Below are 144,179 nucleotides of genomic sequence, written 5' to 3'. Positions count from 1 at the left end.
AACCAAAAAAAATCTACAAAAGAGCTTGTACCTATCTCCATAAGTTTAATATTGTATCAGTGCTGATTTACAAGTGAGCCCCTGCAGAAGCTGAATGGCAGGTAAATTGAGTAAACTGGCACACCCACATTGATCACTGGGGATGAGGGTAAAAGCTGGTTAAATAATGGTCTTCTTGTCTTTTAAACAAATGACTTCCCATTAGTCTTATTTTTAGTGTTCCACTTCCCTGTGCATGCTCTGCATGTTTAAACATGATTACTTTCTCAGAGGGAAGACTTACAGACAAATATCATATTAGTGAATCTGCTTTGGAAACAAAAGCTATAGTTAGTTTAGTAAAGTATTTTCAAAGTGGAGGTTAAGAAAAGTCAAGATGTTTAGAATGAAGAGTATGTACTGCAAAACAAAAAAAACTTTTTCCTACATATTGTAGAACAGCCTGGGGGCTAGCAGACAGACATAAACATGAAGAAGGGGGAAAGGAGTAAAACAATACATAATAGCAATTCAGGATGAGCTACCCCAAGAGTTTTATACTTACTATACTTCCTTTTATAAAATGAGGTCAAAGAAAGGGGTCAGTTTTTTATGCCGATATACAATCAAGTTCAAATGAAAACAACTCACTTTTCAATGCCATAGGGAAACACAGAGGTAATTTATATATAGTATCCAATCTCAAGCCTTCTGTTGCTGAATTCTGATGTAATAATATAAGATGTTTTTTGTTAACAAATGCTGTTAGGCTAGGCTAGGCTGTTACAGTGTTCTAGAACATTTCATAAACTAGAAATAACTTATTTACTGTACTTATTAAATTGTGTCCTCCTAAACTATAAGAACACAGCACAACAAGCTGTTTGATATCCACTACCATTAGTTCTATGGGAAAGTGACCCATGCCATTCTATGTAAAATAAGGCAGGAAGCATGGATCATGATAAAAATAATAAATTACAGCATGCTTAAAATGATTTCTACATCGATTTGCTGTATTCTTATTCAGGAAGAGTCATTTTCAAATATTTACCTACTTTTAACATTTGTTTATGGACAGTTTACAGTAAGTTTGCCTACCCTGCTGAGTCCTGGATGGCAATTCAGGCAAAAACAACCTGTCTAAACATCCCTGTAGGCACTTTATGGGCAAACTATTCAGTGACCTAGCAGATACTTTAACTTCTCACTTACTTTAATGAAATATTCTTGTGTTTCCAGGTGACAGAAATCATATAGATCAATACTTTTTCTGTTATCCATCTTGACATCTGTCCTGTAACACCTATAACTGTGCTCTAAAACATTTATTTTTTCCTGTTATTTTTATGTCTCAATTTGCCACGAATCTATACATAAACAAAACCATATTTAAACTCTTCTCTGATTCATTTAATATCTCATAATAAAATGCTTTCGGCACACCAATTAGTATATTTATTAGCGATGTAATATACATACTTTTCCAGTGTTATTTGTGTATCTATAACTTTAATGTCAAAAAGTTAATTTGACTGTAAACACTTTTCTTCAGTTATATGTATTAATCTTTCTGCCTGTGAGTGTATAATAATTAAATTCTAAATAGGCTAAATTAAATGACTCTGTGCTACTGTTTGGCAAAAAAATATTAGAAGCGGTAAATAAAAGTAATTTTGCTATAATTTTAACCTCCAGCCTTATGTGGAGTCAAGTAAGTTTTAGAAATCACATCATGTTTTAACATGCTTTTAATCAACATTGATTGCCAGTGTTATAATTCTAGTATATATGAGGCACAGAAAAGTGGCACATGGATATATTTGGGGAGACAGAGCAATATCTGTACTGGGAAGGGATTGAATTTTTTTTTTATAGAGATGCATGGGTTGTGATATGTTGCAGGGAAAAGCATGTGGAGACCAGTAAAATGATACTGCTTAAAGGTTTCCGATAAGTCTATAAGGTTGTTATTCATCCAGGTCATGATAAACAGTATCTAGTAGAATTAAGTCTAAAACAAATGGACTTTTCTTGAAAACATTTTACCACTCATCGAAGTGGCTTCTTCAGTTCAAAAGAGTGCTACTGATTTTGGGGAGAATACCTAAAATTGGTATGGGAACATGAGAGTACAGTCAGAAAACTTGCAGATTACAGAAACCATCTCTTTTTAAACCTACAATACTGATATCAAGGAATCACACCATGCAGCCTACGTCTGATTCTTCGGTAAAAGGTCACAGGGCCAAGCTGATCCTTCAGAAAGCTCAGAAACAACTGTTTTGCATGGGTAAGGAAGACCAACTTCTCAATTGAGGTCCTGAATCATAAACTTGAATTTGTCAAACAGGGACTGGCACCACAACTACCAGCTACTACTTTGCAAAGAGTGGTTGAATTCACAGTGCGGGTGCAGCTAGCACAACATGCCAAGGGCAAGGAGAGGCAAATAAACACGTTTAGCAGTTTATTGGCATGTACCAACAACATTCAGCAAACAGACAAATCAACAGGGAGGAAGGGAGATGAGAAAAATACATACCAGAACATCAAGGATCTGTGGGTAAAGAATTTGTCAGACAGGGGTCTCACGAAACCAGAGCAGGAAGTCTTAGTCAAAGGTCTAAACTTTGCAGTGGCCCCACGGTATGCCCCAGTGGTAGACTAGACTTCCTCACAGTCACAGAATCTTCCATCCACTACAATAAGACACCAGCAGATGAAGATGAATAAATCCAGTTGAAAGTATGAGCAGCCCCAGGTAATGCTAAAGTGCCCTTTCCAGCCTAAGTTTGCAGGAGGGCTCTGACATCAGTTGAAAGTATGAGCAGCCCCAGGTAATGCTAAAGCGCCCTTTCCAACCTAAGTTTGCAGGAGGGCTCTGACATCAGTTGAAAGTATGAGCAGCCCCAGGTAATGCTAAAGCGCCCTTTCCAACCTAAGTTTGCAGCAGGGCTCTGACATCACTGTCCATGGACACAAGAGTCCCTATACTGCCAGCAGATAAAAGAAGATGTACAGTGTAGCTGAATACATGAGACTACTCGTCGATTCTGATATATATATCTAAAGAACTTAAGAGGGATCCAATGAGCAGCTACAAGAAAAGGGCTATACACTGCTCGCATCAGCTTGAAAAGGACAAGGTCATTAGTCTGACTTTGTATTATTGTCTTTACCCAGGTGAAGCCATTCCATGCCTATATCGACTCCAAAAAATACACAAAGAAGGAGCCCCTCTGAGGGCAGAACAAGTTTGTTCCTTACTGGACCTATGTCTTAATACCACTTACTACAAGTAGGGATGTAGCGAACCTCAAAAAAAAAGTTCGCGAACCTGTTCGCGAACTTCCGCCGAAAATTGCGAATATTCGCGAACTTTGCGAACCCCATAGACTTCAATGGGAAGGCGAACTTTAAAACCTAGAAAACCCATTTCTGCCCAGAAAAGTGATTTTAAAGTTGTTTAAAGGGTGCCACGACCTGGACAGTGGCATGCAGGAGGGGGATCAAGGGCAAAAACCTCTAAAAAAAATTGACACATGCCGTTTTTCGAAATGATCGGTAATTTTGCGACTTTTTCGTATTTTCCGGCACTTTCGTAAAGTTATCGTAAGTTTTGCGACTTTTTCGGAGCTTTCGTACCGTTATCGTAAGTTTTGTGACTTTTTCGGATCTTTCGTAACGTTATCGTAAGTTTTGCGACTTTTTCGGAGCATTCGTACCGTTATCGTAAGTTTTGCGACTTTTTCGGAGCATTCGTACCGTTATCGTAAGTTTTGCGACTTTTTCGGAGCATTCGTACCGCTATCGTAAGTTTTGCGACTTTTTCGGATCTTTCGTAACGTTATCGTAAGTTTTGCGACTTTTTCGGAGCATTCGTACCGTTATCGTAAGTTTTGCGACTTTTTCGGAGCATTCGTACCGTTATCGTAAGTTTTGCGATTTTTTCGGTGCCGGCGAACCCAAATTGCGAACATCACGAAAAGTTTGCGAATTTGCGGACTTGCGAACACCCGATGTTCGCGCGAATTAGTTCGCCGGCGAACAGTTCACTACATCTCTAACTACAAGCACAGGGAAGTGTTTTATAGACAAAATCATGGCAGGGCCATGGGTTCAACTGTGTCTCCAATGGTGGTGAACCTTTACTTGGAAGAAGTGGAAAAGAAAGCCCTGGACACCTTCAAAGGGATAACACCAAGTTATTGGTTCAGATATGTGGATGACACCTGGGTCAAAATTAAAGCATGTAAGGTTCTTTCACTGAACACATAAACTCAGTGGACAAAAACATCAAGTTCACAAGGGAAGATGTTAAAGACAGCAAACTGGCATTTTTGGGCTGTGCAACAGTGATCACAGAGAACCTGGAGACTGATGGGTTAAGGGAACCCACTCTGATCAGTATTTGCTGTTTGATTGCCACCATCCTCTGGAACATAAACTGGGGGTTATAAGAATGATATATCATCGAACTGAAACTGTGGCAAACAATGCAGAGGCTAAAGAGAAGGAATACAAACACATGAAAGGATCTCTGAAAAAGTCAGGGAAAAAGAACAGACGAACACAAAGAGGAAAGGAAAATAGCAGGCAAAGTAACATAGTTATCCCATATGTTGCTGGAACATCAGAAAAACTAAGGACTAGGAGAATCTTCAAGAAACATCGCATTCCTATGTTTTTCAATCCCAGATTTAAAACTTTTCTACCCAAATTAAGGTTCCCTTTGATTCTCTTGGTTTCCAAATCTTGGCACAAAACAATGTGCCGTTCTCTCCTTGGGCACTAAAAGGCTGAAACTTGTAGAATGACCTCTATTTTAGTGAATAGGTAGGACTCCCTATTGTGTCAGAAAATCAGTAAATTGACTGCATTCTCACATAACAAATGGAGATCATAAGTCTATGTTCAATAGTATATAACAGGGAAAATAACAACCCTCTAAAGCATTTAACCTTGTTTTCTGTTGACCTGATTCACACACAGTGTAAACAAGTCTTCTACAATCTTTACAGCGTTCTGGGGGCAGTAAAATTGGACCCACTGGGTTTCTCATTTTATTGACAATATATAAAGATAACATGTGAGTTTATAATTGTACTGTATGTCTATGGATGGTAGTTTAACATCTTCCAGAATGTACTGTTATGTAAACATGAGAAACAAGCACACATTTTTTTAAAGACGTATATTTCCCAAAATGGCAAATTATTCCCCAGTGATTTGCTATTTTGGGTGACAAAGCATGGTGAGCAGTTTGGAAGAAGTGATGGTGTACTTACAGTACGTTACTTTGGTTACCAGTAACTACACACGCACAGAGGGAGAAGAGATGTTAGAAGAAGGGAATTTTATTTTTAGGATGCTAGAGTAGTATTTCATCCAAACCATTCAGTGTAGTTTTGGAAAATAAATGTTTTACATAAGTGCTTTAAAATTTATTGTCACTTTTTGTGCTTGCATAAGGGCAATATATTTGCTGATACTCTTCTATTTCTATTTCCTTTATAGCAATTAGCAGAAGCTCTGTCTGCTTGTCTGTATGATGTGGATTTTAGATATACTTCCATGATTGGATATAACTGTCCCACAAGACAAAGCAGGATCTGAATTGCCTATAAACATTTATTACACTGCTTTATAGGACGCCTGCCACTGGCTTAACAATAAGAGTAAAAAAAATATTTTAAATATATAAGTAATAAAAAGGTACAAAGTTTGCGCCAGGTCTACAGGGCAGGTCACCCATAGCAACCAGTCAGCAGGTTGCATTTACTGATGAAGCCTGGTGGTGATACGCATGGAGGATGGCGTCTCCGCCAGCCTCAACTCCTTGCTTATTGACTACTTGCTATATCCCCTAACTGGATGAGTATTGACTCATTATTTTGGTGACTTTAATGGTTGTATGGTATCAGCGTTAAAGTTGAATGTACTGTACTGTCCTAGGGTTTAGCATTTAGCATTTTTTACATCTGTGGTCCAGCAGGGGCATTACTGTATTATGGGGTATTCTGTGGGAGACGTGTTGTTTATAAGTGATTTTAATTGAGTCTCTGTTTCTGTGTCTGAAGAAAAATTGTGTTTTATTAACAATTGAGTGTGTCGTTGTTAAGGGTCTGCTGACACAGTTGTAGAGTATGGTGTTTTGTTACAGGTTGCATTTACTGGTCACCATCTCATTGGGGCTGATTACTGAAACAATGTACCCATGTGAGGGGTAGTACAAATGGATATTTATTGTTGGATATGGAGAACACATTGCACATGGCATACAATTCCACAAAAGGGTGTTACTGTGTGTGCCAGGTGCTTCATTTGTATTTCAGACTTTGCCACAAGATTGCAAGATATAGGGGCTATGGATGCATTGTGTCTGAAAAAGTCTGTGTACTGCTTTGCTTATAATTAAAAGCATTAAAAAAAATACCAACATTAAATGTAACTGAAAAAGCTTAGGGGAGAACAATAAATATTTTTCTGAAAAGATAACAGGATGAGTCAAAATGTCATATTATTTACATTCACCTTGAGAAGCATTCATAAATATGAAATGCATATTTTTATGGCATACGGCTTCTGTCTTTGGAGTCAACTCGACCATGTCAGCAGCCGGGTAATCAAACGCATTCTAACTATTGTTATGGATGCAAGATTCTGCTGATAACAAAACAAAAGGCTTTCACAGCTCAGCAGACTTTCAGTAAGAGTCAGATTTGATTTTCTAATTGTGTGGCTGCGAGAAGCTTGAATTTCTTGCCTGGAATTTACATTGTTATGTGTTATCGTTTGCTCTAGGCCTCTGTAATACAATTAAATTGATTCATAGAAATGCACTACTGGAATCAACGTCAGAATTTCTAGATACTAAACAATTTTTAACAATAATTCAGTAGAAGTCACAGGGACAAGCAATTCCTCTAGGGGGAAAATAGATACATTAAATCAGCATATTAAAATAACAGGATTTTGACAATGGAGATCTATGGATGGTATGGTGTTTGGTAAACAGATGTGTTGCAATCATAACACAACTTTTTATACCATACTTGATCATGGTAATGCTAATATCGCATTGTTCTAACTTACTGTTTTGGCTACAAATATCTGAAAAACCCGAGGTCCCGAGCATTCTAAATAACAGGTCCCATACTTGTACTTATATTAATGCAGTAGGTCAAAATCAGTAATCATAACAAAGGGGTCCCTTGACAGCAAACTGTACTATCGTGTATGCGCAATAAATTAGTCATTATCAAGTAACTGGTCATCACATGGACACCACATCACAAGTCACATATTTATATATTTTACATATAAAAAGCTCTCTCACTTCTTCTTGTGCTATTGCACGTGATTATGTTTTTCGTAATACAGAGATGAATTTGAATGGCCTCTTCAAACTGTTCTTCTGTTACATCTAGTAAGAATTACAAAGGCCTACTCTATCTTCAAAAAAGTAATTTATCAATTTTACAGAGAAAAATGCATTTCAAAAGGTTAAGGGTGCATTTCAAAAGGTTATAAACACTCTACAGTAGAAGAGCTAAAATTCCAGTTAGAAAACTCGGCTCTTAAAGTTACCATGGGTGCCAACCCAGGTAAAACATTTTTACTTTGCCACTTAGCACAAATGCTGGGAATACATTTGAATTCTCAATTAAGATTTTTTTTTTTTTTTTTTTATAAATCTGCACCAAAAGTTTCATTGAATGACGAAATCCGGAGAAACTTTAGTAAAACCAAAATATTAAAACAAACCACATAACTCTTTAATTATACTTATAGCAAGCAATTGCTACATCGAGTTTGACAATATACAGCATCAGCAAACCAGAACAAACTAAGTAAGGTTAACTGAGGAAACGATCAATTGAACTATATACAAAGAGAAAACATTGCTGCTGTATGTGCATTAGCACTAGATGTACATATAACTATAATGTACTTTATTGCTTAATAATCTATGAACTTAATGGCATTTGCTGATGACATAATATTTTGGCTTTTTGACAATTGTAACCTGTGATCTAAGGCCTTACCAATGGTGAGGAAGTTTGTTTCTTGCATGTATAGCAAAGTACTAGGAGGGCTGAAGAGAATCCTTTGATTGGTTTATGGCAAACTTTGTGATTTGCTCAATACCACAAGGAGTTGTCATTAAAAATCAAAATCAGTACTTTCCCTATGTCAGAGTCCAGTGTCTGTTAAATATTATTGTACAATAAAATGTATAACAAAGGGGGTTAGGGCCACAAGTAAACCTTGCACTGACCAGATACAGTGTAGTACATTTCAAGTAGGAAAGTCATAAAAACATGAAAATTTTGAAATGCAGAGTTAGAGATTAACTTTTTTTTTGTTGTTGCTATTTTGTGGTTGTTTTCTGGTTGAGTAATCAAATGTACTCTTGACTATATCATATGTTATATTATCTACTCTCCACACAGCTTAGGAACTTTTAGCCTGACCACTAAACAAACAGATACCTGCTGTTTAGCACACACTAGCTCGAACAATAGGATCAAGTAAGTTTAGAGGTGAGAAAAAAAAATCAGGAAAAAATGGTGGCACAACAGTTGTCACTCCAGGCTGTCATTGCTGGGTTCTACATTGGATTCTAATCAGAGCACTGTCTGCATTGGGTCTGAATGTTTTTCAGTGTTAGCAAGGTGTCCTCTTGCAGTTCAAAACATACTAATAGGGTAATTGGTTCTCTAGAAGTGCTGTTTAATATACTGATTCTGTATAAATTAGGGTATAAATAGAGGCTCATAGTGAGGTATGTCATATTCTTCCACCCTTAAACATACCTTATCTGTGTGTTCTTGTCTTAGTTCTGAGTCAAGGTGATACTGAATAGAACATTAACAGGTTTAATATAATTCCTAAGAGACATGAGCACAATTTATTACTAGTTCACTTCACAGTACTACAAAATATATATAAATTATGGTCAAGATTAAGACTTTAAGAAAGAAGAAACTATAGCAAGAAAATAAATGATATGACTAAAAGAGAAGACATGCTGAAAATGAAAGTGGGAGTACAGTCCTCATAGAAATTCCTAAAGGAAATGGCACATGTAATCAAATTTGTATTGATGCTACCCTAGATAAACAATAATACATCAAGAGCTGAAATATCCACATGTGGATTTATCAATTGGCTTGGAGTCCTTGTAAATTATTTTCTGCACGGATATAGATTACTATCATTACCAAAGGGGACCTGGAAGATGAAAGAAACAATTGATCAGAAAGATGGATGTCATGTGCAAAAAAGGAAACATCTATGAAAAATAAAATTGAGCTAATTTAGTGGCTTTGCTTTGGACTGAGGAACAATAGCTAATTCACATTGAGAGATATAGCCCATGGCTCTATTTTCAAGGACAAGAGGCCATCCCTTTAGACTTGAGGAACAGAGCTTCTGAACTTCCACTTCAAATAATACAAATAATTCTTTACAATGAGGTCAGTGATATTGTAGAATATGGGAGTAGGGGCTTGGATGACTTTTTGGATAAGCATAATATCCATGCCTTCAGTAATCTTAAGGTATAAAGGTTAGTTATGTCTGTATATATATATATATATATATACAGGTCCTTTTCAAAAAATTAGCATATTGTGATAAAGTTCATTATTTTCTGTAATGTACTGATAAACATTAGACTTTCATATATTTTAGATTCATTACACACAACTGAAGTAGTTCAAGCCTTTTCTTGTTTTAATATTGATGATTGTGGCATACAGCTCATGAAAACCCAAAATTCCTATCTCAAAAAATTAGCATATCATGAAAAGGTTCTCTAAACGAGCTATTAACCTAATCATCTGAATCAACTAATTAACTCTAAAAACCTGCAAAAGATTCCTGAGGCTTTTAAAAACTCCCAGCCTGGTTCATTACTCAAAACCGCAATCATGGGTAAGACTGCCGACCTGACTGCTGTCCAGAAGGCCATCATTGACACCCTCAAGCAAGAGGGTAAGACACAAAAAGAAATTTCTGAACAAATAGGCTGTTCCCAGAGTGCTGTATCAAGGCACCTCAGTGGGAAGTCTGTGGGAAGGAAAAAGTGTGGCAGAAAACGCTGCACAACGAGAAGAGGTGACTGGGCCCTGAGGAAGATTGTGGAGAAGGACCGATTCCTGACCTTGGGGGACCTGCGGAAGCAGTGGACTGAGTCTGGAGTAGAAACATCCAGAGCCACCGTGTACAGGCGCGTGCAGGAAATGGGCTACAGGTGCTGCATTCCCCAGGTCAAGCCACTTTTGAACCAGAAACAGCGGCAGAAGCGCCTGACCTGGGCTACAGAGAAGCAGCACTGGACTGTTGCTCAGTGGTCCAAAGTATGTCATTCGGAAATCAAGGTGCCAGAGTCTGGAGGAAGACTGGGGAGAGGGAAATGCCAAAATGCCTGAAGTCCAGTGTCAAGTACCCACAGTCAGTGATGGTCTGGGGTGCCATGTCAGCTGCTGGTGTTGGTCCACTGTGTTTTATCAAGGGCAGGGTCAATGCAGCTAGCTATCAGGAGATTTTGGAGCACTTCATGCTTCCATCTGCTGAAAAGCTTTATGGAGATGAAGATTTCATTTTTCAGCACGACCTGGCACCTGCTCACAGTGCCAAAACCACTGGTAAATGGTTTACTGACCATGGTATTACTGTGCTCAATTGGCCTGCCAACTCTCCTGACCTGAACCCCATAGAGAATCTGTGGGATATTGTGAAGAGAAAGTTGAGAGACACAAGACCCAACACTCTGGATGAGCTTAAGGCCGCTATTGAAGCATCCTGGGCCTCCATAACACCTGAGCAGTGCCACAGGCTGATTGCCTCCATGCCACGCCGCATTGAAGCAGTCATTTCTGCAAAAGGATTCCCGACCAAGTAGTGAGTGCATAACTGAACATAATTATTTGAAGGTTGACTTTTTTTGTATTAAAAACACTTTTCTTTTATTGGGCGGATGAAATATGCTAATTTTTTGAGATAGGAATTTTGGGTTTTCATGAGCTGTATGCCACAATCATCAATATTAAAACAAGAAAAGGCTTGAACTACTTCAGTTGTGTGTAATGAATCTAAAATATATGAAAGTCTAATGTTTATCAGTACATTACAGAAAATAATGAACTTTATCACAATATGCTAATTTTTTGAAAAGGACCTGTATATATATATATATATATATAAATCCATAATTATAAGGTGCACACCAGGATCTTTTAAAGATAAAACATTATTTTTATTGTATCATGCTAATAAAACGGCCAACGTTTCGGTCTTTAAGACCTTTATCGTCTTGATAAAGGTCTTAGGTGGAGACCGAAATGTTGGCCGTTTTATTAGCATGATACAATAAAAATAATGTTTTATCTTTAAAAGATCCTGGTGTGCACCTTATAATTTTGGATTTTTGGATAATCGGATACACGGAGGTAGCACCCAGGTAATTTGTATTGCAAATGTGGTGTGCTGAAAGCGTTTTGGACTGTATATATATATACTGTATATATATATATATATATATATATATATATATATATATATATATATATACACACACATTAAAAGGACATAGCAGTAACTGTGTAAGAAATACATTTTTTTCCCTTTACAATCTTTCCTTAAAAGATTATGGTTAAGATTAAGGTTCCTTAAATTACAGTATTTGTCATTTTGATGGCTGTGCTGAATTATAACTTGAGCAGTTCATGGAATAGGTTGTTGTGGATCTCCAATGTGACTTCTAATATCCTTGTATTTTTCAATAGAGGGTACATTATTTATTATGATACACAAGTTTTAGAAAGTCATGTGACAGAAACATCACCAAACACCATTTATAAGGATATAATTTATAGAATATTCATGATACTTATGCATACAGAGAGAGAGAGAGAGAGATGGTTCTTAATAATACCCTATTTTTTAAGTCAATGTTGAGTCCTCTCATGGGCCATTCTCAAAAACCGCCCCCCTCAATTACCCAAATGAGTAAAAAAAGTAAAAGGGTCACTTGAGGAAAGGAAGATGGAGAAGCGCAAGTTGCACAACTATGAATTATCATAGCAAATAGTATTTCTACAATAGATCAAACTGCAACTGAGTTAACCAGGCACCAATTTTTGGAATTCATTTGCTGCCACATACAAACCCACAGATTTCTGGCCAGCACAGGCTATAATACTATGGTACACACAATAATGTCTGAGAGATAAAAAAAAAAAGGCAGTACATGCCTCTAAGCTAGCACTGTCAAGCTCAAATGCAGCACCACACAAACTAAATCTGGCCATCATGGGCTATGTCATGTATTAACATAGCGAATGAACATGTCATCACTGACACGGTATCGCTTTTCACTTGCTACTAATGGTATTAGCTGTAATAGTGATTGTTGATCTGCATTATGCTGCTTTTGATTGTCTCTGTTTTTTATATGAGTGCACCATTACTTTCTATGGGCATTTCATAGGTTTATGGAAGTACCAAGGCAGTGATGAATATGTAATAATTAATGTACTGAAATCTTTTTTCAACCTTAATTAATCAAGATACTGCAACTACGATGGAATGACAATTGTCCTTAACTGGCAGGTTAATATTCTATTGGTTGTGAAAAAAGATTAATTTTATGACAATGAGATAATTTATTTGAAATACAGTGCCAGCAATTGTCATTGCTTAGGAAATAATGGTAATTAATCACTCAATGAAATTCTAATGGAATTATGTAATAAAAATTGCAAAGTTTGTACAAGGTCTAGTAACCCATAGTAACCGATGTTTGCTTTCAAGTAGGTGAGCAGTGAATGATACCTGATGATTGGTTGTAGATTTGGGTTATTAGAATTTCTGCAAATCTGTACCTGTTACATTACTCCAATGTTTTCTGTCACCTTTATTTTTACAGACACAGATGAATTTATGCTTGGATGTAAAAAAGGTTACATTATAAACACAGGCACATTATTATTTAGGAACTGGTTTAAATGGTTGGGGTCCAGTTTTCTGGTGGGGAGGGGGTGTCACTTGTGTGGCTAGAAATGGCACTGCAGAGAATGGGAGAGCAGAAAATAAAGGGGTAGGTAGGGTGAAATGGGTAGGGAAGAAAAGAAGAACATAAAATATCAAAAGATGAAAAATAAAATATAAAAAAAAATTTAAATGGGAGATCTAGATTTCTGGACCTATGACGAGGTGGTTATGTTCCAGATAGAAAGCTTGATCATTTGCAGGCTCACATATATTGATTTGCCTGCAAATTACAGAACACTGCTCTCATGTATTTGGTCAATTGTATATAAATGACCTGAGGTTGGCAATGTAGAAAATGACTTACCGTATATACTCGAGTATAAGCCGACCCGAATATAAGCCGAGGTACCTAATTTTACCTAAGAAAACTGGAAAAACCTATTGACTCGAGTATAAGCCCCTCAATTTCATCGACCAACCAACGACTGTATTGCATATAGTTTGAGTACACTCTTGATAAATACAGATGAGAGGACATATCTGAATGAGCCTAGATACCCTACATGTAGCATTTGTCACTATCTCCATCTTTGCTATTGGAAGTGTGGGAGCTAGGTGGAGGCAGGAGTTTAGGGGACCTACATAAATAGCAATTTCAATATATATGTTTATAGGTAAAACAAATCACATTCTGGACGTTTTTTGATGGACTTCAGCTGTGAGGCCCAGGAACATCTTGTTATGGATTCTGCTAATCAGCACCTAATAAACATGTCTCACTTACCACAAACATTTGAGCAAACCCTTAGCACACACAATTCTGCATTAGAATAAAGTACTTACGCATCCCTTAACGGCTCGCTGTAACACCAGGGTACATTCCCACAGCTGTAAAGAGCATGTGCCTGCCAATCCTGCACTGCCCCCACAACTATCGTTCCACTTCATGGCAAGCGATTTTTGAGCTACAGGTTTGAAACCAAACTGACTGCTGACTACGTTTGCTACGCGCTTACAGTTCAGCGCCATCTAGTGGCCGCAAAGCAATAGCACCAAGATGCCTCTCAGTTACATCATGCTAAGCCGCGGGCCCTGCTGCTGTGGCAGCCGACTTTTATTCTACACATCTTTGGCGTAGAGGGCCGAGAAAGCGTGTGCGGTGCAGCGATCAACTCGTCAGTTACGTAAAGGCAATCACTAGCGCCGAGAGGGCGGGTACTGCAGCTCATTACCCGGGCAGTGAGACGTTACGGGGTGAAGGAATATCACGCATGCGCGGTACGTGACCTCATGCGACTTTAACCATTTGGGCTCTGGCAGAGGCGGGCGCCGCACAATGGAGTCGGACGGGTGGGTTAGTAGAAATCGCGGAAGGAAGCTTTCACGTATATACCCGAGTATAAGCCGAGGGTGACTTTTTAAGCACATTTTTAGGGCTGAAAAACTCGGCTTATACTCGAGTATATACGGTACTGATTGTGTTCCCAGGTTATATTAAACTGGGCAACACAATATGTTGTATGTAGGATATATTACTGCTTTGCAGAGCGATTTGACAAAATTAGATAACTGGGCAGCAAACTGGAAAATGAGGTTCAATGTTGATAAGTGCAAAGTTATGCACTTTGGTAGAAATAATATAAACGCAAACTATCTACTGAATGGTAGTGTGTTGGGGGTTTCCTTAATGGAGAAGGATCTGGGGGTTTTTGTAGATCACAAGTTGTCTAATTCCAGGCAGTGTCATTCTGTGGCTACTAAAGCAAATAAAGTGCTGTCTTGTATAAAAAAGGGCATTGACTCAAGGGATGAGAACATAATTTTGCCCCTTTATAGGTCCCTGGTAAGGCCTCACCTTGAGTATGCAGTGCAGTTTTGGGCTCCAGTCCTTAAGAAGGATATTAATGAGCTGGAGAAAGTGCAGAGACGTGTAACTAAACTGGTAAAGGGGATGGAAGATTTAAACTATGAGGTGAGACTGTCGAGGTTGGGGTTGTTTTCTCTGGAAAAGAGGCGCTTGAGAGGGGACATGATTACTCTGTACAAGTACATTAGAGGGGATTATAGGCAGTTGGGGGATGTTCTTTTTTCCCATAAAAACAATCAACGCACCAGAGGTCACCCCTTTAGATTAGAGGAAAGGAGCTTCCATTTGAAGCAGCGTAGGTGGTTTTTCACGGTGAGGGCAGTGAGGTTGTGGAATGCCCTTCCTAGTGATGTGGTAATGGCAGATTCTGTTAATGCCTTTAAGAGGGGCCTGGATGAGTTCTTGATCAATCAGAATATCCAAGGCTATTGTGATACTAATATCTACAGTTAGTACTAGTGGTTGTATTTATAGTTTATGTATGTGAGTGTATAGATTGGTAGGTGTGGGTTAGGTGTGCTGGGTTTACTTGGATGGGTTGAACTTGATGGACACTGGTCTTTTTTCAACCCTATGTAACTATGTAACTATGTAAACAATTTTAATAAATTAGAGGCGGCACATTGATAAATGAGGTTCAGTGTTAAATGCAAGGTTATGCACCTTGGAAAATACAAGAGCTCTAGTACCACACTTAATGGAATTATTTTTTTTTTTTGAGGGGTTTGAGGAGTTTGATAGTTATTATAGAAAACAGATTTTGCAACTCTAGGCAGTGTTTGCTGTGCATAATGAATTAATTTAAAAAATGCCATGAGGGATAAAAGAGATAAAATGAGGGATAAAAGCATAATTTTGCCCTTAAAGGAGAAGGAAAGGCTAATAAAGAGTTAATCTCAAAATGCAGGCATACCTTCAGCTGTCTCAATAGTGCCCTTAAGTCTCCCCATATTTCACCTGTTCAGAAGGTCAGAAGCAAAACAGAAAAAAACAAACGCTGAGCTGGGTAGAGAAGATTCCCATAATGCAACCCTCCTCCCCAGACTGGTGACTTGGGACTGTAGGCGGCGCATGCGCACACAGCAGGAGTGTCAGATTACCATGGCGACGCAGCGACCGGAGAACTCTGTGACATGCAGACCCGGCAGGTGGGGGGAGCGGGGGGGGGGGGGCAGGTGCGGGGAGCGGCGGAGGGTTTGTGGCAGGAGCTGGGAGCTGGGGGGGGTTTGTGGCAGGAGCAGGGAGCGGGGGGGTTTGTGGCAGGAGCGGGGATCGGAGGGGGGCTGGCTTGTGCTTTTCAGGAATAGCCCATACAGACATGCTGGACAAGATGGCGGCGCCGTTCACAGAAACAAGTATGTAGGTTCTAGTATGTGTATCTCTGTAAATCTTTCATTAGGCAAGTCAGAAATAATGCGTTTTTACACAGCAATAGTAGTACTATTTAATAGTGTTCTTAACCGATTTTGACTTTCCTTGTCCTTTAATAGATGTCTGGTACGACCTCACATGAAGAATGAAGAGCAGGTTTGGGCTCATGTCCATATGAAGGATAATAATGAGCCTGAAAAAAAGCAGAGATGTGAAATTAAACTGCTAACAGGTACAGCAATTCGACTACATAGGCAGAAGTAACGGCATTCGAACAGGTACATGTTAACTCTTTAGGAATTTGCTAGAGATTATAAAAAAAAAAAATAAAAAAAAATTCCCCCTTTTAATGCAAATGGTTCTTTTCAGAGAAGTGAGGCTTTGGTATATCATGCAAGGTGATATAGTGATGGGAGATTCCCCTAACTAAACAAAGAGAAGATGTTTACAATGTGTGTTTGGGAAGTTACAGACTAGTGTTTTATGTTACAGCCTATATTAACTGTGAAAGTAAATGATGCAGTTTAAAATGCATCTAAATCTCATCCACTAAAGGATATGTTGTAATAATTTTTACCTTAAATAACCCCGTTTGTTTTACCAACAGTGCTTGATATAATTTGTCAAATCACTCAAATTCTACAGGTTTACAGAACAGCACTTCTTTCTGGAAGGTAAATTATTCTGGGCCCACACATATCACCCTCCAGAGCAATCATTATAACATTAGAATACATATTCTAATGCAGATAAAAAGTCTTTTGAAATGCTATAATATTACTAAGATAAAGAACAAACCAAAAGCATTCGATCAAACATGTGGGAAAGGCATGCTACATTCCAGTAAAAATCAAATCAAGATTTCTTAGCAACAATACACTTAAAAGCAAAAACGCAACCCACAGATTAGTGCAAATATGCTTTAGCAAGTCAATAGATACAAAGTGTTTCAATAAAAATGAAGGTGTAAATAAAGCTTCATTATAAAAAGCATTTTTTACTGAGAGGAAAGTGCAAGTGATGTGATCCGAATAATTAGATCTCACCTTCTTTAGTATGGAAAATTGAACTGTAAAATATGTTATATTGTAGAGTAGACTTTAGAGTACCCTGTTATTCTTCAACTCCCACCCAGTGACAAAGGAGGCTTGGAATTAGATCACGGGATTTTAGACTTTTTGGTGTAAGCACAATTTTTGTAATTCATCATTTGATTGTTTTCTTTCCTTAGCTCAAGGTTATATACATAGAAACTTAACTCTTAATGGTTATTTTGTATAACTCAGGAAGGGCAACTATAACCTGCAAAGGGTGTATTGGCCCTTTAAAGGGTTTTAAAGTAAGGACCAAGCAAAGGCTAGGAATTAGACCAGAGGTTTATAGGTATTTTGGTTCAAGCACTATTTTTGACATTAAAAATGTCATTATTTTCCTCCCTTAGCTCATAGCAAGGTTATAGAGATGAAAACTTGGTCTTAATAGTTACTTAATTATATTATCAGGGGTACCTGTGAGGAAATCAGGGTCCAGTCCACTAGGACTTTATTATTAACTCACAAGCAAGGTAGACACTCACGCAGATAGCCAGGCAAGAGAAGGTAGTAGGGAAGTTGGCAAAGGATCAGTAGGGTGTATTTAAGCCAGCCAGGATCAGCAGACTGGATGGAAGTTGGGGCTAGATCAGCAAGCTGGGGTTAAGCTGACTTTGGAACAATAGGCAGGGGAGCCAGCACTGAAATCAGATGTTGGAAAAGCTGGTACTGTACCAGCAAGCTAGGGAGCCAGCAATGAAACATAAGCAGGCTGTTGAGCACCTAGAAAACCAGAGTCTGGAGGAGGTGGAAAGCATGCATACAATGACAGGCTTGCTGGCCCTCATATAGCTACCAGGTCTCCCCTCTGAGCCACAAATGTAACCATGCAGGAAATCAGAGCCTGCAACATTTTCCCTAGTCTAGGGGTGCTCACACAGAAATATCCATGGACAGTTCCTATAGTCAAGAAGTCAGGGGGCACAATGGACCACCAGGGGGCAATTTGGAGGTTTATAGAGAGGCTCACAATAAACCAGCTGGTAGTCAGCACCAAACTAGGCTCCTTTTCACTGGGTGCACATCCCACTGTATTCATTTCACAAGGCAATATGGACAGAACTCCAACCTCCAATCTTTTTAAAATAAAATGCCTTTATTTACATAATTAGGACAGATCAGTACAGTAACATTTTTAGGTCAAGCTAGCTTAACAAAGGGTCAATGTAGACCTGAAACATTTCTCTACTGGTCTGTGTAACTTATGTGAATAAAGGCATTTTATCATAAGAAGATTGGAGGTTGGAGTGTAATACATAACTTGAAGGTTTATAGTAAGGACCAAAGAAGAAGTGGTAAAATTAAAAGCAGTGCATATGTAAGGGAATTCATACTGCCCTAGTTGTCTTAAGATGCAGAACTTTATTTTTATAGCCAGGGCATTATGATCTCCAGCTGGTGGAATATAACTGCCATTAATTATGCCCCTTGAGTATATATTTAGACCTACAAGAGAAAACAGCCATATCCTTTATTATTTTAGCATCAAAATCATAATTTAACTTACCAGTCTTCTGGTACAATGAGGTCACTACTTCTCAACTACTCGTAGGCCAAATCTCTTTTGAGAAAAGGAAAACCAAGATTTGTTGTTTCCCTGGTCTTTTTCATGTATGCTTTTTTAATAGCCCTTGTCACTGTAAATATACCTCACCCCCCAGTAGTTAGGGTAACCGCATTTTGGTTGTGCTGTCCAATTTACTACATGAAGTGGATGAATCACATGTCATACAGCATGTTTTTGAGCTCACTGATGGCCATACAAATCGTTTTGGCGAGCCACATCCAGCCTATAGGCCTCCAGTTGGACAGCCCTAATCTAGAGAACAAAAGTGAATACCAGTTACTTTTGCACCAGGCCTAGTTAATCATAATCAGGCCTAGAAAATCATACATATTTGTTTTCTTACAGGTTACTGTTCATTGTTTGATGTTAATTGCTTGGTATGAGTTACTAGTCTCAGTGCATGAAACATTTGATTTCAGTTTTTCATTAGATTATACAGTATTTCAATTATATTTTATTTCCATTAATTGCAAGAAGCACATTAAAAAACTAATTGTTCACTATTTTGATACATTTTCATCTGAAAATGTAATCCAGTCTTATCAAGACTTTTCTTTACAAACCAAACACCAGGCTCTTTCTTGCACATTTTATTCTAGATGTTACCATAGAAGACACAATCATAGTCTACAGAGAAGTCTGGAGACACAAATGCTAATAACCTAGGCCCTTTCAAAAAAATTCAGCCTTAACTTGCATATGTGCTAACAAATGAACATGGATAAATAGGTTAATTGGCACTCACATTGCCAGCAGGGGTGGACTTCAGTAGTTAAATGCAGGTTTGGGGTTGCAGCTGCATAGCTTTTTATATGTTTCATGCTAAATTAATTGCGATTTTCTACTCCCCCGATGCAGGAATTTATCTGAATGCAACCCGTAATTAACAAATCTCCTCTAATATGCAAGACCATCTTTTTTCTATTGTACACCTGCTAACTACAAAAAGTAAGAAAAAGAATAGGATTCTTTGAAAGCATTGTATTTAGCGCATAGTGGCAGAAAATTGTTATTGATTGCTAAAAACCATGAGCGTTAAATGTAATATTCAGTGTAATTGCTATTCTGCCTATGTGCTGTGTGAGGCTCACACTCATATTCAATTTTCTTTGTGGAAGCCGAAAAAAACCTCCCTTTTTTGTAATAGCATTCTGGTCACAAAACGTCATTGTTTTCTGCAGAGATAACTGGCACGGCCTCACAGCCTGCTTCGGGTGGTAAATCTGATTGATTCTCTCAGCTTTAACGTATTACGCTTGCTCTTTCTTTAGCTCTTCCACTAGAGATAAAGCTAATCAGAAATATTCACAAAACTCTGCTACAGCTACTGAGATCTGAAGAATATTGCAAAAGGGGAAACATCGCAGTCTCAAATGAATGCCCTCACTCGTTTTAAATGGCTTAATGGTTAAAGGCTATTTAACTCAGTAAGATGAATATATTGATGCATAGTGGAAGACAGAGCATTAGAAACCTTGGTTGGCTTAATCACAATAAAGCAAGATATTCAAAGTTGTACCTATATGATCTTAATCTAAAAGTAAGTGCTCCAATATTTATTCTTGTATAAAAAAAACTTTGCATTTTCATAGAAAATAATATATAAACACTATTTGTGACCATAATGAAACAATCATTTTATTATTTGTTTTTCCAGGTATTGACCAGTTTCCAGGAATCCTTTATATTTTGAGCTTTGCACTAGAGCGCAACATCACAGCCATGATGTCATTGGTAGGTTGTAATAATCATGCAACCTGGTAATGACATCACCCCAGTGACATGCACTTACTGAGCTAAGACTCATTTTTGACTGTCTGTCTGTTCCTGGCTATATTTTTGCTGCCAGCCTGACCTGTGCCTGAATTCTTAGAACAAACCTTTCTTAACCTATTGAATACCCTTTGAATACCTCACTACTGGACATTGGCCTGTTCTTCAGTGTCAAGTTCCTCCTGACTTACAGCCTAAAAAGTCATGTGGCCCTAACAATAAAGGTGGGCTATTGACTATTCTGAGAAAATACTGACTGTTCTGGAGATAACCTTTCATGACATTGTAACATAAATGGAATCCTGTAAAGTGCAGCAGATTCACATTGGGCAAGTCTTGAAAGCACTATTAGGCTGTTTATCCGTCTACCACTATGGCTTTTGGAAATTCCATTGGTGACATTTCTGACAATAAACTTCAAATTCTACCTCCTCCAGGCTATAGTGATGATACACAGGCCTGCAGGGATTTTATTAACCAGTACCTACTCTGAGATAAAAACATGTGTGTAATGCCACCTCCTTCTTGAACATATTAAGAGTCCTTGATGCTCCAGGCTGAATGTCCTTTTGTCTAACAGGGAAACTGCACCTCTTGCCAGTATGCCACTGAATTTTGGATCCTTGCTGTCGAGACTGGTTGGAATAATGAGTCCTGGTGGTGGTATTTTGACAGGAATTGTTGTCTAAGTTGCAGTATCACCCTGTGTTAAGAGATGCCTTCCAGTTGAAGGATTTTAATGTGAAAGTAGACATATTCCTTCTAGCTGAGAAAGAACCTGTTAGGCATTTTAACCAATTCTTCCTCCAGTCTTTCTACCTTACTGTTGTCCACCTGCTTCTCCAGAATTACAGAATTTTAGAGAGCAGCTGCAGGTGTTGATCTGGACTTGTTTGAATTTTGACTATGTACCTTGCTTAACAGTTCAAATACCTCACTACACTACAGATTTCTGTCTTTAGTGTCAAGTTTCATCCTAAGTCTTCAATTTCATCTTAAACGGCTGTGTAGCCCTGACAGTTCTTAATGGTTGCGATAGGTTGACATCAAATAATGCGCATTTGAACTGACCTAATGGTGACTATGTGTGCCCTGAAGTGAAAAAGACTCTAGAATATCTCTTGGTGCTTGAAAATTATCAAGGGCACCATGACAACTTACCACAGTTTTGGAGCCTTAAATCACATTTGCTGTGGTCCTTAGTAAAGTCTATTTACACCCAGGGTCACGACATGACGTGTTTTACATGCACATTCATGGGAGGACACTGGCGGCTGGGGGATTGAGCCTGGCCCGCCGGGGCCCACTGGGTTTTATCCTGGTATCCCTGCAGTCCAGTCCGACCCTGTTTACACCACTAAGGCCACAATAAACCCATTCAACAACATTCACTTTGGTTTGAAGCCTTTCCCATAAATGACATACAGACATTTTGATTACCAGGAGAAACTTACAACATTAAAAAATAAAAACAGAAAAGTGTATTGGCCCTCCATAGTGGTTTATTCTTGCAGAGGTACAGGTACTGCATAGAACCTTCTGTAAAAAAAAAAGCCCTTACTGATCTGGAACCTTATACCTAACTAAAGTATGGTTTAACTGGGTGGTTATTTACTTGCCCATCCATATATAATCTACTTTAGTATTGGTAATAAATATGGTAGGGAAGTACTGCTGGAAATTTGCTTTGGGTAGGGGCAAGGGCCAACTAGTGTCTAAAACTGACCCTAGCTCACAGTAAGCCACCACATCATCTAATAACTTGACAGACAAGATGACTTTTGAATTAATCATTTACTAAATTGACATAACTGTGCAAATAGTTGTGTTTTTTCCATTATCCAACAGGCAGTATTTATTCCTAGAAACCCAGTGTAATAGTGCACATGCATATTTTCCTGTTCCACATGGCAGTGGGCAGCTATAGGTTAATCCCTGCTGCCATGCAAATGGGACAGAAAATACCACTATAAAACTCTCTCTCCCTGGCTACCATCATTTTTCCTCCTCTCGCTCCCCTTATATGTGCCAGATGAATGCTTCTCCTCATCTGAAGCTCTGGGACTGAGGCATGTGCCATGTAGGAAGCCTACAGAAAGACACTACAGAAAGGCACCAAATGCATCCCTTAAAAAGGCTTATGTTGCGGGAGGAGCTGCTTGTGAGGCCATGATTTCAATTACCTCTGTGTCTCATACCAATAAGATATGGCTGTAAAAGCTTGAAGATGCAATTAAATCGGAAACGGAGAGAGGAAAGTTGGTGAAAATTCTGCAAGACATCAAGGTGGCCAATGACTTTGTGGCCAAAGCTTCCATGGATTTACTCAAGCTTGCAAAGAGATCCATGAGTTTGCCAGTTGTGTCCAGGAGAGGATTATTACTTGGACACTGGAATATGGATTCCCAATCTAAGCTTAACCTCTTTTCCCTCCCATTCAAAAGAAATCTGCTTTATGGGTTGAATCAAATTATTTCTTAATCATTATTTCTAAAGCAGGGACCTCTTCTTATCTTCCACAAGAAAAAAGAGACAAGAAAAACACTGTCAGGAATTCCAAGACTTTTGACAGAGATGCCATACAGTGTAAACCCAGCAGGCCTTTTTCCAGACAGTGGAAGCAGAGAAATCAGCCCTTTCCTTCTAAGATCTTTTGGTCCCCCCTAAAAAGGGTTGTTATTTTCTGACAAACTGGGGTTCCGAGAAGGTAAGAAGAGTCTCTCACACATTATCCCTTCAAATCAACGCTATTCAAAAATGTATTCTCACCTATTTCTCAGGAAAAAATCAAACAGAGAATTCAGAGTGATCTTGAACTTAAGAAAGCTAAACAAGTGCCTGAGAGTTCCCTCCTTCAGAATAGAGATGTAGCGAACCTCACAAAAAACTTTGTGAACTTTGCGAACCCCATGGACTTCAATGGGAAGGCGAACTTTAAAACCTAGAAAAGCCATTTCTGGCCAGAAAACTGATTTTAAAGTTGTTTAAAGGGTGCCACGACCTGGACAGTGGCATGCAGGAGGGGGATCAAGGGCAAAAATTTCTCTGAAAAATACGTTGTTGACACGGCGTTGCGTTTTGTGCTGTAAAGGGCAGAAATCACACTACATTCCTAAACTTGTGTTTAATAAACTGCTTTAAAACGTCTGGCGTCTACATGCCAATCAAGTCGTGTAAAGGTTACAGCCGGTTCACACGCAAAGACAAAACGCCGCAGTAGTGGATACGGAATATATTATTGCTGGTGGAAAAACATCGCTCAGGTGATTTTATTGCAATGCAATGTCACTACTATGTGTAACGTGTTTGGGGCACTACTATGAATAACAGCAAACAGCACTGGACACGTTAAAGAACAGTAACTTAAATTAAAAAAAAATAAAAATTAATAATAAAAAAAAAGTGATCTCTTGTTGGCGCTGGGGGTGAACTACTAGGAGCAGCACACCAGTCCCCCACAGTAGACTAATAGCACTCGGCTCTATAAATTACAGTAGCAAAGTAAAAAAACACAAATAAAAAAAAATTATGTGAATGTGTGGTTGGTGCTTAGTGCACTACTATGAGCAGCACACCTGTCTCCAACACACACAGATGGAGCTGCAGTACACAATGAAAAGAAGACTAGAGTAACAGTAATCAGAAAATAAAAGCAGTCCTTACAAGGACTATTGGGTTACAGCAGATGAGATCAGCAGGACAGCTGCCCACAGCAGCTACATACAGAGCAGTAGAAAGCAAAGCTACCTAAACTGTCCCTCAACCCCCTGCACAGCTCTCTCCCTATGCTAACTCATCAAGCACACACAGGCAGAATGTAAAATGGCTGCTGGGCTTCGGTTTATATATAGAAGGGAGTGGTCCGGGGGTGGTCCAGGAGGGAGAGCTGCCTGATTGGCTGCCATGTATCTGCTGGCTCTGGGGTGAGAGGTCAAAATTTGGCTCCAGCTAAGGCGAACCCAAAATTGCGAACTTCGCTAAAAGTTCGCGAACTTGCGAACACCCGATTTTCGTGCGAATTAGTTCTCCGGCGAACAGTTCGCTTCATCTCTACTTCAGAATAGAAACATTGAAAATCATTGCTCAGCTATTAAATTGTGTAGACTTTTTGGGGAAGCTTTATCCAAACGTCCCAATCAGGGAGTTCTGCCCTTCGGGCTGGCAATGGCCCCCGGAATTTTCATAAAGGTCTTGCCTCTAGCTTTAGCAAGACTATAGCTAGCCACACACGTGGCGATTTCCGCTCCGCTGACGTTCAGGGCTGAATCGTCGGATATGGAGGTAGAAACAATAGGATTTTTACCTCTTTCTGCCGATTAGCCCTGAACATAGATCGGGCGGGTTAAAAATTTTTTATCAGGTGCATTGAAGGTGCCTGATCAAAATTTTCTTACCCGCCCGATTGGTGAGTCGACCGATATCAGCAGCCTCCTGCGATATCCATCGCCTCGCCGACTTGCCATACATGCACCCAATATCGTACGAAATGAGGTATCGTACAATATTATCGGTGCGTGTATGGCCACCTTAAGACTCCGGGGAATCCGGCTGTTTGCTTATCTGAACAATATCATCATCAAAGCTTTGTCCAAGGAGATCCTGGGACTTCATCTAGAGATAGTTACTTCCTACCTGCAAGGGTCTCCCAGACAGGAGAATTTGCTACATTCAACTTCAATAAACGTTCTGGTAGATAACCCAGAGTCTACAGCAAGAATGTGTCAGCAGGCTCTAGGGAAATTGATCTCAACTATAGATTGTGTCAAGTGGGGAAGATTTCACACCAGGATTCTTCTAAATGAGTTTTTATCCAAGTTGGATCGCAACTACCTCAGCAGTTTCAGTAATCCCTGACAGCGGTTCAATCATTGATGTGGTTGTTAAAAAGAACGACCTTCTTCAACTTGTGTCACTGCATACACTAGAGTGGATTATCATAATGATGGATGCCAGTAAATGGGGCTGGGGTGCTCACTCCTCAGGCCTCAAAATTCAGGGCAGATGTAAGAGATACCCAGATCTTCCAAATGGAAATAGCTGAAAGCCATTCTTCTTTGACTTCTATGTTTCCAGTATCTTTTTCTCAACAAACTAACTTTGGTCAGACTGGACAACATGTTTTGGGCCCCTTCCGTGCCCTTTATCAAGTATACATCTACAAGCAGTTAGTGAAATTTATTAGAGGCTTATGAAGAGAGAGAGAACGCTTTATGCGTGTGAAAGAGAAGAGTTGAACTGATTGTGTAATTCACTAATATTATGTAACTGAGAAAATCTGAGTTGGCAACCAGAGCTCTGGTCTGTCATTGCTATACCTGTCAGAAGCTGTCAGTAAATTCTGACTTAGTTTATAGCCCTGAATTGTGACATGCCCTTTTCCCATAATGGGATTACCAGTCACAGGTACCTCTGTTACATCTTTCATTAGTTGCTATGCTGGTTAATAGTGCATCAATGTTAGTATGTGAATCACTAGATGTCAGACAGGCAAGTGTTAATTCCAGGGCTCAATTATGTACAGTGGATCAAAAGCAATGTGCCAAGCATTGATTAACCATGTCCTAACAGCGACTCGAATCTCGATAGCTGCACACTGGAAAACCCCAACTTCCCCCACCTTAGTTGAGGTCAAATGAAGAGTGGAGTCTAACAAGGTTTTCGAAGCTGGCATCGCTAGACTAAATAACAGAATTCCCCACTTTCTCAAAATTTGGACACCCTGGGAATTATATGCTAATGAAGGCTGATACCTTATTGTACCATATTTTTGCTTAATATGTGTTCTACTAATTACCCTTTCTTTATCTTCTCTTGAATTAAGACATCATGGAAAACCACCGTGAAAACCTACATATATCTTTAATAACCTTACCATGCTGCACTTTTATTACATATATGTTTATCATTTACTACTGTCATTGTACAATTATCATTGTTAAAATCTAATAAAAATCTAAGTTACAAAAAAAAAGCATTGTGTATGCAGCTCATATTGGATCAAATTACTTTGCGAAAAAGTTAATGCACTCAATTTTGCTTTTGCATTTGTACATAATCCCATAAATTTTAAACCTGGCTTTTGGTTTTCAAATTTTTTTGTAAATACTGCAGAATTATGTCAAATAAAACAAATGCAAAAGCTTTCATGAGCAAGTAAGTAGGCAACAATTATATCATTAGATGGAGATTTTTAGTTGAAGAAGATTTAGGGTAAAAAAACATAATAGCACATATGGTGTATAAAAAAGGAACAAGAATAGCTAGCAATCACCCTGTCATTCTAAATGACAGGTGTTTATAATTTCATTAGCTTTAAAAATGTGCTTGTTATATTGGCATAAATTGTTCATTGTGTAATAATCACATATTTCTAAAACAAGCCTATTCATAGACAGCACAAATATCACCAGAAACCAAACACTTTTATTCAGACATATAGGAACTGAGTTATAAATTAATGGGTTAACATAGGTGTTTCACCTACACTGCATCAGTACAATTACCTATAGAAATTAATCAGCAATACGTTTTAATTAGTCTACAAAAAATTAAAACATTAAAGCAGTAACTTAAGTGTCATTTACAAATTGCACTATTTAATTCTGATTCACACAGAATGGAACTCAAAGACCTGTGTTTCCCCCATGAATACAGTGCTGCCTATATTTGGCAGCACTGTATTCCTGAGGGGCAGGCAGAGGTACAGTAGTCCTTTCTTCCAACCCCTAAATTAGTTAGGGAAAGCTGGTGGGCATAAAGTATAGTACAGCCCTATAGATAGGCAGTAAGGTCAGGGCTCCCTTAGGCCCACTTATAGCCCTGGATTTATTTTAACAGAGTGTAGAGAGCCAGGTTCTAAAATCTTAAACCATTTTATAACCCTGTGCCTTAAAAAAACAAAGCTGATTTTCTAAACTACAATATATGCCATAAAGGGGAGCAGTTCTGTTTTTCAGGTACTGCATGATAACTTTTGACTAACAAAAGCAAAACTGGTATTGAACACATTTACCTTTTAAAGGAACATTAGCAAAAAAAAACTAGTTAATATAGTTACTAGGAAACCAGTCTTTTCATGTGTCCAAGACCGCAAAATACTGTACTGTAAGGAGATGTTTTTTGAAGGTCTAATTTTTAGGAAACACTAGAAAGACCACAGGACCAATTTGGCAGTCATTGCAAGTTTTTAGCTATTTGATACAGGTCCAGGAACTGCATTTCAAAGGGTCAGTAACGTCAGACAGTGAAAGAACTGTTTAAAAACCACAACATCTTTTACTGTCACTTCCACGCATGTAAATGAAGCAGAGTCTATAGTTTTAATTGCAGCGTTTTTTTCTGTTGGAAGCATAATCTGATTGGTGCTCCCAGAGACTGAAGTAAAGGAAGCCTTGAACAGGCAGGTGAAGGCAAGAAGAGGAAGAACTTAGTGAAGATCGCAAATATCACAAAAATGCTTCCGAAAAAATCGTATTAGTCATTATAATATCGTATTGGCGATCCGAAAGTCACAAAATTTTTGTACCGAACGATTGTAAATAGCGCCAAAACCGATCCGATTTTTTCGCGCTTAAAATACGAAAAAGTCGCACAAGCGCAGAAAAGGACGTGAATGTGCCGAAAAAGTCGTGCAAGCGTCAAAAAAGTCACGCAAGCATCGAAAAAGTCACGGAAAATACGATTGGACTGATCAAACAAACGCTCAGAGCGTTCGTGGATAAGTAACTGTGCCCCAAAGTGTCCAATGGCAAGTGAAAGTCTGCGAAACAAAGGCCCAAAGTCTAATACACCAATATGCTTATCAGTCCAGAGCTATTCTGCTACTCTACATTCTATTTAACTGATACACAAAGCTGATACCTGTGCCATTCCAAAATGTAAACAGAAGAGACACAGTCATGTGTTATAGAGTACCATTGACTCACTACTCTACATCTACATTGACTCACTACTCTACATCTTTAACATTCTTTCTATATTTGTAAAATAAAACGATTAAATTAATATAAAAAAAACACTAGTTAAAGAGTGCACATATCTGCCTATACTATAATAGAAAATGATCATATCAGGGGAGCAGATTGCTTCTGTCATTTCAACATGGCATGTATTTATTATTTAACCTCATATTATGCATAGACAGAACTCCATGCATTTATTCTGTGCTTCCTATTGAACTCTTATTTGTAAACACAAAAATAGCATAATTGTCCGAAGAATAAATAAGACAGATCTAATATGGCTGCTCTCTTTAGTGTATTAAGAGAAACGGTATCCATTCATAAAGGATGTATAAACAGCATTTCATTAAAAGACTTGTGGTTACAACAAAGGCAAACAAGTGTTATCAATGTTTGTGTGTCTAGTCAGTTCTCCGTCTAGGCTGAATTGCCCAACCTGGTGTAGCTAGTGTTGGATAACAATATGCATTGGGTCCTTATATATCCTCTCCTTCTTATGGCTAAATAATTATTCTTCAAGCCTATTTCTGTAACAGTGGCTGAGGACATTCATTATGATTGCTGCAACAAGCATTCAAGCAGAAGTTCCAAGCAAATCGAGCACCAGCTGTACATTTTTTATGCATTTTGACTACTAATGATGCAGCATTTGTCATATTTTCTTGCTGGTTTACTGGCACAATGTAAGAGCTAATCCACACAATGGATAGCCCTCCAGCTATATTCAACTACTGCTTTCTGGGTTTTAAGCTACAAATGGTAAACTGTTGCTACTGCTAACATGCTATGGATTATGGGTATTATAGTTCTCTGGAGGGTGTTGACTTTTCTATCTACATAATAGTAACAGACTTTTGAAATGGCTGCAGTGATAGATAAGCAGGTTTTACACATTTTTACTTAAAGTATGTATATACTGTATGTGTTAATTATTCTCTTTGACTGTAATCCTGGCTTCTAACTTAAAATTCTTGATGCTCTGAGAATTTGATTTTACAGATCATCTGCTCTGGAGGGAGTGCATTAAAGCTCATTCATAGTTGTAGTCTTTCTTATCAATTATCATAGCAGCCCCGGACTCCAAGTTTCAACACTTTCAATACTGCGCTTTTGAAGCCTAATCAATTGCCAGTGCATAGCAATATGTATAAATACTGTAATAATCCATCTGGTATAAGAAAACGAATACTTAAATACTTAATTGTTCAAACAGGTCACTTCTCTATCTTTCAGTTATAGGAATAGAACGATTAACCCCTAACACTGGAGGAGGTGATATAATATAATATTATTTGTTAAAAGAAAAAAGAAGCCAAATGGCTATTCTATCTGAATACCAGACAAACATATGGAATTAATCTTGAATTTCCTGTTCTACTTAATATTTGTCAATAGAAAGTACAGTACTGTATATAGTACAATAGTATGTAGACTATTATACATTTTATGTATATATTGTATCTATTTCCATCTTTTTATGTTTGTATATTTGTACTCTGAACCTATGTCACAATGTTACAAGCAATGTGATTGGAACATTGCCATGAACCTTATTTTAGAGCAGCATATCTATGTCAATCTGGTTTTGTTGCCAGCTGGTTTTCAAGATGAATTTGTGATTATTCCCCTTAGCTGAAGGTCTGGGACATGTGCACCAATACCCACAGTTACAAGTGGTGAGTTCAACTTTATGGGACTTTTTCTGATTTATGTGACTTAAATACTTTGATTCAAGAAAAAAAAAAGGTATGCTTTGTGCATATTACACATGGCTTTTCTAGCAAACTATTTTATTCTAATGAAGGGAAAAAATGGTGGTTGTTAAGTCTTCAGCTTTGACACTGATTACTAGTGATGAGCAAAATTTTTCGGCAGGCATGGATACGCAGCGAATTTACACATTTCGCCATTGGCGAATTGTTTTGCGAAACTTCAGTGAAAATTTGCAGTGGGAAAATTCGCCGCGTGTCAAGTTTGGTGCGTCAAAAAAAGGGTGCGGTGGTGTAAAAAAGGGCATGGTCGTGTCACATTGGGCGCAGTAGCCTAAAAGAACGCAGGCGACAAAACAAAAAAGACGTGGGCGACAAAAAAGATGCAGGCAACAAAAAAAAATCTTGCGACAAATGCGATTCGCAACAGATTCGCTCATCACTACTGATTACAAATACAGTCTGCAGGGGACATATTAAAGCATTCCTTTATGTTACTAAAAAGTCCACTTACACACCCTACTAATTATCTTTTTTTCCTGTTGAAGTAGAGACTGCACAAGGCAATAACAGAAAAAGTATATGCCATACAGTCTACATTCAGAATTTCTTTTGATGCAGCAGGGCATGAGTGATTGTTTGCTATTTGTGTTGTTCAGTTGCTGCCCCTCCAGACACGCTACCTAAAGCAATGATATCACACCTTGCTTCATTAAAGAGGAACATCTGCCAAGCTTGGATCCAGTAAAGAGACATCTGCTGAAGTTAAATCCAGCTGGGGTAAGTTGCTAGCCTTTTAGACAGAGCAGTCATTTTGCTTCTGTATACCAAATGCTATTAAAAAATTTTACATGTTGGCACAATGTAAATTATGGTTGTGGCAGAAAAGGGATATTATCATGTCACAAAGTGTGTAAATATATTAAAGTAGAACTGGTAATTTTCCCATTTGCAACCTTGTGCAGCCTACAGATGAGCCACCATTTCAGCTCAAGAGTGTTGGACTCTCATAAAATTTATATAACATTTCTCTTACCTAGCTTGTTGGCAGTCAGTTAACCAAGTATGGATAAGCTTTATTTCTGTATATAAGTCATGACTGGAGGTGTAAAAAATGAATGACAAAACACAAAATAAATAAACCATGAACTTTAGAAAAGATCCAAGAATGAACAACCTTTTTAGTCACATACTGTATAGTGCGTTACTTCCCAGTACAAAAGCCAGGGTATCAGGGATTAATTGACAAATTTATAATAAATTTTATTCCTTATTTATTTTTTGAATTTAAAAAGTGACTCATTTATATGGGATGGGCGAAATAATTCGGCAGGCATGGATTCGATTGGCATGGAATTTATGCGTCGCAATTTTGCAAAACGGGTGTCAAAATTTGGCGGCAAATAAATTGCCACTGGCGTCAAAAAACAATTGTCGCTCATGTCTTTCGCAAGATTTGCTAATTTTTAGCCGAAGAGAAAAGGGATAGATTCGCTCATTACTATTTATAATCTTACCATATGCAAACTGCCTAATCACAAGTGCAACAATTTTTTTTGATGTATGTGACTTTCTTTTGTCACACAGCAAATATTTGTTATCATCAAATTCATAACCCTTTGAAACCTATTTAAACCAGGGCAGATCCAGTTTGACCCCCCCCCACACACACACACCCAGCTAAATCACCCAAAGTGCTGTGTTTATTAGTTTTTCCCACAACTAACTTTTATTACTAAAAAAAATGATATTCAGTTTGGTCCTTGTGCCACAATGCTAAATAGGGTTTTTTGGTTCTAGGGAGCTGCCACCATTAAGTGTTAATGTGGCCATACATGTAAAGATCATAAAGAAGTAGCATTTAAAAGCAACTTGTAGGAGATAATGAACCAAGTATTATAAGGAGTGCTTTCCTATAACATTTTATTAAAAGCACAGGAGGAAAAAATATTCACGCAGCTACGGTTTAGTTTAAACATGATCTGTATTGTTAGCTATAAACAGTCAGCACCAAAAGATGAATGAGCAGGAAAACCCATTTATTTAGACTTTGTAATGGGAACCACAGAGCACTTCAGCAGATGTAATTGTGCAACGATCACTTCCTATTACAGGCAATTTCTTAATAATATGATGAATTTGGGAAACACATTTGCAGACCTCAAACAAATGAGCTTTATGTTATTACTGTTTCTGCTGAACCTACAGGATAACAATGCAAATAAACACTAAAACACTCAGTCATTTTGTAATAATGACCACTATATTCAAGAGGTCAGAAATATATCTCCTAATGAGATCTGAGTGCTATACAGAGAGAAGTGAATTTCCAGACAGCATAATTTCCCCTTTCCATTTTGGGTTTATGAAAATTTTAAAATTCCCAGATTAATGTTGCAAGAATAATATCTTTTCTTTTCACTGGAAAGGAAGTGGTAAATGAAAAATCCATGTGGAACAATAATATGGTAAATATAAAGATTTCCCAACATGAGCTACGATATTGTATAAAATGGTTTTAATTTAAGATACCAGAGCCTGTCACCTCTACTGTTCTGGGCTTGTTAAAAGTGGGCCTTTCAGGATACTCTCTGACCAACCCAGGCAGATAACACCTTTTAATGGACATTCTGACAGTTGAACTTGTGGTATGCTGTATGTTGCTGTTAATACAAGGGTTAGAGAACACAAAGACACTTTTTTGAGGTGAGGCTAAGCACGGTGCAAGCCAGTTAGGTTGGAAAGTGCTTGAAGTAGTCCCCAGACCCACATGAAGGGGACAGTTGTAAAACTGCTACTTCAGAGAAGCAAGGTGGATGAGTGTATTAAACCAAAAGGTATGAATGACCATAATAGTTTAAATGATTTTTGTAATGTAAGTTTGCATACATTTGGTAACTTCATGACAGATTCGCTCATCACATCACGTGAAAACTTATTTACACCCATATTTGTGCATTGTGCCAGGTGGACACAATTAGCCGGCAGTCAATATAGGGCCAGATTCAATTTGATTAAAAAAGCTTATCTGCTAATTCAATTCCAGAGTTTCCCAGATGCAATTCAATGAGAGAAACTTATCTCACTGCTTATTACATGAAAACTCTATGGGACAAAACTGGAACTGAATTAGGTGAATTTTTTTATCTTCTTAAATTGAATCACATCCTTAAAGAAGAACTAAAGCCCAACTAAAGAAGAATGCTAGAAATGTTGTACATTATGCTTTGGGCTTCTGACCCAGGCCAAGGCAACTACAGTCCTTTAGCAGGGTAGATCTGTGCCTCTAAATATGCCCCAGTAGCTCCCCTTCTTCTTTTCTGATGATTCAATGCACATGCTCTGGCTGCTGTCAGTTATCTGAGCTTAAGGGCAGATGCACAATATACTGTATATATAGAATATATATGGCACAATATAAGGCTGACTGGTGATTAATACAGATAATTACTACATGGCAGCTCAGAAACCAGTGAAATAAACATCAGAATATAATAATTAGTCCTGCCTCATTTTCTGCTTGATATTGTAGGGACCCATAGGGTTAATGTGCCCCTATGGCTTTAAACCCTACCTTTCTTTTTTTCCTTGTCACTAGGCAGGATGAATGTATCTAGTTGTTATTGGCCCAAGGCTAGACCACACCCTACCACACTTTAATATAGTGTTAGGAAAGGGGTGGATCTTTCTTCTTGGGTTACAGCAACTGTTCAGTGCGGATGCTCCTTGAAGCCTGGTATCAACACTGGCCCAGAAGGTTAGGCCCTAAGGGGACAAGTACCCTTAGTGAAGTCGGGAACAGGGACCCCGTGAACGAGGTAAAGCTAGAACAGGTCATAGCACAGTCAGAGTCAGACAGCTTCTATCTAGAAAGAGCAGCTCATTTGCTCCATCCAGGAGGAGAGAGTAAAGGAATAGTTTCTTACAGGCTTACTAGCCTTAGAATAGGGACATAGAAGTGCCAGGGACATAGGCCAGTCTTTAACCCTGCCCGACCTCTTGATGAGAAGGGATAATCCTGTGGGCTTGCCTCCTGTCACTCTGTTGGTTGTCTTACCCTGCCCAACCTCTTTATGAGAAGGAATTAACCGGTGGACACAATACTTCATCTGCTTTAACATCAATTGTATTGCTGAATGCCTGTATACCTCATCTGAGAGTGAGTATTGATTAACCCTGCATTACCACTTTTTGCTTTAGACAAATAAACAGTTATCTTTGTTTTGCAAGAGCTCTTGGCATCCAACTATTTAATTATTGCACTTTGCACTACACAGGGGCAGTGGGAGGTGTAGCTATACAACACCCTCCATAAGCAACTTCCATTTAGCGAAGGCCCATCTCGAGGATCCGAGTGACATGTAACGAATGCTCTATTCACTAACTGGACATATTTGACTATTTCAGCCAAACAGGGGTTACAATATTTTGTGATGACCCCTAAGCTTAGCTTCCCAACAGCTGCTCACAGCACACTGAGCATGTGAGTATTGCAGACACTTTACAAGATGGGGAGCTAATGTGACAGTTTTGAAGTCCTGGATCATTGCTATAGAGATTTTGAGAATCTGGCCCATTATGCCAGGGGAAAAATAAACCATGGGTAAAAAACATGGGCATTTACATAATAATTTTGTACTGCATTCATAAATGACCCCTTTAAAGTCAGCTGTGGGTTAGCAAAGGAGTAAGAAAATGAGAACTGGCAGAAGTACACTGACTGTTCAGGTGCAGAATCAAAACATGGACCAAAGTCCAGTACATTATAATTTGCGGTTGTTTTATTTAAATATTTTATAGTTACAGAAGCCTTTGGTGTATGCTCTGCCAGTATTTAAAATATGTGACACATTGCATTAAGTTCAGCTTCATTAGTGAAAATAAATGAATTAAAGGAAAGTTTATGTATATATATAATACATGCAGACACACACCTACACTACATTGCTAAGGTAACATCCTTATTTCTTTATTTATCATTTGAATTTATGTTTAGAGCATTCATCACATTTATTTATATCTCTCTGTAGCGCAATAAAATGATATAATGATACTGCAAAATTAATGGCAGCATCAGAGCTCTGACTTAAAAAAAACCTGAATAAAAATCTCTATTTAGGTTCTATATCGCTACTTACAAAATAAAAACAACAAAATCAGTTTTTATTTATGCTTAGCAGACCAGAACTACATAGCACTATAGTAGATGATGACATTGAAAATAGGATTTAACCTTTAACTTTACTTACATAACAGTACTATATAAGCGTAGTCTACATTTCCAACATTCACTAATGGTGGGTCATTCTTATTTTGAGCCAATGAATGAACACTTATGCATGCAGCAAATGAATGGGCTCTAGGGGTGCCCCCCCCCCCCCAAAAAAAAAAGAATCCAAAGCTTTTAAAAGGGTCTACAAAGGAAAAAGACAACTATTAAGAAGACTGATTAATGGGAAAGTTAACCTTTATATTTACTTTAGTAGATGGACCTAGTTAACTTTTCAGTTGGTCTTTACTTTGTATGGATTTTGAATGATTACCCTTTCCATTCTGGTTCGGCCTACACCTGATTGTTTGTCAGGGTCAGTGGCCTTGGAATCCAACAACAAATTAATTGCTTATTTTTGGGGGGGGGGGAATTGTCACATCTTACCAGTAATCATTATTATAATCTCCAAGTTGAAACCGTGCAATTTCTCACCAAAAAAGGGGTTTCAAAACAGAAGTTCAAGCACCAGTTGGAAAATTTCATTGTCCCCAACATGAATTCTGGGTTCACTCTTAAGAATTTCCATGTATGCACCTGGCCAAAACAGGGTTGTAACCCACTAACAGTGATCTTTGAGATAATGGGTTCCTTGCTACCCATAATAACAATAACACTGGAATTGTGGGGAAAGCACTGTATTATGGGTAAAACAAAGATGATAACTTGCTTTAGAAATTGCACTTGCACACTGTACTAATGTGTCTACCTGAGCTCTATATTCCACAGAGCATCCTATTCCAGGTTTACATATTATTTATATGTATATTCTACAGTATGTGTATATAATATGTTCTTTGTCTGGGGACAGTGCCCTAAATTCTTCATAGCAACTATAGCAGTTAGGGCCATGTCAGTCAACCTTCTCCTTGGGTTATCTATTCTGCTGCTATCCTATCAGCTGCATCTTGACTCTTAAGGCTTTGAGGGGAGGGCATTCATTATCTTCTATCTTGGCTTGTCTGTATGTCACTTTTTCAATACTCTTATGTACAGCTCAGTGGAATACATTGACATTCTATAAATAACATACTAAATGTCAGTAGGTGTTATACCTATCTTTTATTTAAGTTGCTAGCAGTTTAACCTTTGTGTGCCTTTTCATTAATTTGGATCTAGAAGCATGTTAAATGAAGGACAAGGGGATTCTTATTGTATGAGTTTCACTGTCAATATTAGACAGAGCTTGTAGTTTTCCCCCATTTTTTACTTTTTATTATGAACCTTACATATTCTATAAAATAAAATAACAGACAAAAGAATTTTTACCAGGCAAAGATTTGCAGATAGCATAATATATTCAAAGGGCGCCCCTTGAGCAATATAACCAAGAAATAAACATATTCATAATAATCAAGCTACTGTTTTCTAGATTGAAAGGAAAGGTCAACAGCATCTTTGAAATGTTTAAGAGTTTCAGATTACGTCAACGAAGCAACTAGACACTAATATCCAACAGACCGGCAGTTGTTAAAGGGATCCTGATCGTTCAAAGCAAGTTACTGAATACAGTAACATTTAGGGGCATATTTATTATGCTCTGTAAAACAAAATTTGCTGAAAAAACGGTGTATAAAGCTGTGTAAAATAAACGGAGAAGTTCGCCGTCTGAACACCAGATTTTATGTGGTTATTTTACGTTGGTTTTTACACACCGAAGCCTGGTGATGTATGGCGAATTTGGTCACCGTTTTTTACACAGTATAATAAATAGGCCCCTATGAGATGCATGTCAAAAGTGCATACTTATAAAAAAATATTGGTCAAGATGTTTTTATATCTGCTTCCAATGTGGAGAAAATTAATTCCATAAAAACTATTAAAATCGCCCTTTCTCTGCCAAGACAATCTTGGATATCTTAGTAGAATCAAAGTAATACAGTTGATATGAAACTCAGAATTATCTTATATAAGCACAAGATGAACAGAAAAAATGTTTGAGAGAGCATATATAATATATATTCTATGATAGAAAACAGAAGCTCTGTGGTTTAAAAGAAGCCAAACCTGTTTCTTGCAACTTAGAAGGCAATGAACCAATGAAGTATGTAGAATTCTATGTTTTTTTTTTTTTTATTCTCAACTACTGAGCCCACTGTATGCATCTGGCAGGGCTCGCATTCTACAAAAAAAGAAATCTATACCATCATAGTATTACTATAATAAACATCTTTTTCGGTGACCAGCAGCAATTATCGCTCCCCAAGGAATGTTTACATCAATCTTCTCCTGAGCTGGATAGAGAATTGTTAAAGTTTAAATGAAAGGCCTAGCTCATCCCTGGCCCCCACCTGCTTTAATCCCTGATTCCACCCCCAACAAATTTCAGTGTGGTCCTTCTGTGCAAAATTCCAGTCCAAACTGACTGCCAGGGCCTCTTAGAACTCTTGCCTGAATCTTTGAGGATAAAACACTTTAAGGTTGACCAATAACACAGTCATTCACCTATAAATCAGCAAACTAATAAGTCAGGAAACATTTTCAGATGATAAACTATGACAGAATTGGCTTTAATTTTCCCTGATTTAAGGAGATTGAATCCACCAAATAAAATATCCCTGGCTTCTAAATATTATACTACACAGTAGGCAGATTATTGCACTTATAGCTAATCCTTTATTCTGCTGGACACCCTAACAGGTAATATTTGGGTCAGCTGAGTTCAACTGAGTTCACTCTTGTTTTCCAAAGAATTATTTAAAGTTTTTAAAGTTTAGTTCCTAATAGATATTTGGCGAACACAACAGACATTTTATCAATGGATGAACAGGTTCACTTTAAGGAGAGCAGGAGGTTTCACAATGATTGCAGGGAAAATATCAGTAAAAATGTGCAATCTTAAAAAAGAAATAGCCAAATAAAATGTTTCACTGAATCTGACTTTTAAATCGATTAGGCCAAATCCCTCTTTAGTAAATAAACCCATTGCAGAGTAGAAAAGGCTAACCTTCGAAAAAGTTATCATAGGTTTAGAGAGTATTGTCTGCAATAAGTTCTAACAAAAAGTGCAACCAGCAGCATAATTTGTCATTCTTTTCTGAATTGCAGAACAAGAACGTAATAAGATTCATTTTCACAACGTTGAAAACCAATTTATTCTAACAACATTTATTATTCATTTAAACTCCCAGAACAACAGGAAGTGTTGTGAAGATTTGTTAAACGTGTTTATTAGCTAATATTTTAAATCTAAATTTCAATGTGTTTTCAAATCTTGTGTCAAGTAGGCCCCATGCTGAGTAAAAGAAAACACCTCAATAAAGTTTTTCCTGGCAGCATTGTAACAAGATGGTTCATATGTAGCAGCAGAACACTGTTAATTTTGCCACACTGAATAGAGCTCCACAGCTCCTGTGGTTTCTCTATTCTCACTTCAAGACCACTTTACACTTCATTGTGATAGAATATTTCTTCCCAGATAACAGGTTGGAAACACTGAATTTCAACATATCATCAAGGAAAAAAAAACATTTATGTGGGTGACATGCTAGAAATCTTTACAAGAAACTTTAGAAATATTAGCATTGATTTTGAGAATAAATCAATGGCCGTTTTTCCCTTTTAGTTGACCTCTACAAGATATTTTGTAACATAAATTTCTATGAAATTAATGTTGTTTGCAAAAATCATTATGCTGTAAGATTTTTGTAAAATATACATATATTGTTGGTTCCTACATTTTATTAATTACATTTAAACCTGACTCAGAGAGGAAGCAGCCTTATTAGTTGTCACCTGGTTGTCTGGTCCAAATAGTAGGAGTCATCCTTAATTAACATTAAAAAAGGGTCAAGTACACTGGAGCCAGCACTGAATGGATCCCTGTTGATATGCATAATCAGTTAGTCAGGAAAGACAGTCTTGGTGGAGATGCAGACATGAAGACTGGAATACCCTTAATGGCGGACGGGTAACTTCCTGTAACTAACTGGTATGTGCTAGCATCATTCAAATGGACCAATCAGGAGATACTTCTAAAAAGTTCTAGAAGCCACATATCTCTCCTGTATATATGTTGGCTTCAGCAGGGCACAGGTAGACACAGAGACAGGAGAGGAGTAATCACCATACTAAATCAGAGGGAATCCTGACATCACGGACCAGGAACCTTATCAAACCTAAGGAGAGGTACTGTATACTTAGGCTGTGTGATCCTCTAGAGTTAAGGTTTCAGATAATGTGTTTATAAGATGTGGTGAGGGATAATATTATTATTTAGGTGGTTGGGTTTCATTAGAGTGTGTTTAGTTAAGTTTGTATACTTGTAGTATATTCTAGCATAATTGTTTTGTATGAGCTTTTTGTGTTTATTGTAGTCTCTTGTTTTATGCATTTTATCTACTTTATGATTTATATTTATGTAAATATTTGTTTCCAATCAATATAAAATAATTTTTTACATTTATTGTTCAGTGATCTCTTTGCCATACTATATTGTAGAACTTCGGTTAGTTTAATAATCTTACAATGCCTCTCAATGAAATGGAATAAAAAAGTTATATATATATACACATATAACATCCATGGTATTGTCCTTCTTTATTTGCCCCTTTTCATCTAGGTTATACATAAAGAACTAAAGGCTTATGTCCACAAGTACAGTGAGAAAAGTACAATTTTAAGGGGCAATCAACATGTTTTTTCCCACAATGCATTGTTTCCCCCCCCCACAATTCTAGCATCACTGCAGACACAAACGGGTGATTGTCTTGCTGCACCTTTTGTAGATACACACTTTCATGTGTACCTCCACAAAAATCAGGAGCAAGTGCCAAATATTTTTAAAATCTGTCTGTTGTCATTTGCAGTGTTTGCTGGCGTAATTTCCAGTGTTTGGCAGGCAAATAATGTACTAGAATGTACTCAACAGGTGCTGCGTCGAGACGGCACCCCTCCTAAATTTACCAAAACCATGTACCTCCTATCCTTAAAGAAAACTTGCACACCTTGGTTGGAAAAAGATGGCTGCAGTTGTTTATTTACAGTACATCACAACAAAAAACTAACTTAACTTAACATGTATAACATTGACAATTTGTTTGTATAACAAACATTTTATTAACCGGCAACCTTTCTTTACTCGCCCCAAGGGCTAACCTTGCTCCCAACCATAAAGCCTGGTTCCTGCCTTCTTTCTACCCAGCCCTAAACCAGGCTGCCTACCTTCCCGTCAAGACCCCAGGCCTCCTTGTCAAATACCCCATTTTAACTTCCCCTGGGGCTCCGTGTAAAGGTGCCCTGCTCCAACTGCGACAACAAAACACTCCGCCTCCTAAGGAGGGAGGGTGGGATGCTGCTAGCTGTTGCTCCTCCCAAAGTCCTGCACCAACTGAAAAGGTAATTCCATCTTCCTGCATAGCTCTGCCCGCACCTTCAGCCAACGCCCAGGAATTTTAAAACTGGCCAATCACAGCCCCTGCAACTTGTGAGAGGAGGGATACCCCTCCTAGCCCCATCAAGCCCTGCTTCCCTACACTACGTTATGGATCATTGAGCCCCAAAAAAACAAATATAGTAGGTCTATGCAGAGAAAAACAGTTTTTTTCCATTGGCAACTTTTATATTGACACACAAATATCAGCCAAGTGAACAATTGCTCTGTTTTTTTTAAGGCACAGTTAAAAGCTAAATATCCTTTCAGTACTGTTTATGGCTCTGAATTGATGACTGCGTTGCTATCAAACCAGTGGTTCTTAGTACATACTAACCACAAGAGACAAATAAGGAGTGATTCGCAAATCTTTGTGAAACATAAAAAAGAAATTTGCCTCAATTCAGCTCACAGATGTTTAAACGTTATCCCATGGCATATAGTTGTGACATATGCAAGACTGAAAAAGATTGTGTTGGCTCACAGAGGTCTGACTTCATAGTTGAACTCTATGAGCTAAAAAAGGCATGTAAGAAACAGCATGTCTCTGGACAAAATGTATAGCAGGACGTTTATTGGAGAAAACTTTATAGAGCCATTTGGCTCAGATGGCTCACCAAGTCCAACTGTAAATCTTTTTAAAGAAATCATCACACGTTTTTCTATAAAAATGCTTTTTATATGTTTTTTTGTTGAATAAATGCTTTTATATGTTTTCTATGGTTTACTGTGGTGTGATGTCTGCCCTATGTGAGCCCTGTGATATCAAAACAAAAACATATTTTTCTTTGTACTGTATAGAATCTGCTTTACTCTGTTGAAAGATTTTCTTTGACTGTATTTATATTCTTCTTGTTATATTTTGTTGACTAAACTAAATTTATCAATTAATTTAGAAATGATCTTTACTGAATTCTGGCAGACCATACCCACCATAGCGATAGCAGGGAAGCCACAGGGTTAAATATTCTTACTTAATAGATTTAGACATTAGAGCTTAATTTAGTATTCTGAATTCAGCTTCTTTGAGTATCTTTCAACAGGTGCTATCTCAATATGAAACCCATACTGTAAAAATGTAGATATATCTGCCTATAGAGAAGTGTGCACAGTGACGTGGTTTCATATCCATTGGTTACAATATAGGATGCAGGCAAGGAGCCCAAGATTCATTTGCATGTGAGAAAATCAAATTGTTGGCTCAGCAGCAGTTGAAAATAATTCTACAGGGTTCAGTACTTAACATGCTTTCCAAATAAATGTTGTTGATCTTTTTCTTTTCTGAAGCACAAATAAAGGACTCGGCAGTTTTCACCATGCATGTCTTATTTCATAAAAGGATAATTTTAAAAATACAGTTCCCACGTTCTGTTTTTCTACATTTCAAAAATGATTTTTTTTTCCCCCAGGATGTATGGTTCTCTTTTTGCAGTATAGCCAAAAAATGAGGAATAATGCACTCTGGGAACCCTCAAACAGGCCAACAAGAAATGATATTAAAAGTTGAAAACAATATTTATTAAAAAATCATCTCACAAAAGCCTTACGTGTCTTGTGTCTATCTGACACTTAATCATAGACTTAAATGTACAAAACACATTTAAAGGGCAATGCACCAATAGAAAACAAGGTAGCTAAAAGTGTTCACATACTGTAAGTATATATACATGCAAAAAGAAACTGCACAAGAGAGAATGTTACATTAATAAAAGGAGTCAGACATCAAAAACAGGCCATCAAAAAGATGCCAAAAAGTAGATACACAAAAAGATAAGTATACATAATCCCAAAAAGTTATCAGTACAAAAGTAATAACAGTAATGAAACAGAGCAGTGTCTGATTTTGATGTATCCTGTTATTATCATTAGAGTTCATTCCCTTTGGTGACCTGATGTTAGGAGTGAAAATCCCCAAATATTTAGCATTTTAAATCGCCACCCCTATGGGGTAGAGAAATATTCTTAATTCCCAGAACCTGGAAATATTTAAGATACCCCATAGTATAGGATGGATAATGTCTAGTGACATTAGTTTATTTTCTTATTTGAATATTCGAGATATGATCCCACATACGCTTCTTTAAGATGTGTGACGTTTGTCCCACATATTGCACACAGCATTTCTGGCAAGTAATCAGAACTGGGGACTATATGTGAGAACTTAGTGGGGATTTAGAATTGTGTATATTTATAGATTTATGAGGAACCCTTGTGTTGTACCTGCCTAACAGAGAACTGCGCATATTAATCATAACTTTTTTGAAAGCTTTTATAAGGGAATGCATATCATACCCCCTTAAAAGCAATCAATCTTTTAGCTAATGTGATTCCAGTAGAAAATCTTGAAATGTCTAAAATGCAGAAATCTGCCTATTGGGATATTACAAATGAGATGTTTAGGATGGGATGAAGTAGCCTGATGAATGGTATCTACTGTACAACCTTTATGACAAAGAGAGGTCACAACTGTTACCAATAGTGATGAGCGAATTTGTCCCGTTTCGCTTCACCGTAAAATTCACGTAACGGCGAAAATGTTGCGCAAATTTTTTTTTTGACGGAGACGACAATTTTTTGACAAGCAGCAAATTTTTCCAAGGGCAATTTTTTTAAATCCATTTTGTGAAAAAAGCCGCCAAAGGCGAAATGCGGAAATTCACCACGAATCCATGCCTGGCGAAACATTTCACCCATCACTAGTTACCAACAAAAATTTTAAACATTGGCTATGTGTTTTGTACATTTTAGTCTATGATTAAGAGTCAGATAGAAACAAAACATGTAAGGCTTTTGTGAGATGGTTTTTCATCAAAGTTTTTTTTCAACTTTTAATACCATTTCTTGTTAGACTGTTTGAGGGTTCCCAGAGTGCCCTATACCTCATTTGTTGGTTACTTTGCACACAGTTTATCCCCCGAGCTGAGGGTCTGGGGATGGAGCACCTGGGCCATCCCTTCACTTTGGTGAGTTTTCTATGATGATGAGTGCCTTAATGTCTGATTTCGTATATTTCTCTTCTTTCAGTGCTCCACTCTTTTCATTATATAACTTTCTGCATAAAAAGTCTGCAGGCACACAGGTTCCCAGTTATCTATTTTAGTCATGATCAGCCCTTACCTTTAAAAAAAAAATCTCTCGACTCCATTACAAGAATAATTACATGAATAATGAATATCAACATGCACATGCAGTTTGTAACACACAATAAGGGTGGGACAGTTGCTTAGTAGGGATGTAGCGAACATCGCCAAAAATGTTCGCGGACCCGTTCGCGGACTTTCGGCAAAACTCGCGAATATTCGCGAACTTTGCGAACCCCATAGACTTCAATGGGAAGGCGAACTTTAAAACCTAGAAAAGCCATTTCTGGCCAGAAAACTGATTTTAAAGTTGTTTAAAGGGTGCCACGACCTGGACAGTGGCATGCAGGAGGGGGATCAAGCAAAAATTTCTCTGAAAAATACTTTGTAAAAAAAAAGCCAAAAAAAAAGCGCCAAAAAAAAAACGCCAAAAAATAACGCCAAAAAAAAAGCCAAAAAATAATGAAAAAAAAAGCCAAAAAATAATGCCAAAAAAAAAACGCCAAAAAAAACCGCGGCGAACCCAAAATGGCGAACATCGCTGAAAGTTCGCGAATTTGCGGACTTGCGAACACCCATTAGTTCGCCGGCGAACAGTTCGCTACATCTCTATTGCTTAGTGGTTAGCACTGCTGTCTTGCAGAGCTGGGGTCCTAAGCTGGATTCCAGTTAGGGCACTATCTGCAAGGAGTTTTTATGTTCTCCCTGTGTCTGCATGAGTTTCATCTGGGTACTCTGGTTTCCTTCCACACTCAGGAAGGTTAATTGGCTCTTGATAAAGTTGACCCTGCTGTGTGTGAATTTGATAAGAGATTATCTGTGAGAGTTAGTTTGTAGATTCCACTGGAGCAGTGAATGATGTAAAAGTGTCAGTGCTATAACCTGTAAATGTCAGGGAATAAAAAGAATAACTAGAGGCCAGTCATTTTAAAGCAAAATCTTTTCTGGGGAAATCAAGGGAAATGTTTGAGGAGAAAACACATTTCCATATATTACTTTTCTTTTATTTTTTTTATTCATTTGGATCATTCTGTGTTTTAGTTCCATTTTGGGAGCTTTTAAAGACTCTAAGCACTTTCTTCCCACAAAGGAAGTTTCTTTAAACACATGGGTAACCATTTCGACATAAAAAACACAAAAATAATAAAAATAGGTCCTGTCCGCTAAGCACTACCTACCCATACTTTTTGAGTTCTGTCACAAAACTGTGCCCTTATGGACTACAAGTAAGAAAACACATATGATGGGAGTCACCCTTTGGAGGGTTTGCTGTGCCTTCTGGCCTTAAAGGTCAGAATTTTTTTCCAGATTTGAATTTTTTAGTCCTAAAAGTTACAGAAAAATGGAACAAAACTGCAACAAATCCTAAATCCTAAAACTTTTAAGATCATGTAAAAGTCAATGTCAGATACCCCTTCCCTTTCTTTTCTTCAAATCTTTAGAGGTTTTCGGATTTTTGATGTTGACTTTTGTGTGACAATACAAACATTTGCAGTTATTGTGAGAGAAGTTAAAAAAATCATGATCCTCAAGTCCCTCTGGGAGTTCCTAACATAGACAAAGCCTCCTGGCCCCATATTCTGATTAGAGAGACCTTCCTAACATTTTCACTACAACTAAATACCTTTCCACAAAACAGCCTACAGCCTTTCTTTGGAAAGGGTGAAGGTATAATGGTGCTTTGAGAGTAAAACATATGGAATAAATACTTTATGAAATGTAACATCACATTGGGTAGGCCTTGGACACATGAAAATATTGTGTATTATGATACACTTTAGTGGTTTATCAGATAAATAAATCTAGATCTTAGGAAAGGTATGAAGCAATAAATTGTTTCTCGATCCTATTTATTACGGTTGTAAGTTATAGACATAGAGCCATAGATCTTGTGGTATGGGTTTAGGTTGTGTCATTCCGTCCTATCAAGTTTGGAAAGCTCCCTAGTCTTCTTTTAAACAGAAGCTAGGCAGAAGCTGAATCCTATAAAATGAATGCTTCAGACAAATCAATGCCAGCAGTCCTGTTTCTTTTACAGAATACTATTTCTCTCTTTTAACAGGTGTTAAATATTTTATTTTTTGGTGTTATTCTTACTATCTTGTTGATTATATTTTCGTTTTGTGCTTAATGGTAAAAGAAGGGTGTTAATTGTCTAAGGTATTGGATCTTGGCTGAATATTTTTTCAGTTCCTTTGTAGCTCAGACGCATTTGAAGGTTGGGATAAAAATGTATTTTGATCTTAAACAATATAAAGGAGATTTTTTTTGGGGGGGGGGAGTTTTTTTATTGGTGTCTTTATTTAATATCTTTTTTACATGGTTTTCAAGAGTTCTCAAGTTGCTTTACATGGGACTTTGCGCAATTGTGAGAAAATCACACTCTAGAAATATCATTTGACAAATGATAAATGCCACAAAATGAAAAAAAAAATATATATATATATATAGTGAGAAGAATTTTCAGGTTTCGACAAATCCCCCACTTCATTATTGAATAAAACGATAGATAACGGTCTAGGTAAAAAAATTAAATACAAAAAAGGCTGTTTGAGTTTATATTTAGCTTATTCCAAAAAAAAAAAACATTTCTAGTATGTAAGGGACTGTGCAAGGAACTGATATTTTCCTATTTCTAGAAGAAATATAGTATCTACACTGATGTCTTTAGCACCCCAGCTGCTTCTCCTACTGGGATATGTATAAAAGACAAAGCTATCACCAAAGTTCACTGGTTTATTGTGAACATATAACCATATGAATTATCTCCTGCAGAGTCTGGATATGTACAGTATACAGGTATGAATTCCTTTTTAAAAGATTTTATTTTAATTAATATCATGCTTTTATGCATTGCATATGGCATATTGGTTACATCACAGTGTAAGAAGGATCGAGCTTCTAATACTCTTCTAATTATCTGGTACAGCTTTCTCTCTGAGCATTTCTAGCACTCCTAAAACTAGTGCCTATTTTTTACACTAAGAACATTTGCACTTTCTTTAAATTGTATCTTTTTTTGCCTTAAGTAATATTTTTTTTGCCACATATAAATAAATAGATGAAGATAACAGAGGTAAAGATGTTATGCATCTGTATTTTTGCCAAGGGGTGACAATGTGTTTGTTGTTGGGACAGCTTTTCCTCAATCGTAAATAAACGAAACCCCCTTTTCACTCAAACTGTATTTATTTTGACTCAATTAACTCAATTCATTGCTTTAATCCCATTCTGTAAAAAAGTTTAATAAAAGTGGTGTTATGTGCAGCTCATTGCAGTGAAAAGCTCAAGTTGCCACAATTAGGTAAATATTACAATTCAAAATCTGTGTTTCTTAAAGGCATGGTACTGTTTACACCAGTGATCCCCAACCAATGGCTCGTTGGATGTTGCTCCCAGAAGCCTCAAAGTAGGGGCTTATTTTTTAATTTCTGGTAAGGAGGCAAGTTTTGGTTGCATAAAAAGTATAATGCCAAACAGAGACTTCTGTAGGCTGCCAGTCCACATAGGGGCTATTAAGTAGCCAATTACAGCCCTTATTGGCACACTCAGGAACATTTTTCATGCTTGTGTTGCTCCCCAACACTTTTTGCATTTAAATGTGGCTCACGGGTATAAAAGGTTGGGGATAGGGTACACAATTAACATTCAGAAAACATCTAAACATTTACTAAATTACTAAACCTTTTTGGCATTGGAAAATCTCAACCTGTTATAAAACATCTCAGGATCTTTTAACCTGCTGATCTAAACAGTCTTTTTGAACTTTCCTCCCATGATTAAAAAATATTCTAAAATTTTGCAATAGATGGAAACATGTTCCCTAAACTTAAAAGGTAGGATAATTTTCTACAAAATACTTGCTTTTCAAAAATGTATTTATCCTATAATAAACCTGCCATTGCTTTTGAAACACAAGGATATCAAACTATTAGACTCTGCTCTCAGAAAATTCATATGGAATGACAAGACTCCTAAAATTGCTTTACCAAAACTAAAGGTCCCCATACACGGGCCGACTATAGCTGCCGATATTGGTCCCTTGGCAGAACAGAGCTGCCTGGCCAACCGATATCTGGCCTGAAATTGGCCAGATCTCGATCGGCCAGGTTAGAAAATCCGGTCGAATCGGGGACCGCATCGGCTCGTTGATGCGGTCCCCGAACCGACTGCCCCATAACCACAAATGTAATCCGATCGTTTGGCCCCAGGTTACTTCTACCCGATATCGCCCACCCGTAGGTGGGGATATCGGGTGAAGATCCGCTCGCTTGGCGACATCGCCAAGCGAGCGGATCTTATAGTGTATGGGCACCTTAAGAAGTCCAAAATCTAGAGGTGGTTTGGCAGTCTCTGATAATAGATCATTTAATTTGTCAGCCCTGACTAGATATATTATGGAATGGCTCTTTACCTCTAGCAAATACACCAATCCATTATTGGAATTGTCAACAGAAACCCAAGAAAATTTACTAGAACTATTACACCATCCATGGAAACATCAGCCATCTGAAATTAAACTGAATCCTATCTGCAGAGACACTTTCACAGTTTGGAAATCCCTTCATAAACTGTATAAATCCAATTATCAAATAACTTACTTCCTCCCTTCTCAACTACCTGGAAACAAAAAGGTATTAGACCCAGCAACATCTACAATATTAACTTGGGAAGATTTTTCAGACAAATTCCAAATTCTCAAGAAAGAAAAACTATACTACTTCCAAGTCTCTCACTGGTTTAAAAAATACTACTCAAACCAAATGCAGTCGTCTCTAAACCTTTCATTTGTACACAGAATTTAATAAAGTCTTATCAGTTCAATCAGCAAATAGAATTAGAACAATTCAGCATAAACTATGGCTTAATCTTTCTTTCACTTAGTCCTCTTATCTCAACCCAGGTATCCTTCCAAAGAATTTAGCAGCAGACATTTTGATAAATTGATACTTATGAAACATGGAGGGACCAACAATATCAATTAATTCATCATGCCTATAAAGGATTCAATTACAACTCTAAGAACAACAGCTTGCATACCAGTTGCCCTAAATGTGGAATCTTACAACCTAACTTATTTCACAATTTCTGGGAATGCTCTTCCATAAATTCATATTTGAAAGGGTTTGAACACCATTTTAATTCAAGTAGCCTTCTACAAATTGTTTTAAATCCACTAACTGCTTTGTAACCTACAGTGACCAATCCAATAGATCCATCTAAATGTTTAAGCAAATTCAACATTTCTCAGCATTTAAGATATTTAAATATATTAGCAACAGCTAGACATGTCATACTTAGTGGATTCAAATCTCCCCTCTTACAATTCTGGAAACCATTACTGAAATTTAAAATCTATGTGTAATGGAAGCCACTTCATATAGAACTATTAACCCAAAGATTTGTGCTAGATTTTTGCTCAAATGAAAACTATTTCTAAACACCCTTGATAACTTGAAAAGAGCTAAAATACAAGCCATTCTCTATCGTTCCACTAATTCCAATGACTTTATTGAGACTAACCATATTGTTGATAATTACTAGTGAGCATTAATACAATTTAATCTAATTTTAATTCATTTCAATATTACTTTTTATTATACTATGCTAATGTATATTTCAGCTTGAAAATGGATTTGTTTATGGTTGGGATCCCTGTTTTACACACTGGTGTGTACAGCTGGACAAATGGCAGGGTTCATTTTGGGGTTGTAATCATAAAAGTTATTAGATGGCTGCATCCATGTCTGTGTCAGGTACCAACCTTTTAAGTATACTGTTTTGGTAAGCAGTAAATCCCAGAAGAATACAAGTCAGATCAAAAGTAAATGGTAAACCAGTTATTTTAAGGAGGACTGAACCCTTAAACTCAGGCAACTGTCAGTAGCAAAAGCGGGTGCCATGTGAATCAGCAGAAAAGAAGATGGGGGCTACTGGGAATGTCTACTGAGGCTCCCCATGCAGATCTTTAGTTTTAGTTAAGCTTAATTTCTCTTTTAGTGATGAGCGAATCTGTCCCGTTTTGGTTCGCCAAAAAATTCTCAAACAACAGGAAAATTTGCAAAACAACTAAAAATCCACGAAACACTAATTGTGTTTGCGTGTCTGTAAGGTGTAAGAAACCTTACAGAAACAGCCTAAACCTATTTTAAAATCAGCTCACACTCACATAAATGAAGGACTCACTGCATCGTTTTCAAGAGAGTTACTTCATGTTTAAAACAAAACAAAAACAGCTTGACCTGTAATTATTTGCAAAGAGAAAAATATACAAAATCTGTTAAAATTCAGTTACACTTGTCTCTATATACAAGAGCATCTGTAGCAAGGTTAATAACTATAGATTTTCATTTGCTTGACTCTCTGTAACACAATTATTGTCATCTTTTTATCATGAAAACCACCTTCAAATTCCGATCTGCTATTTGCCCTTTGTATGAAATTTTCAATCAAATATCACCTTGATTAAAAAGCAGTTGTTGAAAGCCAGCTGTACATTTAAATTAACCAATATACATTAATTCTTTTTTTGCCATTGTATGATGATTTATCCCCTGCCCAGGTTCATAAACTGTTGGTTCTCTACCCCCCTCTGTTCTAAAAAATCCCCCATTGCCTTGTTAAAACACCAAAAAAAAACCCTAAAATCTCATCTAATCTACCGGAAATGTAAAACTAAGGTTAATATAGCTGAAGTTTTTTGCTGGAGTCTCACAATACATGCATAATACATTTATTCATGCCTTTAATAGGAAATATATGCAAAATGTGTAAAGGTCAGGGGAGGTATGTATGGTAACTTGGTTAGGCGGAATGGGGTTAAAACTCTGCAGAAGTCAGGCATGGTTGGAGGAAAGTGGGTATTTTCATGAGTTGGTACAAGTGTTTGGCCTGGTTGGTCATTTGTTATACAAACTGTTGTACAATGATTTTTTATTAACAAATTTGTGTTCAAATAAAATATGATATACTAAATGTTTTGACTAATAAATTGCTCTGCCGCCTTTTTATCCCATAGCCATATCTTAGGGGTGAGGATGATATTCTGGGGTTAGTCACACAATGAGGGTGTGGGGTTGAACTTGACATTGCCCTGGTCATGCATATTTTATTGTTTGCAACAAATAATTAGAGATGTAGGGAACTGTTCGCCGGTGAACTAATTCGCACGAAAATCGGGTGTTCGCAAGTTCGCAAACTTTTAGCGATGTTCGCAATTTTGGGTTCGCCTTAGCTGGAGCCAAATTTTGACCTCTCAACCCAGAGCCGGCAGATACATGGCAGCCAATCAGGCAGCTCTCCCTCCTGGACCACCCCCGGACCACTCCCTTCCATATATAAACCGAAGCCCAGCAGCCATTTTACATTCTGCCTGTGTGTGCTTGTTGAGTTAGCATAGGGAGAGAGCTGTGCAGGGATTTGAGGGACAGTTTAGGTAGCTTTGCTGACTAGTAATCTACTTTCTACTGCTCTGTATGTAGCTGCTGTGGGCAGCTGTCCTGCTGATCATCTGCTGTAACCCAATAGTCCTTGTAAGGACTGCTTTTATTTTCTGATTACTGTTACTCTTCTTTTCATTGTGTACTGCAGCTCCGTCTGTGTGTGTTGGAGACAGACATAGTAGTGCACCAGCACCAACCACACATTCACATAATTTTTTTTTATTTGTGTTTTTTTACTTTGCTACTGTAATTTATAGAGCCGAGTGCTATTAGTCTAGCTGTGTTGGGGACTGGTGTGCTGCTCCTAGTAGTTCACCCCAGCACCAACCAGAGATCACTTTTTTTTTTATTGTTAATTTTTTTTTTTTCATTTATTTAACTTATTGTTCTTTAATGTGTCCAGTGCTGTTTGCTGTTTGCTACACGTTACACATAGTAGTGACATTGCATTGCAATAAAATCACCTGAGCGATGTTTTTCCACCAGCAATAATATATTCCGTATCCACTACTGCGGCGTTTTGTCTTTGCGTGTGAACCGGCTATAACCTTTACATGACTTGATTGGCATGTAGACGCCGGACGTTTTAAAGCAGTTTATTACACAAGTTTAGAAATGTAGTGTGATTTCTGCCCTTTACAGCACAAAACGCAACGCTGTGTCAACAACGTATTTTTCAGAGAAATTTTTGCCCTTGATCCCCCTCCTGCATGCCACTGTCCAGGTCATGGCACCCTTTAAACAACTTTAAAATCAGTTTTCTGGCCAGAAATGGCTTTTCTAGGTTTTAAAGTTTGCCTTCTCATTGAAGTCTATGGGGTTTGCAAAGTTCGCACTTTTTGGCGGAAGTTCGCGAATGGGTTCGCAAACTTTTTTTGTGAGGTTCGCTACATCTCTACAAATAATAAGACTTCTTACCAAAAAATGGATGTATTTTAAATCGTGAACAATCGCATAGATTTAAAGGGGATTCCCACATTTTGGTAAAAAGTCTTCAGCAAGTCCATATTGTAAAAATACAAATTTTTGACAATATAGAGATGTTTGCAAAAATCCCTAGTTTTTTTTAAATGGTGAATTGAATTTCCATTGTTTTCTACAAAAAAATAATTTAAACATTTGGGGGCAGATTTATGAAAGTACGATTTTCGTACCATTAAAAAGCACGATACAAAAAATTGTATCAAATACAATTTTTTTGTATTGTGCTTTTTAAATTACAAAAAAAAAATCGTATTTGAAAATGCAAAAAAAACTTATCTTATAATGGCCGAAAAGTACGATTTTTTCGTATCAGAATGTTCGTAAAATACAGGAAAACCTTTCTGACTTTGATCCTTCTGTGCATGATTCTGGAAGCCTCCCATAGGACTCAATGGCACTCTGTAGCTCCAACCTGGCCCAAAGAAAGTCAAGATACCAATACGATTTTGTGGCTATTCTTTCGTCGCACGGCTGTTCTTTCGCCGCCCGCGGCTATTATTTTTTGGACGTGCGCCGAATTTTTCTGCAGCAAATTTTTTCATCCGTTTCGTGAAACAATCCGCCAATGACGAAACGCGGAAATTCGCTGCAAATCCATGCCTGGCAAAACATTGTGCCCATCACTAGTGGTGGCAAATGGAACATTTTCTAATATTAGTGGAGTACCGAAGCGATTAGTCCTTGGTCCCTTGTTTTTTAACTTGTTTATTAATGACCTGGAGGTGGGCATACAGAGTACTGTTTTTATTTTTGCTGACTATACTAAATTGTGCAAAACTATAAGTTCCATGCAGGATACTGCCACTTTGCAGAGCGATTTGACAAAATTGGAAAACTGGGCAGCAAAATGGAAAATGAGGTTCAATACTGAAAAGTGCAAAGTTATGCCCTTTATGCTGGAGTGCAAAGTTATGCTGGAAATAATATAAATGCGAGTTATACACTAAATGGTAGTGTGTTGGGGGAATCCTTCATTGAGAAGGCTTTATGTAGATAACAAGTTGTCTAATTCCAGGCAATGTCATTCAATGGCTACTAAAGCAAATAAAGGTTCTTTCAACTCAGCTTAACTATGTAACTATGTCAGACCTGGTTTAATGTGGCATTTTCAGTTGACAGAAAAATTAGGACGTAAAGAAATGGTGTAAAATAGCTTTTTTTCAGCTAACATTTCATCTTACTCCAGAATGTTACATCCTGTTACACATACAAAAAATGTCTCACAAACTGTTTTAAAAATATGTGGCATTTTAAACAGTGTAAGGTGGTGCTAATTTAACAATGCTTGGAATACATCAACACGATTTTTTCCACCTCCTGTAAGTTTGAGTTAGGGCCATCACAGACGGGGAGATTAGTCGCCGGACAACAAATCTCCCTTGTCTCTTGCCAGAATGTAAATCGCCGGTGGGATGGCATACGTGGTGCCAAAATCATCGAAGTTTCCTCTCAAGACAACTTCAGCGATTTCAGCAAATTGCTGTGCCGCGTATGCTGAAGTTGTCTTGAGAGGAAACTTTGATGATTTCGGCACCACGTATGCCATCCCACCGGCGATTTACATTCAAGCTGGTGGTATGGCACTTCTATTATATATATATATATTTGTGCATTATACTTCCTATAAGAAAAGCTTTCATATACTAGTAAACACTGTAGTTTAGTAGTGCATGAAGCATTCAAGTACAAGTATGGGACCTGTTGTCCACAGTGCTTAGTACCTATGGTTTTCCACATAAGGTTTCTTTTTGTAATTTGTTTTACCATACCTAAAATTAATTTAAACATAAATTAAAGCCAATAGGGTTTTTTTTTTCCAGTCAATAAGAATTAGTAATCTTATTTGGGATCAGTACAATGTGCAGAGAAAAAAGGATAATAGATCTCCTACCTGTACTCTAGTTGAACATTTATATAGTTTTAGGGGTCTGTATATCAGTTTGTAAAGAGGCTGGCACAGGACAGTTCCCTGAATAGCAAAAAAAAAATAATAATAATAATAGACTGAAAGGTTAAATGAAAGCTTTGCCTTGCCTTTCTAAATTTTTTAAATAATATGTCATACATGAGGGATATTAAATTTTATACATAAAGCACTGGAATGCATAGCTGAACTTTTAAATTATTGTGGCTAAGTCAGTATTGAACTTTAAAGAAATATATTGGATGTCTGTTGAAGATAAGAGCCAATTTATATACGTAATCTATTCATCTTTAGCTCTGCTATAAACGTTTCAACAATTGAGTATTCTGTATCTAATTGAGAATAATTTGGTGTACAGTCTAGGTCACAGAATGTTCTACTCAGCAGAGTGCGATCTGATGGCATCTGATAAATGAACAAGTGGATTTCACCAGTGTGTTATGGTCGCCTAACAGAATCACACATGTATTCTAAATACATAAAAATATATAGTTAAAGGAAAACTATACCCCCAAAATGAATACTTAACCAACAGATTATATTATTTTATGTTAAGTGACCTATTAAAGAATTTCGCCAAACTGGAATACATATTTCAGTAAATATTGCCCTTTTACATCCTTTCCCTTGATCCACCATTTAGTGATGGGCTGTGTGCTCCCTCAGAGATCACATAACCAAAAATAATGCAGCTCTAACTGTAACAGGAACTGGTGTGGAAGCAAAAGGCAGAACACCTCTAATAATATATACACTTTTACAAATACAAATACATAAAAGCATTAAAATTAATACAAAAAAATGTCTATAGACACCAATAAATCTTACTAAAACTGATGCAATATCTAAGCAAAAAGCCAATTATGGGAACTGTCAGGTTGCCCCATATAAAACCGAAAATTTAGCCTTACCTGAAATTTTCCTTTTCTTTAGTCCGTAAGGCAGCACACAATGGGTTAAGGTCTGACCAATCCCTAGTAGGACAGAAAAAAACATCCAATAAACCAAGGCAGTGTTATTTGACAAGCTACTACAAGGAAGAGCCACAAGAATAACCACACAGAATCAATGCTGAAATATTTATTGGGAGGGCAACAAAGCTTTTCTTCCACTGAATTAGAAGGTTGCTGACAAAAAGCAGGCAAAATGATCTGTGAGTTTATGTTGGACATTGTTGGTACTTTTGGAATGTAGTAGGGTAATGTCCTCAAAATCACCTTATCTGGAAGAAATGTGTGTAAGGAAGTACAGCTGCCAAAGCCTGCAGTTCTCCCACCCTTCTGGCAGAAGTAATTGCCACCAGAAAGGACGTTTTCCATGAGAGATGTTTAAAGCTAATCTCCTGTAAAGGCTCAAAAGGGGATGCACGCAAAGCCGACAATAACGTATTCAAATCCCAAGGAGGGACGATGGAATGCATACTGGGCCTGATTCTTGACACTGCCTTCAGAAACCTCTTAATAAGAGGCTCCATGGCCAAATTATTGGAAAGGAAGACAGAAAGAGCTGATATGTGGACCTTCAAAGTGTTTGCCTTTAAACCTTTCGAAAAACCATCCTGCAGGAACTGAAGAATACTTGGCAATGGACAAACATTTGGAGAAATGTTCTTAGTCCCGCACCAAGAACAGAAAATCTTCCACACCCTAGCATACACTTTGGATGTTGACTGCTTCCTGGCTAGCAACAGAGTGCCTACCACATCATGAGAAAGGCCTTGAAGAGCTAGTAATTCCCTCTCAGCCTCCAGGCTGTTAGACTTCATCTGGATGGATCTGGGTGTTTCAGGTGTCTCTGAAAGAGAAGATCCTCTCTGCCTGGAAGAATCCAAAATCCAGAACCAAGCTCTCCTGGGCCAATGGGGGGCAATCAGAATCACTGATTCACGATCTTGCCTGACCTTCTGGAGCACTCTCTGAATCATTGGTAGAGGGGGAAAGATGTATGCCAACCTGAATGTCCATGGTATCGACATTGCATCCACAAAGGTGGGATTGTCCTCCCTCAACAGGGAACAAAATTGGGGTAACAACCGAAGGCAGAGGCGTCCGTTGTCAAGGATAGAAACTCTGGCACTTTGAAGGACTTGCCCTGAACCAGACACTGAGTTTTTACCCACCAATTCAGATCTCTTCTGAGACTTGCCGTCATCGGGAACTTCTTGTCCAGAGACATAAGTGAACGATCCCACACTCTCAAAATCTGACGTTGAAGTGGACGGATATGAGCTTTCGCCCTAGGAACTGCCTCCAAGGAAGCCGTCATCAACCCCAGGACCTTCATGGCAAACTGCAGAGATATCAGACTGGAGTGACAAAGAGTTCTCACTGCAGAACGGAGAGCTAAGATCTTGTCTTGAGGAAGGAACACTTTCATGTTGAACGTGTCTATCTGGAGCCCCAAGAACCTGATGGATGTCACTGGGTCGAGATTTGACTTTGCTCTGTTTATAATCCACCCATGACTCTCCAACATTGCAATTGTCAAGTCCCTTTGATGAATCAGCTGGCCATGAAAAGGAGCCTTTATGAGCCAGTTGTCTAGATATGGCACTACATAAACTCCCTGCTTCCGAAGAGCTGCCGCTAGTACCACTTTTGTCCAGACTTTTGTAAAGACTCTCGGAGCCGAGGTGATCCCGAAAGGCAAAGCTTTGAATTGAAGGTGATGAAGAGTGGAGCCCAAACACCCTGCTATCCTCAGAAATCTTCTGCTGCTCTGATGAATCGGAACATGTATATAGGCATCTTTCAAATCGATTGTAATCATAAAATCCCCTTCTTGAAGGACGCCTAGTGCCGACTTGATTGTTTCCATTCGAAACTTTTCTTTCTTCATAAATTGATTTAAGTATTTCAAGTCTATGATCAGTCTGAAGCGACCCCCTTGCTTTGGAACCAGAAACACGCGAGAATAAATTCCTTTCTTCTTCTCTGAAGGAGGAACCGGCTCTAACACTTTCATGTCTATAAATTTGGTTATAGCCTTTTCTAGAGCTGCCTGTTTTCTTTGGTCTGATTTGATGGTGTTGACACAGAACCTGTACTTTGGAGGAGAGTGGAAATTCACGAAGTATCCGTCTTTTATAATACTTAGGACCCAGGAATCTGAAGTAGTTGACTCCTAAGCTTGAAGGAAGAAAGACAGTCTGCCGCCCACTTCCTCCTGCCTTCTGCCATCAGAAAGAACCACCTTTTCCCTGGTTAGTTTCTTTCTTCTTTTTGACTTCCTTATCGGCCCATCTAGATCTGAAATTATTTGGTCTAGATCTGAATCCTCTAGATCTGTTAAAGTCTCTATCTGATCTTCTAGAAGAGTTTGGCCGAGGCGAAGATCTTCTTGACGAAGAATGAAAGGACTTCCTTCCAGTAAACCTTTGCTTTTCTTGTGGCAAAGTCTTACCTTTACCAGAAACCAAACTTTCCAGCAGCTTATCCAAAGGGCTCCCAAATAATTTTCCTGGCTCAAAGGGTATAGATATTAAACTATTTTTTTAAAGCTAGATCCACCGACCAAGCCTTGAGCCAGAGTGCTCTCCTCCCTGCTGTTGACAACGCCATAGTTCTTGCCCCTAGTTTCAGATTTTCAATAAACACATCACATAGGAAGTCTGAAGCCAATTTTATTGTGCTCATCATATCTAGAATGACATCTCTAGAAGTCCCGGCATCTACTTCCTCTTCTAAGGAATTAATCCAATACTTGAGTGCCCTAGACACAGACACCACAGCCAGAGCTGGTTTGCAAGCATTGGAACCCGCCATATATGCCCTTCTTAAAGAACACTGGGCCCGGCGGTCCATATGGTCTTTAATTGCAGACTTCTCGACCGGAATTGTAGTCCTTCTGGACAACCTGGCCACTGGAATGTCAACCTTTGGGGGATCCTCTATTGACTAATATCCTTAGAATCTAAGGGAAACATAAGTTTAAACCTCTTTGAGGATCACTTGAGGAAAGTCACTTGAGGGATCCAAAATGTTAGGCACCCCCAAGTGACTTAAATCGCTTACCTTGTACCCCGGGCTGGTGCCCCTGTTTGGAGAGAACCGTACCTGTAACAAGCACTTCCTCTTCCTTGTTTGCGCTTACGCATGCGCAGCAGAGTGAAAAACCAAATTTTTAAAAAAAAGTTGGCTTTTCACTCTAATGCGCATGCGCCGGCCCAGGGATTTTGCCGGCAGAGCGAACACGGAAGAAGGAAGCGTTGGCTGCAGCCACCCCGGGCTGGTGTGGTAAGTGATTAAAGTCAATAAAGCCTTTCCTTCTCCTTTAAAAGGCTTTAGGGTGAAGACACATGGGGTGATTAGTCGGCGCAACTTTTTAAAAAGTCATAGTGACTAATCTGTGCAGCGAAAAATTTGTGTGCGATTAGTCGCCGCGACTTCTATTCTAGTCTATGCACAAAAGTCCCTGCAACTGACTTCTTCAAAAGTCGTGTCGACTAATCACCCAATCTGTCTTCACCCTTACATATGTAAATTGTGCTGTGTTACCCTTCTGTACTAAACCTGTAAGTCTGCTTGCCTGTCAATTAAAGAAAAACTATACACCCAAACAATGTAGATCTCTATAAAAATACATTGCATAAAACAGCTCATTTTAGTTGGGTAAGCTTAAATAGAAAATTGCTATTTTAAGTACTAAGGGCCGCCTCCTGGGATCATATGATTCACAGTACACACAAACAAGCCAAGGGCACACCTACATGTTAGGTCACATCAGCCAATTAAGGGGCAGAGTGGCATCTCTGACACTTCTACCTGTTACAGTTAATTTTATCCGTAGTGCATTGTGTTTTCCCAAATTCACAACTTCACGACACACATGGGGGCACATTTACTAACCCACGAACGGGCCGAATGCATCCGATTGCGTTTTTTTCGTAATGATCGATAATTTTGCGATTTTTTTCGTATTTTTTGCGATTTTTTCGGCGTCTTTACGATTTTTGCGTAAAAACGCGAGTTTTTCGTAGCCATTACGAAAGTTGCGCAAAGTCGCGATTTTTTCGTAGCGTTAAAACTTGCGTGCAAAGTCGCGCCTTTTTCATAGCGTTAAAACTTAAAAGGTGCAACGTTTCGCGCAAGTTTTAACGCTACGAAAAAATCGCGACTTTGCGCAACTTTCGTAATGGCTACGAAAAACTCGCGTTTTTAAGCAAAAATCTTAAAGACGCCGAAAAAAATCGCAAAAAATACGAAAAAGTCGCAAAATGTTCATTTCCAATCGGAATTTTTCCAATTCGGATTCGAAATCGTGTCTTAGTAAATCAGCCCCATGGACATTACCATTTTATTTGGTATTTTGCAGCAAAGTTACTTTTGTTCAGTTTGTGGGTAAATGGTGCCAATTCTGGCTTATTGCATTAATAAGGGCATCAGCATACTAAAGAATAGGAGCATCTTAAATATATGTGCGGCAATTACATATTAAGGAAACCCTGGTAGAAGTGACACCTTCACAAAGCAAGTGTTAGTTCCTCAGTTCACTTGCATTTGCTAAAGTAAAACAGGCTAGATTTGAATTAATATTCTCTAGTCGATATACCAACACATATACTATGACTATAAATGGTTCTTTATAATAAAACAAAGAACAAAAAAAGAATAGGCTATTTCCGCGATAATACATAATAGAAAATGTCTGTACATCTGTCATGTAAGGTACTGCTGAAGTGATTCTGATTGTCTGAAAGAAATCACACAGCATAGTGGTATTATGTTCTTTAAATGTTTCTGTTTTTCTTTCCAAAATATGTCTGTGATCTGTGCTAGATTAGGATCTACAAAAGAGCCATATGGTTCAACATTCACACAGAATGCCACAACTGACAATGCTTTTTACTTTTTATATTTATGACATCTCAAAACTACTTCAAGAAGTTTGATAGAAACATAAATACTCTGCAGTGCCGCCTTTGTCAATCTCACTCTTACAGAGCTATTTTCTGTTTTACTATGACAGATTGTGAACGGAGTGAATTTTTTTCGAATAAAGCACATTTTCATTAATCTAGTCGTCATTCTTGACATAAAAATCTGTTAAATACATAAAGATTAATAGACGTTTCCTACCTGAACTGGTGAAAATAGAAGCCTAATTTCACATTCCTATACCAAAAAAGATATTACATGCTGTATAAGTATGAGCCTTAACATGCAAGTATCTTATTTGTGTTTTTAATTGATATATTTTATGATAATAATCAATGCTCATGGTTAACTTCAATATTTCCTTAACATGTGGGTCGGGACACAAAAAAGGTTCTTTTAAGTTTTTTTTTTTAATGTAACTTTTTTTTCTTCAATAGTTACTAAAATGAGGTGCATGACAACTTTTGGTGAAGTAACTGCACTGGTGAAAGTTCTCTTTACATTGGACACATCTTTTTGTCAGATCAATTTTGGGCAGTATTTGCCTTGTTTACAAGTACAAGAATGAATTTTGAAAATGTTGCCAGGTCCAGGCTGGTAAACTGTTATAGTAGGTGTTATAAAAATAAGGCACCTACTTTTGCATTTCATTATTTACATCATCTCCTCCAATTTATTATCATATATATGTAATTTTTTTGATGTATATTTTCTAGCACATTTTCCATACAATTATATGGAAAAACATTGCTAGAAAAAAAAAGAGAAAATAAGTGTTTTATCAAAGTGTGAAATCAGAGCTCAACACAGTAAAATTTTGCTCTCTATTAATTGCAGAGCTCAGAGCTCACCACAGAAAATACCTTCACTCTCTATTGATATCTATGGAATTTTACGAGACACATTTATCAAATGATGAACTCTAACTTTCACCCATTGAAAATATGTCTCTAGAAATCCCATAGAAAGGAATAGCGCTTGGGGGGAATTTTATTGTGGTGAGCTCTCATTTCCCACTTTTATATTGATTAGGTAAGTAGAAAATTCATCTTTTAGTAATATTAGTAAAGTATGACAGAGTATGGGGCATATTTACAAAAGGGCAAACATTCAAATTTTTAATATTTGCACAAAAATTACAGATCACCTATTTACTAAAAAAACAAAAATATGAATATGACAGGTTCCGGCAAATAAACTTTGCATTGGTGAACATCTTCTTTTATTTAGCAAACGTTCACATCTTTTCCAGGGTAAAACTGTGAATATTTGTCAGTTTACTAAAAAAAAAAGAATTCATTTTTGCCAAGAGAAATTTCTCCAGGTTAAGGCTGGAGGACTACCATTAAAAGGAAGAGCAGCCACTTTTGCATCTCAATATCTACATCCCCTTCTCCACACTTTCACCCAAAGAGGACTTTTAGGTTTTAACTTATGCTAACAAGCACTGCAGAAGGGTTATAATGGTGAATCAATAAACTCATCAAGCGAGAGTTAGTGGTCACGCATGCATTTCTTTGAGTAATTAATTGAAGTATACACAGATTTGCAAGATTGCTACAATAATATAAAATTTGGATGGGTTGACTTTTTACACGTTTCTTGAGAGTTATCTACTCTAATTTGTAGAACACCATTTATATGTTTTTGCAGGGGTTAAAAGAATAAGGCACAGGTAACAGGTGATGAACAAGGTTCCTAAAATTCAAGCTTCAAAAAGAGGGCCTTAGTACAAACCAAATGACATTAGCTTTTAGCTGCTAAAAAAAGAGAGAATAGAAGATGACAGTAACAGTAAGTCGAGATGACAGCAATAGAGCAAGGTTGCCTAACCTTGAGCCCTTCTATTATTGTTGAAGTACAACTCCTAACACCCTCTGACAACCAAAGAACCTCAAGAGCTTAATGTCCCTATATTGGGGAATCCTATATAAATAATAGAAATTGTCGAAGCCTGTTTGAATGGGCCTGCAAAAACTAAAGGCAGCCCTTATTAAAAATGTCACCCAACCCCATATCATTAGTAAAATAATGTTCCAGACCCATTTTTGTGAAATTCCAATCCATTTTCACCCTATAGTAACATAAAATAAGGTCTCAAAAATGCTGGGAGTGGATCATTATCATCATACTGACATGGGGTTTGTTGATATCATCTAAAAAGAAATGCCCATTGTAACATAAAACCTTTCACCTTAAGTAGGCAAAACTAAATGTTCTGCTATTTTGTGTTTGTACTGCCATATAAAAATGTTTAGAAAACAAAACACCAAGCCGAATATATTTTTTTTCTAAGCAGAATCCGTGCACATATCCCAGGCAGCCACATTTGCAGCAATAAAGTAAAATTAATGTTTGAAAACACGTCTCAGTGGAATTGTGCAATATTCCTGAATTGTTTTAGCGACATTTGCTGGGAAACATAAAAACGTGAGACAGAAATCGGAATGGATATAGATTGCATGCAGGCTCATATTTTTAGAAATGATCACGTTCACCAAAAGAAGAAACTAAAACACAATTAATATTTGCTGAGGACAAATTCACATTTGCATAGCTCCATAAAACGCAAATGTTACTCTTGTTTTCCCCAACGAGTTTAAATCTCCTTAGCGTCATGCTCTTTTGTTGTTTGTCCCTTTCTGTATATCACTTTGCTTTATTATATGATCCTCGATCTTTACATTTTAGTCACAGCCAAAGAAGATAATAGCATCATTTTCATGCAAAGGCACAGGCCTGGCAGCTGAAGTCGGTTAGTAATTCTTATTGCAAATAAATGCAGGGAATTAGAAGATATAATTGTTAAGCTTTTACAGCTGACATTAAGGTAGAAGAACATCTACATTCTGGGAAAGAGCAAATGTATGTACAAATGATCTGAGTAACTGTTTCAGTTTGCTTATTCTACTGAAAGGTATTTTCTCTACAACACTGATGGATAGATGTTGATATTGATTTATTTTTCATTTTATTTACAGGATTAAAATTCGGGGGGGGGGGGGGTTGGATAAGCAGCATTATTCAGAGCGAAAATTTTATACCCATGATTCCATGCTAGACATTTTCTACATTTTCTATACGCAATTTCATACACAATGTTCATGCCAAAAGAGAAGACTCTTATGGAACAAGATTCCATTTAAGAAGGTAAAAAGGAAATGACCAAAGGAATAGCTTATCTTAAAATTTAGTAGACAGGGATATACTAAGACAATTTGCATCTGGGTTACATTTTTGTTTTTTGTTTTTTTGGGGGGGGGGCAATTTTTTAAACTGTTTGCCTTAGCAGCAACCATAAAGCAGATTACTTGTATTAGCAGATTATTTGTAATTATAAAGCAGTTTATTGCCATGAAACCATTGCTTGCATAAGGAGAACCATAGCTACAAGACTCAGGAGGGATATTACCAAAAAGAATTAGGTAGAATGAAGAAAAAGCAGAGATCAGGGTAGGTGGAAAATAGTAGTCAAGCCAAGGACAGCAGCAATAGTCAAGTGGGAACCAAGAGAGAGAAAATTATCCAGAAGTCAAACAATTTACAGTCGGGAATCTATGAGAAATAGGTAAACAAACCACAGCAAAGATGATATCCAAAAGTACAAGACACTTGGCATCCTGAAATAACTATTGAGCTTGTGCGCATAGGACCAAACTATCTGTTTAGTGTGCTTGGCTGTGATGAAATAAGATTTGTATGTGATTCGGGAATTACTGATGTATTCATGTGTGCCTAGAAAAGAACTTGGGTGTTGGGTATTTGCAACTTACTAAAAAGTTAACATCCCAGAGCTAGAATAATTTTCAATGGTTGGGAGATCAATATTACAGCTCTGGATAAGGACATAGTAATTCTGAAGAACTGCAAGTAAACTAGAGAATGCAGCACCTAAGGGGCACATTTACTAATCCACGAATCCGAATCCCGAATGGGAAAAAATCGTATTGGAAAATTTTGCGACTTTTTCATCGCCGTCAAATTTTTTTCGTATTTTGCGCGATTTTTCCGTCGCCGTCACGACTTTATCGTATTTTGGCCGACTTTTTCGTCGGCAGAAAAGCCAATCCGATTTTTTCGTGATGGCAACGAAAAAGTTGCGGAAAATATACGATAAAGTCGTAACGGTGACGAAAAAATCGCGGGACATACGGAAAAGTTGCGACGCCGACGAAAAAGTCGCAAAAATACTGATCATTACGAAAAAACACATTCACCTGCTTTCAGTCCGTTCGTGGATTAGTAAATCTGCCCCTTAAGGTGGCCATACACGAGGCGATTTCGCTCGTTGTGCGATGAACGATTATATCGACAAACGATCGTATGGCGATCGAGTTCCCATACGATATGCCATCCACGGGCAACGATAATTCGGGAAAGATTTCGTCGCATCATTATCGTAAAATACGTACGATCGTACATCTACGTACGATCGAATGTCGTTGACTTCCGCTGCTGGCAATCGTGACATGCGCAGAGAACAATCGTTGAAAGACAAATGTCTGACACTCACACCAACTGGCAGATTTTATCTTTAAACGACCAAAATTTTTAAACCTGGCCGATCGATTTTGGGGACGATAATGTCGGCTCGTTTAGTGGGCCGACGATCGTTCGTACACCACCAACTATACGATAACTTAACGATAGCATCGGATTGTTCGGGAATCGGTCGTTTGTAAGTAAAAAATCGGTCCGTGTATGGCCACCTTAAGTCTTCAAACATATATACAGTATTTCATAGCACTAAGGTACACGGGAGAAGAAGCAAAGGCCAAAATACTGGCACAAATTTAAAGTGCTCTATGAGCAAAGCACTGTTTCCCCAAGAAGTCTAGGGTAATAACAATTCCCCACAAATTAGAGGCACCACATGCTAAATCAGAGGAAAGTCATAACATGAAAGCTACAAATTTTGGGAAGGCCATCTCCCATAGATTCCATTTTAATCAAATAATTCAGATTTTTCAAATTATTTCCCTTTTCTCTGTAATATTAAAACAGTACCATGTACATAATTCTAACTAAGATATAATTCATCCATGTGGTAGGCAAAACAATCCTTTTGAGTAAATGTTTTAATGGTTTCTAGCAGAAGGTATGGAGATCCAAATTACGGAAAAATCCCTTATCTAGAAAACCCTAACAGGTTCAATACTGATTAACCATACTGGGTTGCCACCTTTTACCTCAGTAAAAACCTAACAAAAGGGTGGGATGATGAGATAAAGAGCAGACAAGTGACGTATGGGGATGGGGCCATAAAATTTGGGGGGGTGTTTGAGTGGGCAGGGACATGACATCAGAGGTGGGTATTGGCCAGATTATTGCTTGGTCTTCACAAGGGCGAAACCTGAAAAGACAGTTGTCATCTAAAGGTCCCGAAGAAAAAAACAAACTGTTCAGGTCAAAACCAAAGATGTTACAAGCCTATATACAAGTTAGTAAAATGCATAGGCACAACACGCTAAGAAAACACACTTTTAAATGAAGCCAGGGCTTAATTGCATCTGTGCCAGGGCATTGCGTGCAATTTGTCACAATTCAACAAATCAACTGCTGCATTCAAAATACATGGACTTTGAAGGTGCATGTAAAGGCACAATTATAGTACTTTTTATAGTATTTCACTGTGTGTAGGTGCTGCAATTTGTCTCTTATTGTCTCCAGTCTGATATTTCACCTAGGTCTTTTCTGCAAAGCTCTATATCAGAGTTTTTTTCAGCACACCATCACACCTTTTTGCCTATGCATTGGGATAGAAAAATATGATAATGCCATCCTATCTGACATTTGCCAAGCTACCAAGGAGCAGAAAGGTTCAAACAGCAGGTAGCTTTATAAATAGCCTGGGCTGAACGCACAGCTTTAATTTTACTTACAAGTACATATAAAATTATTTAACTTTGTGTCTGTTGTAAGAACACCCATCTCAGCCGGTGAATATTAGAACTAATTTAAACTGGATTACAAAAAGTGACAGAAGTTTAGATTGGTTCTTAACTTTAAATCTACATGAATAATAAATAAGGATATAATAAACCTTACTGTGCTTTCATAAATCTAGGCAGTAGACACAGACATAAGGGAGTTTTCTAATCTCCTGTAAAATACTTTATTTTCCAGACTTATTTTTTATTAAAACATTATTTGGTCCAAGCTTCTAACAATTTAGAACTAACAAGGATGCAGATGAAAACTTAATACGGAATGGAGTTTAAAAGTTGTTTTTCCTAGGTTTGGCTTTCTTTAACACAAACTTGTGCAAAAATATCTGCTTTTATATTCCTTGCCCTCCATGCAGCATTTGTCTCCTATCTATTTGCATAGAAATGGCAGAGCATGCAGAGCTATGAATCACATGTGGTGTGCGATCCAGGAGGAAAGCCATAGATATTGTAGTCACACTGGCACATTATGTGTCAGCTAAATCCTTCAAAGAGCTTACAATGTTAGTTGAGTATGACACACAGGGGATAATAGGATCATATATTCTAGGCACGGCAATCTGACTGAGAGGTAGTATCTAAGATGCGCCCAGAACTTTATGCTATTAAGTCAGTAAGAAATAGAATGTCTGTAATCTGCAGCTGCATCACCTGCACTGTATTTATGTATATACTATATTTCATAGTTTGAGGTAAATAGTTTCCTCTGTTCTTTTTTTCTTTTTCAATTTTCTTTCATAGTCTAATTAAAACAAAAACAAGGACACATCTAACAGAAGGCATTTTGAGCTGCTAGTTTTCCATAGAGAGATGCAATGTCTGTTTGCCAAGAAGAGAATAAATATAAACTCATATTACAGTGTTTGGTAGCCCCAGTCCTTTCTCCTGCACCAAAATCAATAAATACAATAAGTTATTAAGGTATATTGCAGTTAACGAAAAAAAGTTCTACACCTGTCTCTGTGGTCATGGGAGTACAAAACTGACTGCAATCGTGAACTTGAGCTTTATTCATAATTGAGGTTGACACAAACAAATATGCATGCAGAAATTCCAAAATAATTTTGAGTGTCATCAAAAGAATGGTATGCTTTATTGTATAACTTTAAGAAGGGGCTGGATGGATTCTTAGCAAGTGAAGGAATACAGGGTTATGGGAGATAGCTCTTAGTACAAGTTGATCCAGGGACTGGTCCGATTGCCATCTTGGAGTCAGGAAGGAATTTTTTCCCCTCTGCGGCAAATTAGAGAGGCTTTAGATGGGGTTTTTTGCCTTCCTCTGGATCAATTAAAAGTTAGGCAGGTTATATACAGTATAGTCATTATGGTTGAACGTGATGGATGTATGTCTTTTTTCAACCCAACTTACTATGTTACTATGTTACTATGCTTGTCCTTAGGTGGCATGGTTGAAAGGGTCCTCTTTTTGCACCTTTTTGCTGCCACTGCATGGCATTTTTATGAATTATCAGAAAACACTGGAAGGTTAATTAGCTCATGATTAAATTGACCATAATATAAAGTGATAGGGACCTTAGATTGTAAGCTCCACTGTGGTTGGGACAGATGTGAATGGTGTAAGATCTCGGCAAAGTGCTGAGGAATTGTGTCAGCAAATACCAGCAAATAATTAGTAAAAAAACTGAAATGCCAACTATCAGCTGCATGAATATGCAGGGGTTATTGTACAACAAATGCCATAGCTGGATTGAAAAATATTATTTTCCTACTGATATAATTGGAAGCTGGCATACAAAAGAAGGAAAAGTACTTCTTGTTTTTGCTCTTCACCTATCTGGATGTGGAATTCTTCTCCCTGGAAATTTGTATTCTGCAACCAGATTCAGGATAATGTTGGGAATGGAAAGTAAAAAATGTGGCATCCTATCCTAAATACATTACTTGATAGAATAAGAACCCAAATCTTGGGGAAGATTTTCTAATGTTTATGGCCATGATTTGGCTGATAAAATTCAGAAAAAACCACCTCTGTGATTTTGTCTTTATTTTATCAAATCAATCTTCAGCATTTCAACAATTTGATACTCAAAGTTTCTTTCCTGTGTATCTTCTTTCTGCAACTGTAGAGCTATTAAAATAAAGGAAACAAAAAAAAGACATCAGTTAAAAATACAAGATAAAAAAACAAGATAATAGAAAAGAATTTTACAAAAATAGTAAATCTTCCTCTTAACGCACAAAGCCTTAGTCAATGCTTCATTACTGTTACACATGCAATTAACACATATTGTTTTTCTCCACCTCATATTTTTTAAAGAGCTGCTTGCATTGTTTTGTTTTACATAGAGAGATTGAGAAAGAAAGAAAGAAAGAGAGAGAGGGAAAATAATATACAATGTCTAGCATTTGTGCTCATTACAAGTTGGAGAAAAAAGTCCCACAGTCTGATTGTTTGTGGGATTACAGCAGAGGACCAAAGCATCAAAAGTGAGCTGTAATGCAAAAGGAAGCAGGCATACAGTATTGTGATTGGTTATGTTAAGGACCATGATATAAGGAATGAGAAGTCATCACAGCACCAAAAATATAAATGATACTAAAACAATTGTAATGCAAAACTTATTAACCATAGACATAAAAGCTGTAGGTCTACTGATATATTTTAGGCATAGAACTAGCAAGAGGTTGCAGAAAATGTTTTGACCATTTAATATGATGTAAATTGTTTACAGATAAAAAAATGCTTGTTAGCTATAATTTTAAGAACATGCTGAATCATCTACCATCACCCCACGTTATTGGAGAACCCCAGATGTCACATGATGTTTTGGAAAGTCCAGACTACTGTTGTCCAAAAAGGTCAAGAGTCAGAAGAAGCTTCATGAAAGATAAACTGATAACAATGGGAACATTGGACTCTGATTGGACAAAGATGAGGGAGCAGTGAAAACTCCCACTGAAGGGTATAAAAAGTCTTGATAGAATGTAAACAATTTGGAAGTTTAATGTACAATATTGTATTGTACATTGTTTACCCATCAATTTAATTGCTTATCTTATTTGTTTTGAACAGGATCCAGGTGGTGTTCTTGCGTTATTTAACCCCATTTTGTGCCTAACACATTTATGGTCTTATTTATCAATTTTCAAATTTGTGAATTTGAGAGCTTTTATTTCTAATTCAAATAAACTCTTATTCTTATTTATTTAATAATATGAAAAACGCGTTTGGATAAATATCTCAAATTTTCAAGTTACAAACTTGAATCTTGAATCAAAAATAAAGCTTGACTTTGCCTAGGACAACCCCCATTGACTTCTACATGAACTCTTTTAGCTGCTGAATTTTTAAATTCAGTTATTTTTTTTTTCACTTAATAAACACCAAAAATTAGAGTTTTTAAACTATAACTTTTGGGAATCTAAGTACAAAAAAATTTGAATCATGAATTTTTTTTTCTTTTGAACATTAATAAATCACCCCCTTAGAGTCCCAATTTTAAAAATTCTTATTTTCATCGATTTGAAGGTTTTTAAAACCATGAACAAACTAATTTTCTATAAAAACCATAAATGCCTAGTCATTTATTAAAACAGCCTTTTTTAAAAAGCACAGACAAAAACAGCTAAAAATCCCAAAAAACACACATTTTTAGTTCTGTTGCACAAAGTCAACCCCCCCAATAAAACCACTAAAACCAAAAAAAGAGTTTTACGATTTGCTTAGGGCAATCCCAGTTGACTTCTACATGACCTTGGCAGCTTTTAGATGGCATATTTTTACTTTCATTTTACGTTCAGATTTGTCACAGTTTTTGCTCAAAAACTGTGACAAATCTAAAAGCAAAACACTGAGGCTTAATCACACTTTGTTTGAAACCACAATTTTTCAAACAAAATCATATTCTTGCACAAAAAATATGAATCATGAAAAAAGCCATGACCTTTAGTAAATGTCCCCTCTAGTACCTTTTACATTATTTATTTTTTAGAAACTATTGAGATTTATATGATACTGATTGTTATTTATTTAAGGGGATGTAAAACCTATTCTGTCTCCTAAAACAGCTACTTAAAGGAGAAGGAAAGTTATTTTGGCATTTTACTGCCAATATATTTGCCACATTAGTGCCACCTAGAACAGTATATTTATTCTGCAGAAAGCATTATCATACCTGAGTAAAGAGCCGTAGAAGCTCCCTCTGTTTGTTTAAGATAGCATCTGCCATTTTAGCTTGGTCTTCCTAGCTTCCTGCGGCAGCTTTAGCCGTTCGTACCTCAGATTACACATTCCTAAGGGAGGGGGGAGTGAGATTTGATGATTTCTTATGGCAGGGGGAGCAGGAGAAGGGAGAGAAGGCCCAGACTCAGGCCCCGGGAATGAAGGATTTTTCCCTATCTAAGGAAGTTAGATACCGAAGAAAATATTTACATAAAGGAGACAAGAAATCCTGTGGAGTTTTTTGATAGAGGACTTGCAGCTTTTCTGTGAGTGCTTATGGCTGTATTTACATAGACCTTTCTGAAAAAGCTTACTTAGTTTTTACCTTTCCTTCTCCTCTAATAGTTATTTGCTGGAGATTATTATGTAATGTTGGCTTCATTTTATTACATTGTAATATATAATAGAAAGGGGTCCCTGGGACTGAGCAAGGTATGGGTCAAGGTACGGGCCATGAAATGGCAAGGAAGCAGGGCCAGCAGGGTTTTTCCTATATTAAGGATTATGAGAAATGTAGTGCCGACACTGATTGGCTGGGGGTGGGGACAAGCAATGTTAAAACTCCAAGCAAAGGGGTCGTATAAAGGGGCACATGGTCGAAGCTGCACATGTCATGCTACTGACTCCACTTGTAGAAACAAAGAATATAACATATATTAGGTGGAATTCTTCTTGAAAGATTATTTAAAGCTGCTAGCTCTCCTGAGCTAGGGACACATTTTATTGAGCACTATTACTTTAAGAATACAATTGTAACTTTGCTGAACCACAACTTCCAGCATGATTTAACTCTTGATAATATGTTAAAGTTTGCTGAGGTTTGTGACTGAGCATCAGTGTCTAGATCCCCTATAAGTTATCAGTTGTACATAGTGGTGGGTGAACTTGATTAATGTAAGATTTGGAAAAATATTACAGGTTCAGAATTTGTAAAACTGTACATTTAAGGAGCAGTAACATTTATTTATCTATTTATCTGTTTTCACATCTATCAATTTAGGTCAATGTAGAGTCCAAAAATGTTTGCAAAATAACTGCAACAGTTGTGGAATTGAAGTCAACTCATGAGCTCCAATTTCACTCTTATTAAGCTCGTTAGCAAGTAATGCAGATGGTGCTAGAGTTTTCCAGCTCCTAATACAGAATGATATCTGAAGATGCTGATAATTACACAATCTTCACTTATCACCCATTGTTCTCTGGAGAAGCTATTGACTTTTCATGAGATAGCACACTGTGATAAATGAGTCATTTATGTTAAAAAGAGCACAAGTGCAGACCGAAGCTAGATCCCAAGTTTCATATGCAAATTCTCTTTAAAAGGAAATATTGTGTTCTGATTCCAAAGACCAAGTTTTGTAGGTTATTTGAAATATCAATGCATAGCTTAACTAACAGGGTAGAGCCATGGGTAGTAGAGATGCTAATTCATAACTTGCTCATAGCTTGATATATTATTATTATTATTATTATTATTATTATTATTATTATTATGAACCATTTGCAAAATCATAGCTAAATGAGTATAGCATAAAATGGTCACTGATGTATTATTTTTTTCTTGGTATTAACTAAAACAAAGAGCTTCTAGTGTTGCAGTGCTCAAGGGGCAGCCATAAATTCACAATAAAATATGCCAAAATCCTTTGATAAATGCAGTATTGTATAACAGAGAAGCTTGCACATCGTCTTAGAGGCTATCTCCCTCAAAGCTCAGTTACCTCTTTTTTATTCGCGCAGCACAAAAACGATGGAAACTGTGAAACGTTTATGGCATAAGAGTCTACAAAAGTAAATTGTTACTGTTCATCAGAGACTGAAATGATGTCTCAGGTGTTTTATGTCTTAAGAAAATAGTAGATGTTCACATAAATGGAAGAAGGATTAAAGTGTATGCATGGAAATATCCCTCCGTGGAAGCATAGACCTAGATGTCTCGACTTCAGCATCATCAACAAATTCTTTTATTTTGCTAATACTGGCCACATCAAAGGGAAATTCACACTCAGCAAAATGTTTTTCATTGCACTTAAATTTTGCCACAACAGGAGGTATTTATTGCTTTAGTTATGCTGCCTTTGATGTACTTAACGGCTAAGTGTATTAGTTCTACTTCACAGTGGTGTGGAAAACTGGTTATTAGGCAAGATGATATTTAACATAACTATGCAAATATTGGGAAAGAGTTGCTTATTTGGTGGCTGATCACAATCACCCCTTTAAAAAAATCCTACATGGCAAAAAATACATTCAGAATGGTATTTGCTTTTCTGTTATATAAAAACAATAGTAATGTATGTACAATTTGTACAAAAAGTGCAAAAGGAAAAAATTATAAATGTACAAAGATCAAAATAAAAAAGAACACTTCAAGAAGTGCATTTACTAATGTTCTTTTTTCACAAATTGTATTATTTTTTTTGTGCAAAAATCAAAATCCCCCACAATTTTTTGACATTTATTATTTAATGAAACTGCAACAAATCCTAAAGAAAAAAATACCGCATCTAAAACATAAGTCAATGGCAGGTGTCCTTTTTAATGCTAGATGTTTGCTTTGCAGTTTTAGAGGTTCACAGGGGGTTTTAATGCTTTCATTTGTGTGACACTACAAAAAGTAGCAGTTTTCATGTTTTTTGAGTCTTTTTTGTTTGGGGTTTTTCCATTAAAAATTTTTTCTGGTGGTGGTGGTGGTTATAAAAAACTCTAAACCCACAAAAATCCAAATATTGATAAATCTGCCCAGGGCCATTTTAATGCCTTGGTGGGCCCTGGGCAAAGATCCACTTGGTGGGCCCCCTACTCTGCATAGGCAACCTGTCACACATTGCCCCTCTAAAATTGTAGTAATACACACATACAATACAATATCATACCTCCCAACATTTGAGAAAGAGTGACAAAAAGATCTAGATGTTTTAACCACGCCTAATATGTGACTGCACTCTGTATACCTCACACATTTTTCACACCTCAGATGTGCCAGTATAATCGCTACATAAAATAGATAATCAGGATATTATTCCAAGAAGTACCAATATAATCACTAAATAAAATGGATAAAGTAAAAAAATCAACCCCAGACATACCAGTATACTACAGAACTGGAATAAGTGCAACATTAACCCTAAATAGATTGAAAGTATTACCTCACCACACACGCATATTTTTTTCTTCCTAACTGCTCCCTATCATGCTTCTCTACTACCTCTCCCCAAGTGAAACTCCAGCAAACATTAAAAATGGCCATGTATTCCAATGTGGAATCCATTTCAAACTATTTTTTGCTCATGTTCCTCTTTAATTACATTGCTTACTTGTATTTTTTATCTGACACAATATTAATTCTTATCTTCTGTCTATCATTGTTCCAATGCTCTGGTTCTCATTCTATGGGCCCGATTCACTAAAGTCCGAAATAAGGAGTGCTATTTATAGCATGCGTTTAAAATCTTATCACTTCTTATTTTTCGCTCGATTCACTAAAAGGACACTTGTTATAATTAAGAAGCGATGTTCTTGGCGTTATTTATCTTGCGACGACATATTTTCAAGCAACGTGCTGCGTAATATGTTGTGCGCTGCGTAATATATTGCTTGAAAATATGTCGTCGCAAGATAAATAACGCCAAGAACATCGCTTCTTAATTATGACAAGTGTCCTTTTAGTGAATCAAGCGAAAAATAAGAAGTGATAAGATTTTTAATGCATGCTATAAATAGCACTCCTTATTTCGGACTTTAGTGAATCGGGCCCTATATGTTTTACAATTTTTTTTCTGCTCTTAATGCAGTGCGTATGCAGGCCAGTGTCTGATGACTATGAAGGTGCATGTGCTGATTTAAAGGCAGAGCGAGCCAAAGATGACAAGGAAGGAATGCGTGCTGATCTAAGGAAAGACTGCAAGAGGCAGGGTAAGCATGAAAGGATCTACTGGGGAAAATATGTGGGACAAGTTAAGGTAAGCACAGTGGGCCCCTATATTTGATGGACCCTGGGCAAATGCCCCTTTTGCCCTTTTATTAAAGTGGCACCCCTAAATTTATATATTTTAGGAGAACTAAAATATTTATATACACGCATATACACTGGTTTTAGTCAGTAATTGTCTATGATTTATGGAAAGTATTTTAAATATTATTTCTTTTAGCCTCTAGTAAAATGTATCCAAGGATTGATTAATGCATACTTGATCATTCATTATTTCACAGAATAAATTTTTTTCTATGTTATAACAAGTACGGCCAATTCTCAGCATATTGTTTCGGAAATCTAACTTATTTGGAGTGGTCTAACGGGGTTTCAAAATAAAATCAGAGATGTTCATATTTCATTGGAAGTACTTGGCAAGGATGAGTGTTCCATACATTCAATTATAGCTGAATCCTAAAAGAATTTTTTTTAGCTTATGCAAAATGGTATGGAAGCTGGAATTTTTCTGTGCCTCAGAACTGCACAGAGAAATACAAAAACTATGAAAATTAAGGAAAAGACATGTAGTTTGAGCACCTTTTTGTTCAGAAAGAAACTCAAAAGATTTACAGAAACATTAACTACAACTAACCGTACACCAATAATATAGTAGAAAATAGAGATGTAGCGAACTGTTTGCCAGCGAACTAATTCACACGAAAATCGGATGTTCGCAAGTTCGCAAGTTCGCGAACTTTTAGCAATGTTCGCAATTTTGGGTTCGCCTTAGCTGGAGCCAAATTTTGACCTCTCACCCCAGAGCCAGCAGATACATGGCAGCCAATCAGGCAGCTCTCCCTCCTGGACCACCCCCGGACCACTCCCTTCCATATATAAACCGAAGCCCAGCAGCCATTTTACATTCTGCCTGTGTGTGCTTGATGAGTTAGCATAGGGAGAGAGCTGTGCAGGGATTTGAGGGACAGTTTAGGTAGCTTTGCTGACTAGTAATCTACTTTCTACTGCTCTGTATGTAGCTGCTGTCCTGTGCTGATCATCTGCTGTAACCCAATAGTCCTTGTAAAAGCAGTTTATTACACAAGTTCAGAAATGTAGTGTGATTTCTGCCCTTTACAGCACAAAACGCAACGCTGTGTCAACAACGTATTTTTCAAAGAAATTTTTGCCCTTGATCCCCCTCCTGCATGCCACTGTCCAGGTCGTGGCACCCTTTAAACAACTTTAAAATCAGCTTTCTGGCCAGAAATGGCTTTTCTAGGTTTTAAAGTTCGCCTTCTCATTGAAGTCTATGGGGTTCGCAAAGTTCGCACTTTTTGGCAGAAGTTCGAACGGGTTTGTTACATCTCTAGTAGAAAACAAAGTTTAGTATAGTAATTGGTATGTGCATGGCAGTCCGTCAATTCAACAACAGCCAGTTCTTGGATTGTGCAGTTTTGAAAATTGTATCTGTACCATGTTGGCCAGTGTATGGTTCATTAACAGATATTAGGGCTGATTCACTAAAGTGCGTTAAAACGTGCGCTATTTATAGCGTGCGGTAAAAATTTTATCGCGTCAAAATTTTCGTGACTTAATGCACGATTCACTATAAGCACACTTGCGCTAATTTACGCGCGATATTGCATGCGTTATTTAACTCGCGAAGACTATTATCGTTCGGTATTTGACGGTACATGTGCTAATCAACGCCCACGTATAGTCGCCGCAAATAAATAGTCGCAGGATATAAATTGTCGCCACATATAAATGGTAGCATATAAATAGTAGCATATAAATGGTAGCGAATAAACGCACGCCATGTTAGCCCTACATGCCAATACTTTCGTAAAATTACTGTATTAAAAATGACAATTTCCCTGCAAACTGGAGGCTGCATCACTCTAGGGCCAACACAGACTTGCATAAATAACACTGCTCCATATTTTATTGCCAAAAGCTCATTAACTGTACTTTTCTATAATTATCGCCTGCCTCAAGTAGGTGTTAATATTCGCATAGCCTAATGCGATATTTAGCGCGTCTAAGTGTTTGTGAATCATGTGTTAGTATTCTTTTCAGCGCGCTAATTAACGCATGTGTTAAAATTAACGCATGCGGTTGCGCGAAACTTAACGCATGCGATCTGCGACTTAACACACGCGGTAATACTGTAGTGAATCGTGCGCCAATTTTTGCGTCTATTTTAACACAAAAAAACGTGCAATAAAAAATAATGCACTTTAGTGAATCAACCCTAATATGTAAGTGCTCTTTACGTCCTGGTATAACAACAGACTTGCAGCCATAAGGTTTATGACCCCTTGTACATGACAAGGGGACTACTCAACTGACCCTTTGCTTTCAACAATCCCTCTGAACCCCATTGTTACATACCTTAATGAAATACCAGGGTAAAGCATTTTTTCACATTTTAATAAATAAATAGGACCTTGCGAGCTTTACCCCAAGCAATATTCAAGCCAGAATTTCACAATTCTGTTTTAGTTCTTCACTGAAGACTTGACTTCAGAAATATGTCATTTTATCCACCACTGAGTATTAGGCTGCCTCTACCTACAGAGGAGGGATGGCTTCAAACTCTGCTACCAGCAGAAGCTTCATGTCCTACCATGAGAAAAGTTCAACAGCCCTGCTGCCGGTCCTAAATCTTCAGTGTCATGATGATAGGAAATCCAAACACTCTAGCAAGGTCCTACCACCAAAATGAACCCAAACCTTCAGTTATAACTTTATAACTATTTGTTATTAATTTTAAACATAGAAAAATAATGAAAATTAAATATTCACAAAATATACAAAACATTTCTTTTGTATCATGGCCAGTTACCCCTCTGATATATATTTGTTATAGCAAGGCAAAACTTCCCACTAGGTTGCCTGCTATACCAGCCCAAATAGTTCTCAGCTAGAGAACTTGATTAGCACAAAAACCAGAACCACTAGAACATTCTATTGGCCAAGAGACTTGCCTAAGAATTTGTATCATTATTTTGCTACACATTAACATTTACTCTGCCCAATTTGATTACATCCTAGATACCAAACTTGCACTTCTTTTAATAACAATGAAGCACAAGTCAGCTTGCCAGTCTGATCTGGGGGTAAGATCAACCAACCACTTACCATGCCCCTCCAGCCGTACATGCCTGGCTCAAAGGGTAAGGTCAACCAACCACTTTGCCATATTGGTCCGGTAGCTGCCCATCCACACTGTGGAGACCCAGCTCAGAGACCCCAATTCTGAGGGTAAGGCCAACCGGCCATTCTACTATGCTGCTTCTATAGCAGCCCTTCCATGCAGGGGAGATCTAGCTCAGAGAGCCTAGCTCTGAAGGCCAACTGGCCACTCTACTATGCTGCTTCTATAGCAGCCCTTCCATGCTGTGGAGACCCAGCTCAGAGACCCCAGCTCTGAGGGTAAGGCCAACTGGCCGCTCTACTGTGCTGCTTCCGTAGCAGCCCTTCCACACTGTGGAGACCCAGCTCAGAGATCCCAGCTCCGAGGGTAAGGCCAAACATCCACTCTTCTATGCTGCTTTCATCGCAGACCTGCCTTCAGCCGTGCAAGCCTAGCTTATAAGGGCCCAGCTCAGGGGAAAGGTCAACCAACCACTTTTCTTAGGCTTTGATATTATGGTCACTGTAGTGAAAACTAGCCACAAAAAGAAATAACTGATAACCTTGTCATGAATGGGGTCTATTAGTTTCTTGCTTGCTTGTACCCTTACTTCTTGATCACCTTCCCCCCCAGGTGATCACAAATGTTACACTGACAACGGGCAATAATGATAATGCTATATAATTGCACAGATATAGTGAAATTGCATCTACTCCACAAATGATATGCAAGCTGAGTGCCATGGAACTGCAAGCAACATTGTGCTAGGCGTATGTTTTTTTCTTAGAGGGAATGCTTGCCAATAATCAACCACCATCCACCTTCCTGTGCTACCTGACATGCCAGCCACCCAACTGCTAGGGTGGGTTTGGGTGGTCAAGTGTAACCAACCAGCCAATAGTCACCACTCCTATAGGACCCCTTTCTGTCAAGGGCGTGCCTCACTACTAGTGATGAGCGAATCTGTCCCATTTCGCTTTGCCATAAAATTCACGAAACGGCGGAAAATTCACGAAACGCATTTGTCACAATTTTTTTTTGTCACCCACGTCTTTGTTGTCGCCCGCGGCTATTTTTTTGTCATCCGCATCTATTTTTTTGTCGCCCGCGGTTTTTTACTCGACCGAGCCCATTTTGATGAGACCACGCCCATTTTGACGCAACCACGCCCATTCTGATGCGTGACAAAAAAAATTCAGAGCAACACATTTTTCTGTGGCAAATTTTCATAGAAGTTTCGCGAAACAATTCGCCAATGGCGAAATGCGGAAATTCGCTGCGAATCCATGCCTGGTGAAAAAATTTGCTACTCACTACCAGTTGGTTATGCAGCCGTATCAACCCTGGCCATAGGCACCCAAGGCAAGCTGTCAGCGTACTCACCCGCGGCCCGGTCCGGTGTCGCGCTCCTGTGTGCGTGCGCGCGCATGTCCTGCTCTGCGTGGGCCGTTGCGCGCGTGCGCCCAGGTGCGCGCACAGCAAAGCACTCGCACGCATCATAACGCACGTCAAGGCATGCGCGCGACAGCGTGCACGCACGTCGGTGGCGCGCTGACGTCACGGGATTCGGCGCATGCGCGGTGGGTATTTAAAGACGCCAAACACCTCCTCCTATGCTAAGTTGTCTGCGGCCTTGCCTGTTAGCCTGCTAAGCCTGCTTGCTATTTCCTGTGGATTTCTCTGTTGCCGACCTTTCACCTGTTTGGATCTGTTTGCTCGTCGCTGCCTGCCCTAGACTTTCCGCCTGTTCCTGACCACGTCTCCGCTCGCTGCCTGCCCACGACCTCTCGCCTGTTCCCGACCACGTCTCTGCTTGCTGCCGGCCCACAACCTTCGCCTGTTTCCGACTACAAGCCTGCCTAACGTTTAAGGCCTTCCTGCCTTTTCTCCTAACCCTCTTCTGTACCCATTTTCAGGAGTTCGGGTAGTGGAAGCTGTAGGGAAGAGTCATTTTCCGGGACGGGAGGTTAGGGCTCCGTTACCTATTACAGTGGATGGGAATGAGGAATTCGAGGTTGAAGATATTTTGGACTCTCGCTATAGGAGAGGTTGTGTTCAGTACCTTATACGGTGGAAGGGGTTTGGACCTGAAGAGGATTCTTGGGAACCAGCTGGTAACATCTATGCCTCTAGATTGCTGCATAATTTTCACAGGCGTCACCCTGAAAAGCCTTTTTACGTCCGGAGGACGTTCCTTGGGAGGGGGCACTGTCAGGGTACTCACCCGCGGCCCGGTCCGGTGTCGCGCTCCTGTGTGCGTGCGCGCACACGTCCTGCTCTGCGTGGGCCGTTGCGCGCGTGCGCCCAGGTGCGCGCACAGCAAAGCACTCGCACGCGTCATAACGCACACGCACGTCAAGGCGTGCGTGCGCGACAGCGTGCACGCACGTCGGTGGCGCGCTGACGTCACGGGATTCGGCGCATGCGCGGTGGGTATTTAAAGACGCCAAACACCTCCTCCTATGCTAAGTTGTCTGCGGCCTTGCCTGTTAGCCTGCTAAGCCTGCTTGCTATTTCCTGTGGATTTCTCTGTTGCCGACCTTTCACCTGTTTGGATCCGTTTGCTCCTCGCTGCCTGCCCTAGACTTTCCGCCTGTTCCTGACCACGTCTCCGCTCGCTGCCTGCCCATGACCTCTCGCCTGTTCCCGACCACGTCTCTGCTTGCTGCCGGCCCACAACCTTCGCCTGTTTCCGACTACGAGCCTGCCTAACGTTTACGGCCTTCCTGCCTTTTCTTAACCCTCTCCTGTACCCATTTTCAGGAGTTCGGGTAGTGGAAGCTGTAGGGAAGAGTCATTTCTCCACAAGATATTCTCCGCTTCGGTTTCGTGACACAAGCATTCTGACATTGTTCTAGTTGTACGCCCTATGACCAATGCCAGAGCACATATCTGGAAATCTAATTGCTTTTATATTCCCATCTGCTTTTTTCTAGAGTAGTGATGAGCGAAATTTTTTGGCAGGCATGGATTTGCAGCAAATTCCTGTGTTTTGCCATTGGCGTTTTTTTTTTTGCAAAATGGGCACAAAAATTCGCCACAGAAAAAAAAATTTGTCGAGCGTGTTCAAAATTTTTTTCTGCGTTCCACAAATGTTTCTTCTTTTTGCAAATTTTCCACCAAAGTGAAACAGGATAGATTCGCTCATCCCTAGTCCAAAGGCAATTTTTTATCAAAAAGTCAATCTTTAACGATACCATAAAATTTTGTGTTTAGCCTCTTTTTCAGACTTTCAGACTATCATATTGGCCACATACATTTCCTACGATTACATATACTGTACAATGGCATATACCTTGAATTAATAAGATTACAAAACTGATGTAAACTTATTTATAGTGATGGGCGAAATGTTTCGCCAGGCATGGATTCGTGGCGAATTTCCACGTTTTGCCATTGGCGGATTGTTTCGCGAAATGGATGAAAAAATTTGCCACAGAAAAATTCACCGCACGTCCAAAAATTGTCACCCGCGTCAAAATAATAGTCGCAGGCGACAAAATAATAGCCGTGGGTGACAAAAGAATAGCCGTGTGACAAAATAATAGCCGCGCGACGAAAGAATAGCCACGAGCGACAAAAGAATAGCCGCTGGCGACAATTTTTTTTTGACGTGCAGCATTTTCGCGGTTTCGCAAATTTTCCGCCGTTTCGTGAATCTTTTGAAAGATTTGCGAATTTTGCGGCGAAGCGAAACGGGACAGATTCGCTCATCACTACTTATTTATCGTCTTATAAAAACATATATCCACGCTAATTGGTATGCTAAGAGTCCAGAAATGCTAGTTTACACACAATATGTTATTCAATGATTCCTTACTCAAATTGTCTTTAATGCTAATTAAATTTTAACACATAAACTTCACTCTTCTGAATTAAACATCTCAAACTCCAATGCCACATGGATAATTAGATAGCTTATAAAAATATATAGATATTAAAACAAGAAGAAAATATGCAACCAATATGGCAGGTCAATTGAATCAACCAACACCATATGCTTCCAAATAGATTTTATTTCAACTCTTAAACTAATCATTACACTCATAATTTAAACTTGATGGGTGAAATATATCAAGCAGAAAAAAATATTTTCCATAAAAGTATGTATTTATTATTCATTATAAACTGTGTTTCACTATCCAGGCAGTGTATACAAATTAATTAATAAATGAATTAATAAAGTTGTTAAACTTGCCCCCAGAAAATATAGCACCCCCACCAGCTTTGTTTTATTCTCTAAAGAAATGTATGCAGCTCTACCGATTGGGGGGTTAAGGCATAGGGGCAGATTTACTAAGACACGAACGCTCAGAGCGTTCATTCGAACGATTCGAGCGTATTTTTGCTGAATTTGTCGTCGCTTGCCGCTGTTTACAATCGTTTGGTACAAAAATGTTGTGACTTTCGGATCGCCAATATGATATTATTATTATTGACTAATACGATTTTTTCTTAAGCATTTTTGTGATATTTGCGATCTTCAGAAATTTTCGTATCCAATCCGAATTTATCCCATTCGGGATTCGAACTCGTGATTTCATGAATCTGCCCCATAGAGTCTGCAAGACTCTTGCACTCAGTACCTATCGTATTTTAATATGATTAAGACTTGCAATATAAAATCTAATGACAATTTAGGATTTTTCTTTAAACTTTTCTCTCAGAAGCAAAGGGTATTGTTAGTCTTCATATTATGAAAGGGGAAATAAATCTTTAATAAAACTGTTCCACTATACCCCTAGTTCTCCAAGTTGGCCAGCAATTTACTAATTACAGATGCAAGAAAACTCATCAATGAGATTTCTGCTAACCAAAGACCTAATTATAGATGCAAGAGAATCCACCAATGAAAAAATTCTGCTTAGCATCAGTGTACCAGCCATCTTGCTGTTATTTTTTATATGAAAAATGGACATATTTGGACTGTTGCCAGGAAAACAGTGTTTGTTCTTACTATTGGAGTTGGAAGAATTAAACAACATGGAACTAGATTTAGACAGATTACATAGGATTCTCATTGTGCATTATTTTGCATGATAATGCAGCGTCTTGCTCTCGAGACCTGGGAAAAGTTTTTGATCAGGCAGTCCTCCAAAGTTTAGACAGCTAAGAATTTCTATAGTTAAAGAAGAAATAAATAAGGTTGAGGAGACTGCCTCACACAGACAAAAGCAAACAAAAGGAATTCTGGGAACAAATTCCAGACTCTTAAAAAAAAAATCCCATTTACATGGGTTTATCCTATAGGCTACAGCTCACCCTCTGGGTTTGAAGCTGAAGCCAGGACAATAGCTGATCAGATTCCCAACTACAGACCGGTTTCGCCCTTCTTGGGGGCTCATCAGTGTAGTGTAGGGTTTTCTGATCAGCTTAGGTAGAGTCACCATGTGGTTCTACAAACAAATAAATTAGGTTGAGGAGACTGCCTCACACAGACAAAAGCAAACAAAAGGAATTCTGGGAACGAATTCCAGACTCTTAAAAAAAAAATCCCATTTACATGGGTTTATCCTATAGGCTACAGCTCACCCACTGGGTTTGAAGCTGAAGCCAGGACAATAGCTGATCAGATTCCCAACTACAGACCGGTTTCGCCCTTATTGGGGGCTCATCAGTGTAGTGTAGGGTTTTCTGATCAGCTTAGGTAGAGTCACCATGTGGTTCTACAAACAAATAAATAAGGTTGAGGAGACTGCCTGACACAGACAAAAGCAAACAAAAGGAATTCTGGGAACGAATTCCAGACTCTTAAAAAAAAATCCCATTTACATGGGTTTATCCTATAGGCTACAGCTCACCCACTTTACTATAGTTAAAGAAGGTAATTAAGTTCTTGCTCCTGTGCCAAAGCGTGCTCCTGACATTTCAATAACTTACCAGGAGGGGTCACTGTTTTAAAGTGTATAAGTGAAAACACTGATAAGGTTTAGTTTTTGTTTCTTCCTGGATTTTTCACTATGCAGGCAGGAGAAGAAGATTGGAGCCTAGGCAAAGGCTTAGGCCTAGATAGTTTTGAGGGTATTTTATATCATAGGTCACTCTAGGCTTGATAGATAGGAGTATGGTAGCTAGTGAGCAGCATCAGCTCCACCAAGGAGGTTTAGTTAGGACTAGATGATGATTAAGAGTCATATGCATAAATTACTCCACAAAATATTGGCCAAATACCAAAACAAATCAGAACCCTAACTTGCATATTCACCTGAAAAAAATAAAAATGTCATCATCCATGAGCAAAAAATTGTAATGTTAAAGTTATGCTGAGCTCTAAATTCAGAAATCCATAGCACTGCAATTCCTAAGAAAGATACATCTAACAAAGAATTCAGCAAAAGCCCTTGGTATAGTGATGTGGTATTTGTGCAAATGATTATATACTTTGCTTTCTTTGAATTAGTCAGGAAACTACAGCTAGGAATATCTATATCATCAACAGGCCTGATATTAATACTGTACTCAAAGGATAATTCAACAGAACATCGGAATGAAGCAAAAAAAAAAAAAAAAAAGAAGCAAGAATACCCAATAAAATGTAATACAAATTGTTTTTAAAATATATCTTACAGACAGTATGATTTTTTAACAGTTTCTATTTTATTCAATTTGTGAGAATAAGCATAATGGTATAACACATTAAATAAAGGGAATCGCAGTACTGTAGTACAGTCAGGAAATTGCTCCATGTAGCTTGTTAAAATATGTATTTCCGTTTTTCTGGATCAGTCACATTTACTAATCCATGAATCTGAATCCCTAAAGGGAAAAATTCGGATTGGAAACGAAAATTTCGCCGTCGCAATTTTTTCGTATTGAACGATTGTAAACGGCGGAAAAACCAATCCGTTTTTTTCGCGACGGCAACGAAAAAGTCACAGAAAATATACCAAAAAGTTGCGACGGCGACGAAAAAGTCGCAAAAATACAGATCATTACGAAAAAAACGCATTCGGATGCCTTCGGACCGTTCTTGGATTAGTAAATCTCCCCCTTAGTGATGAATGGAGTCAATGGGTGTTTTTTTTTTGGCAGTTTTGCACCAATTTTTTCTTGCACCAAATGTATTGGCGTCAATCGGCATTTTATCTCAGTTTCTTTCTTACATCAAATGCCTTGAAATCAATGGTCTTTACTAAGACATATGAAGTCAGTGAATAAATGTTGTGTATCATATTTTATTAATATAGTTCCAGCATGTAAGGGCAGCATTGAAAATTAGTCCAAGATTGCTTGTTAATGCTTAGATCTTTACAGATCTGATATATTTGCCTGCAGGTATGTTATTTAAGTCAGTTGGCCCATTGACACCTAAACACTGCCTCCTGCCTTTCAGTGCTTAGTATCACTAACTGTTAGTGTTCAACTTCAGGAACCACTTCCTGCATGAATAATAATATTTGTATGGCAAAAATCCAAGAAAATCAAAGCTACCAGTATTGTATTGAAAATTAACTTATTATGCCATAAGGCAGTGCTTATCTGTTTTTTGATCAGCTACATTTAATTTCATATACTTTGAAACATCTAAATAATATACTGTATGTAAGATTACTTTTAGCCCCGTAACTTTTGCAATCTACATTTGTTGCCTGAGGCTTAGTGATTTGCCCACAAGGAGTTTGTACAAGAGCCATGAGCAGGATTTAAGCTCTCTGACTAATGAGACATTTTTGTTGTAAATAGTAATGTTTATTATATACAATATCCACAATAGCAGTATTAGTTATTTATGATTTGGAGTGATCTAAAGACATGCCATGTACTGCATTGACCTCACTTGAACATTGGTGCTGTTTACCTTACTTCAGCGAGAATGAGTGAAATTACAGAGATAACATATCTAGAAGCCAACATGACAAAACCTTATTGTGTAAAATATGTGTGAATTTCTAGAAGAATGACCAATCACAAGATGGGCTTATACATCTACAGTATGCTGCCACCTATGTCTCTTTTACTTGTTGCTCTGGTCAGTGTGAAAAATATTCCCTTTATGTTTATGGTATTCTTTTTTTTTTAGCAATATGTAACACCTCTGAGGTTGCTATGAACTTGCTGACTTGCTGCTGCTTTTCTCTACATGTAATCTGTTATACTAAAAGGTTCATTGCCATAACCCTATATCCTTATTTTCATTTAATTGTTTACACATTCCTGTCACAGTATTGACAGAAAGGTCCTTCTTGCATGTGAGGTTCAATATAAACTTCACTGTGCCAATATAACAGAATCCTGCCCAACATCTTACATCTTAGAATCCTACATACTACCAATGGGGTCACTTGCTCTACTGGCTTAGGAAGTTTCATTTACTGTTACCTATGCTGTTTGCAAGAGCTACCCTATTTTGGAGCAAGGTTGGTATGACAAATTCCTGTCCATTGTTAATTTATTGGGATGGAGGGCATTGCTTTTCTCTACCTGCTCTCAGGAGTGAATGCTGCTGGGGAACCTGGGGCATAAGACATTATTAAAAGGTCCCCTGTGAAGTTTCCAGAATGTAGGAGTCCTAGGCCCTATAATCTATATGTAATGGGGTGGGGGAATCTAAATGTTTATAGCATCTTTTGACACTACAGGCTCTTGTAGCAAGTGCTTTATTAACTTAGGTCCAGGTAGCAGGTCATCTTGGTGCAGGAAGTAGTTAGGTGATGTGTGGCGTAGGATCTCAAGGAAACTGTGCACCAGTTAAGGACAACAACAAGTTGGAGTAAGTTGTTATGTGGGAAACTATGTAACTGTAGAAGCAGACAAGTTGTGCGTAGGGGGTGCTGGACAAAACAGCAGCAGAGGGAAGTAGCACCTTCAACAGCTCTTGGGCGACTCGCTGTATCCAAGTCTCTGTAAGGAACTTGGACTGCCTCTGAGCAGTCTTAAGAACTTTTTCTATACATGTATCCTGGCCACAGCTACCCAGAACTGATCTATATAGATATACTAAACTACAATTCCCAGAACTTTTGTACTACTACTGACAGTTGAGAGAGTAGTAGATCAGTTGAGGGTGTAGTAGGTCAGAGCAGTATGTGGTGAATTGACTTTGTATTCCTTAGTTCTTTAGTTTAAGCCATACCATTTCTTTATACTGTAGGTCATATCTGTATTTGGATGTGTTTTGAAGAACTAATCTGGCAGGACAAAGATATATTTTAGGCTTGCAGAAAATGTATGCCTTATCTTCTTTTGCTTGAAACCCACTTTATTAAACAAACACCTATCATTTCAGTTCAGGATTTCAAATATTTTACTTAAAACGCAGTGACATTTGTAGGGGATGTTTTTCAATGTGCTTGTTTTCAAACACCCTCATCAAAGATACTATTCCCAATTAATATTTTATGAAAGTGCTCCTACCCTCCTTCCTCTGGGATTACCTGCTCTTTACACATTCAGAAGGAAACTTCTATAACTCACTTACTGAAATATCTGAAGGGGGATTTTTCGTATGACCCTATTACAGGTGCATATTTAATGGGCTTGCCCAGCTGGATATGAAATATCACTGTATTCTGTACACATCATTTGTTTGGATAAAGCTGGAAGAAAAAAGCTAATTGTACACAGCATTTGTGTAAATCTGCAGAGGGCTCCAAACCACTCAGTTATACATATATAAAACTGCATTTAAATTCTGCATTGGCTTCTTTGCCACTACAGCACTTTTCATATTTCTTTTTAGAAAATGAATAACATTTTACCATGTAACTAATTAGCGGGGACTGATGTAATAATTCTGCAAGAGAATAATATCCTATACCTGTAATTCAAATGTTCATTTTGCCATTTATTTCAGCTAATAAAATGTAGTTTAGTGCCTGTATTTATTTTTCTCTCTTTTTATGCATGGCATTTTGTGTTTTCATTATTTTGTATTTATAACCAACAAGTTCTGTCAGCGGTAAAGGAACAATGTGGTCATTAGAAAAAGATGAAGAACAACAGAGTGGAATATCAGTCCTCAATTATAATGCAGGACATGGCATGCAAAAAAAGAGGTTGTGATTTTTTTCATATTTTTGGAGCTTTGCAAATTGTTACATTTTTTTTTTAAACAAACTTTTTATAAAATAACTTAAATGTTAAAAATACATCACCCATTGACTTGTACAGAAGTACACCAGGTGTTAACTAATAAATCTTAAAAGTTCGAGTGTGAAACCCCTTATGTTTGTGAGGGGTAACAATGATAAGATCCCAAAGACTTGCAAATTAAAAGGGCATTAAAAGAAATGCATTTATTTCCTTAAACAAAAGTATGGAAGGTAAGGTAAATAGCAATGTATCAGTACCTGCACTGATCCCAGGAGAGAATTTGCAGCAAGTATCAGGCAAATGATTGGCGGACTCTGAAACACATACAGCATACATACATACAAATACATACAGCATACAGCCTGCAAGCTGCTAGAGAGAGAGGGGCAGGCAGGAGGAATGGCTGAACTGTACCCTAGTACAGGTTCAAGTAAACACAGACAGGCCTATGAAAGACAAATACCTAAATGAGGCACCAATAGATTATTCACAGAAATGGGGTCAGAAAAGACAATAATCAAAACAAGATTTTCAGGAATACAAACTACAAATTTTAGCTTTTCAGAGATCTCTAAACCACCCAGATCAAGCCTGTTTACAGGGGTCCTAAACATAGTCTCTGATGGCACCGGATTGGTGCAGAGACAGCATGCAGTTAACCCCTATCCTTGCTGGTAAAAAAAATAGCAAAGGCTAACAGCTTGGTACTTTGGTTATTAACCTCAGCAATGGATATTCATGGTGCATGACAGGTTATTTACATGCACCAATGCATACGCCTATAGGAAGAAATGGAAACCTTACACCGCTAAAGCTAAATACAAATTAGGCATGTAGAACTAATAAGTAATCATTTTAGTTGCAGGATGAACACTATGGGGCTGATTTACTAAGACACGAATTCGAATCCAAATTGGAAAAATTCAGATTGGTAAACGAACCACGCAAGTCGTAACACTACGAAAAAGTTTCGACATTTTGCGAAACAGTCGCAACGGCTACGAAAAAGGCGCAACAATTTTCCGAAAAATACCGATCGGCAAAATACCGATCATTACGAAAAAACCGCATTCGGACACATTTGGCCAGTTCGTGCATTAGTAAATGTGCCCCTATAACTTGTGGTGTTACACAAACTAAATAATGGGCAGTCTACAACATGTGGACAATAAATCTCTTTTCTCCATAATGGTAGTGGGGTGTGGCAAACCAATGAAAAGTTTCTATTTAGGGTTTCTTACCCTTAATGGAGACAGATTCTCAATATAAACACTGTGTATAAGTATGCAGATACCGGTGTTACGGTGTTCCTCATTTAGCCTCAGTTATGTTGCTCTCGCACCTAATGTGCTTTTCATGCTAGTGTAGTAACCATAAAATTTAATATTAGAGAGCTCATTTATGTCCACAAGCAACTGCATTAAGAGAATTGCCTGTTTGCAGCCTCAATGAGAATGGGAAAAAATGCTGCATTGGTGATTATGTTCTAAATTGCATTTTGCACACTACGTCTAGGTGAGTGAATGCTCCCTATTTTGTTTACTTTGGATCTGTTGAGCTATCACAAATAATCCATTTCTTGGATACTAATGTCCTATTTTAGAAGAAAAAGAATTCAATTCTATAGTTCTGTAGTAAGTTGTGAATAACATTTGACCCCTGTTTATTGCTTTGGTTAAGTACTTAACCCATTGTATTCTACACACCATATTTGCAATGTAAATGAATGCCCTGTAACCTTATTGAACGTTTCTGAAATGCCCCCATGGCTACCCATCAGCCAATATATATGCTATTCAATTTTCTAAAGCAAACACACAGACTTTATCAGTGTTGGATTACATTATATCATATTTACACGCCAATAAACCCCTTTACATTTTTTGTTGTGACTGGTCCATTAATGACACACACGACTCTTGACATTAGTTTTAGTAGGCATATAAAAGTGTGCTTGTGACTCAAGATGTTATGAAACCTGCAAGACTGAAATGCTGCTGATAAGGTTATGCCATTTAGCCCGATATGTAATAAAACACTATGTTTGCAGTAACCATAGCAACCAATTTGCTCTCAAACAGGTGACCAGTAAATGCTACCTGCTGATTGGTTGCTATGGGTTTACTGCTCCTAGACAAACTTTATTAAATAACCCAATAGTGTGTTATTGGGTTATTTCATATAGGTGTGAGTTGCTAATTCCAAAAGTAACATTCTCACATTATTCTTTTAGTGAAACACAATGAGATTCATTTACTAAATCAGAGGGCATATAGCTTTTGTAAGTGAACCAGCTCCTTGTGTATATATAATAGTGTATATAATAATATATAAAAGTGTCATTCTTTTTGCCTTCAAAATATCTCTTAAAACACACTTTACCTTACTTAAGCTTACTTATCTCTTACTCATAGCATAGAGTAGCGTCAGTGTGCCATATATGCTGCTATCTGAACACAATGCACAATGTTACCTCTCTCACCTTGTCAACTCCTGAACTTGCCCATCCCCACACCTTATGTCTCATACCCCTTCTTCTTTTAGACTGCAAGCTCTTATGGGCAGGGTCCTTTTTATGACTTGTAACAGTTATCGTCAGTCCCATTTTGCTTGCCAAAAAATCTGTGAAACTGCAGAAGAGTTTGTGAAATACACACGTTGATAAATACTCTTTTGAAAATCCCATAGGAACGACTAGAACATTTATTTTTTATTTTATCAGTTTTGTAGTTTGTGAATTAATGTTTTTTTTTCTAAATCAAATATAGTTACATAGTTACATAGGGTTGAAAAAAGACCAGAGTCCATCATATTTAACCTTTCCAAGTAAACCCAGCACACACAATCTATACTGACCTATCTATATACTCACATACATAAATTATATATACCAAATTATATATACCAACATCAATACTAACTGTAGATTTAAGTATCACAATAGCCTTGGATACTATGCTTGTTCAAAAACTCATCCAAGCCCCTCTTAAAGGAACAGTAACACCAAAAAAAGAAAGAGCTTTAAAGTAATAAAAATATAATGCACTGTTGCCCTGCACTGGTAAAACTGGTGTGTTTGCTACAGTAACACTACTATAATTTATATAATAAGCTGCTGTGTAGCCCCGGGGGCAGCCATTCAAGTTGAAAAAAATGAGAAAAGGCACAGGTTACATAGCAGTTTTGTAGAATACAATAGTGTTTTATCTGTTATCTGCTATGTGCCTGTGCCTTTTCTCCTTTGAATGGCTGCCCCCATGGCTACATAGCAGCTTATTTATATAAATTATAGTAGACTTTCTGAAGTAAACACACAACTTTTACCAGTGCAGGGCAGCAGCACATTATATTTTAGTTACTTTTATACACTTTCATTTTTTGGTGTTACTGTTCCTTTAAAGGCATTAACAGAATCTGCCAATACAACATCACTAGGGCATTCCACAACCTTATCACTCACTCACTGCTCACTTATTTATTAGTAAGGAAAACTAATTTGAATAAAAATCTCAAATATCCTGCAGTTTTAAAATTCGAAAGATTTGAAACAATTTCAGCTTGAAAATATGGCTTGACTTTGCCTAGGACAACTCCCAGTAACTTCTATAGAAACTCACAAGTTTTTAGGTGGCAAATTTTTACATTCAAATTTTTGCATTTTTTTGCATTTGATAAATACAAGACAATACCAACAATTTGAATGTTGATAATATCTAAAGCTCTAAACTCACATTTTGATAAATCTGCTCCTAAGTTTGCTCTGGAGCACTAACCCATAGCAACCAATCAGCAGGCAAAATTTACTGGTTACCTGTTTAAAAGCAAATATCTTATTGGTTGCTATGGGTTACTGCTCCTGGGCAAGCTTGGTGCCTTTTATTACATATGGGGGTATATTTTTTATGTATATACCCATTTATTGTACTGTGCCTTGAAATATGTATATTTTGTAAATAAACAAACAAACATGGGTTAGAGAATAAAAATGGTATTAAATGACCCTTCTCACAATCTAAATTCACACAGTTGTTTGTTTTTTTTAATGTCTAAATCAATTTCATTGGAGAGACAAGATGAAACAGATGACAGTACACAATTCTTATTCAAAAATATAATTCTTTAGAATCTGGGGAACCTTCTTTATTCTAAGATAATTGCTCAGATTTGCATTTGACAGACACGATAAAAATGGTTATCTGAGTCATGCGTCATGAACCAAATGAATGCGCTACACAAAATTGGAAAGAAACCCAAGAAGTTAATAAAAGCAGCCCTGTGCCAGCTCAGTGTATATATTCATTTGTGGATTTAAGAAGATCTGCTTTATCTCCCATAGAAACAGACCCAAATTAATTTGTAATATGATCTCCGTCTCTTTAACATAGCGCTGCATTGAGAACTCTGAGCCATTAGCAAACACCAGCTAAACTCAGCATTCAATCAGCAGATACTTTTTTCAAGTCACATAACCTGTAGGATGGGAATCATTTTTTCATAATGTAAAATAGCATTAGATTCTTGTATGGCATCAACCATTTACAAAAGAAAAGAACTTTAATAATGACAAGAACAATACATTATTAGAAAAAAATACATTTCTCCACAGAAAGATAATCATCGTCTTAATACAGATCTAGATCAGCATGGCATTAAAACCCCACAAAGCTGCTTAAAAGCTTCCTTCCTGTTTAGATTTCGCTTTCAGATTCAAAGGATTTTGTACCAGTTCTTTTCTTTCATATGTTTTTTATATTCTAGTTCTGGATAATAATGTCACATCTATTTGCATTCTGTTTTCAGTTTTTGCAGAAGAAGCAAATTGGGACTCAATTGGAATGTTTAACAGAAATGTATTTACTGCAGAGTAGGTGACACAGTATCCTCTGCAGCAGCTTTTTAAGCATTCCTTGTGGAGTTTTTTAGGAGCTCTTTGTTCATCTGTAAGAGGAGGATATAAGCAATTTCTACCCAGTACATGTCAGAATAGGGAAAAAAGGAAAATTAAAAATAAAAATTGTTTGGACCAGCAGCAGTTGGTGCTTGTATTGCAGATGTTTTAGAATGACCTTACGGGAATAACAAAATAATCAGCTACAATAAACCTTTTGTATAAAAGAGTTCTGAAACAACAGGAGCAGGGCAGCACATGTGTACTTTATGCCAAGGAAATATAAATTCTGAATTTAGCTAACAGGAAAACACAAAATCGTCTCTGCAGAGACTGTTGTGGCATTTGTCTTAGTTTGGTTATGTAAACTAGGGTGAGATAACCTCTGGTGATCCGTATACTGCAGAACTACAGATGGGGCGCACTCTATTCTTTTTAAAATAAGCATTCGAGTGTGCTCTGCCTATACAATTCCTAGTAATGATGCTGGTAAAATATAGAAGAAAATTTGTTGCCACCAGGGCTGGAAATTGGGATAGGCAGAAGAGGCATGAGCCGACGGTGTCAGGTTACATTCATATAAACACTGCATGGTAAATTCATAATACATATTTAGTTTTAGTACTACAATAATACTATGCTGCTCTTTGGCGTTATTATAAGAATTTGCATTCTATATTTCACCCGATAGGAGCTGGCATTATTGTGAAAAAGGTTTAAGCAATATCCATCAGTTACAACTAAGTTTATTAAAACTTGGTCACTGCTGTTTTGTAACCCTGAGAAAGGATGAGTTGAATTAAGATAACCTTGAACCCTTATCAAGAACCCCCTCCCCCATGGGTGCCAGTAGAAAGTAGAAAGTCCAAACCACAGTAGAAAGTCCAAACCACTAACAAAGGTTGCTGCTACTGAAATATGATAGATGGTACTATTATAAAGAAGTGGACAGTATTCAGTCTAATATTACAAAAAAAACAAGAGTTTGTTTTGCATTGTTTTGGTTCAAACCCTCATTAAAGCATAAATGCATTTGGTTAAATTCCCTTGTAGTCCACAATAACTCATTTTATATATAAAAGCATTACTTTATAAGGTTTTCAATCATAATTGCAGAAGGACTAAAGTAGTAAATTTTTTGTCCAAATCTCTACCTAACTGATTTTATAGCTGGGCTTCCAAGGGTCTATAGGAGAACAAAGAGGCATTAGTCCAAATCTCACCCTGCTAGCCTAGATCTGTAATTCTAGGAGGCTAGCTATAGTTTGTAAACTACTTAACTTAGAGGATGAGATGGCTTTGGCAATCTAAACTTAGGGTGCAAGTGCCTAACTGAATATCATGCTTGTCCCAAAAACATCCAAGTCACTCTTAAAGGCATTTATAAAATCTGTCTTTAAACAATATTGCGCCTAGCTGGTGCAATGTTACTGCAATTACTAATTTTGCGCAAAGCACTCTAACCTGTTACGGCTTGAGAATGCCTGACGGTATATAATCTGTATATACAAACATATTGTACAGCACTGGGGAATACATTGGTGCTTAATAAATATACGTTATTATTAATATTATTATTATTATTATAGTAGTAGTAGTAATATAGTAGTAGCAATAGTTATTATTATTATTTGTAGTAGTAGTAATAATACAACAGTGATACCAGTGGCATAGCATTTGTGGCCCTGCAAAAACTTTTTTCTGGGTCTCCAGTGCCCAACCAAATTGGGGATCACTTACAAGACCCGAAAAATCATAGGTCATCCACAATGCAAAAAAATTGGTCACCTGTGACCCCCCACTTTGCTGGTTCCCTAGACAGAGAAAGCAGACCCTGTCCCTTTCTCTATCATAGGCAAGACTTTTTTTTCTAACAAAGAAGCCAACTCTGTCAATAATTAGCACTACTGAATTTGCAAAGAAACAACTATCCACTGCTGGTAAAGTCTCTTGCATTACACAGCACAGCTCATTAACATTTAGGAATATTTAATAATATATCTCTGAAAGAGAAAATGATGATGTGTGAGTACAGATTCCAGTTTTTTCTTTACACACCTCCCAATAACTACAGGAACTTAACTGACACCATTCATGCATACATGTATATAAATATATTTCCCTACAACCCTTAAGAAAAAGGTTTCAAATAATATTGAGTTGCAGTTCCATAACCAAGAACAGAAGCTCAGCAGAATTTAAAAATACACAGCTGACACTAATGAGACTGCAATGTCTTCATTTGCATAGCGAATTAGATAAATATTGAGATAATTAACATTGAAGATGAGCTTGGATGGTAATATACCAATTTTCCTAAGAACTATTGAAATGAAATTGTTAGCTGCAGTTACTGCAGAGTTCCTATTTGCATTTGGAAATATCTAACTACACTCGGAATTAAACCCATACAAAAACAAATGTATGCAATATTTTCATCCATTTATTTAAATTATTAACACTTCTTCTGTCGGTGGAACGATGAGAAAAATCTAGAATAAATTCTTGCTGTTTGATATTATTGTTCATATTGAGAAAGTGCACATTGGCCAACTGTTGCTATTGCTTGTTTGTGGAGTATTTTAAATTGGTTCATAGCTTAATAATTTAGAAGGAAAATATTGGAAAATATATTACTATACCTACATTATAACTATAACAGCTACAATGTTGAAAATTATTGTAAACGTCTGCTACATTTTACAGGCCACTTCAATACTAGGTGGGGTATTAAACAGCAAGCCAAATTACATATTATTATATGATGCAGCATAATGTTCTTTGAAATAGACTTCTCCACATGTAACATATTAGCATTTACATTATGTAGTAGGCTTATGTTATTATAAATAGTATTAAAGGCTACTAAAATATGATGTAAAAAAGTACCTGCATGTTTTATTTGCTTAAGCTAATAACATTTGGCTTTTCACATATGTAATTAAAATGTATACATGCCGTAACTGACCACAATACCTTAAAATAGCGATGACTGAATCTGTCCCATTTTGCTTCTCCGAAATACATTAAAGTTAATGGCCATTTTTTCCTCCATACAGCACAACTTTTTTTGCCGCCATTGAAGTCTATGTTGTTTTTTCACAGCAAAACCTGGTAAAAAATGTAGCTCATTACTACCTTAAAACATTGTTGTCCAACATTTACTTCATCTTTTTTTATGTAAAGCAACATAATAATACAATATGCTAGATTTTTAAGGACTGGACCATATAGTTACATAGTTGCATAGTTAAGTTGGGTTAAAAAAAGAGTCCATCAAGTTCAACCCTTTCAAGTGAACACGACACACACATGAATCTATACAAACATATATAAACTTTCACATACTTAAAAAATATATGCCAACATCAATACTAATTGTAGATTTTAGTATAAAAAAACCCTTGGATACTATGCTTGTTCAGGAACTCATCCAAGTCCCTCTTAAAGGCATTAACAGAATCTGCCATTATAACATCACTAGGAAGGGCATTCCCCAACCTCACTGCCCTCATGAAAAACCCCCTACGCTGCTTCAAATGGAAGCTCCTTTCCTCTAATCTAAAGGGGTGACCTCTGGTGCGTTGATCGTTTTTATGGGAAAAAAAGAACATCCCCTATCTGCCTATAATCCCCTCTAATGTACTTGTACAGAGTAATTATGTCCCCTCTCAACCTTGACAGTCTAACCTTATACTTTAAATCTTCTATCTCCCTTACCAGTTTAGTTGAACTTGCTCATTAATATTCTTTTTAAAGGAGAAAGAAAGTCATTTTGGAATTTTACTGCCAATATGTTTGTCACATTAGTGCCACCTAGTACTCTATATTTATTCTGCAGAAAGCATTACCATACTTGAGTAAAGAGTCCTAGAAGCTTTCCCTGTTTGTTTAATATTGCAGCTGCCATTTTTAGCTTGGTGTTCATAGCTTCCTGCTGCAGCTCTAGCCTTATAGCTCAAATCACACATTTCCAAGGGTGGGGGGAGGGAGTTGATAGCATTCTTGTGGGAGGGGGAGCAGGTGAGGGGTAAGAGGATAGAACTGCAATCGCCCCACATCCAAAAATTGTTACAAGCGTCAAAAGAATAGTCACGCATCAAAAGAATAGTCACAGGCGTAAAAAGAATTGTTGCAGGTGACATTTTTTTGCCGCGCAGCATTTTCGCCATTTCGTGAATTTTTCGCTGAAGCAAAACGGGACAGATTCGCTCATCACAAAGAAACACATTAAAAAGCAAAGGACCAAGGACTGACCCCTGCGGTACTCCACTAACAACACTGGTCCAATTAGAAAATGTTCCATTTACCAACACTCTTTGTAATCTATCCTTCAGCCAGTTTTCTATACAATTACAAATATTATGTTATATATTTCTCAATTTTATCATTAACTTTCTATTCGGTAATGTATCAAATGCTTTAGCAAATTAAATAATAACATCATTAGTTATTAAATAATAATAATGGGAACAAGTTTACTGGATGGAAGGCAAAAAAAAGCCCTTGTTTTGCATTGAATTAGAATTAATTATATCTTAGTTGGGATCAAGTACAAGGTACTATTTTATTATTACAGAGAAAAAGGAAATAATTTCTAAAAATTAGAATAATTTGTTTAAAATGGAGATGGCCTTTCCGTAATTTGGAACATTCTGGATAATGGATTTCCGAATAAAGGATTCTATACCTGTATATGTGCAAGTATGGTATAGGAAAATTCTGTCTTGCATATGAATATGATGTTTCATTGTCCCCTGTCTTTCTGTTGTAATCTGAAGAATTCTCTACCAAAGTAATTCCCTGTTTCAGTTATGTGTAAAACTATTACAAGAGGATGCTTTAAGTGTGATGTCATGTCTAGGAGCAATATCTGCTATTACAAGGAATAGCCCAAACTGGAACTTCCAATAGAAGCCAGTAGTTATAGGGAAAAACATGCAAACTCCATTAACTCTTTAATGTCAGCCCTGGTGACCACAAGCAGAAAAGTGCTTTGCTAGGTAACTCTTTATTTCCCCAGGAAAAACTGTCAGCATCACAGATTGTATGATACACAGACAATAAAGAGTAAAATTTGCTCATTACCTTCACCTGTAACATAAATAAGTATGCAAGTTGTTGAGGTTTATTTAAGGTTAGGAAGGTAGGTATCCACTAAAATTGCATTAACATGTTGTAGTGTCTAGTCTGAAATATCATAGCAATCCATCTGACTGGCAGCTTTGCTATTGAAACCTATATGATTTAAAGCCTATGTTTGATTTTGTACCAGTGCCTCTGCTTCTGCACACTAATCAAATATTTTCTTGCTTTGTGCAAAGCTTCCATAAACTTTAATGGTAAAGCAACATGAGAATTCTCTACAATGATTGCAAATCTTTAAGTAAGTGGAATGTGCCCATGGGTTTGAATGGATTTAAGCAGGTTTGAGCAAAAAAAAAAATGGCATCAAAAAGACACAAGAAAAAAATGCAAAACAATAGAGTAGAAAACCTATTGTTTAAAAAATCCAAGGATGGAAAAAAAAGGTTGACTTTTAATAAACTACTCATTTAATTTTTATTATTTCACGATAAAAACATGTCCTCAAAAAAACACAGGCACACAAACTAACAACTCTGTGCATATTTGTAGTTCTGCTGGCAATCAACAACAAAAAAAGTCATCAAGTTAAAGAGTCAAATGGGGAATTTTTAAAACAGCGCCGCAGATGTCACTGGCTGTAAGAACCGACACAGATGATAAAGAATATCAGAATAGAGTTATGTATTTTTTATACACGAGTCCCCTTTCCCAAAGCAATAAGTTCACTCTGTATCTCGAGACTGTTTGTTGACTTGAACTTTTTTTTTTTTACGCTATAAACTAGAACTGCATGGTTATTGTTGAATTGCCTGCAATTTCTATAGCATATTACTTTGTGCCGTTATCTTTTAAAACGTGAGGGAATTGCTTAAAACCCAGTACCCTAAATAGATTTTTGTTGTTGTTGATGGAGTAAAGCAATTTGTTGTCTGTTTGTCACTACCACAGACAGCTGAAATGAGGATGAAAGATATAGCAGCACCAAATGGTAATGGATCTATGGTGACTATCTCTTCAATTACCCCCTGCTTCTAGATTGCATCTACAAATGCATGCTTCTTGGGGAAAGAGCCATTAAATATGATTTTATACTCACCCCCTTATGACACTTGCATTATATCTGTACCCATATAATATATGCAAGCAGTAGTGGCATTTCTAATATCCCTGAATATAAAGTGAAGGCTTTCATATAAAGGAATTGCCATTTTTGTGTGCACTTTTACTGGGGCAGTAGGGCACACATTAGGTTAGTGGTACAGCGTGTTGGTTGGCAGAGGGTTAAGGGTAGATAGGTAACAATTTCACATCGAGATGGTAAGTCCCTGGCAATGAAAAAATGCACCCTACTGCTTTCTTCACCTGTAGATTTTTTTTTTTGCTTCAGAAGCTTGGATTGGACATGCAGAAATTCTAACTGGCAATCAGACTGGAAGTAGCTCAAAATATAAGCAATAACCTTCCATGACTTCCAGATAACTTGCATAGCAGCATCTGCCTAGCAGCACTTTCTTTCTAAGATCCAGCCAATTCACCCTTGCTTGAGGACAAATGAGCCACAAAGCAAATTGCCACACAGTGCTGATAGGTTGATAGGCTGCTTAGATATTTCCACAAAATACACAAAAAGCCAGCTTCTATTCATGGATTTCTATTTTCTGCACCCTTATGTGTACTAAAAAAATGGAGCATTGATCTATGAATACTTGGAAGGTCTGACAGAAGATTTACCATGTCTCTTATGCATAATGCTTTCTGATTTTGACTGGCAAACAGGTGCTTTTATTCCACATGTAATAATATGCCAAGCCCTTCAGAACATTTGTACCATGAAGGCTATTATTAAGATGCAAGTGTCACTGTTTAGCCATGAGCAATTTGGAGGATTCTGATAGATGGATGTGTTAAGAGCAGGCAAATATGTGTCATCGCTACAGTATGCATGATGTCCAAGGGCTGCCAAGACAAAATGAAAAATAAGTCAGCTCAATTTGTGTGTGAGCAGTGAGCAGACAATTGTGATAAATAATTCACCGTGCATGTTACAGATCCATTTTAACAATTACTGAGGTGTCACATTGGACAAATTTGCAACCAACCATAGCTTCCAACCAACCATTCTTCATGTATTAGGCTGATTAAAGCTAACATTAATTGGTTCCCATGATAACTGCAATAGGATACATTTGCCCAGTTAATGACCTCACCAACATGAAATAGAGTTGATTCAAACTTTTGTGGACTGGAATAGTAGAATGAGGTCATGGGAAAGTTTGCCTTCTTTATGAATTCATACATTCAAAATGTAATACATTGCCTAAATCAAAAACAAACTTTGATGCAAGTAATGTATGCCCTAACATAGAAAAATCTGAATGTTTTCCTTTATTATTAAACAATACTGAACACAATGTTGCTTTTATAGCTTAATATGTCTTCCTAAATCTCTATCATGGGTAGAAGTTTGATTTACTTTGATCATTTCCTCTTATGTTACTGTAAATTCATTACTTGACAGAAAGCAGAGACAAATCATGAAAGTAAGATCCAAGGATCACTCACTCACACAGCTGCAACAACATAGCATCAGACACACAGACATTCATATGAAGCAGTGGCATTAAATACAGATATTAAAGGGCAGGAGTCAGGCTTAAATTGTCTTTATAAAAAAACAAGTCTACATTCCTGAGTCTGAAGAGTTCAAACAAAATTTAGTAACGGACAATAATAATTCTGATACAGACATGCAAATTTGACACAAAAATGCCTAGAGACTCTAGCATCACATTAAATAGTAATGTGAGAGTAATGTAAAGTAAGTCCCACAATGAATGATACCTGATAAGATTGCTACCATTTCTTTTCCTATTTGAGCCATGCTTCTTCTCTGGTAATAACATTGGCATTAAGTATAATCCTTACCGGATGGGCTCTTATAATATCGATCATGTGTCGAGCCTAATACCTGATATATTTATATAACATGTAGGCCGCCTTTCAGAAATTCCTGGCAAATTATGGACAGATCTTTCTTGGTGCTCTAATCCTTGGGAGAGACATGACATGTCTGTATTTCTTGCTCACCAAAATGAGCATTACAAAAACCACACAGCCTGTGCAACTGACTTAAAGAGGAATCTGACCTTTGGTTTTTGACCTAGGGCTTTGCAATATATATATATATATATATATATATATATATATATATATATATATATATACACACAGACACACGTTTTTTTTTTTTTTTTAATTTTGTGTGGTTTACAAATTATCTTTTTTATTTCTGTCCTGTAATTGACACCCAGTAAAAAAAAAACAAAGCAAAAAGACAGTGGTGCCTTCATTTTATTGCTATTCCTGGATTATCTTTCTATTAAAGAGGAATCTAAAGAGATGTAACTCATAGAAGATTCCCAATACATTTACTAATATCTGTGACTTTAAAGTTATTTGTAAATGTGATTGCTATTAAAAGAAGAATCTGTCTGGCTGTTTACTTTCAATGCACTTATATTGTTTCAGGAGTCAGAACCATAACAGAAACCAGCTGGTTTACATTGACAAAATACTTTAAAATCATTGAAAATATTAGTAAGTTAATATATAACAGTTTGGGGGAAAAATCCATTCTTTACTATTAGGCTTCCAAGCTGGTTTTTATGCTTTTATTTAGTTAATAACATTCTAGCAGTCTAAATTCCAAAGTTTAGGAGCTGCAGAACAACTCAAAATTACCAAGATGTCTACACCATACTAAAAATGATTCTTCAAATTAACTAGCCCCTTAAAGGAAATGGCACACAGGATGATTTGGGGTATTTAATCACCCCATTTATTTTAAATATGTTGTAGAAATTGCCTGATAGCAGTGCATGTTCTTGACAGGCAAATATCCTTAAATAATATGAGTATCATGAAAAAGTAGAGAGAGGCTGATTTAATAATATATGTGCTAAAATACTCCAATACACTTACCCAGAGCAACCAGTTAGATATTTGATTTTATTTTCTATCTTGTAGCAGTTTAATTTAAACTATTTGCTGATTGGCACTATTGGCAACTGCACTGCTGTAATTAACCCCATAAACTCTTTCTTTATGGACAAATGTCAAGTGCTTATCACGTGTCAGACACAATGTAAAGGCTTGCAAATACAGAAAACAGTTGTTATGGGATTGTTCAGGTGACTCCTGATCATGTTATATAAATTACCCAGAAAACCTGTTTCGAAGAGATACAGTACCATCTGCTGTGATTCTTAGGACCTCCAATTTCTAGTTAACAACATGCTTTAAAACATTGTGGCAGAAATGAAGACTGTTCCATCATAATATTTTACAGTTCTCTCTGACAAAAGCCAAACAAGCCTCATGAATACACATTTTCCATAACCAGATACATTATGCATTATTCAATACGGTGAGTGCTGGGAATTGTTTGTTCTGAGTAAAGTGCCAATGAAACAGTAAATTATATAAACAAAGGAAATCTTAGGAGTAATAGCTTTCACTTGCGTTAAAAAAAGAAGTTTTCAGTCTATATGTGTGAGTCAAAAAGCGTCATATGAATATTAAATATTATAAATGGGCATTGCGCCTCTTGCCATTTCAGAGAATAGTTTGATTTACAGGACTGCTCTATTGGTTTGTTTTACACTTGTATTGTCTTGTTCCAAAGGCAGATTTTGTTGGTTAAAGTGGTGTTTTATTCTCAAACCTCTTTTTATTTATTTATATATATTTTGATGTATAAAAGCCTTCCAACGGTATATTGATCTATGAAGACATTAAACATCCTGTGCAAAGATTTACTATTAATCTTTTGCGAGTGGATGATGTTGTCCCTGTATATAAACATTAGCAGACAGAGAAAGAGGATGATTAATTCACACACGGCCAGCGCCTCTCTGTTCATCAGTGATTTACAAAACAGAAAGCAACAAATTCAGCCACACCTAACAATATTTGCACAGACCTGTAATATCAAAAAGATTTACTGGCTGAGAATTCATTCACACAAATGGAAAGCATTATATCTGAACCACTGAAACTTTTTTTTGGCATATATTCTGTTTTCTCTGGAAATATTTTCCTTATATCCTTGTTTTTTTTTTTATCAATGATTTGTCATATTTAATCAATGATCATTTTATTCTCTATTAAATGCCATTTATCTTGTAACTTGTAATTTGGAATTGCTTAATATCTATGTCTGATGTGGACTGTGTCTTAGTTATCCAAAGTTCATTTACATTTACGTTTACATATGTATTACATATTGTATTACATATTATTCTTTCCTCAGAAGAGGAAAAAATTCCTTCCCTACCTGCCCTATCTATGCATCATGATTTTGTCCCCCTTTGAGTGTAAGAAGCCCATACTTGGCCACATTTCCTCATAACTGAGACCTTACAAATAATGTGAACTGCACTGTATATTCTTAGGGGCTGATTTACTAATCCACAAATCCGAATGGGAAAAATTCGGATTGGAAACGAACATTTTGCGACTTTTTCGTATTTTTTGCTATTTTTTCATCGCTGTTACGTCTTTTTCGTAAATTGTCGCGACTTTTTCGTAGCCGTTACGATTTGCTCGTCTATTGTCGCGACTTTTATGTATTGAGCACTCGTAAACAGCGGGCAAAACTTTCAGACTTTTCATGATTTTGGACGCCTCCCATAGGACTCAATGGCACTCTTCAGCTCCAACCTGGCCCAAGGAAAGTCACAATACTGAAGCTTGAATGAATCCGAAACTTTTGTACTCTGCGCGACGGCTACGAAAAAGTTGCGACAATTCGCGTAAGTTGTAACGCTACGAAAAAGTCGCGACAATTTATGAAAAAGTCATAACGGCTACGAAAAAGTTGCGACAATTTACGGAAAAATCGCAAAATACCGATCATTACGAAAAAAACTCATTCGGACGTTCGGGGATTAGTAAATGTGCCCTTAAGTGTGGTCTTATGAGTGCTTTATAAAGGGGAAGAATGAGCTCGTCCTCCTGTGAATCTACACGGCTTTTAATACAGGATATGTTTTGGCCTTTCCTGCTGCTGAATGCCATTGGTTGCTGCAGCTAAGTTTCTACTTCTTTCATCATAAAATGCAGTTTAATTTGTTTGAAATAATACGTTCTTCATAAAGCCATTTAAATAATGACTTAAAGATGCAATTCTTGTATGTGATCTCTTAACAAACCTTTAGATAACTTGCCCAAATAGAAATCAAAGGTACAGGTCTATTAGTGCCAGATTGAGATTATAATCTCTCTTTAAATATTGAAATGACATCAGCTTTTATTCAGTCCTTTCATACCATACAGATGCAAGGGCATCTGGGAAAAAAATGGTCTGGCTAAAACAACTTTTTGTTTACCACTTGACTTTTTTGGGAGGCCAGCAGAGTTTATGGGAATTTTTTTACAGTGAAACCTGGCAGAAAGTTTACTCATCACTCAATTGTGGGCATATTCCATCAGGCCATGACCACTTGTTCACATTAATGTTTAAACATGTTCATCCCAAGCCTGCACCTTTTTACTATTGATATACTTAAACATTTATTTGGGATTAGTTTTTGCATTTAAAGCATCTGGTCCTCCTTTTCTATTTTTGCCTTTGTCATTGCTGCTTGATATTTATGTGGAACCTGGGGTAAATACCCTTGTAAAAGCCCTTGTGGGACTAATTCAGTCATCTATTTTACCAGCTTATATAAATGTATATATTAAGCATTTGTCTAAAAAATAACTTTTTGAAGGAAGAGCAAAAATTATTAAGGGAAATATATTTAGTAATATACAGACCACTATTAGTGATTGGTGAAATTTTTCAGCAGGCAAGTATTTACTGCAAATATTTTCAAACCGAATTTTGTCGCCCGTTTCACAGAAAAATCCAACAATGGCGAAAAGGGGAAATTCGCCATGCATACACGCCTGCCGAAAAATTTCACCCATCGCTAATAGTGGTCTGTATATTACTAAATATGCAATTTACTTGATATACTGTAGGAACAAACACCAGATGAGGATCCCATCAGTCTTTTAAAACATCTAGAGCAACTGTTTATTAGTGAAGCCAGGGATTGGTATAACAGGGTGTACTTACAACATTATGTTGATAACCACCTAACGTTTTTATTGACAAAAAGGAATTCATAGATGAATGGGAGGGCATATTGGATGAGTATTCTCTCAAATAGAGATGTAGCGAACTGTTCGCCGGAGAACTAATTCGCACGAAAATCGGGTGTTCGCAAGTTCGCAAGTTCGCGAACTTTTAGCGATGTTCGCAATTTTGGGTTCGCCTTAGCTGGAGCCAAATTTTGACCTCTCACCCCAGAGCCAGCAGATACATGGCAGCCAATCAGGCAGCTCTCCCTCCTGGACCACCCCCGGACCACTCCCTTCCATATATAAACCGAAGCCCAGCAGCCATTTTACATTCTGCCTGTGTGTGCTTGTTGAGTTAGCATAGGGAGAGAGCTGTGCAGGGATTTGAGGGACAGTTTAGGTAGCTTTGCTGACTAGTAATCTACTTTCTACTGCTCTGTATGTAGCTGCTGGGGACAGCTGTCCTTCTGATCTCATCTGCTGTAACCCAATAGTCCTTGTAAGGACTGCTTTTATTTTCTGATTACTGATTACAACAACGTATTTTTCAGAGAAATTTTTGCCCTTGATCCCCCTCCTGCATGTCACTGTCCAGGTCGTGGCACCCTTTAAACAACTTTAAAATCAGTTTTCTGGCAAGAAATGGCTTTTCTAGGTTTCAAAGTTCGCCTTCTCATTGAAGTCTATGGGGTTCGCAAAGTTTGCAAAAGTTCGCACTTTTTGGCAGAAGTTCGCAAACGGGTTCGCAAACTTTTTTTGTGAGGTTCGCTACATCCCTACTCTCAAACTGATGCTACTCATTATTAAATACAGACAGAATAATCTGATAAAGCCTACCAAAGATTCCAAATTATGGGAAGGCCTTCTCCAGTAGACTCCACTGTAATCAAATGATTTTTCAAATGATTTCCTTTTTTGCTGTAATAATAACAGCACCTTGTACTTGATTCGATTCCAACTAAGATATGAATGAATCCTTATTGAAGGCAATACAATTCATTTGGTTTTATGTTATATTATTAGTAGACTTTAAATATAGAGAGACACATTATGGAAAGACCCCTTGTCCAGGAAAACCCCAAGGTGCAGAGCATTCTGGATAATAGGCCCCATACCTGTATAGCTCTATAAAAATATATTGCCCTATGTAAATACAATATAGCAATAGACAATACTTTGATGCTGTTAAGAACACATGCCGAGCATCCTATGGAATTGTAGCTCAGTCCACAATGGCTTAGAAAAATAAGATACTAACTGTTACCTCGGGATTTTTATATAAATGATCACAGTGCAGAGGAGGTCATGATGCAAGAGTCCTTCCACTCTATCTGCTAATCACATCTGAAACTAATCTAGAAAAAAAAAATATACTGTATATAAGAAACATATCTTATGTATTGTTATTATGCAGGAAACCGCAGACTCATTAGAAGGAAACAAGTGTGCACGCTGAATTTTTAGCTGAGCAAATGGTTATGAGCTGACTATAGAGAAGTCTGGGGAATATGCATATCATGTGGTGTTGGTAAAATACAAAGGAATTAGATCTCAAAGGGAGGCAAACTGTATTTTCTGTTGAATTTGAACAACAACCTAAATACACAAAATTACTTTTGCTTTGCCAGAGTTCAAGAATCTCAGTCTGCAAATGCAAATTTTTAATCTTACTCTTATTAACAGTGAATGTATCAATTATACTTGCCCATTTTAGGTATATAAGTAGCGATCTAATCATTCTATAAAACCAATTTCAGTATTTCCTGAATAACACAGGCTTATACAATATTGCTTATTTTCTATTTTGTGTGTGTGTGAGATTATCTTTTTTTTTTTTTTATTAAAAGGGTCAAACCTATAGATTTCACAACAACTTTCAGGTACTAAGAAATGCTGAGAGTCTCTATTTTAGTATTTTCATCTCTGTCTGTGGTAGTGGATTTTCTTACAATCAACACTCAATCTCCATAGAACAGAATAGATCTACAAACCTAGAACCTATAAGGCTGCCAGTCAGGTACCTGAACATCACAGGTTGTTGGTTAATTTCAGCTCCAAAATTTGCACACCTTTATAAATGTTGCACATATTGTTGTGCTTGTGCAAATGCTTACACAGCTGTCAGGTTTGAACTGAAAAGGAAATAGTGCCGAAAAATAATGCAGTGTTATTGTTTTATTACATACACATCTGCCTAATCATACTCAACTCCATGTCAAAGTGGGATATGCAAACTAAGGGCAGAAAATACAGTATTTAACCAGACATATATTATGCATCTAAGTATTTTAATACATATATAATATGTATAAACAACAATGCAGTAAATTGTTTTAAGAACAAAGTCCCACACACGCAGGTATTATGGAAAACAACAAGGTGCTTTATTTTTAATGAGACTTAAGGGGCCCATTTACTAAACTCTGATTAAGCATTCATGAGATAAATCTGTATTTTTTCTAACTTAAAGAACATTTCCAAATGTATAAGAAAATTTCATTAAATTCCACTACTTTTTCGTGTTTTTCGTTAAAGTTCGTGCAAAGACTATGAACATTTTGGAATTCATTCAAGCTTTGGTTAAACTTAAATCAGGACTATCTTTTTGCCAGGTTGGATCTGTCGAGGGCTATTCAGTCCTATGGAAGGCTTCCAAAACAGACATTGAAGGCTTCAAAGCCAGAAAGGTTTTCATGGTTTAACTAACTTTTCAGTAGGAAAATATTGTGACTTTTGGAACGCAATTACAATATTTTTGTACGACTGATAAAAGCCTTTTTGTGACTTTTTAGAACAGATCAGAAATTATCTCGGTTACTCTGAATTTTTACCATATCATGTTTTAAGTTCCAAAAAATTTGGATTTTTGTAAAGGGGCCTTTTTCAAAGTGACCATATAAACAATCAACGTGGCTAAGGTTAAGGCCCCACAAGGCCGCACTCATACACATGCTGACATTCTGCCTTGTGGGGCTTTACCCTTATGTGAATGACATTATCACATAGGGGACACATCAAAAAATCCATAAAAGTGAAGCAAAAAAACAAAACAACAAAAAAATTGCTTTTGTATATATATATACAAAATATATACATCAACCTCTTAAAGCCCAAGTCGGAATATATATATATATATATATATAGCTACAAAAAAGTACTGCACTCACCAGGCTCAGATTTAGTAACTGATTTATATATATATATATATATATATATATATATCAGTTACTAAATCTGAGCCTGGTGAGTGCAGTACTTTTTTGTAGCTATATATATATATATATATATATAGACTTGGGCTTTAAGAGGTTGATGTATATATTTTGTATATATATATATATTCCCTGACGAAAGTCCCAGGTGGGGACTGAAACGTTGGAAATAAACACTCACCGTTTGCATTACAAAAGCCCTGGTGACTTTTTTGTCCTTCTATGAAAATCCTAAGAGTGCTGACACTTTTCCTGTTTAAAGTTTTGTTTTGCTCTAGCACCAAGGTATAGTAACATTATATGGTGTGCTTCCCAATCTGGACTCTATATATATATATATATTCCGACTTGGGCTTTAAGAGGTTGATGGTTCTGCTACAGGTCCAGTAACTTATAACAACCAGGTAGCATTTACTGATTAACTGTTTAAAAATTGTATTGGCAATACAATCCTAATGGGTTTATTTAATGTTTAAATTATTTTTAACAGGTATGGAGATTCAAATTATGAAGGACCCGTAATCCCAAAAGGACCCTTATCTGAAAAATTATTTGTTTCATGTATTCTGGATAATACATCCCATACCTCTACCAGGTCTGAGGCAGCCTTTAACCTCCCATTTATTTCTTTGAATTCATATGCAAGGAAAGGCATTGTTATACTGTGTATGCTGTGTTACTCCAAAAGACTGCTATAAAGTTACAATAATAGGTTTTTTTGTGTCCAACTACAATGTAAGAACATAGCAATAACAATGGGTTTGTGATATACGTTTTCTTTTTTATAGATGGCAAGATCAGTTTCTGACAAAGCCATCAAAGTGCTCAAAATTATCCAGAAACTTTCCGGTGGCTGCAGATGCTCAGGAGGTGAGAGAGGTTGGTTATGAAACCAGCAGAGAGTAAAAAAAGGGCGTAAGGAGGGCACAAGTGATATGTCTTCCATCAACAGAAGAAGTGGCAAAGGAATAACTAAGTATTGTATTTATTCCATCAAAAAGGCATTTGGTCTGCCAGTGCAGATTTGTCATCCTGCCAAGGTCTTTGTGTGTCTGAAATGGAAAGCTTCTCTTATACACTGTGGACTAAATGAGTAACATTGTCAATTTCAGAAATGTGTTACATTTTTTAACAAATAAACTGGTTGATGAATAAAATATCTTGGGAGATGCATTTCAAGAAAAGAGTCACAGTGAAAATGGCTCAAAATGGGTAATCGGATTATTATTTGTATTCTTTTTTATATAGTGCAGACGAATTCCACAGCACTTTACAGATATTATACATCATTCACATGAGGCCCTGCCCCAATGATGAGTGCAAAGACTTATTATGTTTGTATAATGCAAATTTAGCCTTTTAGGAGCTCAAGAATTACTTCACAACTGGGATAACATTTTGGTTCTTCTGGGACACCAGGAGAGATTTTGGGCCTACCAGAACCCTAGTTATGAAATAGCTCTTTCAAAAATAAACCAGGTCCCTGTGCTATATTTTTAGGTATTGAATTGACAAATACAATTTGACTTCTGAAATTGTACTGGATTTAATGGCTTATGTGTTGTGTTGTAAAGGTAAATATGGATATTTTTACACAATTGCATGCTTAATTATTGCTGCTGTTGTGATGTGAGACTAAGAGATATTACACTGTATGCCCATCACGATTATGTGCCAGGGGTATTGTAAGCATATAAGCAAATAGCAAAGATTTTCTCATCTTCATGTGACAGAACAATATGGTTTGATTACCATCTGGTAAAGGATAAATCTAATTAATCCTGGGAGTTAGTATGGAGTTTAATATTCATGATGGTTTAATATAGTTTTCAATTTTAAACTCATAGTCTGTAGGAGCCTCGAGATACCACGGCATATGTTATTTCGCTCTAATACACAAGCGCCCACAATCGATTGGAATGCAAGTAGTGCTATACAAATACCAATATGCCTAAAATATAATAGAAATAACCAGGGAAATATGTTTTGATATTTGTCATTCTCTGATGTATTATTAACCAAATTACTATATAAAACATATTAGGTCACTCACGTTTTTAGTATATCTGGGTTTTTTTTGTAAAATGAAAAAAAAATTGTACTTTATAAGGTTTTACTACTTTTATTTATTTTCTTCAGCATTGTGTGAACTGTCCCCTTGCACCCTAAGCTTCAAACCAAGCAGCACAATAAAGATGCCTTACTCAATCAGCATTGCACATATTAAACCCTTTATGAAAAATTATCATTACTACACAAAAACAAACAGCATAGAATATCTATTTCAATTTCTAAGCCTTGACAAGCAACAAATACAGGATAATAAAAATCCAATAAAAATGAATTTTCCATCCATTAAAACTTCTGCATTACAATAATATATCCTAGTATTTCAGGAGTGACTATAGCATAATATTCCATTTACAACATACTGTACACATTTCCCTTACCCATATAAATATTAGGGTTTATTTACAAGCGCAGTGAACAAAGTACATTTTGGGCCACGTCACAAAGCTTTTTTTATAAATAAATACTGCATTTTTCCCCCATAGTTGCAACTGCATGTTGGTGATGCATGTGCGCCTAATACAATTAAATCTTTGGTGCTGGGATGTCATCAGCATTAAAACGATGCCTACACCTTATTCTTTCGGGACAATTACACAGCATCTATTGCAGCAAACTGCAGAACTGCAGACATTTCAGTAGAGCTCTCTATATAGTTCTCTCTAGCTCTTGTACATTTTACAGGCACCTCAATTAAATACTCTAAAGAGGATATTAGGGGTGCCTTTAGTATATATTTCAGAGATAAATACTGCACTCACTGTGCAAAATTTAAAGCACTTTTTAAAATACCTTATAATCCATACTAAAACTAGTATGTAGAATAAAATAGCTGAACATTCTAAATACAAAGTTTGATGTATTAGAAGAACATTGTTAAAAAGAAGGAAGGTGTGGAATCTGTCTGCTGATCATGTAGTGCAGCTAATGATAATCTTAATTAATCCGCAAAGCTTTATGCATGACTTGTATTGAGCTGGAATTTGATTCAATACTGAACATTTTAAACACAGTTCCAATAATGAAGAAATTGATGGCGATTTCTACCTCAGTAGACATAGAGAACAATTTGATGGCTTACTGATTTGATTGCTCTGTGCTGCGTAAATTGTCTGTTTGACAACATAAGTATACACCGCAACCTTGGCTCGTGTGGACAGAATCACTTCTAATAAATACCCATAAAAAGAAATATCCACAGAACATGTCACAATACATGGACAAGCTTGCCGCAATATTGTATTATAATCCAGTGCAGTACTATTAGATCATAAGGCCAACCACACAATTTACATATTTGCCAATCACTGGGACTTTTATAGCATATAGAAAATACCTCTCTGAGAAGTAGTCATTGTGAATGGGGTTTTGCTACATAATGGCTACAACTCAACTTTGCATTATTACATGAATAAAAGAACCGACATCTTGGTCACCATAGGGCAAGGTCACTTGTATTTCTGTCATGTTGGAAACAGGGTCTTTTGTTATAGTCATATGGTAATAGAGAAGGTTGTATGTTGCCAGGGGTCATTGTACTAGAACAAAGTAGCAACAGAAAAGTCCCAGCAGGACTATCTTCAGGGGGTGCATATAATGGCAAAATGGCACATAGTGAGGTCCCACAGAGCTAGTATTATAGACAAGGGGATAATGTCAAAATGGCAGTAAGGTTCTATGTTAGAGTTGCCAAGCAATAACAACTTAAAGCCACCAACAGCCAAAAGGTTGCTGTTAACAATGGAACCTTGCAGGGCATATCTAAAAGTTACACTTAGGGAATAAGACTTTTTTCAAAAACATTTCTGAATCTACTTATCAGTCAGAGCAGGTCCGGGCCCCCTATACTGTCTGCCTCCCCCCAGCAGTCACAGTGTCTGCTTCCTCATTACATCCCTAGAAATAGTACTTACAGTGCTTAAAAAGCACTTCCTTTAATTCAATAAATCCAATAAATCCAATTTTAGTCTTAATTGGAGAATAAGTACTTGTTTCTTTTTTTGCTCCTTCAGAGTTTGCATGTAGTATTTTTTTTTCCTTTTATGCAAAGCCATGTGTTTGTTGACAAATAAGCACAGAATTCCAGGTCTGCCTGATAACGCAGCATCGCATCTTTAAATCTTCATACGAAGTGTTTTGTTTTGCAGCCAGTGATGATTTGAGTGTGCAGGGTTTTATTAAAGATACGCCAAAATGCAGACTCTAAATGACATCTGATACTTGTGAAAATAAAACAAAGTGCCTGTTTGTATGTGAGGAATTCGGCTCTTAAAATGATCTGGGGAGTCGTGCCAATTCTTTATCTAGCGATCCTCTTTGACTGCTTTCAGCTGGCTCCCAACGGGTTTAGAAGTCCAAAAACAAAGCTGGTTAATAAGCAGCCTTCATAAATGTAAGCAGGAGAAATAACAGAATGACTGTGATCTGAGATTTTTTGTGAGCATGTCTGATTATTTATTATGTAGGTACACACAATCATTATTCTGTTATCTGTTTATCAAATAATGCACCTCCTACAATAAAATAAGAATGTTAAAAGTAACAAAGGAGTTAAATGAATACATAAATGCATGAAGCTGGGGACCTTTGCTTTTATACAGGCCATGAAACACTTGGTTAAAGAGAACATTGGGCCAGATTCATTTCAGTGAGAAAAATGTATCTCATGGTTTATCACGTGCAGACTCATGGACAAAGATTCCATTTGAAAACAAAAAAACTTGAAGCCATTGGGTGTTTTTTCCTCACGTTTTTTCCAGCTCCATATGCATTGGAGTGAATAGGCATTTTTTTCCGCAGTTTAACTATAATGCATGGTAAAATTATAGCGAATTTCACCATTTGTGTCACAAAAGCGATACATTTGGCCACATATGACTCTGGGATGTGGCTACAAGGTGTTACACTTGGTCACCTTACATGCAGGTTAGACTAACATCAGATATCATACCAGCACAGAGAACATTCAATTGCTGCCCCCAACTATCAATAACAGGTGATAGAAACATAATGTGACTATTCCCTTACTCTCTATAACTGGTAATAACTCACAATACACAAATGTATCACACACTCGCTCTTTCTCAAGTTAGGGTTAGGTTTCTATTAATTCAACAAATACTTTGCCAGCCAAAGGGTTAAATTATATTCACATACTCTCTCCTGCAGCAGTCAACTAGTTAATTAGCATACTAACTGTTAACTTTTCCTTTCAACACACACAAAGAATTAATACACACAGGCACAAGCTTTCATACAGGTGATGAGGTCATTTAGAGCAAAAGGACAAAAAAAAATTGCAAAGATTAAATAAAATAAAAAAGGAAATAAAACATGGTGAAACACTCTGTACATTACCAAATTAGGAATTTCCTTTTTGTCCTCCTGAGGCAAGAGTTAGAAACCTGGGCACATACCCCCCCCCCCCCAATAGAATTGGGACCTCAGGTCAACTATCATGGTTAGGTGTCATCCTATTTATATAGCCTGCTGCGACATTCACCCCTCACCCTCATTATTTTATACATGAGGTGGCAGTACCCAGAACAATATCATTAATGATCCCCTGGGAGTGGTTGTTGGTTTCAGGACAGCTTTCTGTAACATAATATTGGTACTTGCCAGTACCCAATATTATAATGAAAATAAGGGCATGTGGTAATCAATATGTGGGTGATTAGAATGATACAAAACATTAGGGGTGTCTCATGTTCCAGCCCCACAAAAATGATCCCTCCTAACTGGTGGGTATAGGCTGTCCCTGTTTGATATCATTAGGAAGCATGGGATCTCATAACCAATATGTGATTTATGAGGAGTGAATACTATTGCAGAGGGGATATGGGTATGTCCTGTTAATTCATATTTTTCTTATAGCTGGTTCCCCTGCAGCTCTAGGTCCACAGCTCCCTTTCTTTGATCAACAAAACAAAGGAACCATTTGCCCCAGTTCCTTGTCCAAATGGTCTGGCTCCGAATTGTCCTATATGCCAGTAAGTGACACCTTTCTAAGTAATATCTAAATAAAGGTCTCTTTGTGGGCCTGGGACCAAATGTTTCCAGTGTTAACCCCCAAAATGCCAGTGCCATTCTGCTGTGGCATGACAGCTCGTAAAAATGCTCCCAGCTCATTTCTTTGTCAGGTGACACAGCTAAGCCCATCAAACACAAATGACATCACTAATCATTGTTTCAATATTTTATATATTTTATAAGAGTTGTATACATATTTTGTATATATTCAAACATAATGTGAATTAAAAGGAAAATCCTCAAATCTCTGTGTGCTAAATCCCTGTTGATTTTGAAAAATTGTTTTATTAATATGTATTTAGATAACAAAATAGTTATTTTTTTTTTTTTTGGAGAAGACATTTGCCAAACTGTCTCACAGTTTAACATTCTGATATTCATGGTTTAAGAGGTTTTTAAAGCCACAAATAAACTGATTTTCACTAATGTCTAGTTATTTATAGTGCAAAAAATGGCAAAAATGGCAAAAATGACACACGATAAAAACATTGATGCGCCTGTCAAAAAAATTGTCACACGTGTAATTTTTTTGCTATACATGTCAAAAAAATGAAGCATGCATTTGTGTGATTTTTTTTGCCACATGTGACAAATTTTTTTGATGCATGACAAATTTTACCATGGCGCATTTTTGTGAAACAAAAAACGCCAATTGCAAAACGCAGATATTCACAGCAAATCCATGCCATCCATTCATTCATTTGAAATTGAAAAGAACACGAAAACCATACATTTTGTGTAGTTTTTATGTTTTTCCACAAAACTTCATAGACTTACAAACCCCACCTCCCCCTAAACCACAAATTCAATAAAATTAAGATTGTTACAATTGGCTTAGGACAGCTACCATTGACTTGTGCATGACCTAGACAGATTTTAAATGGCAAAGTTTTGTATTAGTGTAAATGCCGCTTTAGAGTCTGTATAAAACAGAATGTAGTGTGCAAAGTGCAGCACAACAAATTATTTTTGGCACTTTGAACAGTGTTCAGCTATTTATGAATTGCTGCAGGTCAAATGTGCAAATCAGGGCTGGAACTAGGGATAGGCAGAAGAGACATCTGCCTGGGAGGGGGGAGGGGGGTGTCCTCCCTTGTCATTGCAATGACCCCCCCATGATGGCATTGCGTATGTGCATGTGCACGTGCACACAGTTGGGGGGGGAGGGTGCATGGACAAGGTGGCTGATCAGGTTGCCTAGGATGCTCAGTCAACTTGGCCCACCCTTGGTTTTAGTTAGGGAGCAGGAGGAGGCGCAGGTCGCAATAGCACCCTGTACTTAGCATCTGCCCTATGACAGGCATTAAGGAGAGGGCTGGCCTGCCTGCCACCCCCTTAAACTGCTTTCTGCCAATTTTAAGACTACACGGGAGGCTTTGTAGGATGGTGTCAGATTGACAGATCACATCCTACAAGTCGGACATGGATGAATCTAATAGAAACATCTGATGTGTAAACTGCATGGAATGTTGGCCATCCGATACAACATGTCTGTCTGGAGGGAATGCTGCATACTGCATCCGACAAGATAAAAACTGATGGTGTTTAAAAGATTTCTTTTTCTTTTTTTTTTTCTTGTCGTATGTAGCAACAAAACCCACCATCTAACTTTATCTGATCCAATTTACATTACCACTGCGGGGATCACATTTTGTAGGATCCCACAAATCTCCTGTTGTTGCATGACAAGATTTTGTGATAAAATCCGGCCCACAAAATCTGATCAAAATCTCATGTGTAGTTAGCCCCATATTTCTACACTGAATTTTTTATTTGGGACTGAGTGCTGTATTCCCTGGAGCACACTGAGGGGCACAGCCTTCGTAAAGGAAGCCCTGAAGCTATAAACACAGGGGCTGCATGACAAGGGATCCGAATGACCAGCAGCCAGATTACACTGGTTTATGTTTAAAGATTGGCAGATGCAGCTGTGATTGGGTGAGAAGCAATAAGTTAAGGAGGGGGAAAGCTGGGCCGGGGGGTGGAGAAGGATAGGGATGTGATGTCACAAGAGAAGCAGTTCACTTCCTATCTTCTGAACAGGTAGAAACATCCCACTCACCCTCCCCTCTTTTTTCCATATTTTAAAAATGCCACAATATTCTCTTATTTATGCTCTCATTTTATCTATTAATAACTGAATGTGAATGTGTTCCTATATGCACTGTTATATTGTGGTTTCATAACGTTATACAGTATGTGAGAGTGTGAGAATGTGAGAGTCTGCATGGTATCATTTATGTTAAATGAAAGTCAAATCCTTGATCCAGGGAATTTTCCGATCGCCATGGGGGTCAGGAAGGAATTTTTTTCCTCTTGAGGCATAATTGGCACAGGTTTCAGGCTGGGTTTTTTTTTTTGTTTTGCCTTCCTCTGGATCAAAACAGTGGCTATATGGTAATGTATTTTAAGTTGTATCTGTCAGAGCAGCGGTAGGACCTTGCCAGAGTACTGCACAGGAAATGTTAGCTTGTGCTAGGTGACAGCCTGCTTGGATTTCCTATCATCGAAGCACTGCAGATTCAGGACCTGCAGCAGGGCCAATGAAGTTCTCTCATGGTGGGAGATGCAGCTCCTGCTGGTAGCAGAGTTTGGGACCATTCTCTCTGTAGGTAGGTAGCCTAATATTCAGTGGTGGATATAATGACATAGTGCTGATCTCAAGTCTTCAGTAAGGAACAGCAGAGCATAGTAGCGATCTCTTATGGAATCCTGGCTTTGAATATTGCCTTGGGGTGAGGCTGGCAAGGTCCTATTTATTTGATAACATTTAAATAAATACTGTGGTCTCTTTTTACCCATTTCTGGCTCCTGGTGTTGCATTAAGGTATGTAACAATGGGGTTCAGAGGGATGGTCGAAAGTGAAGGGCAATTGAGGAGGCCCCTTGTCATGCTTTTTCCCTGGGGATCAGTTAATGACCCCTACCTTGTGACCATGAATGCCATTCTTTGCCATGGATTGTTCCACTCTTCCACTCAAACAGCCCCAGCATTTATATGGTTGCTAACAGAGGATACAGTGTAATATATAGGCCCTGAATATTGGATGAACATTCAGCAGCACAATGAGATGCCAAAACAGCTGCGTGTAAGCCGTAAGCCTTAAACCCTGGTGCTGCACATTATAAAGCTTGAGAGAAACTGGAGCAATAAGGCAGATGAAGAGGTTACTGTAACATGGAATTTATAGACTGATCCTTGAAGATATGTTTTCCAAACTTTCTTAATAATAAATAATATTACACAGAAGAAAATGTCGCTTTTTGTGAGGATGCCTTCTGTTACAACTCAGCTTGAGTCAGCTTGAATATTATGAACATCTAAAGAAACATAATACTGTAAAAAATCAGTCGACGTGTTGTTTGGTGTCGCAACATTTCTTAATGTGCGAACCTTTTCTTTTCATGTTTATATATATATGATATATCTGATCTTAAACCATAAACCAAATGTGATATGTGAATATGTTTTATTTTATCTTTATTCGCCCACCTGGCTATTACGGCAGAATATGGTTTACACACCCTTAATAAATATGTAATACTTATATTTAGAGGAAGACAGACAGACAGACAGAGGAGAAAAAGAGATAAGGAGAAATTAGAATAATTGAGTCATTTTCTTAAAGGGGATCTAATCCCTGTTGATCAACTGCACATTACTCAGTTGTTACAGATGGTACTACATATAACACATTATTTAACATATTATCTGGGGTTCAAATCCTGGGAGCTGTAGACCAGCAGCATCAAGGCTGTATTCTTAAGGATATATTGCTCGATTGCTTTCCCTACTTTTCCAAAGCCAGAAGATGCATAAAGATGCAAATCTGGCTTCATGTTCTTTGTTGCTGCATCTTGTAATCTGCCTCTTATAAACACTGGACAAATTTGCACCTGGACAGTAACCTATAGCAACCACTCGGTAATTAGATTTTTCCATTAGTTACTGCCCAGGTGCAAATTTGTCAAGTGTTTCTAAATGACCCCAAATGTTCCTAGCTCTAAACGACTATGTCCTTCTTTCCCATGTTTAATTCATAATAATCATTATAACCTCCTTATATACAATAATAGCAGGATGACTTACAAAGTACTGTAATGCAGCATTTTCACTGGCAAGTTCTCTTGCATCAACAATTAATCTCTTGGTCAGCAGAATTATCATGTAAATTATCTTGCATCTGTAATTATATTTTCTGGTGCACAGTCAGATAATTTTATGGAGGTTTAAATCCCTTTTAAAGGAACAGTAAACCCCCTTGTTCAGCATGAGTGAAATAAATTGTGTCACTGGGAAATGTAAGATACTCCATGTTTGGTTCTTGCAAGGCAGATAATTAGATTTGTATAGATACCCCCCTTAATAGTGCTGCTAAGAAAATATTTACAATAGGGATCCACTATTTTCGGATTCACGTAAAACCCCAAATCCTTTGTAAAAGATTCGGCCTAATACCAAACTGAATCCAAATACATAAGGGTTAAAGAGTGCCAGATTTTCAACTTCAGTGTTTATGTGACAAAAAGTCAAGGGATTTTAAGGATTCTGATCCTTTTTGGCCAGGAGCGTGGATTCGGACAAATCAGAATCCAGCTGAAAAAGGCAGAATCTTGGCTGAATTCCAAACCAAATCCTGGATTCGGTGCATCCCTAATTTACAACAAAGGATTAATGTAAGGGGTTAAAAACTGATAATCTTATTATCTGCCTCACAAGAACTAAACAGAGTGTAGCTTCAGTTTCCCTGTTTAGCTGAAGAAATAACAAAAAACATGAATTTCTTTGATTAAAACAAGAGGCAAAAGGTATGTATAGCATAAGCCTTAGGGGCAGATTTATCAAAATTTGAGTTTGTAAAAAAAAACAAAACATGGATGTGAAAAAAATAACCACATGCATTACGACTCACAAGTTGGAGACAATCACGTTGTTTCATTTTTTTCCAATGAGGCTAAAACTCTCAAATAAAGAAAATTCCCACTGATTTCTATTGAACCTCAAAAGTGTTTACTTACTGAGTTTTTTCTGGTTACTCTGCGGATTTTTTTTGGTTCTTAAGAATATTCTTGAGTATCTTTGCATTTACATTTTTTCACTGAGTTTTTCTTCAAAACATGAAAAAAGCACAAACTCAAATTTTGATAAATCAGCCCCTTTGTCATTGAACTCATGTTGATCAAGGGGGAATTCTGCTACTTTAACTAAAATATGTCATCTCACAGCTCATAAGGATGCTCAAATGTACCATAGTCCATATTTTGGTTAGGGAAAGGGTTGTCTCTTTATTGGCCGATTTGGTCTAAAAGCTCTTTATATTCATGAATATAGCTATAACACATATTTAGATACTTATCATGTAGGGATTATAGAAGCAGTAGCCATTTTATGTAGTAAGTCATGTGGATAGTGATCAGCTGATATTTATATATATATATATTGTGAGTACAGGGGTGACCCCAACATTTGTGTTTTCCCACTGGTAGTCCACAAGGGGCCCAGGTTAGTGAGGGAACTAATATAATGTGTGAAGGTAGCGCCCAGAGGGCAGGATTTATTTTTATGATTTGTTTTGTATGCTGAAATGGGCACCCCTGTGTAAATAAACTGCCTTAAAGCCAAGAAAGTGTCTATCCTGGATCCTGCTAGTTTACAATATATATTTGTTCTGATCTGTACATCAGCACAGGTATACTAAACAGAGCTTTGTAGCTATTATATATTCCTGGCCCCAAAGGAATTTTCAAATTGATTTCAAATTTTAATTGATTAACTAAGTTACCACAAAACACCGATTATTTTATCAGAAGTCAATTACATACCTGTATGTATGGTGGGAATCAATGCAATGACCCCAGGGCTGAAAGTAGCCATGCTCACTGTGATATGTTTCTGTCAAGACTACAGACTGCTGTTACATTTGGTAACTGTTTCCTATTGTTTCACATGGAGCAGTATAAAAAGTGAGGGACCTAATACTATCACGGCTAGCCTGCACCCTCCGGCACTGTGCTCTGGCAGTGACTAATTTTTCATCTGGCTCGAGGTACAGAGTACAGCCAAACCCCAGGCACAAAAATCCAATGAACCCATTCAGCCTTTGAGGCTGGTATTGGTATTTGGTTGTTACCAACTGTAAAAGGAAAGTGAATATCTATACACATCTGTATATCTATCATTCTCTAAAAACTATGCAGTGAAGTTATTTAACCATAGTGTTTGTGTGCATGGTCTGCAATTTAACTATTACATTTCTAGCAAATTATTTTGACTTTTTTAGATTTGTTGCTTTTCTTTCATAATTCTTTCTTCATTTCAAATGCCTTTTTCATCTTTGCCTTTTTAAGTAAAATTATCAAAATGACTGATTTATAGACATCATAAACGTTTGTAATCTGTGCTATACTCATTATCATTTAGAGCATTTAGTATATTATTTATTTATTTTTAATACATTTTCATGCAAAATTGTTTTCATATTTACGTACTGTGTAATGGGCCCAAAAAAATGTAAATGTGTAGAATTTTGAATCTTGCTGACAATCTATGCTCATTAACCAGTAAGGAAGCTGCACTGGGTGGGATCTGCTTGTGAGGCATCTGCACCTCAATCAGTTTGTAACATATTTGCCAAATGTCCTATGAGAATCTTAAATATATTTTCAGCAATTTAGTAAAGGGTTAACAACAGGACGTTATATCTGATGTCATTGCTTAGGTATGTTGCCTAGAATAGCATGGCAGGTGCTTTAATATTAAACACACAGGATTCTCCCTCCCTTGCTGTTTATACATGACTGGTATGCATATTTTATAGGCCACAAGTTTTTAGGTAGAAAAATCTGTCTGGTGAATCAGAGGATTTCTGCATCAATTGCAAATCAGTATGACAGATAGAAGAGGGTCATACAGCACAGTACTTGCCAAGTGGTAGCTGCCAAATGAAAAATATAGTTTTTGGTTTATATAGGAAACAGAAATTATTGTCAAGTAGTAAATTTGGAATTTACATTGAGTTTAATTGAAAGTTCTCGTTTTATTCATTTTAAAAATGTGCAGAACAGTATAAATAGGAAGGAAAGAATATATAAACATGTCAATATATTTTCTTTTTCAGTTGTACCTGCAATGCTAAAAGCCAGGGGCTGGTATTCTACAGGGATACTCTTCATAACAAGTACACAGAAGTGCTAGGAAGACGTTTTCAGCAAGACAACGGGTCTAAAACTGATAAATGAGGATAAGGGGCATTGTTAAAGTGATACTGACACAAAAAAACTACTTTTCAAAATATGAATATACATAAAAAGCTACCTATAGGTCGTGTTGATGGTTTTTCGCTGACAGATTTGGTTTTGTAAGTAATTGTTACTTGAAGTACCTAAACCTGACTGTTTTGCCAACCTGACTGTCCCTTCTCAGCCTGTCAGTTATAGCTTCTAATGTGAATGGACTCCTGCTGCACAAATATGGCAGCCCCCTCATAGAGGAACATGGGGGATCAGACAGGTTATGTAAACTATTTTTATGGCAAAATTATAAAGTTCTTGCAAAGACAATGTTATGATAGATGTAAAAAAAGATTTACTTTCTGTTGTCAGTATCAATTAAGCTTGTTAAGGTCTTGAAGTCAAAGTTTTATTATTAACTGATGGTAGGTCATTTAATCCTGTGCATTAACATTTTAATAACTACTTATTTTCTATATAGTAGGCATTCTCTACAATCTGATTCTCTGAATCTGCAGAGCACTACCTATCATTAAATATCTTGCAGTGACATTTGGATCCTGGCGAAATGTTAAATGGCTAAGTGGTGGAAGGATGCATTTGTTAACTTCTAAACTCACTCAGTAACACCCCAAGCAAGCAAATATGGGGAATTACTCAGGTAAATTATACACATTTTTAGTATTGTATGGATCTATTTAATATATTTAATTGTATATGCTGTATATCACATATTATTTTTTTCATACATGTAGTAGTAACATAGTAAGTTGGGTTGAAAAAAGACATACGTCCATCAAGTTCAACCATAATGCCTATACCTAACCTGCCTAACTACAAGTTGATCCAGAGGAAGGCAAAAAACCCCATCTGAAACCTCTCTAATTTGCCTCAGAGGGGAAAAAATTCCTTCCTGACTCCAAGATGGCAATCGGACCAGTCCCTGTATCAACTTGTACTAAGAGCTATCTCCCATAACCGTGAATTCCCTCACTTGCTAAGAATCCATCCAGCCCCTTCTTAAAGCTATATAATGTATCAGCCAGCACGACTGATTCGGGGAGGGAATTCCAGAACTTCACAGCTCTCACTGTAAAAAATCCTTTCCAAATATTTAAATGGAACCTCCCTTCTTCTAAACGGAGTGGGTGCCCTCGTGTCCGTTGGAAGGACCTACTGGTAAATAAAACATTAGAAAGGTTATTATATGATCCCCTTATATATTTATACATAGTTATCATGTCACCTCTTAAGCGCCTCTTCTCCAGTGTAAACAGACCCAACTTGGCCAGTCTTTCTTCATAACTGAGACTTTCCATACCCTTTACCAGCTTAGTTGCCCTTCTCTGGACCCTCTCTAACTCAATAATGTCCCGTTTGAGCACTGGAGACCAAAACTGAACAGCATATTCTAGATGGGGCCTTACCAGCGCTCTGTAAAGGGGAAGAATAACCCCCTCCTCCCGTGAATCTATACCCCTTTTAATACAGCTCAGAACCTTGTTTGCCCTTGCAGCTGCTGCCTGGCATTGCTTGCTACAGCCAAGTTTATTATCTACAAGGACTCCAAGGTCCTTCTCCATTATGGATTTGCCTAGTGCAGTCCCATTAAGGTTATACGGGGCTTGCATATTTTTACATCCCAGGTGCATGACCTTACATTTATCCACATTAAATCTCATCTGCCACTTAGCTGCCCAGATTGCCAGTTGGTCAAGATCCTGCTGCAGGGATGTCACATCCTGGATAGAATTGACTGGTCTGCAGAGTTTTGTGTCATCTGCAAACACTGATACATTACTCATAATACCCTCCCCTAAGTCATTTATGAACAAATTAAACAAAAGTGGACCCAGTACAGAACCCTGAGGGACCCCACTGAGGACCTTATTCCAAGTAGAGAATGTGCCATTAACAACCACCCTCTGTACCCGATCCTGTAGCCAGTTTTCTATCCATGTGCAAACGACTTCACTAAGACCAATAGACCTTAGCTTAGAAAGCAGTCGTTTGTGGGGAACGGTATCAAATGCTTTGGCAAAATCCAAATAGATTATATCTACTGCATCCCCACTGTCCAGCTTCTTACTTACCTCATCATAAAAAGCAATTAAATTGGTCTGACATGACCTGTCCTTCATAAAGCCATGCTGATTACTGCTCATAATGCCATTCTCCACTACATAATTTTGAATGTGATCCCTTAACAAGCCTTCAAATAACTTGCCCACCACAGATGTCAAACTTACAGGCCTATAATTGCCAGGCTGAGATCTTATTCCCTTTTTAAATATGGGAGTGACATTCGCTTTCTTCCAATCACTAGGTACCATACCTGATGAAAGCGAGTCTGAGAATATCAGAAACAAGGGCCACTGCAATTCTGCCCCTAGCTCTCTCAGTACCCGAGGGTGTATGCCATCTGGCCCAGGTGCCTTGTTTACATTTATCGTGTGTAACCCTTTAAGCACCATATCCTGTGCCAACCACTGTGTAGTTGGAGCTGAGGCAAACATACGGGGGAAACAAATATCAATAAACAAATATACAAATATACATGTTAATATTTACTGCCTTAAATAGCAGATTAATAAGTGCTGTTATTCACAATAGTGGGACACTAGCCGGTAAGTGACACAACTAGACAGGATACCATGCTGGGGCTCCAAGAGATAGTAGCTGAGTTCTGAAAACACTGAAAAAGAATTTATTTTGAAAGAGTTAAAGGATGGAATTCCAGTGGGGAAATTCGCAGCAATAGGGAAATCTTTAAGACAATATATAGCAGTGAATAGGGCAGTGGGTCTAAGATGAATGAGAATATGGCTAGAAACATACAGAGACACAAATAAAGACATGCCTGTATGTGTAAATGTAGAGTTTAGAAGCAGAAGTAATACATTTTTTAATAGAGGATGAGGATTGTAGCAGCATCTTTAAGACTGGTAAGTGAATAGTGAGAGCCTGCGTGGCATTTAGTAGTAGGTTGCATAAATCTAGGTGAATACAATAAATGAAGCAGACTTTGGCAATATTGTGAAGGAAATACTGTAGCAACAGGTTTAGTAAGCAGTATTAGTATAATTAGAAAAGGAAAGAGTCAAGAATAACCTCAGTTAGCATGCAGAATCAAGAGGGTAAATCAGCATGCCATGATGTGTAGTGACAATAAAAGACATAGCCCAGGTTGGGGTGGAACCACAGATACATTTTAATTGTTTAGCTTAGTTAATTTAAGGTCCAGTATGAGGCAGTGTTAAATCATCCAGGAGGATAAAGCTAGAAGTCAGTTACAAATCTAGGCCTAATTATTGTCAAAGATTATTGAATGGGGTGCACAAACATATCTTTATATCATCTGCATACAAGTGATATTTAAAGCCAAATATATTATGAAGATAATTACAAAAAGATGAGGTCTCCTAAAGAAAGAGCAAGCAGAGAAGGCAACAATAATTTGTAATTCTATATAAGGCTTTTTCAGTAGATTGTGCAGGTTAAAACCCAGAATGCATTGGGTACTAGTGATGAGCGAATCTGTCTTGTTTCGTGAAACTATCAAAAAATTAGCAAAACATTCAACTGAAGATTACATAATGAAGGAGATAGGGAGACAGAACAAGTCACACGATAATGAATTCCTTTGAAAAAACAGTTATTTTTGTTGAAGACCAGAATAAGTAAATGACCATCCTTATGCATGGCTGTTTCAGACCAATTCTTGAAATCTTTTTGTTGTGGTACAACCAAGCTTATCTTGAAACTATCATTTAACAACGCAAATTATCATTTCAAGCAATAGCGTCTAACTGAAGCTAGGAAAAACTGTGGGCAGCTGCCTGCTTGGTCCTGTATGATTGTTCCATGCACACTAACCTTATGATAATTTGACGGTTTTGTAGGATTGCACTGAAATTGTTCATTAAGGAAGGAAAAATAGTTGTGTGCATGACCAGCTTAAGAGAATCTAAGCGATTGGAAAGACTGTAAATTCATAATTAGTAGTTTCAGGTACAGGTATAGAACTAGTGATGGGCGAAATGTTTTGCCAGGCATGGATTTGCAGCAAATTTCTGCGTTTCACCATTGGTGGATTGTTTCGTGTAACAGATGAAAAAATTTGCCTCGGAAAAATTGTCGTGGGCGTCAAAAGAATAGTCACGCATCCAAAAATTGTCTCAAGACTATTCGCAGGCATCAAAAGAATAGTCGCAGGCTTTTTTTTTTTTGGCGCGCAACATTTTCACCGTTTCGTAAATTTTTCACTGTTTTATGAATCGTTTTATAAGATTCACAAATTTTTGGGGGAAGCGAAATGGGACAGATTCGCTCATCACTATATAGAACCCATTATCCAGAATGTTTGGGACCAAGGGTATTCCGGATAAGGGGTCTTTCCGTAATTTGGATCTTCATACCTTAAGTCTACTAAAAAATCAATAAAACATTAATTAAACCAAATGAAATTGTTTTGCATCCAATAAGGATTAATTATATCTTAGTTGGGATCAATTACAATGTACTGCTTTATTATTACAGAGAAAAAGGAAATCAGTTTTAAAATTCTGAATAATTGGAGTCTATGGGAGACAGGCTTTCCGTAATTCGGAACTTTCTGGATAATGGGTTCCCGGGTAAGGGGTCCCATACCTGTACATTGTGGAGGGTGAATTTTTTGTTTGGGGAGGCTATATTTTTTCACATGAGAACTCATAATTTTATTCAAATATGTAGTAATTATCTTATTTTGAAGACGCTTAAAGTTTAATTATTCTTAGCCTATTTGGGAGTGTTTATATTTAGTATACTGAGCAGGAATATTAAGAATCAGCATTGAAAACATTTTAACAAAACAAGAGCAGTCAACTGAAAGGTTAAAAGAATAAAGAACACCAACAAAATAACCATAGTAATGGAGCCATTCTAAGCAGACTGTTGGAGCAAACAGAAAGCAGTCAATAATATTATTTATCCAAGCTGATTAATTATATCTGATGGGATGAAGTACAAGACGCTCTTTAATTAATGCTACAGAGAAAAAGGAAATCATTTGTAAACATTTGAATTATTTGATTAAAATGTAGTCAATGGCCTTCCCATAATACAGAGCTTTCTGGATAATGGGCTTCCGAATAGTGTATTCCATACCAGTGCTAACATGTAGCAGTAAAAAATTTAAGCAGATTTTCTTATATACTAAAAAGAAATTTTCTTATAAAACTATTTATCTCAAATAATCAACGTGTATGCATTTGCAAAACCTGCATTAAAAAGAAAGTTTGTTACACTGCATTTTTTTAATATACAGTATATTATTGAAGTTACATGCACTGATTTATTTGCAGAATTTATGTAATCATCTCCATATTTATTAATGAAACCATATTTTATTTTACTTAAATATACCTTAGTATGACAAAGTGTAACAATCATGCTAATAAAATGTAAAACTGGTGCATTCTTATTTTATGGACTTCCACCTTTAAATTGCAAATGTCCAAGAGCAGATGATTTATCCACCCTCTGACCCCCAGGGTCATGGAAACCTTAATGGAATGTTGGTGGAATGCAAATGATCTTTTTATGGCCTGCAATCATAACAGTTGTGCTACCTTAGAAGCTTTTATGTGACTACAGACCAAGTGCTTATCAATATCAAGATGAAGAGCAGATTATTTAGAGGGAATTCACACTGACCTCTTGAAGGAATAATGGTAAGAATAAAGACAAAGACCGATTTGTTTTTGCTAGCCCAGTCATTCTTCCCATATGTCTTTACTGGTTGTAACAAGAGATGATTGCAGTCACCATCCATGATAGCTGTGTCATACTAATGCAGTATAGTGGAATTTTGTAGCTCTTGGGGATTCATGTTTTCGTTGTAATCTATAGGGGTCCTTTACTACTTGCAGGGCAGGTTGGAAAGTGCAAAAAATGGGCATAATTCACCATGTTCTTGAGAGAGAACAAACTTTTGTGTAAGCAAATTTTCCTGTACAGCACCCCCCCTCCCTGATTTGGATGGATTCTGTTCTCACGCTTTGGACACTACTACCCTCGCCTTGAAGGCTATAAGATCAGTTCTTTGTTTTTCTGTGATGTGGAGCACTATCTCTATGCTCTCCCACCGGTAACTCCCCATTTCACTTCCATAACAGAACTCTGTTTTGTGATCTTGCTCTTGTTTTGCTCAGATCCTAATAAACATTGTCTTTGTCACCTCAAGTGGTCTCCGGTAACAGAATTTCCCCGACATTGTGTTGTTTGCACTTGGGCCCTTACCTGCACATAGAAGAATAGCATTAGATCTCTGTGCTGCAAAAAGAGGGAAGCAACCTATGTATTCCCTTGATTACAGCACTGCCTGGGTTCAGGGGGAATAGTAGACACATTGGGCCTATGTATTATGCTGTGTAAAATAAATTTGCCTAAAAAAATCTTGTAAAAAGATGTGTAAAATAAATGGCGAATTTGTCAAGTTGTGTTTTATTTTAGGCTACCTGAATGCAGATTTGATGCATTATTGTATGCTCCTTCAGACCTTGTGTAAGTAAGTTCTGGTGGAAGTTGCTCTAAGAAAAAACACATTAAAAAATGATGCTATTTTTTAGATGACTAAGCCAGGCATTGTGTGGCAAATTTTGACGACCAATTTTCACAATGCATTAAAAATCTGTACTGTAGGTTTCCCCCTACTTGTCCCCTAACTTGCATGTCATTCAGATGTGCCCTATGGCAGAGATCAAAGCAAAGAGAATTTCATAAAAAGCATGCTGCAGTTTCATGTACTTCTTTTGCATGTTATTAAAATAGACGTTCACCACTTTTTCACCAGGCATGGGTTTGCAGTAAAATTTTGCATTTTGCGAAACCGCAACAAAAATTTGGCAAGTGAGAAAAAAGTTACGGTCACGTAAAAAGTTGTGGTCACATCAAAAAAAGTTGTGGTTGTGTTAAAAATACACAGTTGTATCAAAAACATTGCTTAATTTGACTCTGTCCTAATGTAACCCAAGCCAGACTGGCATATTATTTTTACATTTTTTTTAAACACAAAATAGCCAGCAATACAAACCAGTTTTGGTGCTAGATGTCAGGAGTGAGGTAGGGAAACAGGCCACTAGGACATATCAGCTGATATCACTGGAGGGCTTATACTGCTAAGTGGCATCCAAGCTTACTGTCACTCATCTACAGAACTGGTCTATGGGGCATCTCAGTTTCTCACTGGAGAACTTCTTAGAGATAGCTTCTTATGTGTCTGCTCTTAGGGATGACTACTAAACTGTTACAGACTTTTGGTGATTAACAGGGCAATAAAGCACTGTGTCATTTTTAAAATGAAAAGTAGGGCCCATTATTTTTGTTAAAGAAGAATGCTACAGATTTTAAATTCTCTCTACATTAATACCTGTGGTCCACTTACCTGCAGTCACAATATAAGGTGTACAGACTAAACTTCACAGGCACTGCAGTGTGTAACAGCACTTATACAAATAATGGAAATCCTGTTAAATATAATTGTAACTAAATTGCTGTTTTACTTGGAGTATTTGGGGAAATGATTTACCATATATTAACATTAGGAACAGAACATTGCTACTATTACAAAAAGACGTAATAACATAGCAGTGAAGTTCATCTAAATGCCAGCAATTTCATGCAAATCAGCTTTGATTCCAGCATTTTTAAAGTCAAGTGAAATGGGTCACAATGACTTGGGCCACAGTTATCATCTTGAGATCTGTCATGTGTTCATGCACCAACCTCTAGAAAATCAGAAAGGCTCAGTTTATCCTGGTATGTATAATATATGTATGATATAATTCTATATGTCCATATTAGTATGTATAATGTTTCCGATTATCCTGGTATGTACTGTATATTGTCAGAAGCTTTCAAGAAGTGTTGAAATTCTATAATATCTTAGGGGAGTTGGAAGCACTGTTCAGAAACTCATCACCATCTTGTGCCGCCTCCTCCTCCAGCCTTTGTCTGTTTACAGTAGAAAAATGGGACAGGATACTTTTGTTTCTTCTGGACCATGCTTGAGCCAACATACTATCAATCTGTACTGGTAACTCTCCTCTATCTTCCATTAAATGGCAGCTCATCTAGGGAGTTTTAGTATTTTGCAGTCAAATTCATGGATTGAGGTTTTTTTTATTATCACCTTTTTTCCCAGGGAATGCTTGACAGGGGCAGCATCAATTTGACAAGCCTCTTCCAACAACACTAAGCTCTCCCCCCTTATTATAAATAACATACTGGACTGTATGGAATACTTTGGGTGAAAAAGGCAGCAGGTTGTTTATTAACACATTTACATAAATAAACAATCAATATATAAATATTAATATCCGTAAAGTATAAGGCCAATATAAATGCTCCAGTATTTCACAAATAACTTTTCTCTAATCTGCAATGGCAAATACAAGTGTCAAACAAGTATAACCAAGAGGCAGGGGCCAACATGTTTTCACTCCTAGGTGTGACTTTCCTTCATAATGCCCCTTCACCCGGTCCTCTTCCATCACTTTGGCCCCACGCCTGAGCCCTACACTTCATACCCCTGTCACTGGCTCCCCCCAGGGGTCCCCCTCACTCTGTGACTCTACATCAATGCCAACTCTTTATGCTAGCCCTTAATTCATTGTCCTCTTGATCTGGGGAGGGTTGGCAGGAGGCATTCAGAGTAAAGGAGGAAATCCCCTTCACTTCCTTGCTCCTTAAACCCCTCATATCACCACCTTCCTGACAGGCTACCATGAAACTACAGCACCCATAAATCCTTTATTTTTAAACTCATCCAGTTCCCTACTTTTTAACCACGATCTTGTTGTTTCCCAGTAGCTGGCTCACTCCCCACAATCATTCTCTCAATTATTACATGGATACCAAACTTTAAACATAAGAATAACTTATATAATAGACAAAAGCCTAGCTGTGCTTGGGGTATGCATGTGTCTCCCATCATGAACAACCTTTAAATAGAGCAAATGGAAAGGAGATCCTCGAATAAGTTCAAGGAAAACACATTCATTAATTGTTTCAGCTATTTACTGTAGATACTGAATCTATCTAAATATAAAATGGACTTTGAGTACAGTAATCATTCCCCTTTAATGTTTCTTTACATTTTGTTCTGACATATTGTGTTCCACGTTTATAGGATGCTTCGAATGTGATTTTGTTATTAAAATGCTTCTTTTTTAATACAGTGCAGATGTATTATTTTATACCATACAAACGCAGTAATACAGAAACCAAATAAAAGACACTGGTACAAAAGGTGAAAAAGGTGGGAGTTTTACAGAATCAGTTTAGTTTATTAGTTTTGTAGGAGAAAATTATATCAGCAAACTTGAGTCAACATCACAAATCCTGCTCTCACAGTGTTTTATCTTTAATGCACTAATTTCATCTTTATGGTGACCCACAGCTTTATTAGCTAAGCTATTGTCAGGCTATTTGTGTGTACAATAATACATTTATTATCTTCACCAGTGATTGAATTATATGCTGATTTATTGTTCTATATCTACCTAAAAACATTGTGCCTTGGTACGATACAGTACTCATGATATTTGTATCTGGTTTTTTTAAAATAACATTATAATCTTATAATCTATAATAAACTCTGAGTAAGCTTACTAGAGACAGGTATTGTTTCTCATCAATAGAATGTTCTCAGCCTGGCAATGTCAGTGAAAGAAAATCCCAATTGTACATGAGTGCATTTATTTCAATGTGTGCGTGTGTTTGTACTAAGGAATCTCTGCTTCAAAATGTTACTTCCATTCCTCATTTGCATAATGATAGCTTCTCTCATTACAGCTTTCTGTGTGTTGTTTTTATCTTCAAAAAGATTACTTGAGGGATCATTTCTGAACCCTCCTAGTTGCAGAGCCATGTTTGGAGCTTGACATGTGTTTTAATAGATATTAATGCATTTGTTAATGCAGATTATTATGGCACTCTGCTATTTTAATGAGACATCATTCAGGAAGACTTGTTAGTAAAACCATGAAGTGAGAAAATGATTAAAGACAAAAACAATGAACCTGTTATAGAGTATCTTGTACCAAACACATGTTCAAATATTTAGAATCAAATACGACAGCTTAATCATCAAGCTCTTACACAAACAAAAAACATTGGAACAAAGTCCTCTTAAATAGGTACACATACATACATACATATACATGAAGGCTTCCGCTTACATCTGTCTAATACAGACATATGCAAACATGTGTAGAAATGTAATATTTCCCTAACCAGCTTCCTTGTAGAGTATGTAATGGTTTTTCCCTAAGGAATTTTCTACTATAGAATCCCTAGTGAAGTAAGGAGAGACCCCCCCCCCCACTCACTACAGATGAGATAAAGATTTAGTGAAAGTATGACCAGCAAGGTATTATGCTTATTAAAAGGGATATAGATTCCCAAGGAGGAAGAGTTGTTACTCTCCTTTACAAAGAACTGCTAATATCCCATCTAGACTATGTAGTTCAATTTTGCTCTTCAGTGCCCAGAAGGACATTGCCGAAGAACATACAGTCCACAGAAAAGTGACTAATCTGACAGAGGATACATACAATCATAGAAATAAATAAAGAAGTAATTGAGTAACTATAGAAGAAGCAGCCCCACTGTCACCACTGCTATGCGGTTAATTCATTTGATCATAAGTCTGCCTATGTATCTATTATGTTATGTTTTATATACAGGCAACCAATTTTAGCAACAGACAGGACATATACTTGCTATGTATAAACAAGATTTTCACCCACTGCTTCTTCAAATTTTTCAATCCCCATCCACACTCTTATCTTCTCCTGCTGGCTGTTGGTGGGGCCCCATGCCGGCCACTGTCGGCATGTATCCTCATTGTTATGATCTGATTATTTGGCCCTAGGGCCAAGCGATCCCTGCTTATTAGGCAACCTTGCTAAATAAATGAACCTTATAATGTATGGCCAGCTTTATCCTTTGTAGATCCATTTATGCTTCTACCAAAAGCAGTGCCATTAGGAATGAATTAGGTTGCCTTAAATGCTAAGCAAATATCTGAGAAATGATGCTTGATGTTGTGCTTAATAGATTGTTTGTAGATATGCTTTAAATACTTCCAAACAACATGTTATAGGGAAATTCTTATAGAATTTCATAGGGAAAGATATGGTCAGCCATAACATAAAATGGTTTGCATAGCATAGTGCAGCATTTATTTCAAACAGAAAAGTATTGCAGATATGATATTACCAGTGAATCATTAAAAATGCTGAAGAAAATCCTTTTTTAAAATGTGTGGACTGCTTCCATTAAAAGTTTCATTTATCAAGTGTTGCTCTTTTGCATTTTAACAAGACTAATGCTATGGTGTTAAGTTTACAGAACTGTTAGTTTGGCCTTTAATATGAATCAATGTGTTAAATAAACTGAGGAAGAAATGTGGCCAATTTAGCACGCACTGAAAACTGTTTGCTGCTAATTGGAAGACAGATCCCCAAAGTGAGGTTGTTCTTTATAAAAGGTTAATTTTCACGCAACAACTGTTGTATATCACCCACATAAATGTGCTTTGGTTTAACTCAATATTTTACACCATTAAAAAAATAAGGGATTCAATCTTTTTTGCATACTGGCTTCATCCAATAGCAAGCTATCTGTGTTCACAATAAAAAGAAGTAGCAGTCAACCTGAAAGAAATTGTGCGAAGGACAGTGTACTGTAGCTAAGCTGCAGAACAGTATTTTGGGCACCAAACTAGAAAATATTAAGTTTGACTAAGAAAGCATGAGTAAATCCTTTACCCAATATATTGGTAAATTCTCTTAAAGCTTTTTTTTGTTTTAAGTACAGATGGTGCAAACATTATAATGATATTTGTCTCACACAGCTTCCTTGTCAATTGAGTTTAATAAACCATGATTCCATTTCTTTGGCTTTTTAATTGAATGCTAACCTAAGATAAGGAATCAACATCTGATAATTCTATTGTCTCTAATGGTGTTAGCCTTGTGTCTGATCAAAACAAAGGGGATAACTAAGGTGATACAATGTCTATCTATCTATCTATCTATCTATCTACTGTATCTATCAATAACAAATCAATGTTAGTGGATCCAATAAAAAATTCATTTTGGTTAAGAAAATACCTTTATCATATATATGCAAAGTATAACCCAGTGGGTGACTTTAGCTTTAAAGGAACAGTAACACCAAACAATTAAAGAGTGTTAAAGTAAATAAAATATAATATACTAGTGCCCTGCACTGGTAAAAGTTGTGTGTTTGCTACAGTAACTCTACTATAGTTTATATATAATAAGCTGCTGTGTAGACACGGGGGCAGCCATTCGAGCTGGAAAAAAGGAGAAAAGGCACAGGTTACATAGCAGATAACGGATAAGCTCTGTAGAATACAATAGTGTTTTATCTGTTATCTGCCAAGTGCCTGTGCCTTTTCTCCTTAGAATGGCTGCCCGCACGGCTACACAGCTGCATTCTTTATTTAAACCATAGTAGTGTTTCTGAGGCAAACACACCAGTTGCACCGGTGCAGGGCAGCAGTACATTATATTGGAATTTCTTTTATACACTTGAATTTTTTGGTGTTACTGTTGCTTTAAGGGTCTTTCATGGAAATCAAAATCTTAGAAGGGATCCTGTGCCTTTTTACCAAAATTCTTTCTGCTCTGTCTGTGTTACAAAAAAAATAAAATAAAGTGCCTCTATGTTGTGTGTAGGGTAATTCAAGATTCCAGGTATCAACATTTGCCTGTTTGCTGTAGGCTCTCTATGGACTTCTGTTTTTAATAGTTTCTTTGTTTAATAACTTCTTCTGCAAGTATTATGCATATCTCATCTCACTTACAAATGACTTTCCTTGTAATTTAACAATACAAATGTGTGCTTCAAAGTTAAATAAATAAGAAACCAAAGACAAATATTTGTACTGATCTATATTTGCAGACGGTTCATCTAGAAAAGATACAATACATAAAAAAACACCCAGGAAAACAAACAGCTAGAAATTTTCATTGGGGAAATTTTATGATGTACACAGAGACAAAGAAGAAAGTAATTTAATGGCCTTAGTAATAGATGTGTGAGAACTTCAGACTTGTCCTCAAGAGAACTTTCACTGGCATCAATGTGAGCATAAACGGATGTATTTAACTGTAGGATGGGAACTATGCTTTCAATGCTGTGAACTTGTTACCAACAATATTCCTGAAATTTAGAATGTCTGTTTTTCTATCTACACAGATGCATGTATAATTGTCAGTTATACTAATGCAGCTGAATACTAAGCCATATGCAACATTCTAAGCTTTAAAAGTATTGGTAAACCATGACCTACATTTAATTTAAGGTAATGTTGCATTATTAGAAGATATTTACCCATACAGGTATTGAAAAATGCATTCCTCTTGAAAGCAAGGGAGTCAAAGAGTTAATCTTTGTTGAGTTTGGACACTCAAATGATAATCCGGACTGGTTCTACAAAGAGAGGAATGTATCCATGTGGTCCTTTCCAAACAGGTTATTGGAACCTTGCTAATTGATGCCTGACTTGTTTATATATCAGTCATGCTGGCCATAACATTTCTTCAGTTGGTCAATTTTCTGTCAGTAGTATTGCTATAATTATTTACTAAAATATAAATGAGCATAAACAAATTGTTGTATTTCAAAAATGTCTATCTATAGCTAAAAAAATGAAATGCAAACGATCACAGTTAAAGACAGTTATGCAATGATAGTTAAATCAAGCTTAAGCCCGAGGAACAGGATAGTTTTCCATCCTCTTTAGATTTGTAATTATATGTTCTTTAGACTATTTATCTTGGTGTTTTTTTTATCACTCATGCATAATTTGACACCAACACAGCTAATTCCACTTACTTTCACTTAAGACTTTGACCTTATGTCTTTGACCTCCTTAACGCTCTTTAGGCTATAGGGATAAGGTATTAATAAAATAGTTTCCCATCCTTACTAATCGCTTTGTCCAGGCAACAACTGGTTATCTGAACTGGAACACATAAAAATAAATAAATGATTAAAAAAGAATGATTATTATTTATTGATATGGCACCAACATATCCTTCAGGTCTTTGCAGAGATTGTTCATCATTCACATAAGTTCCTGCCCAGTGGAGCTTACAGTCTAAGTTCCCTATCACATTCACACACTATGATTAATTTTACCAGGATCTAATTAATCTGCCTGTATGTTTTTGGAATGTGGGAGGAAAGAGTGTTCATGCATTAAAGCCTCTAAAAAAATGGGAATACACAGGTAAGAATGCCTTGCATACATTTGTCACAATGACAATAAGTTCAACAACAGATACTAAGAGAGGAGTAATGCCAGTTGAGCCATAATTTATTACAATTCCAATGGCAAAATACTCTTATATTATTGTTGCACTTCATCTGTGAGTCAATGAAGTGAAGAGGAAACCCTGAGTTTAATAATACAGTCTAATGGTCTTTAAAAAATATTAACAGATGTTCTGTTTTCTTTTAGTGCATATGTGCAGTTTTTATAAAATTACATTTTTTAAAACCTATTCTATTGACGCAGACTGCTTTGGAAACCTTGGTGCTACCGTGAACTCCAGTTAATGACTGACAATACCTAAAGCTACAAAGTTTGTTATGCACGATAACCCACAAATCAATTTAAAAAAAGAAAGCTTCCTATTTAGGGGCCTATTTATTATGTTGTATAAAATGAAACTCACTAAAAAATGGTGTAAAAATGGAGAAGTTTGCCGTCCAAACGCCAGATTTTACGCCGTTATTTTACATAAGTTCGGCAGAAGAAATTTTACGGTTTTTTTTACAGAGCAAAGCCTGCCAAATTTTGTTGCTGTTTTTTACACAGCATATTACATATGCCCCATAATGTATAAGTAGCATTTTGTTTTGCCCAGATGCAGAATAAATCACAGAACATACTTCTCACACAAGTCCTATCTAATTGAACGCCATTTTTAGAGTTACCCTCCTTTTTTATTATGTTTTTTTCCCAACTCTGCCAGTACATGTCCCATTGCCTTTAGAAATGACTGGACACTATGCAATAAACTTACATAGTTACATAGGGTTGAAAAAAGACCAGAGTCCATCAATTTCAATCCTTCCAAGTAAACTCAGCACACACAACCTATACTTACCAATCTATACACTCACATACATAAACTATATACACAACGATTAATACTAACTGTAGATATTAGTATCACAATAGCCTTGGATACTATGCTTGTTCAAGAACTCATCCAGGCCCCTTTTAAAGGCATTAACAGAATCTGCCATTACCACATCACTAGGAAGGGCATTCCACAACCTCACTGCCCTCACCGTGAAAAACCACCTACGCTGCTTCAAATGGAAGCTCCATTCCTCTAATCTAAAGGGGTGGCCTCTGGTGTGTTGATTACTTTTATGGGAAAAAAGAACATCCCCTATCTGCCTATAATCCCCGCTAATGTACTTGTTCAGAGTAATCATGTCCCCTCGCAAGCGCCTCTTTTCCAGAGAAAACAACCCCAACCTCGACAGTCTAACCTCATAGTTTAAATCTTCCATCCCCTTAACCAGTTTAGTTGCACGTTTCTGCACTCTCTCCAGCTCATTAATATCCTTCTAAAGGACTGGAGCCCAAAACTGCACTGCATACTCAAGGTGAGGCCTTACCAGGGACCTATAAAGAGGCAAAATTATGTTCTCGTCCCTTGAGTCAATGCCCTTTCTTTATAGAAGACAGCACTTTATTTGCTTTAGTAGCCACAGAATGACACTGCCAGGAATTAGACAACTTGTTATCTACAGAAACCCCTAGATCCTTCTCCATTATGGAAACTCTCAACAAACTACCATTTAGTAGATAGTTTGCGTTTATATTATTTCTACTAAAGTGCATAATTTTGCACTTCTCCCCATGTATAATTAAGCTTCAGGGCTGCACCTAGCAGGCAGGGTAATGGACAAAAAAGAGTAGTTCATCTGTATTTTATATTTTAGTAGTATTTTACAGCATGGCCTATTCTTAGCAACTTTTTTCTTTTTTTTTAATTATTTGCTTTTAAATTAATCTTCTTTACAGCTTCCAGTTTTAAATAATATCTGTGTCAGTGGTCATTGCCTGAGCAACCAAAAACCGTTGCTTTATAAGGTTAAACCTGGAATCTCATAGTTCCTATGCAACTAAAAGTTCATTTTAATTTTAACTACCTTTTATTAGTTTACAGGTATGGTCATACATGATAAATAAGCACATTTAAGCAACTAGAATGAATTTAGTGCAAACTTATATAGCAGCATTGTGGTAAGAAATACAACTGCATTTCACAGAGTATATTTATATCTTTGTTTTTTACAGTGTGATTGGAATTCAGAAAATGAGAACAAATGGTTATTGCCCTATCCAATAACTATTCAGTGGAAGTAAATATACAGTGTTTTAGAGTGTGCTGAGATACATAGAGTTTGCTAAAACTGAAATATCTTCACAGAGGAATTTAAGTGAAGGGGAATTCATCAAATCCTAATGCATTAGAGCTGGCCTTTTCTAGCTCTGCAATTGACTGACTTCTAAAAAGAGTAAATGGACCTCATCCTGTGACAACTCCTGCTCTTTCATCTGCTTTTGATATTCTTTCAAGACCTTGTGGTATGATGTACAATCTGTGTTAAACAGCAAGCATTTACCAGAAGAAAGACTTCTAAAGGAGCAGAAGAGAAAAAAAGAGACATGGTTGCTAAGGGCCAAACAGGCAGGCTGCACCTAATAAATGAAAATATTCATAAACAACATTAAACTTTTGTCTACAGCACTATTAATTATTAAAATATGTGACAACCACAACATTTTTACATCTACCTCAGTCATATGATGCATAAAATACAGCCAATCTCCAGAGTCTCTAGCAGAGCCGTAAGCTACATCCCCTCTGCTTCATAACTTACAGATGGAACATTACGCTGGTCTATGCATAACAAATACAATTATGACAATGAGCAAATTAACTGCAACTATTATAATTCAGAATCAAAAATAATTCTATTCAGGTGGGCCTCAGGCATCCCTTTTATATTATGAAAGACAATTCAACACATACACACCAACAACCACAGGCTACTAAATCAGTATATCACTTTTGAGCAATGTGAGCTGAAGGGAACATTTTATAATATTGAAAGCATTAAACAAATTATTATAATACTTTATTTAAATAGCTCTGAAATGCTGCACAATGTTATATAGCTATTACTGGAGTGAGAACCCAGTTAGAGAAGGGTAGAGTTAAAAACCATAATGTATACACTAAAAACTCTGTGTTAAAATGAGCAAATATGCATTTACACATTTGTATTAATTGGATGCAATTGACCTAAAACTTGTTGATAATGTCTGTGTTTTATTCTTTAAACACAAGTGTGTTACACCAATTGATGCAGCTCACACTGGGAACAATTTTCACCACCTTCAGTGTAGAGGTAACTCCAGAGTTCCCCTGCATCAATCGCTGCAAAGACTGCAGAATAGAGAGATGCAATGGGGCCTGGCGGAAATATGTGCAGGAGCAATACATTAATGAATAAGTACATTAATGAATGATGTAAAAATTGTGTCAGTTTTTGCTGTGCTGCAGTTGTGCAAATAAGGATGATTTTTGTGTATGGGGAGGCAAACATATGGCAGCATAATTGTAGTGGCGATTTCATATAAAATACTTCCTAAAACACCTTGCAGGGTAAATGTAGTGACAGTTTCACAGTTTCATATCTGATACCCTAGAACCCCAGGTTCATATATAATGCCCTAGAACATGTGGTAGTATATAAACAGAGTAAGTTTCTTGTATAATAACCCTATAATTAAGTAAGTATAATAGCCTCCCCAAGCTTTCATTAAATTCACCGAGACCTTATACTCAGGGGGACATTTCTTAATCCACAAACGCACCGTGCGTATTTTCGATGACTTTTTCGTACTTTGCAACAAAATTTGTGGGACAAAATTGTATTGTCACGCCGAGTATTAAAGTTTCAGATTCATTTAAGCTTCATTATTGTGACTTTCTCCTTGGCCAGGTTGGAGCTGCAGAGTGCCATTGATTCCTATGGGAGGCTTCCAAAATCATGCACAGAAGGATCAAAGTTGGAAAGGTTTTCCCGCTGTTTACAATCGTTCGGTACGAAAATTTTGGATCGCCGATATGATATTATTGTGACTAATACGATTTTTTCATGGCATTTTCATGATATTTGAGATCTTCAGAAATTATCGCATCCAATCCGAATTTTTCCCATTCGGGATTCGAACTAGTAATTTCATGAATGTGCCCCATAGTGTGTTGATTGGGATTTTTCGGCAGGCATCGGTTCACAGCGAATTTCCGCATTTCGCCATTGGAGCATTTTTTGCAAAACAGGCACAAAAATTTGCAGAAGAAAAAAAATTATGTGCCAGTGTCAAAAAACAAAAATTTGTTAAGTCCATCAAAACAAATGACACACGAGTAAAAAAATGGCGAATGTACAAAAATGACGCAGCATCTCTTTTGGTTCATTTGCAACTTATCTTTTGTAATGCTCATGAATGATAAAGAATGGAAATTGTTTGTAACGGCATTTCTATATGTTAAAAAATCAATAAAAAATATTTACACAAATTTTTTGATACGTGTCTTTTTCTGCATTTTAAGAATTTTTCACCGTTTTTCAAACATTCTCGCATTATTGCCCAAAGCTAAACAGGCCAGATTTGCTCATCACTACTTATACTGTATATATCTTTTGTAGCTTTTGCAGCATATTTTTCTCTTGTGGGGCCCCAAAGCTACTGCCCTCAACCCCTTCATCAGATTTTTTTAAACAAACAAACAAATATACATTTTCTGCTCAGGCTTGCTGCCAAATAGGGTTTAAAAAGAAAATGCTCTTTTTTTCACAAGCAGGATTGTACCAAATAGAAAAAGTTAGTTTTTTTTTCCCTGCAGTTGTTTGTCTGATTACAGATGGCCAAATTTTCATAAATCTTCCCTGAAGAGTTGCATATATAGGCGGAAGATGTCTGGAGGGGTCAGGGGGCAAGTCTATAAAACAGTTGCCCAGGAATAATAACTAAAAGCAACAGCTTGTTATATATATACATATATTAGAAAATGAAAAGCAATCTAAGCAAAAGAGAATAATATATATTTATATATATATATATATATATTATTCTCTTTTGCTTAGATTGCTTTTCATTTTCTAATATATGGATGCAAATAGGAACAAAACCTAAGAGTGTTTGCAACACAGGTCAGTAAATGGTAAGAGGGTCAGGAATGGTCACAATAAAAAAGTTTTTTTAAAAAGCATCAATGGATACATCTCAACACTGACATTTATTTGGCTCATTGTAATAACATATATTCAAGGGAAGATCAAACTGTGTCAAACAAAACCCTTAGATTCACGTGGAGAGAACATTTTGCAACATATTCATAACCAGGTTAACCCTCAGTAGTCAATATTATGACACCAAGAGACATCAAATTTTATAGTGACCACGTCCATAACTGCACATATGGATTTAACACATTGCAGTGACACCACAGGAGGATGTGGTTTGCATATTTGATTTTTCTCTAATATGTATTGAATACCCAAGTCACAAGAAGTTAAATCACAGTGAGCAGAAGGTTCTCTTTATGACTGTTAACAAAAATAAACACAAAGTCAGCAGATGGTAATGCTTGTTTTAATTGGCAAACCAAAAACATCTTGCAAAGGGATAACATATTAATGTCTCTTTAAAGGGTTCATTTTTTCTTAACAGTCTTGTAGCTAATATAAGTATTTTAATATTCATTTTAGTGGCAGAAGAAAATGTCATTTGGGAAGTAAGAGCGCAGGGCCATATGCAGTGTGTATCAGTGGGATTCCAAATGAAGAGTGGGATGAATCACTTCTGAGCTATTTGTAATCTTATGTGTTAACACAAATAAATGCGGTAGGTGGAATGTCCCATGATAAATTAGCTCTACAGATTTATTCTGGTTAACTCAGCACTGCAGAGCTGCCAACAATGTTTATTTCCTAGTTTAGTTTCCAGAATACTTTCCTCCCACAAACCCCACCTATCTGACACAGATGTCCATGTAGGGCTCTTGCTTGCAAACTGAACTGCATACCATAAAAGCATGTGTTTGAACGATATCATTATGTATTTCTTGCCTGCTTCACACCCTGCTAAATACCTACTAGGAGGGTGAAAGCACTTCCCTGGAATTGCTGGAAAAGAACATTAAATACACTAAATAAAACGGACATTGTCAGTAACTTTCCATATCTTATCAATAAGCCTTGCTGATTTGAACTACTGGTGGCCTGTGAGATAAACCACTGTCTTTGCAGCTGGAATAGAGATTTTCCCTTGCATAGACAGTAAGGTTAGTTTGTGCTGATGTAAGCGTCTCCCTCCACAGATATAGTATTCCAAAAAAGGTTTGGTATTTCTATTTGCTTTGACATTTTTTAAACCACTCTTAAAGGGCTTGTAAACACAACAATAACATTATTTCTGCGGAAACAAGATATAATGGCAAGCAACTTTTGAAATACATTAATTACATTAGTCAGTGATTGCTACTGAAAGCAGTATGTGCCTTTCCCTTGCTAATATCTGCACTCACTGCTTGTTCTGACTATTGAAACAGTTTACCGTAATATAATTTTCCTTCAGCCGAGACACCAGCTCCCACAACACCCTGTTTTCTTCATAGTTCTGTTATTCAGCTAGCTGCTGCTATACAGTTTTACTTAGAATTAAACAAAATAGCTATTCCTGGGTTTAAACCCACTTTAACTCTTTTAGGCATATTTGTGCAATAAGTTAAATAAGGTGCAAAGAGGTTAAAGGCTCATTTACAAACAACTCCAAATTTGTTCACTTTGCATTAGCATTGGGCACAATTCCATTGGACCTGGTTCCCCACAGCGCTTGCAATAATGAAATTTTGGGAAAAACACTTCCATCATGGGTAAAAAAATGCATCCAAATTACACTTTGAATACTGTACTGGTAGTTGTAAACAACCCTTAAATTTTACATTTTTTTTTTTGGAAAGCTTAATTGGAAATGAAACCTTTGCTACGCCTTCCTAACATTATCAGGATAAAATCCATGTTCTCTACTTTTCATCATTTATATGGATGTATAAAGATCTGATAATTTTCAGTTTATTACAAAAAAACCCCAAAAACTTTGAACTGTAATCATAATAACAGTTTGTGATCCAGTCTGATTAGTTCTGCTTGTAATGTTGTAACAATCAACTAAGAACACTGTTGCACAATGATACCTATTAGAAGTGCATTTACAATTGCTTTGTGCAGTACTTCTACCAATCCTCTTTCTCTTTCTCATTGCATATTGTCTGGGCAGACGCATGATTGACAGAAAGATCAATTTAGAAGATGAAGTTAGTCACCTCACCAAACCAAAACACAAATAAAGCCCCCCAAAAAAGTGGAGTGAAAAGTGTTCTATTTTCATGGAATTCCCTATAGGCTTAAACACACTCTCTGGTGCAGTGGTGTGCTACTGATGCAGTGATTGAGGTGTGTTTAGCCTAGGAGGAGAGTGTGGCTGATTTGCTATCTGCTTGGAAGGTAGAGCTGCCTAGAATTTTAAATTAATTGCATATTTCTTCCATTACCCCCAGTGTTGCTTAGACTCCTTGCTTTAAGCAACAGTTCATATAGCCCATAGCACTTAGTGCCTGGGATGATTTTTATCTCAACAACAGATATACTGTATGTTTAATGTAACCACAATAAGAACTTTGTCACACAGGCTATGTAGTTTTTCACTATTATAAAAATGTTTTGTTATAGTCCAATTGTTTCTCCCCCTTTGTTATATCTGCATTTAGAAATGTTACATTCAGAGATGCCAAGGCCATATCAGCAGGGAGATAATGGCCCTGGTATTTTATATATAAAACAAATAGTAACATAAAGTAAGGTTTTTAACATACCAGGACTGGATTATATTCTCTTTGATGACATAGCATTAATTGATTTATATGCAAATTAAATTGAGCATGACATTTTTAAATAGTCCTATTAAATATGAATCAGTCTTTGTATTGTACAAAGGGCAAGGGAAGGGGTCACAAGTAGCACCAGTGTGCTGACACATATTACATCAAGAGGACTAGTGAGCAGCATTCTCATTGGTTAATACACTTTCATCTTTAATTTTGCCTGATGAAGGGGCATTAGAGCTCCAAAAGCTTGCAATGTATTTTTATTGTTATAGGTATCATTTCTACAATACTCTTGTATTTGTGTCTATGAAGATTTTCATTCTTGTATTTGTGTTTTTTTAAATTATTTTTTATACCGGCTAACACGGTACTACAGTTTTTGTTTTGTGATCTTTAATTTGGACATTGGTCGACTTCTTCAGAAACTAGGTTTGACATATATTTACAGTTTTATGGAGGGTTAAGATCCTCTTCAAGCTTTTCTAAATGCACTGCAACTTCCTAAGCTTGGGAATAGCGACAAAGGGAATCTGTCCTGTTTTCCTTCGCTGAAAAATGCACTGAACACCCAAAAATTAGCAAAATATGCTACCACTTAGTAGACTTTTTTATGCACATGTAATTTTTGACACGCCCATGCCTTTTTTGATGTGAGCACACATTTTTCACTGCAAAATTTTGCAGCAGTTTTGTGAAATGTGTAATTTCACAGCGAATCCATGCCGAAAAAATTCCGTCACTACTCGGGAATGTTATATACAACAGGCATTATCTGCGTAATGAATATTAAACATATGCCTTAGAACTAAATGATAATAAAGACAATAAAATCAGCATGATGTATGGTATAAAATGCCCATGGAGATTATTATTACTATATTTCCTTCACATTTATTTGATGGTATTTAAGTGACACCTTAAAAGGAAATTTATGTAGTGAAGGTGTCGGCAGCAAGTGAAGAGCTGCCCTGTTATTTTAG

This window comes from Xenopus tropicalis, chromosome 4 (assembly GCF_000004195.4).
Source record: "Xenopus tropicalis strain Nigerian chromosome 4, UCB_Xtro_10.0, whole genome shotgun sequence".
Lineage (NCBI taxonomy): Eukaryota > Metazoa > Chordata > Amphibia > Anura > Pipidae > Xenopus > Xenopus tropicalis.
The sequence above is the reverse complement of the archived record's forward strand: the minus strand, read 5'-3'. Positions refer to the sequence as shown.